The following is a 144179-nucleotide window of genomic DNA, read 5'->3' as shown; positions in this document are numbered from 1 at the left end:
TACACTTGTGCTGCGCAACATATTGGATTAATCCGATATTATTTTCTCGCATTCGGGAAACTACCCCAAAAGGGAGACGCTGAATTTTAAAATTAAACCATCGGGTTGCAATCGAGTGGCATTTGCCAGTTCCGTTTTATAAGTTTAATCGAAGACAAATTGTCACTTGACTGAATATTTTTGATTCTAACTTCCAGTCTTGTGTTTGTTGGATCATCATCGCGTGAAAATCAGGCAACGAGAACAAGCCAAGTCCCCGTAATCTTCCATTTCTACAAGCAACCATGATCAAGTACATGTTTGTACTAGGGTCAGCGCCCAATCGGTAAAGTTTTTGTGAGATGGGAATTCTAGAGATAAGTTGCCTAAATGCCTGCCTGCCAGGGACATGAATATATTTTTATACATTTTATGCCAATAATTTAAGAGCCCTTGGGAGAGAAAGACGCCCGCGCAGACGACGCCAGGGACGGTCTTATTTCTATTGAAATGTAATGAAATAATTGACTTTGTAATTCCACACACTTTAAAACACCCGACCCAGGTTTCGACGTTGAGCGTCATTATCAGGTGGTCCTCATAGAAGCACGCTGGCTATATATACCTTCTGATCATAGGAGGGGGGTTGGTCAGAGAGGAAGGTCTTATTTCCTTGTGCGTGAAAAAGTAACGTGAATTGTAATGTTGTTTTGTCTAGGGTACAATTGAAACCTTGAGTTGGTACATTCGGCTAACGTTATTTCTACGAAAGATCTCTCCTACCGCAGTACGATAGATGACATTCCTTTTTGACCCTTTCATCCCATTTACCCAGTACTCTTCTGATAAATTTTAATTTTTTGGTAGATTTTCCAAATATTCCCCGTATGTGTTTCACCCAGGAGAGACCGTGAGTGAGGGTAGTGCATATGTATTTAATTGAGTCTACATACACATTACATTTCGATATTTCGGTTTCGGTTTGTATTCAATTATTTCAATACAAGCCCGTTATTGTCTGAAAAATACATTAAAGTGTTTTAATTGAAAGCAGAGGCAAATTAAAAATTTCAAAAGTAGAAATCGAGACGACTAAGTTTGTTTTGTATCTTCGAAATAACGTAACCTGAAATAATTCAAGCATTGCGGCACCTTGTGCTAAACATTTAATATCGTGATTACGCTTTTCAAGGTTTGAAACGGAAGTTTACTCTATCGGAGTGAGAGGCTGAAGCATTAGACCCTCGTGACGTCATGCGGTCCATCCCACGCCATTTCCACTTCACCGTCGCAATGGCACACCCTGGAATATTCCCTTTCCATTTATTTCAAAATATATATTTTTTGCTTTGTATCGGAATGTATTTAGGTTTATTATCGAGATGCTACATTTATTTGATAAAAAACTTTCGGAAACCCCCATTTTTTGCCAGGGTTAAGAATTTGATGCACGCCGTGATGGCTACATTCCCTCTTTGGACAGAAGAATTACTAATTCTTTGAAACTGCACGAGTGGAGGACTAGTGTTTAGTGGATGCTCTTCTTCACGACCACCGTATTAGGTTTTATGTTTCGAATATTTCAGTAGCTCTGAGACTTTTGGATAAGAAAACTGATACTATCACTTATTGTTGCCCACGCAATTTATTTCATATCAATTTAACAGCATATAACTTTGTCTAATAGACGCTTATATCTTGTCCCAACTACCAAATATCCCTGGCGTACTAAAGTAATGCTTCACATCAGAGCTTTCACTCATATTATCAGTATACCCCTCTTTATTTTCCTTCCCTTCAACTCTCTGGTTAATATGAATGCTTCTTAATCTAGCACGAGTCATCTCTTAGTGTTAAAAATAGTGTACCAATACTTGTCTCGAAATTTCGTACGACATGGACACTTAAAATTGATGTAAGATATACTTCAAATATTAAATTGAACTTAGCCACCCTGTTAATTGAGAAAATATTTACATTCATTTACTTACAACTGACTACAATCTCATATTCATTTCACTTGTACCGTGTTGTACCCAGCAATATTGCATTACCTTAACTGATTAAATTTGATCACCCGCAAACGTAAACAAAATCATGTGTTCGCCATCTCCGTCATTCCTACGCTTTCGAAAGGATTCATTTCATAGACCTCGCATGTACGTTTCTGATTTGATAAGCACGTATAATAATGGAGACTAACAAAAACCTGGGTAAATAAACCACTCTGCTTATCCTTATCCTTATCCTGTGTCCGTGGATAGATTTAAAGATTTAGAAGTGTATCGCGATGTGATGGTCTAAATAGATCAATTAGATACACGCGTCAAGGAATCTTCAGTTCCACCTAATCCTTGCAATTTTTCAAGAAACAGTTTTCAACCATAATCATATTCTTTAACATAATATTCATTAATGCATTCCATGGAGATATGCGCGTGGATGTCAACACAATGATGTAACCAAATAGCGAGCAAGGAAAAAATGGACAACAATGCATTTAAAATACAATATTTTCAAGGTCCAGCTCATAATACTCATTGATGGAGTGCACTGGGTTGGCGCATGAAAATTTTTAAATTATATTTTTGAACCTTATGCACCTTAAGGAATAGATCTTAATTGGAATCTTATTGAATAATCGAGATGGCGCGGTGGCTATCGTACTGGCATCCCATTCAGAGGGCTCGGGTTCAAACCCCGGCGGTGTTGACTATTTTTCAGAGGTATCTCGATCCATAATTGAGGTGCTTTGTGGAGGGCACTTTGAGTGAGTGAGTAGAAGGTTTCTGATAAGGTGAGTAGAAGGTTTCGGCACGTCCCCTCTGTCCCCTTCTTTATCTTCTTCAGAAGTTGTCCACACATTCTCGACATCCACAAGGAACAGATATACAAAAGATTTTTATCGCATGTACCAATACCAGCAATTTACTTAATGAAACTAAATCAAAACTTTACAATTATACATTTGTCGGGGTAGACATACACATTGACTCACATGGAGGAATACTTTGGAGTTACAGTATCAACGTATTGTAAGGGAAGCACATTAGGGACAAGTATCTAGGATCCTCAGAAGGAAATTTGGCAAAAAGAATTAGATAAAGTTCAAAGAATATTCACCAAATTCGTTAAAAATTGCTATAATAAGAACACAAGTGTGATAGGCCTCTTAGTGGGTTTAGGCTTGGAGCCACTTGAGATACGAAGAGAACAAGTGAGACTTAGACTTTTAGAAAGGTTCAGAACAAACGAGTTTAACGATGAAACCAAAAGGAATTATAATGGCCCCACACTACTTAGGTAGATCAGACCGCAAAGATAAAATCAGGGAGATAGATTCCAGTATACATAGATACAAATAATCATTATTTCACCGAACAATTAGAAATTATAATAGTAAGAAACCGAAGTCACTTTAGAAATATTAAAAACATTGAATTTACGAGTCGGAACAAAATTAAGCATTACAAAAATATTAGCTTTATAGGTGGATGTGTATGTTAGTTGGTAGTTTGAGTGTTTGCATGTGTTTAGGATTTAAGGGTTTTTGCATGAATGCATGCCATGTTTTGTTTGTGGATTGTATTAATTTGTGGCTTTTAGATGCCGTTTTTTTCTCTCTTCAATTACGGGTGGTGCCCTAACACCCCCCGCCACACGCCCTTGCGGCGGCTTGCGGGGTATTAAGTTGATGTAGATATAGGGACACCAGCCGAGCATTGATCAATCACAGGAATGTGAGGTGATAGTAGAATTAAAATCGTTAAGGAGATATGTGAATTTTCGTTTGTTAGACACTATAAGCAAGTAGTACTCATATCAGGACAATTTCGGAGTTAAACAGGATACAGAGTAAAGTAGACCAGTGAATGATGTATAGTTATGACTGCAGTAACTCTAACGCCATAATTCAATGGGGGCACAACGGGAAGTTGGGGGAATACCAGGGTAATTTGAAAGATTATCGGAACCACCCCCTGATGTCAGCGCTAGCGCAACGAGTTTCACGCGTAGTAATAGGTTATCCTTTATGAGTAAAATCCTAAAGCTTCAGTGCTCGGGGAAGAGATTTGTGGTGTAGACGTCTGCCTGTTGTTGTTCCCGCATAGTGATTTGTGAGTATGGATAAAAATTGATATTCAAGAAGAAATTAAATAACCCATAAGTAAAGGTATGAAAGCAAAGGCAACCCATGCCAATTTTCAGGGTACTCTGGGAAACTTTGTTTCTTCATACTTTTGCCAAGTGGACAAACAAGTTTAAGTTTGATCGGGACAGCTTAGATGATGATCAGCGTGGTGGTCGGCCAAAATGTGCTACTACCCCAGAAATTATTGTAAAAGTGCCAAAAATGGTCGCCGACTGAAAGTGCGAGAAATCACTTAAGTTATAAAGATGTCTGGGCGGACATATCACATTTTATAAGTGGAATTGGATATGAGAACATTATCTGCTAGACTGTTGACGCAGCATCTAAAATACATCAGAATAGAAATTTCCGAGCATTGTTTTACGAGTTTTAAGAGCAACCAACAAGATGTTCACCGCCGGTTTGTGACCACAGAGGAAAGTCCACTACTTTACTCCAGAGACAAAACAACAGTCAAAGCAGTGCAACAATTTTGATTCACCACCACCAAAGAAAGTAAAGGCAATGCGGTCACCCGGAAAGGTAGTGGCTTCTGTTTCCTGGGATGCGAAAGGGACTCGGCGAATAAATTAACTTCAAACTGGTCAAACAATTCCTGGACAATACTACGCCAACCTCTTAGACCAACTACTGCATAAGTACATTAAAAAAAGGCCAGGTTAGGCAAGAAGAAAGTCATCTTTCACCAAGAAAATGCACGCCCACACACAAGTGTCGCTGCCATGGCAAAAATACGTTAACTGAGATAAGAATTGTTGCCGCTCCCGCCCTATTCCCGCCTTCAGCAATGACAAAAAATTTATAAAAACTTTGATTAAAACATTTAAACACTGAAACTCAGGGAAAGCATACTCAAAACTAAATATGTTAGTGTTCTTTCTCTGTATTTCTGTGTTTTATAATACCAAATTTTCAAAAAACACACATATTTTGTCCTACAGTTGAGAGGCAGTTTGACTGTTAAAACTAGTATTTCTGTGGTATCTAATTATTATGGTCTTACCCCACTTAAGGCGTGGTCTACTTATCTTATCTTTGAGCTTCTTCCCTTCCTTCCTCTCTAAAGTTTATCTAAGACATATACTCTCCTCTATCATGTCGCCTACCTTTCCCTACTTCCTCGGGTTTCATCCAAAAGAAGCTTCCTCCCTTTTCCACCCCCATTCGCAATTCTGCCTTTAGACATTGCCTTCCATTAAGTCCCAGGTCTATATACTGCGGTCCATTACACAAGCGACGAGATGCAGGTTATCAAATTGAAAAATCATCTCCACTCAAATGGCCACTGCCACCACCACAACCATACTACCTCCCGTCCTCCTTCCGACCCGGCAATCTCCGCCGGGGAAACCGGGGGGGGGGGGAAGGTTGGAGGGAGGGGCGGGGGCGACAGGGGGGAGGGGGGCGCGGGTGGCAGCGCCAGCTGGTAAGTGAATATACTATATAATCCTCCCTCTTCTCAATGAGGTTGAGTGGCGACCGGGGGGAGGAGGGCTCGCGGTTTGTTGGCTGAAGAAGGATAAATAAAAAGGTCCCCTATCGCTCTCCAAAAAGGGCAAACGAAGGGATTTATTGGAGGAAGTTTTGGAAAGTCGCGTTCGCAGACGTGACTGTTTTCAATTTTTTTTCGCCATGGATGAGTTCGTTCGTGTGCAGCGGAGAGGTAGCAGGTGGAGTTGGGAGACAGATGAGTTGACTTTGGGGGCGGAAGAGGAGAGGAGGGGGGTGAGGAAGGAGGGAGGGATGGCCCGGATGTTCCAACGCCACTCCTTCCACGGGACACTAACAAGCGGATATATATTGGGGAATGGGGCTGTGACAAAAGAGCAGGGAACGTAAAGTTGAAAGAGGGATTGGATTGGCGTGCCACGCCGCACCCTCCCTCCCCCCCGCCATTCATCCATCCCCGGCCACCCCCTCGATAGGAATGTGGTCTCTCGCATGCATCACGCCCCCCGTCGTGAGGGGTTGCTCCGCCCGGAGCGAACGCCCATTCCCGCAGAAGAAACCTCATCCGCCCGCCCTCCCTCGCTCTTCGCCTTCCCTTCACGAATCATTTTTATGAGCAGGAAAGCGATGGATTGATGCTCCCGTATCCTACTCTTGATAAGCCTGGATTCATGGAATACATCGATGACGCCGCTGCTTGGCGAACCTCGACTTTGACGGCACGGCCTCGAGAATTTCCGGAGAATTTATGCGGATCCTTTGCCTCACTGTGCAGAAGTCCCAGGTGAGGTCGAACGTAAGTACTATGTGTGTTAATTCGTTCACGGAAAAGGGCACTGAAAAAAGGATGAAAAATAGTTGTTTATTGTAAGATGAGTTCTGTGATAGAATGCTAATGCCATGCAATCACATTGTGAAGGTTCCGTGAATCCCTACACGGTTCTTATGGGCGCTTTTGCTATTATCATACTTTCCTGAAAAGGAATTATTAGGTGCGAATGTTTTAAAATATGCATTTTTGATTCTACTTCTTTAACTACTGATCAGTTTAATGACGTGTTGGAAGTGGAAGAGTAGAATCGTGAAAGGAAATTTTTTTTTTAAATTTTTATTTCAGAAGTATTAGAACACTCATTGTCAAGTGAAAAAGATATTTCGAAATTTCTTTAGCAGAGTGGTGAATTGATAAAAGATTCTGAACCGACTGTGAATGTGATAGGTATTTTAAAATCTTCTAATCATATCTAAGGTAGGTAAACAGGTACATATTTCTATAGTACGTGAAAACATTTCAGCTCTACGCTTTAGAAAAAATATGAAAATAGATGTTTAAAGGTAAAGGACATTTTTAATTAATCTCTCTTTCAAGAGTTTTTGTGATTCTTGATACAAAAATGTTCCGACTGGCACTACCTACAGTAAAAGTCTTAAAATATTATTTAAATAGTATAGTAAATATTTGCTAAACATTCCGTACAGACTTCGGTAGGATATGGAGAATCCATAAAGGCTTATGGGATATTTAAATGGTTTGCGTACATAAAACCGCCATCTTAGAAATGTAGGGAAATTGCAAAGGAATATAATATGAGTATCAACTAGAAGAAAACTAAAGCTCTTGTGAGTGTGAAAGAGAGAAGCTGACGGCAGATGCTACAATTCATGGAGTGAAAATAGGGCATGAGAATCTTCCACCTAAACTGGGATGGAGTAAAAATTGGAATGGAAGAAGCCAACCGACACCAAGCAAAGAATAGATCAAGTTAAGGTGAAATTCATAAAGAGGAGGAAACTACACTTCTCTAAAAACTAGAGGATCCAATTAAGGAAAAATTTTGCTGAAATGTCTTATGGAGAATGACACTACGCGCGGATCACAGACATGGAGCATTGTAAAAGTGGGCCGGAGAAGAACGGAATGCTTTGAAAAATGGTACTCGAGTAGAATGCACAGGCAAAGTGAGGATCATGGAAGTATTTAGAAGAGCAGAATTAGAAAAACTTATTGAAACTGATTCGAGGGCTTATTATGAAATCTAAGAATAGAGCGTAAACTCCATTTCCTTGATACCCCGATGACTTAGTTTAAATGTCGTGCTTCACATGATTCTTTGGAGATTCTCTTCGGGAGATCCTGTTAGGTGTTTCTCTAGATATTTTTATTCCCAAATTAATGCATGATGTTCTTAGAAACTTCTTAAGATATTCTCACGAAAGGAACGTTAATGATCCCGTTGGTTGAATTCTGGATCATGCTTATTCTCCCATTTTACGACTTTTTCCCTCTCTCGTATGCCCAAATGGTGTTCTTCCACACTGGAATGAATAAGTTTTCAAGAAAAAACTCAATTTTCGGTGTCAAGTGTTGCGGTACTTGTGCTGTCATATTTCCTTGTTCTGGGATTACATCAGATTTGATATTATGCAGTTGCTTCGTCAATCCTTTTCGATGTGTGATTGCGACGTCTCTCAACACTTTATTGATAACAGGAATGTTTTCAATTTGTTTTGAGTAATCATTTTTGCACTTTCGTTCCAAACGTCGGCTCAGGAGATCATTTTTGGTTATTCACTGCAAAACTATATTGTGATTGACATAATACGCTTCCCACCATAGTTTTCCCTAAAACTTAGAGAAAAGGTAAAATTCAAAATTTTAAATAACTCTCTATGTCATTCGGTCATTATCTATTCTTTTAAATGAAATATTTGCAATTTTAGGATCATTTTTAAAATTGGATTATAATTTGACAGCTATGAGGAGCACGGAAACTACACTTACTTACAGTTGCTCTTTAGATAAAAACTAAAACATCACTATGCACATAAACAGCACACTCTTAATATTTGAACATAACCGTTCAAAATCGCAATGGACACATGGTGTCTTACAATACTTAACGCCTCAAAGAAAATGTTTGCAAATAACCCTTGTTTTCAATTAGGTCTTCCTCCAGTATGCATACAAGTTATCACGTTATTTGATAGTTTTTTAATGAGTATTTACCTTTTCCCTTCCTCGTCAATACCGAGGAAGGGAAAAGGTAAATACCCGTTATAAAATTCGAATACCGTATTGGGTCTCGCATGAGCGGGTTTTCTGAATCCGTGTTGATTCTTACTTAAACAGTTAATTTTATCAATGTGCCTCATTATGGGACTGACGATTATGTGCTCCAAAATGTTGCAGCATAGAGATGATTTTAGATCACCCATGAAACAACATGCTCAACGCCCGAAAAATACACTCGAGAATCCAAGGAACGCAAAATTTTTCTGGAAGTTTTAAATATGCTATTTTCAAATGGAGAAAATTATATACTTGTGCCGCGTAAATAGTTAAATTTTGCATCTGGCCTGATTCCGAAAATATTTCGTCAGTGAGGATGTTTCGCACGCCAACCTGTACCAAGTAATTGCAATATTTTTTCGGCCTTGTGCATTACTATCAAAAATCTATTATGGATAATTCACCATTGTCGCGATTCCGCCCAAAAAATAATATCCCTTGTTTAGACCCCAGATTGCAGCTTAAGAGAGCTTATAGTACTACCCTTCTTAAGATATCCCAATTTTTGTAAGCCTTTCCCCACATCCCCCGGAGCAAGCAATTTCCCGTCGGAGCAGTGTTGTCCCAAGAGAGCCGCCCTATAGCTTACTCGTCTCGTCAACTGCATGCGGCCAAACTTAATTACACTCGACCGACAAGAAACTTTTAATTGCCGTCTCATCGATTAGTTACTGTCGATGTTGTGAATAAGTTGAAGTCCAGATAAGCTACTGCTGAACTATGCGATGAACGATTAATTAAACTGGATGAATCTTATTATAAATTGACTTTAAAATCCGGGTAAGTTGCGTCAAAATGTGGATGTGCTTAGGCGATAATACGTTAAATGAACAAACAAACGTGTGCACGATGGAACAGAATGGGTGCTTCATTGGATAAGACAAGATAGGGCCTCAAAAGAGAATCTAAAATTTTGAGGGATCTAGCAATTCAGTAAAATTACGAGCATATATCTTCATAGCACCTTTGAGATCCCGTAAATGTTCATGCCTAGTGGATGCATGGAGACCCTCCTTATTCCTCCTAGACATGGAAATATCTCATTTGTAAAATGAAAAAACACACCCCTTTACGAAAATGAGATAGGACATCTACTTCTTCACCTACTTGGTACCTCGCAAGCCGCCGCAAAGACGTGTGGCGTGGGATGTTAGGGCACCACCCGTGATTTTTAAAAGAAAACAGCCACAAATGTATACAATCCACAAATAAAATATGGTATACATTCATGCATAAGAGAATTCAGTCCCTGATAGCATTAACATTTTTGCACTTCTCCAAAGTTAAATGGACTGAATGACTGCATTCCGCGTTTATTAAAAGGGTTTGTTTCACTCACCACTCAAAATGTGCATTTTGTTACTTTGTTTACAAAACTGAAAAGGAGTGCAATCCAAGCATACACGTGGGAAAGTAAGTCGTAGCCATTCAAAGGTATTTCAAGAATAATTATCAAATAAATAAACTCACCACTACCATCGAAACCTCTGTGATTTTGCATTGAATATAAAGATAACCCTGCTGACAGGGGGCTTTCATGTAGCGGAATAATTCTAGAAGTCTCCGTGGATTCAGAATTACCAAAAATACCGCGGAAAAGGATGACAGGGCACTGAGTTTGTGGCGGACCTTGCCTTCTTGCGCGTGCCGGAGGTTCTTCAAATTAATCTTGCTTTTACAAAAGGAATGACCGAGCGGTCTTAACTCATCCTCAATAATCAATGATTGAGTGATTGCGCAACTTCTTTTTGCAATACCCTTCATAACAACCCTTGAATAAACACTGAAATCAACCAATTCCGAGACTAAACTTGTAATGAACTTAGTGTTATCGTAAAACATTTCAAATAAGTCTCCCTGAAGTACTCCTTGATTTTTGATTTCCACCCTTTCACCACCACCTTCACTCTCCATACCCGAAATTGTCTCAATTACCCGTCATTGTATGTACTTGTATTTTGCAGTCATAAATACTGCACATTACATCGCCCCTCCCAAATTCAGCTAATCTTGCTTTTCCCCGCCATACTGACTCACCAACATAGTCAATGCTTCCTCCACCAACTCGGACTCCACGACCATTCTACGCGTCGCCATCTGATAAACCTCGGCGTCCGTTGCATCAACGTTATGATAAGTCGTTCTGTCCTAAGATTGTTTGACTGCAGCCCTCCATCCTACGCTATCTGATGCTAATTGGCTTACTTCCTGGTAATTTTTCCAATGCTCTTTCTTTTTTATTTGTCCCATGTATATATCCCCCTTGGCCTTCCTCTTGGGACTCTTCCCTCTATTTTTCCTTCTATTATATTCTTCACGAATCCGTTGTGCCTCAGGGTGTGGCCAATGCATCTGGTTCTTCTTCTCTCTATATATGGCGTTTCATAAGGTCCGTTATTCGTCTATTCTTATGTATACTTCTCCATTTCTTATTTTATCCGTCCATTTGATCTTAAGCATCCTCCTCCAGCACCAGGTTTCGAAGACTTGAGTCTCTTTTGTTCTACTTTTCCGATGGTCCATGCTTCTAATCCACAGAGAGCCACGCTCCATATGAATGTTGTGCACGTATTGTTTCCTCGTTTGTAGTTCTATCTTATTTGAACAAAGCAGCTGTCTTGTTATTGTGAATGCTCTATTAGCGCCAGCTGTTCTTCGCTTGATGCCTATACTACTTCTTCCTTCCCATGTGTTGTACTTCTAAGATAGTTAGAGGAATCCAATTGCCCTAATTTTGGTCCTCTCAGTATGACTACACAGCCCCGCCTCTCTCTTCCACATACCAGGATATTAGCCTTCGTCTTGGAAAAGAAAATACTTTGTTCTTCCAAACATATTTTATTATTTACGATCTAGGTTTCGGCTTACAAAATCATAATAAGGTAAAGTACAGAGGACACACAGATTTATACAACAGACCGAGAAGAGGAGGCAGAGAAACATATGTGGAAGAACATATTTTCTTTTCCAATATGAATTGCTTACTTAAAGTGACGCCTCAAAACATTCTAGTCCTCGTCATGCTTATGTTCATGTTGTATCTTTGTAGAACTTGATCCAATGCATCTGGTGACCTTTGGAGGTCCGGCTGGTTTGCTGCTATCATTGCAATATTGTCGGCGAAGCGTAGCATGTTTATCTCTTCTCGATTGATCCCAATTCCGTTTAATAGAGTACATAATAAGACTTTCCATATAATGTTTTTAATAAGACTTTCCATAGAATAACGACGAAATAAACTCACATGGCTCTGAACAAACAGTGCTAGACATAGAATATCTAATAAGTAAAACACAGTAGTAACACTTAGTAGCAGTTTTTATGGGAGGCGACCGACAGCTAAGTTCATTTGCGCCATTATGGATGGACAGAAAAGGATGAAGGTTGGAGAGAAACCCGGCGTCGGCAATAGCCTACTCTTAACGGAAGGCGCAAGGAGGTCAACAGTTTAACATCCCATCCGACGGACGGCGTCCTTACTCAAAGTGCTCTCCGAAAAAGCAACTCATGTAGGGAGCGGGATTCCACTGAAAAATATCTGCAACCGCTGGGATTCAAAGCCAGGCCCTCTGGGTGGAAAGCCAGCATGTTAGCCATCGGGATCACCATCCCGATCACCACGCATCACTTATAAAGTTATGATATCATGTAACAAAATTAGTTGATCAAAATATGATGAATGAAAGTAACCACGTTATCAATGATCACCCTTCGTATCTTGATTTTTAGGGTGTCATTTGTGTGAAAAAAACGAAACCAAATTTAAGGATGGCTAAATTAATTAATTAATGCACACAAATATAAAACATAAATAATTAAAAAAGAATAATAATTGCCTTGTATGCATTGACTTAAATAATTATCTTTGTTGTACTACGCAGCAAAAAGCAAAAGAAGGAGTGAATCATGTCACAAAAATCGAAGTTATATTTTGAGGAGCATTAGAAAATGCGTATTTCTTTAAAAAGCAATGATAGCATAATAGTTATCCGGCTACGGGCAAATCAAAGTCGATTTTTTGATCTTTTCAATTTTAATGCACATTTTTTTATTATAAATTTAACTATTTGAATTAAAACCCATATTTATACAAGAGTAAACGCGTAAAATTTATCTAGATGTTTACCGCTGACAATAACTGGGTCCCCTCAGGAGGAAAAGAGAATTGTACTGACTGACTGAAACTTGCCACAACTTCATTCAAGGACCGTATATTAAGGCATAGTCAACCCAAAACTCATTCAGAGCCTAACGTAAACTTTTCCGTTGTGCCTCTTTCATGTGATTATAAATAAAAGAAAAATCCTCGCCGAACGAAAAAGCATTTCTTTTATTCTAAGGGGAGCAAGTTTTGGCATTGATTTATTGAAATATATATTTTTTCGTGTACATACCTTTGATTTTGATGATAAGCGTGGAAAGGGAATGGCGCCTTCCTTGTTCTGAAATTGAAAAGAGTTTCATGAGACTTAGGGAATGAGGATGAGAGACAGATACGAACAACACTTGCTTTAAGAGGAGAAACAAAACTGCTCTCACAGACGAAGAGAAGATATTACTCAATGGATGCGAGAAAAACCATCAAAAAGAATGGATTGGATGGCATTGTGGTAAATAAATTGTGCCTCAGCTTACGAAATTAATACACTAGAGTAAGAATGGAAATCATGGACCCTGTAAATTATGAATATGTTATGAACAAAGTTATAAAGGAGATTAATAAGTGGTAAAAATGGAACCATCCGGGAGAGCCAATAGGTAAAATAATATAAGGCCATTCAAGGCCTAGAATATATATATATATATATATATATATATATATATATAAACACCGATGTAGATTTTTAAACTATAGAAACACAAAGAAAGGACACTCACATATGTTGTTTTGACTTTTTGACGGCTCGGCCGTCGTCCTCAGATTCTGAAGACGATATATATATATAATATATATATATATATATATATATATATATATATGTATATATATAAACACCGATGTAGACTTTTAAACGATAGAAACACAAAGAAAGGACACTCACATATGCTGTATTGACGTTTCGATGGCTTGGCCGTCGTCCTCAGATTCTGAAGACGACGGCCAAGCCATCGAAACGTCAATACAGCATATGTGAGTGTCCTTTCTTTGTGTTTCTATCGTTTAAAAGTCTACATCGGTGTTTATATATATATATATATATATATATTTATATATATTTATGTATATATATATACATTTATGTACATATATGTACATATATATATTTTTATGTATATATATACATTTATGTATATATATATATAGAAACACAAAAAAGAGAACACTGTTACTGTGTATTGTACTATTCGGCACTTCCGTGTTACGTCTATGAAGGTATATATATATATATATATATATATATATATATATATATATATATATATATATATATTCTTTCATTTCATTTTATTTAAAAAATTCGTTTCATCGAAACAAACAAACTGGGAATATTTTTCCCTTCTTCTTGGTGTTTCTATCATTTAAAAATCTAGATCTGTGTTTTTATATATTTGTGCGTCGCCGAAGAGCATTCCATTTCGAAGATAATTATATATATACTACCTTGATCGTATAGTATATACTATATAGTACCTTGTAGTAGATAGTATTTACTACCTTGATCAAAAATTTCCCGGAATTTATTCAGAAAATGAAAAATACAAGTTTATTCATCTAAATCTATATTGTCCCCTTCAAAGTAATCCCCATCGACTGCAACACACTTATGCCAGCGCTTGATCCAATCCTCGAAACATTTTTTATATTCGGTTTTCGGTATGTCCATCAGTGCTTCCTGCGATTTTTCCATTACTTCCTCTCGGCTGCTAAAACGCGTTCCCCGTAATGGTTTTTTAACTCGATTGAACAGAAAGAAGTCACAGGGAGCCAAATCAGGTGAATTCGGTGGCTGTTGGATGGTATTTGTTGCATTTTTCGTCAAAAAATTACGAATAATGATAGCACTGTGCGACGGTGCGTTATCATGGTGCAAAATCCACGAGTTTTCTGCCCACATTTCTGGTCTCTTTCGGCGAATTGCTTCACGCAAACGTCTCATAACGCCCAAATAATACTCTTTGTTTACTGTCTGGCAAAAATTCATGATGCACTACACCGTTGTAATCCATGAAAACCGTCAGCATTGCCTTCTTTTTTGACTGAAAACGACGTGGTTTTTTTGGTCTCGGCTCATTTGGTGAACGCCATTCACTTGCCTGATGTCTGGATTGCGTGTCGTACTCATAAACCCACGTCTCGTCTCCAGTAATGATCCTTTTGATGAATGTGGGATCGGATTCAGCCTCGCAAATCATGTCTTTTGCGACGTCAACACGGTCTCTTTTTTGCATGAAATTGAGGTCTTTTGGCTCTGCTACACGACGGAAACCCAAATCATTAACCACAATGTCTTGGGCGGATCCATAGGCAATGTTCAAGTCCTCCGCTATTTCTCTGATGGTAAATTTGCGGTTATTGACCAACATTTCTTTTACTTTATCAATTTTTTCACCGACTTTCGATGTCGATGGTCTGCCACTGCGTTCATCATCTTCGATTGACTCACGACCACTTTTGAACCGCTCGTGCCACTGGTAAACTGGTTTTTTTTAGAGAATCGTTGCCGAAACACTTTTCCAACATTTCCAACGTCCGTGCGCCACTAAATCCGTTTTTTACGCAAAATTTAGTACAAGTTCGTTGTTGCAAATTTAAATCCATTTCTGCAATTGTAAAAAATCGCCAACACACACAGAGATGGATGTACTCTTGGCTACGTAACTTTTGCAAATGTCAAGTTATGACACTAAGATTTAAAGGGAATATCAACAACAGATGTACCAATTTAACAAAAAAAACAGAACTCAAATCGGAACGATGGGAGCGCCACACGGTGGTTATTCCGGGAACTTTTTGATCAAGGTATTATATATATATATATATATATATATATATATTTATATTTATATACGTGTATTTATGATGTAGAAGCACTTACGAGAGCAATATACCTTTTGGATGGCACAATAGAGCGCAAAATAAATTAGATAACACGTAAAAGTACACTCAAATTTTAGATTGTTTGAGCTTTTCGACCTTCCCTGAGGCTTTCTTCAGGCCAGACCCTTTTACATGTTATCTATTTTATTTTGCGCTCTATTGTGCCGTCCGAACGAAAATAATATGAGGCATTCTGGATGTCTATTTTTCCCTGCTCTACCAGGTGATCCAATGTACCAAGCGTACATTTCCGCGAAAATACTTGAAGAGAGTATTTGACGATGTTGAGCGTGAACTTGAATCTAAGCTGCCCTGACAATCTTTCTGGAGAGGATTTTATTAGGGAAGGGAAATGGAAGAGAATGGTGTAAGCAGTCTGCTTACTTCCACCGTGAAATACACATACATATGTGCACTCAAACATAGGCACCTGTTACGGGCAACTAAATCGAGCATCATAAAACAAGAAAAGGTTAATCTGAAAATATATATAATCAAAATTTAGTCCTATCTCAAGATGCGGACATCACAGCAGGAAAAGAGTCGATATACCCTACCAATCAGCCATTTCAAGCCACTTTCCCGCGTGAGGAGAATAGTTATTCTGAGGGATTATTGAATTTCACAAGATTTTCGTAAAACAGCTGTTGAATAGTTAGATTGTCCTCGCTGGATTTAGATTTTAAAGTATGACAATATAAAGGTTTTAAAACATTTTTAATGCCAGATAACATGGCATACCTATTCATTAGTGCAAGAAAGGAGGAGATTTCTGCAAATAATGGGAACGAACCAATGATTTCAGTAAATGCTTTTAAATTAATTTAACCGCATGTTATCTCAATTGCAAATGAGCAAATAATGGCAGAACATAAGACGAGTGACAAGAAATATCAAGCCATGTCAGTATGATTAGATAGATTGATGGAATCAATTTATTACGCAGGTTTGACCAAAATATATCGGTAAAAATTTGACAGCTCTATCTCCAACGAAAACCCTGAATACCAGCTCGAAAGTGAATAACAGGAGGGGTTGACCCGGGGGAGGGTTTTGCTCATTTGCAAAGTTTGCTTTATTACTATCATAATCACCAAGTAAATCCTGGGAAATTCCAGAGCTGCGGTTAAAATTTAGATCCTCACTATACAAACGCAACGTTCCCCTATTTTTACCCGCCATAATTTTATTTAATAAAACTCTGATTTTATTCGCATAGCTAACTATACTACCCTCTACCTAGGGGGGCCTCTCAGAGGCACAATACATTATTATATCGGTAATACATGTAAAGGGATTATGTATCTCCCATTGACGACCCCAAAGAGTACTTCATTGGAAATAAAAACATCTTAAATAAGATTAACAATCATATTGTCTCATTAGGCTCCATCGCAAAATATGTTTTCTATTAGTCTGGAAAACTAACCGAAAGAGGTTGGTTCTCGGAGAGTTATTTCTATCTATTTTCCATTTCCATTGAATGAGCCAGGTGAATAGGCACCATTTCATTGATGTACCGGGGAATCATTCTTCGGTGTTCTTCTCATCTCTTGGGGGTATCGAACACTGACCTCACACTGTGAAGATCATTCCCATTTAGAACAAATGATAAACTGTGGGGAACTCCACGGAGAGTTGGCAATTAGTGACCACCGATTAATAGCTTTTCACTTCGGAGGCCCCGAATATGGGGATAAAGCCATCAAAAAATCAATTCAATATTGAGGAAGTCAACTGAACCCTTTTTCAAAGAGAGATTTTTGAGAGGTCCAGGAAAAAAGTGTGAAAGTATACTTTAGGGACCGACAGAGACCTTAATCAAGTCATATTAGGAAGGGAAAAGTGCCCAAACTATCACTTGAAAGCAAAAACTCGCGAAAATTATTTCAATTATATTTCAGTGACTAAGATTATAAACAAATGAATGAAGGAAGTTTAAAACTGTGAGAATAACGCGCCAGAAAGGAAATAGAAGTGAGAAAAAAGAGGGAAGAATAGATTCTTTAAATATGTTGAGAAATTTGATGGTATTCCTTGAAAATTAGCAAGACTAAAAAATAAATAATTCCCAGTGCACTCCACAACAAAAAGCCAACATGAAAATACTCATCTTTTGGAGCAAAACTTGGGAGTACGTTCTCTTGCACATAGTGATTACTCTTAAAATTAACAAGAAGTCCAGGAATAGGTAAAACAAAAATCGCTAAAAGATTCCTATTCACACCACCTCTCCCCACCCCTCCAGCCCATCCCTAAACTCATCTTGCTCATACCTACAGGCGATTGTTCAGGACTGGACCAACCTGGACCATTAACGTTTCAACTGCGGATGATGCATATGCATTGAAACGCGTTGTAAGAAATAAAATTTCACGAAACATTAACATAATATGCGTAATAAAAGGAGAAGTTTCAGGCGTAATTTGGTGGGATATCATAATTAATTAAAAATTGGCAATATTTTCCACAAAATAAAATTTATTAATGCGACCGGTTTCAATGTAACTACATCATCGTCAGGTAACAGTCATCACTCGGAGTCCAGTATATATGCTGAAAAGCAAGTAAGGGGAGGGTATTGGAAAAAAGGGAGGAAGAGGGAGGGAAAGGGAAGGCAGCATGGGTGACTACGGATGTGAGTGGGGGAAGGGAGGGGGGTGGGGAAGACAAAGTAAACAGGTGCAAAGTCCTAAAAGACGATGATGTATTTATATTGAAACCAGTCGCATTAATTGATTTCATTTTGTGGAAAATTGCCAATTTTTAATTTTTTTAAATTAATTCTGTCTAATGTTTAATTTCCTCTAATAAGAGCCTGCCCATATATGCGGAGCCATATTTTTATCTCAAATGAAACCCTGAAAGTAATTATGGCCCTACCATCCATTAAATAACAAATCCTGAATGGAATGCGTCAGGTAGAACTTGGCGGGAATAGAGGGATAAAAATTAATGAGCTGAAGATCCTTCCACTAGGAGAAATGTAAGAAGAATGAGGACCCCATCCAGGAAATTACACTGGAAGAATATTGACCGGAATGGACCGAGACGAATAAAGGCAAAATGACGGGGGAATACTATCCAAGTCTAATAGGAAGGATGAAAATAACTTTCCAAGTGGATATAAATATTATCGGAATCCTCATAGGATATGGGGACTGTAAATGGTAATAGAAATGATAGGAAAAAATAAAATAGGCATCTACACCTAGAGTGTAAACCCAGACAACTTGATACATCGGATACTGGAGTGAAACGATCACGATAAAGGTAAATGAGACCCATGGGACTTAATTTGGGACGTAAGACAACTAACCGAGAGGAATTACGAATAAGGTAAATTTTCGAGAAATTAAAGTGTATGCATAAAATTTACGCTACTGCTTACTTTGAGGAATATTTTTGAAAGTTCCTAACGATTACATAGTATTTACATACGAGTGTCGTAAGAACGTCCTCTTTTTCGCCCTACGTTATATCTTGCTTTACATTTTCGCCACTTCTGTCCACTTTTGTGCTCTCCATATAAATCCCACTCTCTTCCAACCTTTGTCCCTCTTACTCAAGATTCTCCCTTCTTTATCATGGGCTTTGACGCACGAACTTTGAATATTTCATCCGTCCAGCTTCTCTGCCTTTTCCAGGCTAACCCAAGTGAATTCCTCTCCTCGATCATTCCACTTAAAACCTCGGCGTTTTTCTTCCACTCCGTTCAACATATTTTCTCCGTTCTCCACCACACCCAATCCTCAAAAGTCTCCAGGATATACTCATCCTCTTCCCTCAAACAGCAAGCCTCACATCTATGAAGTACTGCACTCCTTTATGTGCCTTATTAATCTTTTTTTACACAGCTAATTCTTTTCTTTAGTCAAATAACGCTTTTGCCAATGCATTTGTAATCTTAATCTCCCCGTTTCTGCGTCACTTTTTCTCAAAAGAATTTGCCAAAAACATGAAATTCTCCACCTCGTATTTTATTCCATCCCACTATAACGTAAAATTTAGCTATCCTACTCATCAACCATCCCATTAAGTTCTTTTTTCTAGCTGTCAACCCTCATCCCATACCTGCTGCCATTTTCCTATAAAGCACTCATTATTAAGTGCAATTCTTGAAGTAAATGAATCGCAATGCATCATCACCTACCAACGCAATCGGCTAACTTTTCCCGCCACTTTTTTTATTCCCACAATCAGGAATGTAGTCACTCAGGTAAATAGGTGAGAGGTTGAACGGAGGGTCCCGGGTTCGATTCAAGCTAAAGTGATTTTTCGGGTACCAGGTCTTCCTGGGAAACCATAACCGGCACAGGGAAAGGAACTGGCCCCCCTACCCTGATGTGTGAATTTTCACACGCCGTATAGGGCTTAGTACTGGGTGAACTCTACCATCACCTATTAAACCGACCTTCGGGTTGATTACTGTGTTTATGGTGTTTATATATATCCCTCCCCGGACTACAACCTTGACGTGGTGGAAGGGCTTGTGCGTTCCGATGACCCCTAGAGTTGTGCTGGCGGGAGTAATAATTATTGCTCCTGGTAGGGTCACCCATGCCAGATAGGTCGAAGGTTAGGAGCCAGACGAAAGGTAGTCCACGCAGCGTCTGTTCCTCAGTGAGGCGGCTGCAATGGCGTCTGACCCCAGTGGGGCGGCCAGTAAGTGATGGTGTCACGTTAAAAACACCATTGAGGAAGGCAACGGGAAACCACCTCAATTATCATTCCCAAGAAAAATATGATGGACTATACAGATATTTTGAGTCCTGGCAACTACGGAACTCGGCCCAATCGGCCGTAATAAAATGTTTGTTTGGTAGTTGTGTCCATCCAAAAACCTACCTTAACCGGTAGATTACCTTAAAAAAATGTATATATATATATACATATATATATATATATATATATATATATATATATATATATATATATATATATATATATATACACATGTATATATCATGTATATATCATCATCATCATCAGTATTTCAATTCTAGGATTGGTTTACTACAGTCCTCCATTCTACTCTATTTAATGTCAATACCCTCAATCGGATACTCTTTCTGTTTTATGTCCTTCTTAATTTTTCCTATGTCCAGGTCCCTTGGTCTTCCTCGTGGAATCTTCCCTTCTATTTTTCCGCCTATTAAATTCCTAATCAATCCATTGAGCCTCAATGTGTGTCCAATGCATCTATTTCTTCTTTGCTGTAGGGTTATCCATACGGTCCTATCCTCTTTGCTCTTCTATACACTTCCTCGTTCCTTACTTTGTCTGTCATTTTAATCTCCAGCATTCCCCTTTCACACCATGTTTCAAAGGCCATAGAGCGTCATGCTCCACATGGAAATCTTGACGAATTGGTTCCTTGTTTCCAGTCTTAGGTTCTTTAAACATAGAAATAGCCTCTTCTTCATGAATGCGTTCTTAGCTTGGGCTATTCTTCGCTTGATGTCGGTCGAACTTCTATTCCATTTTATTCTGCTACATTTCACTTCCTTTTACAAAGGCGAATGCATTACCCCCTTATCCATTCGAATGAATAATCACCGGTACTCCTGCAATTCTGCCTCACTATCTTCTCTTCCTATCCCTTCACACGCCAACTACCACAACCTTTCATTCGACCAGTGTTTTGCTCTTAGCATCCTAGAATCCCTACCTGAATCAGCCACCAATATAGAGGTGAGAACTCGTGAATCCGCCTACATATTAGCTTTCTGTTCTTTCAAATTTCCCAACCTTAACCGCCATCTTTAATTTCCCTCCATACCTCCCCTCCCCGCCCATACCCCTTTCCCCTCACCCTCATATTTTCAGTCTCACTTGAAAAAGGCCTCTGAGAGGGCCGAAAGCTCGAACAATTTATACATATATATATATATATATATATATATATGGGATGTTGAAGACTGTAATAGAGGGGAGAATGTTAGGCAAACGAGGAAAGGGAAGGACCAGGATAGGGATGTTGGACGGGATGAAGGGAGGAAGAAAGTACTTAGAGAAAACTTTGATATGGAGCGTCGCTATGCACGGCACGGAAACGTGGTCATTGAAGCAGGAGGATAGACGTAGACTGGAGGCTTTTGAAATGCAGGTGTGGAGAAGAATGGAGAAGGTGAAATGGACAGAGAAGAAAACCAACGAGGAAATACTTGGTACGGTGGGTGAAGAGAGGGGTTTGTTGGGAGCAATCCCATGGAGGCAGGAAAAGTGGATGAAGGGGGTTTTGACCGGCAGCGGGATGTTGTAGACTGTAATTGAGAGGAGAAAATTAGGCAAACGAGGAAAGGGAAGGAACAGGATAGGGATGTTGGAGGGTATGAAGGGAGGAAGAAAGTACTCAGAGCCGACCCCGGTGGCGGCGGGGTAACGTCCTCTTCTGCCATTCTAAGGGTCGCGGGTTCGATTCCCGCCTGGGTGAGTTTCGCTCCATCTAGGGCTTGGGTGTTTGTAAATGTGACCATTTTTATCGTTGTTAATAGTTCGATGTAAAGGCCAAAATGAGCTGTTTTCGGACTTATACTGAATAAATAAATAAATAAGAGCTGAAGAGGGACCTGATGTAGAGCAGGATGCGGTGTTTTGCTAGGGGTCACAAAATATTTGATTAGTAGCTGTGTCCATCTAAGAACATTCCTTAAACGGTATATTACCTAGTAATATAAAATATATATATATATATATGTTTATATATATATTTATATGTATACATGCATATACAGGAGTAAATATAATATATATTATGTGTGTATATATATATATATATATATATATATATATATATATATATATATATATATATATATGTGTGTGTGTGTGTGTGTGTGTGTGTATACATACGTAAATACTAATAGATGACGACGACTTAGAAATTAGACTAATAGATGGAAATAATACATTGAAGTACTCTATTAAGCTCCCAAACCAGAAGAAGGTGGCTAAAATAAAGGAGAGCAAGATAGGAAAGACGATCGGGGTCAGCAGATATTAAGAGGCGAATTCGGGAGAGCCGTGGTAGGCCTGAGGATTAACAAGGCACCAGGAGTTGACAAAGTAAACGGAGAAATAATCAAGGCACTCGGGGTCAAAACGAATGAAAACCTCTATGGAATAACCAGAGATACAAGGGTGGTTCAATAAGTACCCGTGTTTGACGACAAAGGGCGTTCCTGAGGGAGGTTTATGTAATCATCGTGTGCTGCCATCTATCAAGCGGCGGTGGAACAAATTTAAGACTCATTTAAACGGTAGTTTGGATTTGGCAGCCATTCGAGCAAGACGTGTTTTGTGATTTTCGCTAAGATGGAAAATGAGCAGTATCGTTCGGTAATTCGATTTTTGTTTTTGGATGGGAAGTAATGCGAGGAGATGAAAGCGAAGTTGGATGCTGTGTATGGGGACACTTCACGCCATCTATGACCACAGTTAGATATTGGTCCAATGAATTTAATCGTGGGCGAACATCTGTTTTTGATGGGGAGCGACCAGGACGCCCGGCAGACGTGGTTACCGAGGAAATCATTCAAAAAGTCCACGCCATGATTCTTGCTTATCGACGAGCGACAGTGCGAGAAGTAGCAGAGGCCGTGGGTGTGTCGACTGGACCGAAACAAATATTTTAAATGATAAAGTGGCGATGAAAAAATTGTCGGCCCGGTGATTGCCGCGATGGCTCACAGCAAGCTGATCTGGCAGTCAACTTCGAAGTAGTGTTTGCGGCAATTTAAGCGAGATCCGAAGGTGTTTTTGCGTCGAGTTATCACTGTTGATAACTCATCATGACACACCAGAAACTAAGAAACAATCCAAACAATGGATTTATCCCGGTAAATTTGCTTCAAAGAAGGCGAAGATGGTCCGATCGGCCGGAAAGGTCATGGCGTCGGTTTTTTGGGATGCAAATGGCGTCATCCTCGTGGAGTTTTTCGGAAAAGGAAGAATGATCACTGGGAAATACTACAGTGAGTTATTGGACCGCTTTGACAAAAAGTCTGAAGGAGAGACGGCCGCATTTGGCGAAAAAGAAGGTGCTATTTCAACACGATAACGCACCAGCACACTCATCCGGAGTTGTCGCCGCCAAACCGCATGAACTACGTCATGAATTGCTGCCGCACCCCCCGCATTCCCCCGATCTGGCTCCCTGCGACTTTTTCTTGTTCCCTAACATGAAGAAATGGCTCGCGGGATAAAAAATAGCTCAAACGAAGAAGTTATCGCCGAGACAGAGGCGTATTTTGGAGAGTTGGACAAATCCTATTTTTTGGAGGGGTTAAAAAATGGCCGGAACGTTGGGAGAGGTGTATCTTTCTAAAAGGGGACTATGCTGAAAAATAAAAAAAGTTTTTGAAAAAATGGTTTCTTCATTTCTAACACGGGTACGTATTGAACCGCCCTCGTAGCTACGACAGCGGAAAGATACCAGAAGACTTCGAGTTAAGTGTAATGATTGCAATACCGAAAAAAGGAAAACAGATACATGCGAAGAACACAGAACGTTGAGCCTCGTGACTCAAACATCAGAAATCCTTACTGGAATAATTAGCCGAAGAATAGAAGGTAGACTAGAAGGACATAACTCAGAAAACCAACTGGGATTTAGGAAAAACCGAGGATCAAGAGAGGCAACTCTCAGCTTGAGAGTTCTGGCCTAAAAAATGAGACACGTAAATAAACCATTATATAAGGCATTCGTGGACTTCGAGAGGGCCTTAGACAACGTCGGATGGGACAAGTTTTTCTATATACCTAGAAGCCCTTGGATTGGACTACAATTACGGAACTATCCATATGTTCCGAGACTTGGAATATTGGAATAGTGGACCAGTGAACAATAGAAGCCTTTGAAACATGGTGCTGGAGTAGAATGTTGAAGATTAAATGGAAAGATAATGTAACGAACGAGGAATTATATAGAAGAGAAGAAGAGGATAGGAAGGACCATTTGGAGAACTCTACGTCAAAGAAGAAATAAATGGTTTGGACACACATCAAGGCATAATGGATTGATTAAGAATTTAATAGAAGGAAAGATCCCATGAGGAAGACCAAGACACATTAAGTATGATATATTAAGATGTAAAACAGAGAGGATATCAAGGATTGAGAGTGTTGACATTAAATATAGTAGAATGAACGGCTGCAGTAAACAAATCCTAGGATTGAAATAAGGATGATGATATATAAACAAGAGGGTGATATACTACATTACACTAGTACATACTTTTATATAAACCAGAGGGTGGCGTTCGTAGAATCGGGCAAAGGTTTGCTTTTAGTAGGCCTACTCTCTCACTGGACTACTGTTTAATATTCAGCTATTCCCATAAGGTTCGTGCACCTCTATAGAAAAGACTTAATACCGAAAGCGATCAAAGTCAAGTTGGATAAAGTTCATGGAACACTGGCTCCTTTGTGTTCGACTGTTCGACACATTTGGGTAAATGTGTTCAAACGTTGATCCACAAATGATGAATCGTTCGAGAAGTCCAGTGAAAGTGACTTCCTCCGAAATGATCGACAAAATCTAAATACGGTTTTGCGTAATCAGCAAAATAAATTTCGCGGAATCGGAGACTACAAGCTTATCACATAGTAGAGTATTTTCAATTTTGCAGGAAAAAATGACTGAAAAAAATGTCGTGTGTGAAAAATTTCGTGAAAAATGTGAAAAAATTGTCAATATGGAGGCCACGTTTTCTGTCAGTGGAGAGTAAACGCAATCGTTTTTTCGATTCGGAGGTTTGGTGCTTCTCCGTTCCGCTTTTCTGCTTGAATGGAAAACTATGGATGAAACACCGACGCATTAATTCACTCCAGAGATAATGGACGGCCAAATATGTGTGTTTCTGAAGGCGATCCGGCTTCGAAGAATGCGAAGGCGGTGAAATAAGCCGATAAGGTGATGGCCACGGATTTTTGGGATCACGCGAAAATCACCTAAATTGACTTGAAAGAGCAAACGATAAATGGAGATGATTATGCGTCGTTAATGCACCGTAGGAGTGCAAAATCAAGTAAAAACCACCTCATTTTGTAAAGAAAAATATGCTCTTACATCAAGATAAGGGCCTGGTGCACCACTACGTGGTTTTTTTTCAATGGCAAAAACTATGGAACCCGAGTTACCCGAAACCCTGAGGACAGTGACCAAGTTAGCTGTCGAAACGTTGGCCGTTGGCTGATTACTTTACCCAGTTGAATACCCGAGAGAGTTTCAATGAAACCCATGTGATTACGTTACAAAAATTACACCTACTTGGGAATGAAAAGACCGCGAGTATTTATTGAAAGACCAAGATATTAATTGTACTTAGCACGTACGTTAGGACCATGCAGCCAGTTCCCCGTCATCCCCAAATCTGCTACTTGCTACATTTATCATTTTCAACACATGAGCTTGAATATAGTGCAATTTAGAATGTGGCCTAGGGCCGGAATAGCAATAATAAGCAGACCCCTTTGCCAGTTTTCTACGATGAAACTAATCACTAGAAGTTAAAATTTCCAGTTTTCCCCAAAAACAATTTGCATGTACTAAAGGGTATTAAACCGCCTCTCGACCAAAATACTCGCATACTAGTTGCCTAAATGTCGGATCAGTCTTTTCTTCAGATCGGCGTGAATTTCAGTGAAACGTGTAATCCTGTGTAAAAGTGTAATGAGAAACACTTTAGCGTAGGAAATGGGAATTACGATTCCTACATGGTTTTAATATTATAATTTTCTTCAAAACTATGTTACTTCTCAATACCACGTTCAAGTATTTATTCAAATACATCCCTTCATAAACTAGTGGGCATTTTCAATTTCTCTTTATACTCGGCATACTATTTTATTCATTTATTTATGAATACATACCCTGCAATCCACCCCCAGGGTGTGTGGCAAGGGGTGAATACCCACCAGAATAATTTTACCCGAATATGACCCTACCGCCGTCGAACAATTTATGATCCCTTATCCTTCGTGGAAAAAATGACATCTTAAATCTATCTGTTCTGCACTTAATCTCTCTAATTTTACTAGCATGATCTCTCCAACCGTAGTATGATGGGGGTAATAATGCATTTTCAACATCACTGCTAAAGAGACGTCCTTCCAATTAATACGAGAGCTTCAATCTGTTATTCAACCTACGCTCCGTAAGTGATTCCCAGCCTAGCCTCTCTAATATTTTGGATACTCTACTAAGTTTATCATAACGAAGTTTTAGAAATCTAGCTCCTCTACGCTGCACGCCATCCAATTCGGCAATTAATCCAACTTCGTGAGAATCCCATACAGCACCAGCAGCATATTCTAAATGAGACCTAACCAACGACAGATATCATTTCTCTTTGAACTTTTCATCACGTTTACCCACTACTCTTCTGATAAGTCCTAATTTTTGTTATCGTGGTCACACATTCCCCGTATGTTTTACCCGGGAGAGATCGTGATTGAGGGTAACGACGAAGTACTAAATCGAGTGTATAAACTCCATTTAGGTATTCCCAATGCAGTAGGTGTTCGGGTGGAAATTGCCCTTTTAAATACAGTCAATATGTACAGCCTGCGAAATTCATTTGCAATTATTTTGTTTTTGGTTATTTAAACTCATGTTTAATAGTTTCAGATGCCAAGTTAAAGGGGAGGAAGACCATTTTCGATGTGAATATTGTAAGAAACTTGACGCGGTGGAGTCAGCCGTAGCCGGGAAGAAAGAAAAAGGGAGGCACTTGAGAAAAAAGTTACCGGAGGCCGAGGGACGCCTGTCTTATCTTTGTCTGGGGACTTATAGGAGGGATTCCATGTGCCCTTTCCGTCCGCCCTCCCCCCCTCTCTCTAATAATGCTGGTGCTCTAACCTTGAATACAAATATAAGAGAGGTCACTGAGAGGCTTTAATTAGGTCAAATTCCTCCACTTCCACCTCTCTCAGGCTATCAAGTGAGGAAATTACGTAATCCCCTCTCTCTTCCTTGCCCCTTCACAGGGCTCTCGCAAAGATTGTGATTTAGAACCCATCCAACCGCCAGCCATCGACCACCTCCTCTCCTTTCCTTTGAAGGTCATGGTGGCCGCCCGGTATATTCGTGGCGGGCACCTAAGGCCGATCGTCATTCTAGATCGAACGAAAACAATTGTACGTAGATAACTCCTCCTCCTATCTTTCTGAAATGCATTTGCAAAGACATTAATGAAGGGAAGTAAAGTATTTCAATGGATATAATTTATTTCTGATCCAATCTATTTTGTTACCATCCCTGGTATTGACTGACTCTGTACCATATTGACGTTCTATTAATGATGAGCGGTATTTTAAATACCACATGCCTACCTGATTTAAAAAAACAAAGGTAGACCCTGCGAGACACAACTGGCGCTTTATGTTTATCATATTCTCAATTCGGGATAGAGCAATGATCCAGTGAACGCAGTTTTCAAGATTTTAAGAAAGCCTTCGACGAAGTACCTTATACGGAGCAAAAGGAATTTGTTATGCAAAGTGTTGAAAACTTCTATTTTCTGCGAGAGGAGACCGAAACCAAGCCAAATAATATTGAAAATTGCTTTAGAAAAAATACTACAGGTATTAATCCAGTGCATTTTTTTATTGAATGCTGATTAAACGATTATTTTTCATAATACGAGGTCTGTCCAATAAATACGCAAGCTGGAGCCATTAAAACTTTATTTTGCAAAATTGAGTCCACATCGATTTTATCCCCATCAAAGTGATCTCCATTCGTTGCTATGCACTTATTCAATCTTATTTTACTCTGTTAAAAGCACCCTTGAAAGTCCTCGTCAGTTTGGCTTTTCAGTTTTCTCGTCGTTTCTTGCTTTATTGTGTCCACGTCTTCCCAGTTATGTCCCATCACCATATTTTGCATTTTGGGAATAGGAAAGACTCGCAGGGGCGAGATCTGGCAAATTGGGAGGATGGTGATTGAATCTTTTGCGAGCAAATGGTGAACAATCAATGTTGAATGTGCAGGTGCATTGTCATGAAGAAGGATCCATCTATCATGTTCGGTTAAAATAGCATGCACTGTTGATTTTCCTAAATTCAGTTCATCAACTATCATTCCATCAGTTTTTCGACGATCCGTAAGGACAAGGGACCGCACACAATCAATGTCGTCATCAACACAGGTGGTTGAAGGTCGTCCCGGCATTGCATCATCCGTGGCGTCTTGTCGGCCATCTTGAAAACGCTCAATCCACTTAAAAACGGATGTTTTCTTCAGAGCATTATCACTGTAAACAGCTGTCAACATTTCAGTAATTTCTTGATAACCTTTACTACACTTCACCAAAAACTTGATGTTGATTCGTTGCTCCTTGATTTCGTCAATTTCCATTTTGGACACACAGTAAAAACAGTAAGGACAACAGAAACTAACGTAATTGACACCATACGCACAGCTCGACGATCCGCCAAGCACAGACGCCTCATTGGGTCTCAGGCAACTAGCACCGCCAGTGGGCGGGGCTATAGTCTGCATCATGGCCGCCAGATTGCACTATTTCGCGCATTATTTGCAAAGACCACGTACATTTATCATTTCAATGCTCTCTATTTATTTCCTGCAAGATTATCCTTTTTGGCACTTTCATCAGCGCACTGCACAAAAAAACTTGATTCATTGCTCCGTGATTTCGTCAATTTCCATTTTCGACAAAGAGTGAAAACAAGGACAACAGAAACTAACATAACTGGCACCATACGCACAGCTCGACGATCCGCCAAGCACAGAGGGCTCATTGGGTCTCAGGCAATTAGTACCGCTAGTGGGCGAGGCTATATGTAGTCCACTGTCAGTCCACAGTTCGTGCATTTATTGCACAGACCACGTAATGCTAGTTTTGGATGTTCAACTTCATTCCTTTGGAAAATATCAAGCTTTGGTTTGGGTAACAATTCTTTGCGAAGAGCGAAGGGCTGTTATTGTGGACAACTAACAAAATAGTGATCTACAAATCATACGGGAAGAGAAGTCGACGCAACATTAAAATTGAATTAGGCCAAATTAGTCTGCGGTTGAAGCAGAATCAATACCTTCTAAGAGATTGTGGGGAGCAAGCTCAGGCTGTAAAAGAAGGGAGACTATGAAGTGTGGAAGAGAAAGGGTAAAATAATAGGTACGTAGGCTGGTGTCAAGTTGAAGAGGTGAAGTTGAAAATTATGCAAGGAAATCAAGAGGTACTTGATAAGTGGAATGACAAGCGGTATGTGAAAGTTGCTATTGACTGTAGCGAGCTTGCCTTCTTAATGGGACGGCTAACGGTGATGACAGGAGCGCCATGTTAATCCGTTCACCTGAAGTGATCTCGACGCCCTGAGGCGGCGCGAATAATTACCGATCTAAAGGACTCGAGGTTTACGAGGTCACCGAGCGACCGCTAGCAGACAAACGTAATCCCCTCAGCGGCAAAATCAAGCTTGTAGTGAGAGATGTGAAGGGATGAAAATAAAACCATCAATTATCGAATACATCTCATCACAGCGGAGTAATAAATACGTATAGTTCTTTCCTTCTGAAGGAATATTTACGGCGACGGACTGACGCAAGACGCGGATCGAGTGTTCCTTAACGTGCCCAAAGATGATTCTTTCTATGTAGAAATCATTATCTAAGTAGGAAAGATTGGTATCTCATAAACCAAGCCTCTTACTGCGCCCATGTAAATGAATGTTATGGATACTGTCTGGTGGCTTAAGCAACCAATCAGCAACGGGGAAAGACGTCAGTCTACTCCTGAATGACATATTAATCTCGGTAATCTGAATAACATGGGCATTAAGACCCAGGACCCACAATCAAAGGCGCCTTTATGAAGAACATCAAGCAAAGGGCATGAGTCCTCGTATGCCGCCTTTTTCAACTTTTTTGACACACGGTCAGTGCCACTTGTAAAGAGGCTAGAGTACAAAATTTCTGCTGGGAAAGGAGACGAAGATTTAATTATGACGGCAGAAAATTTAACACTTTACTTACCTGTATATGTATTTATCTGTTAAGAAAAACACTTTATTTGCAGTCAACGAGCTGTCATTCACTCTGATAACGCAAACGTCGTGCCTGTCACAAAACGATGGGAAGAATACGCGTCACCCAAGGAAAAACTGACTTATGGATTTGGATGCGGATATGGATGAAAAGAACAATTGTGTTTGTATTACCCAGGAGTCAAAATACATTGAAATATACCAAACTAAAGTGGTTACTTTGAGTAATTACATACATATTATACATACAGGTATACAAATATAAATATACATATATATATATATATATATATATATATATATATATATATATATATATACATATAAATAACGGCACAATACAAAACAAAACAAAAAAGGTAACACACAACACATACGGGACACTCACACTGTAGATTGTTTCAACTTTCGGCCTTCTCAGAGGCCTTATTCAAGTCGTACTTGAAGAAGACATTGGAGAAGGTCGAAAGCTCAAACAATCGGCAGTGTGGGTGTCCCGTATGTGTTACCTATTTTATTTTCTGGTCTATTGTACCGTAATATTGCTCCCGTGAGCGCTTCTATATCATCGATACATATATATATATATATATATATATATATATATATATATATATATATATATATATATATATATATATATATATACTTCTATACCTTCCGATGAAGATGGAGCAGAATTCCGTCGAAATGATCAAGAAATAATGTGTGAGTGATCTTTTTATGTGTTTCTATGTTGTTTGTTGCTGTCCAATTTATTATTCAACACTTCCGTGTTATGTCAACGAAATCATAAATATATATATATATATATATATATATATATATATATATATATATATATATATATATATATATATATATGCATACATAAAACAGCAAAATAAGATATTCACTATGCTGTTCCATAGATATTTCAATTTAACCTTGCCACAGACACGAACCCTTTTCTGAACGAAAGGGAGAAGATTATCCTCCCTACCGTTCAAAGAGATGATTGAGAACGACAAACGTGATGTGCATGAACATATTTCCATCCAATCCTCGAGTCCTTCTTGTTTTTACACCTAAATGAACAATACATAAATCTGAACATTGATTGTTTGAGACAAATACAGGTGTAGTGTGAAGATGGTAAAAATTAATATTTAATACACAACGTAACATGGCCCAGGTTTGATTAGGATATTCTCTTAAGGCATTTTTTTATATCGAAAAAATCGATTATTAATAGAAATAAATTGGTTTTTACACAAATATGGCAGCACGAGTTCGATTGTATTGACCGATGAATTCAATGCAAATTGCCTTTTTTTTTTAAATCATCATCATCAACACGGAGAGCATAAAGGGTTGACATAAATAATTTAATAATGTGTGCATATAGAGTTTGGCGATGGCTTTTGAAGATCGTCCCAGAGATGTACGTTAAATGCTACACTGCTACAAGTTTTATTTTTCACAGAAACATTGGCAGATTCGCCATTTGCAGGGGTCCTATCCCCACCCACCAGAGGGAATTGAATTCGAACCTCCTTGTTTGACGAGGACCGGCCGCCCCTGGTTCGGCCCTGGTCCCGACCCATCACTCCCTCTCTATGCAGAGATCCGAATTAAAACGCGCAGCTTGAATGATAAACGGAGCAGGTTTGGTTGTATCGCGGTCGAATAGCAATGACAAGCGAAAACAAAGACTACGCGTGTTTCCTCAAATTCGCCTTCCCTCGTGATACGGGTGCGCCTCGCACTCGATGGCTGTTTCACTTCCTGTGCCAGATAAATAACAGCTTAGGGCAACGCATATTGGGAAGCAATATAGTAAAGACGTTAACGGAAATTAATTCCAATAAGGCGATGAAAAAGAATAAAATATTTTCAGAAATACACAATTATTAAGGAAAAAATTGAAGGAAGTGTTTTTATGTGTTCATGTAGTTTAAGCTACATGTTGTAATCTATGAAGGGACTAACGAAACTTGTAAGCCTGAACCCGGAGGAGGAGTTAAAAGTCCCATTTAAGTTATCCATATGACCAACTGCACCACGTGTTCACCAGGGCAGTATGATTTGGAATCCTTTTGGATGGCATTAATAAAAGTCAGGGTTTGAGGGTGGACTTTATTGACCTGCTGCTTGATTTTTCATCGTGCACGAAACCTCTCAATTGATCCTAGATGTATTATACGGTTCAAGAACCGCAGAAGGTAGCTCATAGGATATAGGAACATATGAGGAGAATTGAGCATGGTTGGTAGGCTATAGAGTAGGGCAACTAGTGGGCATACCCTTGACAAGAATTCAACTGGCCTTTCAAATAAAAATGGCAAACATAATTAAGAAAAGTGCGATGAAAGTTTAAACTTACTAATCGAGAAGAACAGGTCTGTGGTGATAAAAATCGGAAACAAACATTGAAAAGAATTGTGCGTGGGTAGAGCTAAAGCTAAAGTGTGAAAAAAAACTGTTTTTATTGTATGATCCAAATTATCGAAGCCGAAAAAAGTATAGGAACCGAGAGCTGATTATTGCAAGACATCGGAGACGAGAAGAGTTTTTCAAAGTCTTCAGAATTTATAGAAGAATTTAAGAAAATAGGAGAGGAGGAGAAGTATTCATAACTGTTAAGAATATTCAAAAAAGTAATAATTCTTCAATAGTGAGATGGAGAGCGTTTTGTGCTTCATGAAAGTCCCTAGATCATGAATTCTTTTTTTTTTCATAAAACGAAGGTAAGGTGGCAAGTTCACCACCTGACCATGAAAGACTGGGATTTTCTGTCAAAAAATGATTTTATATTTCTGCATGATCTCCCTAGACTTCAACACACTTGGTCCTGCGTTTCTACAAAATCAGTATTCTTTCCCAGAAATGAGAGTCTAGGAGGCTGTGAAAATGTCCATCTATAATCCTCATAACTTCTTCATTGAACGCGAAGCGCTTCCCAGAAAAAAATATTTCTTCAAGTTTGGGCACAGATGAAGTCTGGGAAGAGGGAGGTAAGTCAGGAAAATAGGGGGTATGGCCGGGCAAATGGTACCCCAAATCCCATAGTTTTCCCATTACCAACGCGCCTTTGTGAGCAGGTGACAGCTGGTTATCCTGGTGAAAGATGAATTTTTTCGTCTTCAAGCCAGGCTTCTTCTCACGAATTATGGCATCCAGCTGGTCAGAAAGGACGGCGTAATTTTCGCCTGTAATTGTTCTGTCTTTTTCAAGATGATCAATTAAGAGGATCCCTTTCGCATTCCAAAACACACTGCTCATAACCTTTCTGCCAGATGAGATCGACTTCGCTTTCCTTGGTGCTGAACCACCGGCTTCCACCCATTGCTCCTTCGAATGCTGTTTCGTTTCTACCGTGTAATGCCGGACCCATGTCTCATCCATAGTGACAAATCGCCTTAAGAAATCGATCGTTTCCCTCTTGAATCGGTCCAAACATTGCTGCGGAAATCTTTTGCGTATTCGATTTTTATCGGCGCGTGATTACACCTAGTATGAGTGTTTGTATTTCAGATAAATCAATTCCGGAGATATATCAACTTCGGAACTAAAAAGAGAGGTCCCTGTTTTAAATTCCCACCAAAGCAAGAGAAGAGTTACAATCAGATGGGATTTCAATCCTCCTCCCATAGAATGGGACACCAATAGTTTTTCAATAGGAAATAAGTAAATATACCATTAAAACTAAATGTTTGTAAAAAATCATTTTACACCCGAGCGCCTACTGCATTGGAAACACCGAAATGCAATGTGTAGACTCAATTAAATATCTATGGGTTACCCTCAATGAAAATCACTCCTGGGTGAAATTATAACGGGGAATATGTGGACAAGCTAACAAAAATTAGGATTCATTAGAAGAGTATTTGGTAAATGTGATGAAAAGTTAAAAGAGAAATGCTATCTATCTCTGGTTAGGCCACATTTAGAATATGCTGCTAGTCCTATATGGGATCCTAACGAAGTTGGATTGATTTGACGGATTGCATCGCGTGCAGGGTAGAGGAGCTAGACTTGTGATACGTTGTTATGATAAACTTAGTAGCGTATGCAAATTATCAGAGCAGCTAGGCTAAGAATCACTCAAGGAGCGAAGGCTATATTACAGGTTGAAACTCTTGTATAAATTGGAAGGGCGTCTCTTTATCAGTGATGTTGAAAATGTATTATTACCGCCATTGTATTAAGGTAGGAGGGATAACGCTAGTACCATTAGAGAGATTAAGTGTAAAACAGATAGGGTATTATTATAATATTATTCGACCAAGGTGGGGTCAATCAATCTGTTATAGAAATGTTTATCCGATCGAATAAATCCCCCAATTTCTTTTTTTTAATCTCTAGAAATTTAAATTTTAGCCTTATTTAAAAATTTTTTAATTTATTTTATTTACTTGTAATGAACCCGTGAATTTTCAATATAATTATGGGTGTTGGAGTGCCAACCAAAATTTATTCCTAATACTATGCTAGTATCTCACATACGAGTACAGTTGGATCGGCATCTCACCTCGTAAGTGATTCCTCTCCTATCACCCAAAATATTTCCTTTAAAGTGAAATTTAGGTAATTTCATCATGAAGTGCGCCGAAACTGTAAAAAAATAAAATAATCATAGTAATGAAATCACAATGATAATATAATTTAAAAAGTTTCCTTGTAAAAAAATTATTATTAATATCTCCAAAATTAAATTTTTCATCCGTTTGTCTACTGCCTGAGGCATTAAATACCTATGGGAGTGTCTAGTGCGTGGGAAATAGGTGTCATTACTCAGTGATTCTTGCGTTTTTCTTGCTTGATTGAGAACAAAGATGGGTAAATAAGAGCAGGACGCATTATTAGAAAGGATTAAATAATAACCAAAGATGCATGCGGTATTGAAAGCATATCCGAGCATGCGGTAGTCAATTCTTGACACAATTTTCAGACAAAAATTGCCGTAAAAAGTGCGGCGAGGCATCCGTGGAGAGGAGGAAATCAATAGGTAGCGGACATAAGAGCGCACTTTCTCAAATTTCCAACCGTCAACTCTCTTCGGCATCTCTCCTCAAGAGAGCGGATCTTCTCGGGCTCATCGTTGTGAACTTCGTCAAGGTCTTTAGTCGAAAATATATTATCCAGAGCGTAAGGTGAAAGGCTGTGGATTGATTGAACATTCTCCTTCTTACCTTCCAGTTCTACTCAACTTGTAAAGCTCTATCGTACAAGTTTTTCTGGTTCACTTTTATTTCCTCCATTTTTGCATTAAATGACTTTTGCAGTGGGTGAAATTAAAGTTTATTTGGAAATAGGTTGTCCTCTAACATGTAAACGGATTTGCACGCTTTTTCTTGATTCCTAAAGAAATATTTTTTGCCTTTTCTTAACCTTTTAACCATGCTTCATCTCCCTAATACGTTACTCATCCCACTAAGTAATTTCACACCCTGCCACACACCTTTTCGCTAGACCACGGTGTATTTACGTTGACGCAGAAGACGGAGAAGAGCAATAAAAGACAATCCGAATACATTTAATCTTGTGCACAACGAAGGTTTAACGGCACAAAAGGGAGTGTAAATGGACCGAAACGATGAAGAGGAAGGAACTATGTGAGTAAACGAAAGGGAAATGGCGAGGGATGCCTAATGCCACGCACTCCAATGGCTAAATAGCAAGTGCGTGGTTCCATCGAATCCAATTTGTTTTTTAATCCTACTCCTGCGTCCACTTCCCAACCCCCCTCCTACTTCACCCCCAAGGGAGGGAGGGAGAGGGTGGGGGGGGGGGTTAAATTTCACGGTTCCGACGATAATTGAAACGGCGCGGGGATTACGATTAAGCTGTAATCGAAGGGGGCGAGAAGGGGGTTGGGGTGGGACGAGTGGACGGGTTGTCGTAGGGGGGGGCGCGATGCAAAGCGCGCGTTCTGCAGGGGGAGGGGCGGATGAGGGGACGGTGTAGGGGGCGGCGGGGAAGGGGGGGAGGAGAGGAGAATTGGTGGAGAGAGAGAGATAGAGAGGAGCGATCGGTCCGAGCGGTGGAAAGGCGGCGATAATAAAAGATGCATCGAGGCGGGCGTGTTGAGGGAAGGGGGGGCGCGACCGCTGGGCCCCCCCTCTTCCCTCCCCCTGGCGGGTTTAGCGGTCTCTGCGTGCGGTTGCGGCGGGGCGGGGTGGCTGGGAATGGAGAGGGCGTGGAGGGGAGGGGAAGAGGGGTTCCGAGTTGCCCGAGCGACGCGGATGGCTTTGCTCTTTAATCAAATTAATCACCCAATTGAACGGATAAGGAAAATTATGGAACAGTTTTAATTCTTCCATGGCCCAACGGAATCTGAAAACTAATGAGAGAATTTTAATGGAACATCTTTTCTAAAATATTAGGCCGGTAAGAAAGCGTCTCAATTCTCTGACGTTAAGACCGGTGGAAAAAGTTTTGTTTCAAATGTTCAGTTATTGCGTCGATGGGAGCAAATGCGCCTCGTGAGACTGAAAGATATGATGAAATATTAGTCAAGAAGGGGAGAGGTTGGATCCTCCTTCCGGTTGGTTGTCTCCATTTGCTAGGGAGAAGACGCATGGCTCATATGTACTCCATCTAGATAGTCCCGCGGCGGGGACTCATAGGCAAAGGAGAGGGATGGCATGTTCAACGCCATTCCATTGAGATAATTCTGTGTCCAAAATATTTTGAAATTCCGAGGTTGTTTATTATAATTAATGAATGCTCACCAAACCTCAACGAGGTTAAATTTCAAAGGTTCATCCTCAGTACGATGGGAATGGTATCATAAAACCTACACCGAGGCGACTGCTGGTTTAATTAAGGTTCCGGGACGGGGTGAAAAAGTAATTTCAGTTCAGATATAATACTAAGTGTGTGCCATGGCAGATAATAATTTTATGCATGTGATTAAATATATGAGCGTTACCCTCACTCACGACGTCTCCTGGATGAAACACATAGGGGGAATATATGGACAAGATAACAAAAAAATAAAGACTTATTAGAAGAGTACTGGGTAAATGTGATGAAAATATTTAAGAGAAATGTTGTCTTTCGCTGGATAGGCCTCATTTAACATATGATGCGAGTACATGGGATTCTCATGAAGTTGGTTTGATTGCCAAAGTGAACAGAATGCAGGGTAGAGGAGCTAGATTTGCAAAACTTTGAAATGAAAAATTTAGTAATGTATTCAAAATAGAGAGGCTATGCTTGGAGAAGCAAGGCTGGGAATTAGTCATTGGAGGTAAATTACAGATTAGAGCTCTTGCATTAATTGGACGTTTCTTTATCAGTGATGATGGAAATACATTATTATTCATATCGTACGTTGGTAGGGGAGATCATATACATTTACATTATTAAATTAAGGGGTCGAGCGTAGAACAGATAGATTTAAGATGCCATTTTTTCCATGAACGATAAGAGATCATAATAACATTGATGGACCGCGGTAGGAGTAAAAATATTAGGGTCAAAATTAGTCTATTGCGTATCCACACCATCCCACTGGCACTATGGTTCAGGGTTCCAATAAAATAGTTATTGCTTAATTTCTAGAGATCCAAATCTGGGTTTTTATTTTACTTGGAATACTTAAGAAATGATACAGAGATCGGCAGTACTGTGGAGCGGAATGATACAATTGGAGTGTTAGTGACGTCACTCGTAGTTAAATACTCGAAGAGTGAACAAGGGATTTAGTTACTTCCGTAGCGTACGATATTGGGAATGAGTCCAGTGTCAAAAATGGCGTCTGCAGCAAGCGCCTTGGGCACGCTGACTGTTGGAGGAAAAATATTTTCCAAAAAGAGTGATAAGTGCTCGTGGAAAAATCTGAAATCGGAAATTCCTAATGATTTGATGAAGTTAAATGAAAAGAGAAATTTATTTTCTTTTTAATTAATACCTTGATTGATAGGGCAGAGTTGTTCAAGGATGTAAATTTTGTATATGTCGTGATAGCATGTTGGTCCAAGGCCAGAGAGGCCAATAACATCATGTGGTGAGCAAAGCGTGACGAAACCTTTTTCGGACTTAACAAATGAAAAACTTTAAACGACTGGTTAGGAAAAACCAGTAGTTCCATCGGAATCTCATTGACATCTGTGTTCAATATTTTAGAGAAAAAATTGCAAAATTAAACCAACAACTGCAGCACGCAGGGTACCACATTACTTGACAACCGAACAGAAAAAGATACGCCTAGACCCTACCTTAAGCAACGTTTTGGGTTGATGAACAAACATTCGTGCCTTGAAATGTAGACGATGAAGCTAATGAAACTTGGATTGGAGGCGTTGAACCAAAGTTGTTATCCCTCCGTGATCCAAAAAATTCCGACGACAGCAAACAATGACCATACAGATCTCCAAATACAGATCAGCAGGGAATCATTTCCGACAAGATGAACAGGTTTAAGATGATTTCAACGTGAATGGGTTTTTCAGGAGCGTATTATCTTGAATGCATGCAAAATGTGTGCAGTACAATGCAGAAACAATGATCAGGTTGATTACTCGAAAGTTACTTATTTTGCGCGAAAATTAACGCTCGTACTGAAAGTTGCAACTGAAATACTGCATCGGTGCGAGTGGGAACTTTTACCTCAATATACTCTTCAAATAAGAGTTTACTAGTTTTCAAATTGTTCCCAAACTCAAAGGAGCCCTTTCGTAGAGAGTATTCTTCCAAGCTGGAGGTGTTTCTTTTAGCAATTACCCGACACATCCTGAGCTGAAGAAAGACGGTGACATCAATGGTATAGCAAATCTTTCAAGACGCAGAGAATCGGTCACTGGGAACCAGGATCACTATTTAGAAGGACTTGAATGGCATATTGCCTTGAATAAAATGTGAATATATGAAAAAAATAATGCCCATTATTTATTAAATTCCCCTTGTCATCAAAATTGTTATTTAAGATTAATAATTATACGGCTATTAGTTGATGACTCATCTTCTGTGTGGTTAAAGAATGATAAACTTTAAGCCTTACGTATAATTGGCGTTACATTATTTTTGTCACAACTGACAATTTATCAAGAATAATACTTTTAAAACTTTGGCCATTACTTATGCACGTTTTATCAATTAAAAGAAACATACGTTAATTATTAACCTTACAAGTTATTAGTACCATGACCTAAAGGTAGTAGCTAATTTGACTGTTGGTGGTAGCATAAGACTCCATCTCGATCTAGCACTGCAAAAGGGCGTATGGCAGAGAGGTCCACTAAAAAGGTTTCTTTAAGATGAGAAAATAAAGAAAAAGGCGTTAAAACGGAAGGTTCAACATACTTCAAGAAGAGTGTCTTATATCTATGCTGGATTAAAGAATTATGCGAATGAACTAATGGAATCTCTTTCCCACAATCTGTGCCTTCACGCAATCAATTTCATTATCGATTAGTTCAATCAAAACATACGACTGACTCTCCACTGACTGCTGTTTTCAATGATAGGAAAACATGAAATGAAGCAGATGATGTGGAAATCTCCTTTCGGAAATTGCTTGTTTGTTTGTTAAAAGCGTTTCAATTTTATCGATCATTTGCATGCTGGTGTAACTGAGCACGGCCGTGTGAATTTCCCACACGCGTGACAGTTCTTGAAGACAATACGGACGAAGCAAAAGAGACCGATAGGGTGGGTGAACACGTTGAGACTTGATGGCTTCGTCAACGTTGGAATGCAGGAGAGAAAGAGAGATGTTACGGGGAGAAATGGGACATGGAACACGCACGGTTGAGTGAGCCAAATGGAGAGAGAGATGGTCCATCTGCATCTACATAATACCCCGCAAGCCGCCGTAAGAGCGTGCGGTGGGGGCGGATGAGTTCGGTCACCAGCCATGCATGCACAATCCCAATCATGGCATTTACGTCATTGGATAATGCTACTCTATTCCCATGGTTGAATATATCACTGCAGCATCATCAGATAGACGAAATTCACTGGAAATCTGAGATCCAATGTCGTTATTGTAAAAAGAAAACAATGACGGACCTAAAAACATCCTTGTGGAACACCCCATCAGACACTTACTGTGTTAGAGGATACTTCGCCTATTACGACCATTTCCTTGCGTTCTGTTAAAAATGAATGAATCCAGTATATTACGCAAACCGTAGCTTCCCAACATATGGATAAATTTCCTTTGAGGGACGTTGTCGAATGACGATCGGTTGCACTGGACGTGGTGGAAGAGCAGCTATTTCATGGCTTAACCCGGGAGAGTCGGCATTTGATAAAGGGGCTGCAGTCAGCCAATTAATCCTCGAATTGATTGGTTGCCGAAAGTGTTAAGAGACGGATGTCACAGTGGAGGGCATTACCGGATATTTGCCCGTTGAGGAGACTTAAAATAGCGTCAAATGGCAAAGTCGATGTAGGTGGGACTTGAGCGAAATTTACTAGCGTCAGCGGTTTTCAGCTCATTTACACCATTGTGTAATCTGCTGTGGCATTCTGAAAGCCGAATGGGGGGGAGGTGGAGGAGGAGGGTGATGAGGGCTCCCCTAAAAGGAAGCGTCGAGCCTGGCAGGCAATCAGATCGGCGAGTGACTCATTAATCTCGTGGCGGCAGAGGGTGCGGGGGAGAGCGGTAAAAGGCGACGCGAGGGGCGGAGATGAACGTGTTTGCCCCCCGTGTTCGCTTCATCGAGACGCTCTGCCCTTCGCACCTCTATCCTCACTAAAATAGTGACCCCGAGGAGGCGGGGCCATCCCCGGCCTAGGTGTTCGACCGTAAACCTCAATGGAATGACATTCATACCGCATGCATTTGGAAAGGAAATCATTCTTCGCCGAAGGCAAAACGTGGGTAAATTAGAGAAACACATCCTCTTGGGGAAATAGTTTGAAGTATTACCATCTAAAAATGAGAATATTCCTGTCATTGAATGCAATTTTTGTATTTTTTTATTTTCTTAATGTAAATTATTGTTTTAGGTGAAATATGGAAAAATATATATTGCTTGTTTAAAAAATATCGGAAAATGTTTCGTAGAAATAGATTTATTTCATATATAGCTACGATGCCTCAACACTCTTCAAAGTACATGCCAGGAGCGTCGACATACTTTTGCCCTTGTGGCTTTTCCACGACTCGAAGGCTCCCTGGTAGGCGGATTACGGAAGGTCCGTAAGGGTGCGCGTGCAAGCTTCTTTGACGGCACTTAGGGTCCCGTGGTGGAGACCTTTGAGGGAGGATTTCACTTTAGGGAATAAGGAATAGTCTCCTGGTGCGAATTGGGACTGTAAGGTGGTTGGAGAATCGCCGCGATGCCGTTTCAGAAGGTTTCACAAGCAGACAATCGACTATGCTCTTTTGGTCGTCCGTACACAGACCTTTGGGACGAGTTCAGTGCAGATCTATCATATCGCCAAATTATCAGTAATAGTAATGGCGTGCACTATAATCTCATCAATGCCAATGAGTTTCCCTAAAATGCACACACTTAGCCGACGGTCTGAGTCAAGCACTTCACGCACACCAAAGAAACCTTGTATACAGTAATGATTGAGTAATCTTAAAAATATATTCCTCAATTCATCACATTATTCATTACCTAAAATGTGTGACTTGTCGTTTTGGCCAGCAAGTCCTCTATTCGGACGTTCTCTTCCATGTAAAGAGAATTTGTATACTTTATGAATTGCATAAATGACAATTTAATCTACATATCTACATTTACATCTACATAATACCCCGCAAGCCGCCGCAAGGGCGTGTGGCGGGGGGTGTTAGGTCACCAACCGTAAAAAGGAAAAGTACCACATGCAAAAAAACAACACGGAAAATTACACCCACAGCAGCGCACACACTCATGCAAAAATCCCTTCATCCAATACTCATGCAAACACATATACCGCAAAACAACTAAAAACTGCACCCCATGATGCAGCACGAAAGCCATCCTACAACACGGAAGCCAGGACACAACAAGCAAGAAATTGAAACATCACTACCACATGAAAATGCACCACAAAACACTCTACCCCCCAAAGAGTCTGTAAAAGGCAGGGAATACGACCCAACGTTGCAGGTAGCAGGAATTTCCCCCCGCCGAGAGGGACGAGGGACTGAAAGGGAAACTTAAAAACAGATGAACAGAACACGAATAGGTCATTCGGAAAGAATGGGTTATCATAACAAAATACATAAGGTTAGTGGAAGAGCATGCATTTAAGTAGAACTAATTATTTTTTAGACGCTGAGGGTCGCAAGTGGAATTTTTGCTATCTATAACCCTGCAGCTGCTATCCCGTATTGTCCGTGGGAAGAAGGAGTCCTTGAGTCGGCTAGTTCTGGCATATATTTCCCGAATTTTATATGCATGATCCAAGCGACCAATATATGTAGGAGTACGAATAATTTGCGAGACCTCGGTGCTGAAACATGCTGATCTGAATTTATTTAATAATTTCAATCTTGCATTGAATCGTCTCTCTGCCAATGATTCCCACCCTAAATCCATGAGCATTTCGGTGACGCTTTGAGTTTTATCGTAGGATTTTTTTACAAAACGGGCTGCCCGGCGTTGAACCTTCTCAATTTCCCGAATGAGACCTTTTTCACTCGGATCCCACACGCTGCATGTGTATTCTAAATGAGGCCTTACAAGAGCGTGGTAAAAACGTTCCTTGACGTTCGAGTCACTTTTGCCGACAATGCGTCTAATGAATCCCAATTTTTTATATGCTTGACCGCATACTTTACGTAAGTGAGTCCCCCAAGTTAAGTCTTTTGTGAATGTGACACCTAGGTATTTTACCGTATCAACTACTGCTAGGTCACCTCCAGCTAATTTGTAAGCAAATCCCGTTGATCTTTTAAAGAAATTTACCACTGAACATTTATTATAATTTAGTGTCAATCCCCAGTTAGAACACCATTTAGTAATGCAATCTAAATCCTGCGCTAGAATAAAACGATCCTAATCCCCAGATATCTCCCGATAGATCACCGTGTCATCCGCGAACATCCTAATTTTACTTTTCACTTCGCGGTTCAAATCGTTAACAAAAATCAAGAAAAGCAACGGCCCGATTACACTTCCCTGAGGTACCCCCGACGTGACTCGAACGCTGTCGGAACTAGCGCCATCAAGGACTACCCTCTGTTCCCGCTCTGAAAGAAAATCTTTAACCCAACTTATGGCGCCCTTGTTTATACCCTCGACCTATAATTTATGAATGAGTTTAGCCTGTGGGACCTTATCAAATGCCTTTTGAAAATCTAAGAAGATGGCATCCACTTGCCTACCTCTCTCACCAGATAAAAGTAAATCATGTGTAAATAATCCTAATTGGGTTTCGCTGGAGCGGGTTTTCCTGAATCCGTGTTGATTGTCACTTAAAAAGTTAATATTGCCAAGGTGTCTCATTATTGAACTGACAATTATATGCTTTAAGGTTTTGCAACAGATAGAAGTCAGACATATAGGTCTGTAATTACTGGGATTCTGCCTGTCAACACTTTTAAAAATAGGCGTTATTTGCGCGGTTTTCCAAATCTTAGGTACTTTGCACTCTGTGAGGGATTTGTTAAATATAAATTCAAGGTACGGGGCAATGTTTGGAGCTAAATGTTTTATCACCCTAGCTGGTATATTTTCGGGACCCGGGGATTTGTTGGGTTTAATCTCATTAAGCAATTTTAGAATTCCTTGTTGGTCCAATGTTATTTTTTCCATGGGTGGAGTATGTATTGTTTCTTGGAGATATGCGGTGGAAACATCATTCGAGAAAACGCTTTGGAAGAATGAATTTAGGATGTTAGCTTTACCCTCGCTGTCTGTATGAATTATATTGCTACAATCCTTTGAGCAAGCCACGGTTTGTTTACTCCCATTTACTTCCCTATGACCAGAAAGCTTTGGGGTCAGTGTCCAAGTGCTCGCAAAGTACTTTGCGTTTAAAGTCCAGTAAGGCGCTACGTAATTGTGTTTTAGTTTCAATTTTAGAGGATCTATATGTGTCCCATAATTGTTTATTCTCAGGGGATGATATGTTCACGCCTGCCCTCTTTACCCTAGAGTGTAGCATTCTCTGCTTTCGAAGGGCTTTTCTAACGTCTTTATTGTACCACCTGGGGTCGCGATTTGCTTTAACGTATTTTATAGGTATGAAATCTACGATTTCTTTTTGCATGATATTGACAAATTCTGTCCAAGTTTCTTCCACGTTGACATGACTTAAGCGGGTTTTGAACTCAGGTAGTGAATAGTTTAATTGATTGGCAAAAGATTCAAAGTCTGCTTTATGGTAATTATAAATTTTTCTTTTTGGTTTAATAATCTTTTTTATTTCTATGTCCAAGTGGACATTAACTGCTTTATGGTCACTCAAGCCCTCATCAGTTGATACACTAATAATACGTTCAGGCGTGTTTGTAAGAAATAGATCCAATATGTTCTTTCCACGGGTGGGCATGCGAACTGCTTGATGGAGGGAGTTTCTTTGAACCAATTTTATCATGGAATTGCAAGACTCGCCATCGCGGGTCCCAGATTTAACGATATTGCTGTCCCAATCTATACCACGTATACGTATAAGTGCATCCTTCGTCAGCCTTTTTTTTATATATTTCCCTGAAAATTTTCTCTAAGCAGCCTGTCAAGTCATAAAAATTATATCCCAAATATGTAAATATTTTTTCTTCCGTTATGTTTGCATGGTTTATTTCTACACTTTAACTTTCGTTTCTCTATTCTTCAAATTAGTTTTTAACGCCCATAAGCATAATTACTTTTATACCACTATCAGAAATGAATGGTAATTTTACATATTCATCTGCATCTACATAATAGCCCGCAAGCCACCGCAAGGGCGGGTGACGGGGGTGTTAGGTTACCACCTGTAATCGAGAACAAAGCCACATGCAAATTCAACATATTTATGCGAACTCACACCGATAGGGTGTGCGTATACATTCACGAAAAATCATTTTCAAATTAAATGCAAGTAAAGATACAGAATCAACTAACATACACATGCACCATGGAATGCAGTAAAATCGTAACGCGCAAAATGATATTGAAAAGTAAGATGGCGTTATTCCACATGCACATGCAACTTGCAATGGTCTCCGCCAGCAAGGACATAGGTAGAGAATGCGACACAACGCTGCAGGCAGCGGAAGGTTTATCTCCCCTCACAGAGAGAGACGCAAGATGGTAGGGCAAACTTCAAAACAAGCAAAGTAGAGAAAGCAATACTGTCAAGAGCGCTGCATTCTTTAATGACAGTCCCATGTGGTCATTCGGGAATGTTGCTGACAACAAAACACACAAGATTGGTGTCAGTGCATGCAATTGAGTAGACATGTGAGTCCTTTTGTCCGACTTTCACCCACACACAACCAAGTACAGCATACAAAAGTTTTCTAAAATGCCTCCTTTGCCGTTAACACTACGTAAAAATCTGGACAGCTGACAAGTTTTATGTTTTGGCTAGAAATGTGTATAACTCCTCCGGTTTTTCTATTATGAGATTTAGTTTCATGTCGTTTATACAGCATTTTACCATCCCGTCTATGAATATATATATATATATATATATATATATATATATATATATATATACATACATATATATATACATATATATATATATATATATATATATATATATATATATACATATATATATTTTTTTCTCATGACCGTCTTAATATAAAATATTATCCATCTCTTTTATGCTAAAGCGAAAATTACTCATATTCAGCCAGAAATTATCATCACATCCATAAAAGTTACCATAATTCAGCATTTTCACGTAAAGGCCAAGCGGCAATGGCAGTCAGAATTTATAGAAAATTACCACACTCATTTAAAATTATGCAGTGATAATTATTTAGTATCAAACTGAAACTCAAATTTCTCCTAGCGCTATTCTTCATTGGACGGATTTTTGAATGGCAAGCAGTTGTTGTGCATTGTGCATTCAATACATACTTTGATACATAATCTCTTTTTTAAACATGTACATAATGTTGAAGTGTCTATGTATTTTGCACTCTTCTTTAGTGACTCCTACACCTCCACGATATGTTTTGCCAGTGGGCAATTAAAATTTTATTATTTGTGTAAACACAATTTAATTTTCACGTTATTTATCGTGCAAAAATCTGAGTCATTCTGGAAGATAAATTTATGAGGAATGTGTTCAAGTTGCACGCTGTACTGCTTTTATAGAGTGATTACGCACTTCGGCCAGATTGAATGCCAGGTGATACTCCAGCTATGGCTCTCCTTCAATTATGTTCGTATTCCCGGGACACGGAACCCACGTGTCTTCATTCCATTCAAACAATCACGTTAAGGTGTTTGACAGTGGTATCGAGAGTCTCCCAGGAATGCCAGCCACTTGAAAACATCGAAAATTTTAACATGGCTCGGAGGGTCGGAAGATATTACCGGAAACTGAAATCAAGGCATTCGAATTTCCCAAACTCCGGATACACTCAGCAGACTGGAATACCAACCCACCCACCTTTTTTTCCAAAAGTCTTGTAGCCTCGCATCGAGCTATTGATTTAAACTCCTTATGCCTATTCCCAATTCATTCCTCTTTTCGCCCATTCAAAACTCACTCTAACCCCCCCCCCCCTCCTCGCCACCTATTAAAAATCCCCTCCGCTTTTATTCACAATCCCCTTCATCCCCATTCAACATATTCCTTTTCCCCTTTTATTCACCCTCCCCCTTTGCAACCCAATTCGCATGCAATCCCCCAGTATGTCACGGCAGTCCGGGAAATCTTTAGCCTCCGCAACTTGTTGCAGCAGCAGCAAGCCCAGCCTGGATTCCGGCGTGGGTGCGTGCGTGTGTGTGTTCGCCTCTCTCGCCAGCCTCACTTTCTCAATCGATTCCCGGGACGAGTAGGCGCGCGTATATCTTTCTCTCCAACACCCCCGCGTGACTCACACACACACTCACCCCTCTGCTGCTCCATCCCACCCCCACCCACCCCACATCCCCGCCCTCAGCCACATCTGCCAAGGCCGAGGCGAGGCATTTTTAATCGATTGGAGGCTGACAGGCGCTTTTGGAGGCCTCATCCCACCCCCTCCTCGCCCTCTGGCATTCCTTCTGGCTTCTCCGCCGCACCGCACTCCATCGCTGCACACTAAGTCGCTGCTGTAATGCTCTCCGAAGGGCACTTTGGGGACATAGGTCATATTGTATCCTTCTCCTCGACCAAGTCTCGAATGCTTTTTTTTTGGTCCAATTTTAAGTAGCGACCGAAACGGCTGTTGAAGCGAAAAAAATTGATAAATAATGGACCAAAAATATCAATGAAAAATGAAACTAGGTCACATTGGTACGATTATAGTCCTCAGAGGTCAACCATGAGAGTTTAAAGCAATCCAAGATGAGATCAGAGGTTTGCTGAAGTCTCCATCAAGGACGTGGTCGAGTGCTGCCAAGGCAGAGGAGGAGTGTTTTTTTATTAGTATTGTTTTAATCCCCTGGAAGCCACCGTTAAGATGTGAGGCAGGGGGTAAGAACGCACCAGACTAATTTTGACGTTACTCTGATCATTTACGATTCATGGAAAAGATTAAGCCTTAAATCTACCTGCTCCACACTAAATCTTTTTAGTTTTATTGACATGATCTCTCTACCGTAGTACGATAGGGCTAATGGTACATTTTCAAAATTACTGATAAAGATACATCCTTACAATTAAAGCAAGAGATTTAATTTCTAATTTAACCTTAACTCCGTGAGTTATTCCCAGTCTAGCTGCTCTAATATTTTGAATATGCTACTAATTTTATCAAAACAACGCTTTGCGAATCTAGCTCGTAAATGCTGTACGTGATCCAATTCGGTAATTAATCCAACTTCGTGAGGATCCTATATACTTGAGGCATATTCTAAATGAGGCATAACCAACGACATATAGCATTTCTATTTGACCTTTTTATCACATTTAACTTCTTTTCTAATAAATACTAATTTTTTATTAGCTTCTTCATACATTACCCGCATGCGTTTCACCCAGGAGAGATCGTGAGTGAGGATAACTTCTAGGTATTTAATTGGGTCTACACACTCCATTCCGGTGTATCCAATGCAGTAGGTGTTCGGGACGACAAGTTGATGGCCACGGTTTTTGTGATCTGCCTTGTGGTCTACCAGCGATAATGATCCCCTATTATATATTACTCGTAGTTATCATGACCCTCTATCGTTCGTGGAAAAAAATGCCATCTCAAATCTATCTGTTGTACCCTTAATCCCTCTAATTTTACAAGCATGATCTCTCCTGCATCTACATCTATTTAATACCCCGCAAGCCACCGCAAAGGTTTTCGGCGGGGGGTGTTAGGACACCACCCGTAATTAAGAAAAAAAAACCGCATTCAAAAGTCACAATTTTATACCATCCGCAAGCAAAACATTGGATACACTCATGTGGGAACACATTCATCCCACATACATGCAAACACTTGAACCACCAACTAACATACAGGTACACACGCACCTACAAAGATACCTAATATCTTTGCAATGATTAATTTTGTTCCGACTTGTAAATTCAATGTTTTTAACATTTCTAAAGTGACTTCGGTTTTTTTACTATTATGATATCTGATTGTTCGGGGAAAGAATGAGTATTTGTATATATCTGTAATGGAACTTATCTCCAACCGTTGTACGGTGTGGGTAATGATACATTTTCAACATCAATTCTCTTTCTAATTTTTGCAAGAGCTTTAATCTGTAATTTAACCTTCGCTCCGTGAGTGATTCCCAGCCTAGTTGCTCTAATGTTTTGGATACGCTACTAAGTTCATCATAACAACGTTTTGCAAACCGGAGCCAGACACGCCGTCTTCGGTCAAATTGTTGAAAAGGAATGAAGGGAGAAGTCAGTGGCGCTGTTTTCTCGCGAGAGGGATGTAATGCTGGAGGGCAGCGAGGCGAGGGAAGGGGTGGAAAACAAATCTCCCGAATGGTGTTGGAGGGTGCGCCATGCAGGGAAGAGGGACCTTCATCCCCGCGGAGGGAGGAGTAAGGGGAAGGGAGCTTGGAAGGGGATACGGGAAGCGGAACTACGGCGCGATGATGGGAGCTTAAGGATCATCAAGGGGCCCTGCCCCCTTTCCGGCCATTGCTCACACCCTCACTGGAAGGGCCAAAGATACATCCTTTGCTCTGCCATCGAATGATCCAAGTGTGGCCGACATTCCCCTTTTTTTGAAATCCGCTCCCGATGGTTTCCCGAACTCACACCATACCTCAATTTCCACTTCAGGTGCGGGCGAGACATGTGTCCAAGTGCGAGCACTCAGAGAGGAGCACCTTGGTTACGCGAAAGCAACCCCATCCCCTCGCAGTGCACTATGCATGAGAGACAATCCGTGCAAGAAACTTCGACGTGGACGTTGGGTTGACTGCGAACGTTCTTTTAGCTAAATCATGAATGTCTTCCGTGCAAATCCTTTTTAAAACTATTTGCTCGTGAATTAGGGATTGGAACAAACTAGGAAATGTGCAAAATTGATAAAGAGGTAAAACGAAACCTTTTCTACGAAATATAAGCGCTAATAAACATTGCATTAATGTGAACATCGGATAACCCAACTGATAAGTATACGCCGTAATAAATATACAAGTATAACGAGTTTTATGTATATTTTATTACATTTGATTTTTGCCAAGGGATAAGCAAACCTTTGAATTTCCTTTGGCAAATGAAAACACTATATTAAGAACAACTATTTTCAAAATTTAAGTCTATATCCATGATTTTTTTACTTAAGTTGCCACAGAACTTTTGAGTGTGGAGAAAGCAAAAAAAAATTACTACTGAAATGCACTACGAGATTGTAAAACGAGATAAACTCTGTTTTCATTTGTAAAATTGAAGTAAACCCTTGCCGACGGTAGTAATGGCTGCAATATTCTTAAGTTACTAACTTTTTGCATAAACGTATTGCAACATGCAAATGAGAGTACCAGGCAGAATATACAGGGTCCGCCCAAAAATTAGATGGAATGATTTTTTGCCACCAATATAGATAGCTGGAGTGGGGTCCAATTTGATGGGAAAGGTAATGGGAGATGTTGGGAAAGAAACGCCTCCCACGTCAGTTATCTGTGCAGATGTACAGTGTGCGGAATGGTGCTAAACTGGACCCTTCCTCGACGGTCACGTCATGAATTCACGATGCCACATTGCATGGAGCGTTGATATGCCATTAAATTGTGCGTAGAGGTTAGAAAATTGGGTTTAGGGACCGTTACCATGGTTAAGGATGCTTATGGAGAAATGTCCCAAGTGATGGTTTTCTGCTTGGACAGGATGTTGTGAAAGGGTAACGAGGAGGTTGACGGTGAGGAATGCCCGGGACATCCATTAACTACACTGTGTGATGAAAATGTGCAAAAAGTGAGACGCATGCTCGATCATGATTGACCCCCAAGTGACAGTATGTTAGCAGAAGAGTGCAATATTCAGAAAACCACAGTGCATTGCATTCTTACTGAAGATCGAGCCATGAGAAAGGCGTGCCAAGATGGTTTCCAAGGTGCTGTCAGAAAACTGGTTGTGTGATAATCTTGCCTTTGCCTTGTCCTGGGCCACGGTGAAAGTGACCCGGATTCTTTGAATAGATGGTTAATGGTGACGTAAGATAGGCCTTTGAGTACGACCCAAGTACAACCCCCTTGAGTACCATTTTGGACCAATGGAAAATGTCAAAGAATCCAAGACGAGGTGCCTGAACGAGTATCCTGTCGATGCGTTACAGGAAGCATGCCACAACTGGCGGAGGCACTGTGAATTTTAGCAAGTAGTACTTTGATCTGCATTAAATGTTTTTCCCCCCAAATTTATACTACTAATTTTTGTGACAGACCCCGTATGCATAGATGTCCAGAATTAACCGCCCGCCATAATAATGGTGGTCACAATGCAGTTCACAGCTGAATCGGAAATTTGCTTAGCACTTGATCGTAAACTTCGCAGTCGCGAATCCCTCCTGAATCGAGTGGCCCACAGAACTTGAAATGTTAAGTTGGACGCAAAGGGTGCGATGAAGATCGGAGATCAGTTAGCTGAGACAACGGGTATTTTGCCATTATTTTCCTTACTTTGTGATTCTAAAGTCAAAATTCTTAAAATAACATTGACGTAAGAGTATTAATATTTGTGACTTATATTCCGTATCAATATTTTGAAGATTTACAATTTAGCACTCGATAATTTGTGAAATGTAGTGTAGTGTGATCCTGAATGAAGGTAATCTGAAAGATATGGATTGATCAGAGATTTTAGTTATTTAAATTTCGGCAATGGAGAAGATGGAAAGAATATGCAGGATACGAGGGCTAAAAAAATAACTAAATATTTTAACCCACTCCATGTGCTAATGACTTGTCTCGGTGGTAGGACTTATGAGTTCTGGTAACCCCTGAAGCTATGTTGTTGGGAGAAATTATGTTTTCCTGGTAGGTTTACCCATATGTCAAAGGATAGGACCCAGGCGAATGGTAGTCCGCGCAGCATCAGTTCCTTAATGAGGCGGCTGCAACGGAGTCTGACCCCAGTGGGGCGGTCATTTGAGTCCTATTAAGAGCACTATTGAGAAAGTACCAGGTAAACCGCCTCGATTATTAATCCTAATATTTTTATGATGGGCAGTTTAGAGAAAATGAGTCGTGGGAACTTCGGGACTCGGCCCAATCGGCCGCGTGCCGTGCCCGACAGCGGGAGATATACATTTAGATGAGGTTTACGGCAAGGTTTACATGGTCGTTATCTCACTAAATTCTTGCAAAGAAAAAGCGACTGTAGCAGGACAGAAGGGACAGAAGAGGATCTAATTAGTTAGAATAGGGATTTGGAATGTTAGAAAAATATTGGAGACAGGAAATCGGAGTATCCTAGAAAGACGATTGTCGTGTTAAAGGCAGCTTGGTGCCAATAATCTTGTAACATGACAACACTCGACCACACACCTCGCGCTCAACTGAAGAGATTCTGCGAAACCTGAATTTTAACCTAATCCACAACCTCCTTATTCCCCCGATCTTGCGCCTTGCGATTTTTATTTTTTTCCTCAACTCACGTGGCATCTCAAGAGCAATCATTAAGCCTCGGACGATTAGGGAAGGCAGCTGCCAATAGCAGCATGCTGTTTAACTCGCGTTGGCATAGCACTAGAACACGTCTCTATACTACCATTTCTCAAAATACACTGGATGAATGTAACAACCTCAAATTTGTGCACGCGTGTTGAGGGAAAATGCTACTTCCACATGACAATAGGAGTGCTTCTATAAGTCGTTTTGTTTATGGTCTACAAGCATACTATATGTGCATAAGTTTTCAGCCTACCCTCGTAGAATACAATCAGGAGCTACTAGTGTGGTTCATAGATTTCTAAAAACAGTTTGATAGAGTGAATGGGGAAAAACTAATGAGTATATTGCAGAATATAGGAATAGATTGGAGGGAAAGGAGGCTAATCCGCAGCCTGTACATGTCTCAGACTGCTCAGGTGCGAATGGGGAACGGAGAGTCCGGATGGGGAGTGTTTGGAAGAAGTGTAAGGCAGGGTTTTCTATTTTCACCGGTGTTGTTCAACGTTAATATGGAGGAAATGATCAAAGATACATGGGAAGAAATCGAGGTAGGAATGAAAGCAGGCGGGGAATTCGTATAATCAGTTAGGTTTGCTGATGACCAAGCTCTAATTTGTCTGTCAGCCAAAAGGACGCAAACATTACTGAGGTAATTGGAAGTTCAGTGTGATAGATACGGGATGAGAATAAATAAAACAAAGGTTATGCGATTTTTCAGAAAGGAAACGGCTTTGCTTATAGCGAAAGTAGGAGGGCAAAAACTAGAGTAGGTAGAACAGTTTACGTATCTCGGAAGTGTTTTGGATCAACACGGTCAAAGTGGTAGGGACGTAAAAAGAAGACTTGTGCTAGGCAAACAGGCATTCACAAGGAGGAGGGAGTTGATGACAGGGACGTTGAGTAAGGATATTAAGAAAAGACTCTGATGTGGAGCGTAGTTATGTACGGCGCGGAAACGTGGTCACTGAAGTAGGATGACAGAAGTACATCGGATCCTTTTGAAATGTGGGTGTGGAGGAGAATAGAGAAGAATGGACCGAAAGGAAAACAAATGAGGAGGAACTAGGTGTGGTTGGCAAGGAGAGTGGTTTCTTGCGAGAAATTTTAAGGAGGCAGGAAAAATGGATGAAGGGCGCATTGATCGGCAGTGGGATACTGGAGACTGTGATAGAGGGGAGAATGTTAGGCAAACGAGGAAAGGGCATGATCAAGATAGGGATGTGGGACGGAATGAAGGGAGGTAGCAAGTACACAGAGATGAAGGACTTGTTATAGAATATGTTGCTGGAGTTGATAGAGAATAAGTTGCTGGAGTGTGTTGTTAAGAGGCACAAAATATTATTGGAAGTTATATCCATCCAAAATCTACCTTAACCGGTAGATTAAGTAAAAACAAATGTCCAATAATTCTCACTTTCAATGATGTTCCTCCGTTGGTAATATATTTTCGAGAGGTCGATTAATTTATTTTTGGCTTTAGTATATCCTTTAAAGTAGAGACCGCGACCCAGAAGAAGCATGCGGCAAGTAAGAAACGTCGTTAACTTCCGATCGAAATGGTAACTTTTTGGAGAATACGTATTACCCAATAAGGCGGAAAGCACGTTAAAAAAGAACAATTAATCTCGTTCGATTCTGGATGCGCTCATCTAAAGGTCCATTGATTTAAAAATTGATTAAAACTCGAGTCCGTTTCAAATCCACATACTTAGACGCACTCATCACCAGATGAATTGTGTCAAGGCATCTGCACATTCATTCTACGACCAGTAAGTCCGTGGAAAGCTACCTTGTATCGCAAACAAATTAAATGTCCTTCCTCCGATCTTCCACTGATTGACTGTTAAGATCCATCCCCCATCTTCACTCCCTCTCAAACCAAAGGAATACCGACAGCATTGCAAAAGTTTAAATTTATCCGAACGCGAAAGGTATCCACGATCCTAATTATACATGAAGACAAAGACGATCTCCGTTGGGAAATACATTGACATATGTATTTTTTCCAGTAGTGAGCATTCAAAAATGTGTGTAAGTCTATACATTTAAGATAATGAGGGATTATTTGTTTATCCCTTTCAAGTACCTTAAAGTTTGCGATGATATTGAGAAAAATAGAGTGCACGAATGAAAGTCAAAATGAGCCTCATTAGCATTTATTATTTTTTTTACTCTAAATGGAAAGTAAATGGAAGTTGAAATTAAGACTTTAGTAAATTCTCCTCCTTTCTTACTCATCTCTCGATCAAGGTCTCCCTCTCTTAGTAAAGTAAGGAGATAGCACTTTTCCACAAAATAAAACTTTATTGCACGACTCGCGCTTCGACTCCAAGAGTCATCCTCAGATATAAGAAAGGACAGGTCTTGTATCTGAGAATGGCTCTGTGTGGGGAAACGCACGTTGTGCAATAAAGTTTTATTTTGTGGAAAAGTGCTATATCCTTACTTTATTACGGATTCTTCACCTACATCAACCCTGAAACTGTGAATCTTCCTCATCTCCTTAAGGCCCACCGATATTTCAACGAATTTGATTACATTTCTGGTATTAACTTCAAAATACCTAGAGACTAAATCCCATTTATTTCCGATGGAAAATGTGCAAAACTCACATTGATAAATTTTTTATAAGACTGATATATTTTTCATTCTATAGAATACTGTTTTTGTGAATGTGTAGTAAACCGCCATAGTTTTATTCTATCGAAGAAGAGATGAAAATATTTCGGCTAAAAATGCATCTATGATTTTTCCTCTCGGGCATAACCAGGAGTTGTATACTTCAAAAAATGTTTTCCATTTTGTCCCATCCTGCCATACCCGTTGCATTCGGGTATATCGTTTCAGTTTACATCCATTCCACCACTATTTTGTAATAATATCCTTCCTCTTTATTTAATTATTTAACATTTGATAAAAGTCTCTAAAAACATAAAATTAAGATTTAAAATTTAATGTCGCCAATTCCATAATGTTCTCTGGATTCCTTTTAATTCCTGGATATCACAGGTTTACCATTTTAAAGCACCAAGCTTTCCTGTTTGGAAAATTTGCGTGATTCCCTCGGGTCGCCATCGGATGTCGTAAAGCAGCCGGAACACCCTCGGATGCGCCATCCAATAAAATCGGTTGCGAGAGGAGCACTTGCGCCTAGTGGGCGCATTTGATCGAGAGGTGGGGGCGGACCCCTTGCCGTGCCCTTCTCAGACGACAACCCCACTTTCTTCTTCGGGGCTCTAACCCTCTCTCTCTCCGCCCGAGGAGTGAAAACAGGTTAAAAAGTCTCCTCGGCTATTTTAAGCCCGCCTCCCTCCCACCCCACACCCTACCAACACTTCTCATCACTCGGTGCTAAGCCCTTCTTCCGAGAGTAGAGCATGATATCGATCGGCCGGCGCCGCGCAGAGGGGACGAGAAATCCCACCAACCCCGCGCCACAAGAACCAACCAACCTGCCCCCTCTCTCTTTTGTGCGGGCGAGGGAAGAGGAACAGAAGGTTGCCGGCGGGGTTCGAGGTGGGCGGGTGGCGAATGCGGGCGCAATCCACCTTCCGCCGCGCGCTCCCGGGGTGGATCGCGCCCCTAACCCCCCCGACCCCCGGAGGAGAAGGGGTTTGGAGTCTTGTGTCTGCTCGCTGGAGAATGATGCACGCGGGCTCACACCGCTCCCCGCCCGGCCTCACCCCACCCCCAAGGGCCCAGCTCCCGGTGACGGCCTCGCTCCCCCTAAAAGGAACATTTCTGGCGAGTGTGGTTCTTGCAGTGACGTGTTATTTCACTGGATGCTTCTTCGCGCATTGAATAAAGTGAACAAGAAAGTAGTTTTGCATTCTGAGGATTTGAAAACCACCGTTTTTTTAAAAAACACTGCTTGGTAATATTGCTTGGAACTGATTTCTCTTGTATGAGACATAAGAATGATTACGCGAGATTTTGTGATCACGATTGACGATTGGCAACCTGCAATTTTGGCCCTCAATCAATAATGCTCATTTTTAAAATTTTAATCGATTGCTAATATGTGATTTGATTTGCAATTTTACTAGATTCTGAGTAAAAAAACATCTAGTTCCAAACCCTTTAAAGTTCTACTGTCTATGATCACGTCCTGCACATGATGTCACAAAATAATTCGCACAGTTTTCACCAGTTACATGTATCACAGAAGAGATCAACAAAGACCAAATAACCACATACTCAGTCCACGGATCGCAGTGGATATGTACGGATTTGAGATATTCCGCAATTTGGCCAGATTCGATGATTTTGGGAGACGAGTGCACCTTAGATTAGGCTAAATTCCTACTTAGAGATAATTATTTCTATGATGAATCGTTTGTGTCATTTAATGCGACCCTTAGCGTTAAAAATATGTTGACTAAGGTACAATATCTCACTGCTGCATGGAATCCTTGAAAATCACTGTACTGTAGGCGTATGGTGCTTCCTCGGTCAGCATATGCACCGGCAAAAGATGCATGGTACCAGGAATGCGCAAAACTCGACTGAAATGAGGGAATGAAAAATCACCGAGATACGTGTCGGGAGCGTGACGCCAAGCTAAAATAAGACATGACTAACGCTGTCCGAAAGCTGGTGGAAGGAAGGCTATGAATATTTAGGAATGATATAAACACTTAATGATTCCCTGCAGCGTATTCCTCCAGGAATTGACAAGAGCGACTTTAAGCGTAAGACATTATGAGATCGAGCTCTGCATTCACCTAGGATAAAAACGATGCGTCACCAAACTATTATTCCCATAAATCCCACTTCCCTACCGATTTCCAAGATAGTAAAAATACCAAAAAATAATGTAAAATAGCAGAATTACCAACAAAAGGTAAAATCAATGTATGCTGTATATCTAGATTGAGTATTGAGTTTTAAATATTTATAGAAAATTTTCTAAGCAACCATAAAGCACACATATATATTTTGCCTATGTATTTAAAGCCTAAAGTAACCAAGTTTAAATTTCATTCTATGTTCTGGGATTCTTCCGCATGAATTTTCTAAGTTCCAGATTGATATAACCTATCAATGAAAACCAAAAACTTTGACCCATAGTGGGAACCGTAGGGACAAGGAGCATTCCGACCTCGAGGAAAAAGAAATATAGATCCGCTGGAGAAAGGGTTGATTCGTTGTGAGCGTTTGGTGTTAAAATCACCATCTGCGTAGGTATACATGAAATACAACCCAGGAATTAAAAATAATACGTTTCATTTTTATTACACGATGAGTATAATGCAAATTTAAGTTTGCGTGAATTATAGGCAGTGTTTCTCGGGAGTGAATAAAGGCTCAGAACAAAATTTGATACGGAAGTGGTACAACTTCAGATGCAAGAAAATAAATCAGGAAATACTGAAAAGGAATTGGAATGTAGCAGCGAAAAACCAGGACGAAAAGGCAGGAGTACTTGCATTGTGTAGAGAAAATGATGGGCGAAGACAGCGAGACTTGTACGATTGAAGCAAAAGAGGAACATATAGAAAGAAGTGAATAAGAAAGCCGAACAAATATACTAATTGTAAATGGGAAATATACAAGGGAACCAACGTTTACAGAAAAGATGATTAGGATGATGGAAGAAAGAAGGAAGAGGAAGATTGAAAACAAAATAAAGTGTAGAAAAATGTCCTAAGTTATGAACAATAAAATGAGGCGAGAAACTCTGGGAAACTCGCGAAAGAAATGTGATGAAGTTCTTAATGCTGATAAAGTGGATGTTTACATTGGGTGAAAGTAGTGTGCTGCACTTAAAGATGAAGGAAATGTAAGGAAGAAAAGTAATCCAACCAATCAGAGATGAATCTGGAATATCATTCGCTGAGCGGTGAAGATTTAAGAACGATATCAGGTGCGCAGAGAGGATATATAAGAAGTATGTTTGCAAACCTGCGTTTGTTAAAATTATTATTTTTTGATTGTGAGGGCATTGTGCACTACGAATTTGATCCAAGAGGTCAGACGATCAGCAAAGAATATTACTTTGAAGTTCCGAAAAGGTTGCGTGATACCATGAGAAGAAAACGACCGAGTCTCTGGTCACATGGTGACTGGCTTTTTCACCACGATAAAGCGCCAGCGCATTCATCGAACCTTGTGCAGCAATGTTTGGTGAAACACAAGATTGAACAGCTTCGCCCGCCTCCGTAGTTTATGTACGCTTGCCCCGTGCTTGCCATCCGGAAAACGCTCTGGCGTCACCTAGACACCATCCAAAACAAGGCTGTTCGGTCGTTACTCCAAGTGAGTCGTTTCACTAGGATGGCCGACGTGCGAGCGGCGCATAAACTCCCGTCCGTCGCGGAGTTTATTCGCTGGCAAGTCGCGTCTTCCAAATGCCGCCTCGCACCGTCTGGAAATCCGCTGCTAGAAACCATCTGGGACTATGATCCCGGAGAGAAACACACTTATACACTGCCTAAAGATATTACTCGCCTATGAGTCTTTTCTATGTCCTTTAATTTTAAATTTTCTTCATAGTATTAAGCCGCTTCACGGCCGGACGGATCTCTTCCTCCGTCCTTTTTAAGTTATTTCAGTATCATTTTTTCCGGTTCACAGTCTTGCTGTCACCCGCTTCCTCAAGCCCAAGTGTAATTTCCCGCTGTGGGAAATGGGCGACCCTCGCCTCCGCTTCCTTTTTGTACTGCTCTATGCTCAGAGTGTGCCGGTGGGCAGTTAGTGCTGTTAGTGACGTACTTTTTTATGTAAAAAGCCGTTCCCTGTCGGCTTTCCTTTCTTGTTAGATTAAGAGTTCATATTTTATTCCTAGTTTTAAGTTTCACTTTCTCGCAAACCGCACTTCCACCTCGGCCATGTTTCTTTCTTCAATGCCATGCGTATATTATGTACAATGACCGTTAAAGGTGAGACTTTACTCACCGGGATGGTTCATACTTACCCGCTCGGGCAGTCAATGAACATTTGTGTAAGCCCTAACATAGCCTTCTGTGAGTTTTGGATGTTCCCAAAATTGAAAATGGCGCTCAAAGGAAAGCGGTTCGACTACATAGAGTAATGCGACGCGCGAGCTGAAGGCCATTCCAAAATCTGCGTTCGAAGGCTGCTTTAAGATGTGGAAGCACCGCTGGGAACGTGTGGTTCAATCAAATTGGGACTAATTTGAAGGATGACACGGCCCGGGTGGCCATGAAGATTAGCACCAATGCGGAGATATATGAACACAGGTCGGATAGTTTTCTGACCCACCTTGTATATGGCAAAGACATATATAAGCAAGTAAGTTTGAATATAAAGAATCTGAGGTAGATGAGGTTAAGTGCTGATACTTACAGGCATACTTGATGCTTACAGGATACTTACAGGATATAACGGGCTTTAGGGAAACGAAATCAAATAACTCCGTGAGGGTAATTACATTATTGTGAAATAACATAAGAGATTAAAAAACCGTTGAAGGATATGTTTTTATGGGCTCATTCGTGTATAATTTGACCGGAACATTTCCTAAAATCAGAGTCATTTCCTATACTAAAAACAAGAAAGTCAACGCGTGTGTAATATGTGAGGAAAATAGAGCAATGAAAGAACAGAAAGAATAGAAAAAAGTCATCTCAAACGCACATACAGTAGTGGTACTTAGGATTAATAATGAGAGATTGCAGAGGAGGATAAATGATTATTTAGGGGATAATCAATTTGGTTTCGGGAAGGAGAGGGTCACGCGTGGTGACTCAGGGGTAATTAGGTTACTAATAGAAGATAGCACAAAATACAATCCGGACATATTCATTTATTTCAGAGACTTCAAATAGGCATTCGATAGAGAAAATTGGACAGAATCAATGAATTTATTGCGGAAAATAGGATAACATTGGACTGAAAGAGGGCTTATCCGCAATCTAGATATGCGTCAGAGTACTCAGCGGCTAGCAGCGGTTGGAGGGTTCAAATGGGCGGTGTAAGGTTGAGGAGTAAAACAAGTGTGTCCATTATCACTAATGCTTTTAACTTATATGTTTAAGAAATGATAAAAAAGCATCTTAAGAAGAAACAGATATGGGAATGAAAATTAGAGTGTAATTCATAAAATGAGTTAAATTTGCGTAAATGAAAATTTTTCTTCGTTTTTTTTAGTTTATTCAACAGTGAAGGGGTTGTAAGCGTTGATGAGCGCATTGGAATGTCATTGCGAAATATATGGGATGAGAACAGGAGCCAAGAAAAATATATATGTAACCATAAACACAGTAATCAACCCGAAGATCGGTTTGGTAGGTGATGGTAGAACTCAACCATTACTAAGCCCGACGGCGTGTGAAATTCACCCATTAGGGTAGGGGGGCCAGTTCCTTTCCCTGTTCCGGTTATGGTTTCCCAAGAAGACCTTGCACCCGAAAAATCACAAAGCTTGGGTGGAGCTGCAGGTGCCCAGAGTGCCTAGCCCGGGAATCGAACCCGGGTCCCTCCGGTAGGCAGTCAAACGAACTACCCCCTGGACTACCGTGACCCACTTATAAAGTTTATAAATAATATAAATATCTTCGAAATAGAACGCTTCTAGGGGAGCCAAAAATATGTAAAAACACTGATATATATTTTTAAAAGATAGAAACACAAAGAAAGGAGGATCCACACATGTGGTTCGACGGCACAGGCGTCTGATTCCAATGATGACGGCCGTTCCGTCGAAATGCCAATGTGTTTATGTTTTTAAAATCTATATCAGTGTTTATACACATATATATATGCTTTCGTAGACGTAACACGGAAGTGCCGAATAGTACGAGGGTCATCCGGAAAGTAGTACCCGTTCGTGAATTAAAGACACAAAAGTAAATATTAACAAACATAAAAAATTTTATTTGAAAGAGGATACTTTAAACTACTTCTCAACATAATCTCCAAGCAAATTAAGGCATTTGTCATAACGTGTGACAAGTTTCTGTATTCCTGCTGCATAGTCCTTCGCCGCCAGCTCATTGAGATACGCGAGGGACCCATCTTGCACAAATTTTTGCATAATGCAGATGGTGTTTAACAATTTCATGAACAATTGTTCGAGAAACATTGGGAAAATGCTCACAGATGTCATCAATTGTGACGCGCCGATCGTTCCTCACGAATTCGTCAACTGAGCTCACCAGTTGGTCTGTAATGACAGACGGTCTCTCCGAACGCTCATCGTCGTGTGTGTTCCCCCTCCCCATGTTGAAGTTGCGACACCACCGCCGAACAGACGACTCGTCCATTACATTGTCTCCATACACCTCCTTTAATTGGCGATGAATATCACATGGGCGAACGTTTCTTGCATTGAGGAATTTAATCACTGCCCTCACTTCACAACTGGCGGCGTTCTCAATTTTTTTAAACATTGTAAACAATCACAGAAACAACACAGGCAATGCTAGCGTCACGCAACTTGGCTCAGAGAAGGCAGACAAGCCACTGAAGCTATCTGACCTCGTCCAGCGGCTACTCGCGTCGTCAGCACTTCATGCGGCACGAACGGGTACTACTTTCCGGATGACCCTCGTACAATACACAGTAACAAACAATATAGAATCACAAAAAAAGAACACTCACAGGTATTTTCTTGATATTTCGACGGAAACAATCCGTCTTCCTCTGTCTTCTTCCGTCATTACTTCTATATCTTCAGAGGAAGACGGATTGTTTCCGGCGAAATATCAAGAAAATACGTGTGAGTGTTCTTTTTTTGTGTTTCTATATTGTTTGTTACTGTGTATTGTACTATATATATATATATATATATATATATATATATATATATATATATATATATATATTTATTACTCCTAACAAAACACAAAATCCATCATCCTACTCTATATCAGGTCCCTCTTCATCTCTGAGTACTTTCTTCCTCCCTTCATCCCGTCCAACATCCCTATCCTGTTCCTTCCCTTTCCTCTTTTGCCCAACATTCTACCCTCTATCACAGTCTTCAACAACCCACTGCCGGTCAATACCCCCTTCATCCACTTTTCCTTCCTCCACAGGATTTCTCCCAGTAAACCCCTCTCTTCGCCCACCATACCAAGTACTTCCTCATTTGTTTTCTTCTCTGTCCATTTCACCTTCTCCATTCTTCTCCACACCCACATTTCAGAAGCCTCCAATCTACGTCTATCCTCCTGCTTCAATGACCACGTTTCCGCACCGTACATAGCTACGCTCCAAATCAAAGTTTTTACGAGTCTTTTCTTAACATCCTTACTCAAAGTCCCCGTCATCAACTCCCTCCTCCTTGTGAAAGCCTCTTTGCCTAGCGCAATTCTTCTCCTTACGTCCCTACTACTTTGACCGTGTTGGTCCAAAACACTGCCGAGACACGTAAACTGTTCTACCTGCTCTAGTTTTTGCCCTCCTATTTTAATGTTAAGCTTGGCCTTTTTCTTTCTAGAAAATCGCATAACCTTTGTTTTCTTAATATTGATTCTCATCCCATAGCTGCACTGAATTTCCAATTCACTCAGCAATGCTTGCAGCCCCTTGGCTGACTGACAAACCAAAGCTTGGTCATCTGCGAACCTAACTGATTTTATGAATTCCCCGCCCACTTTCATTCCTACCTCGAGTTCTTCTCATGCCTCTTTGATCATTTCCTCTGCATACAGGTTGAACAGCAACGGTGATAATGGGCAACCCTGCCTTACACCCCTTCCTAACACTGCCCATCCTGCTTACTAGGGTTATACTCAACGTCATTTTTTCCTCTTAATATTGGCACCCCTTCGTGGTCCACAACGCTTAGTTAAATTCTTGAAAGACAATGAGAAGAGAGCGTTGGAACCTTTATTTCTGTTTTTCAATGTTTTGTAGTGATTGAAAGTATGGTACGAACGAGGGATTTATTTTCTTATGCTACGGATGGCTCCGCTAAAACTTACCAACACGGGCATATCCCGTAACTTCTTGGAATGTAACAATTCAGCTGATATAATTTGCAGTATTTGGTTATAATTTTCCCGAAAATAAAAAAGAGACTTATCTGTAAGGTTTTTTATGTAATATGGATCATCTGAGTGCAAAATCTTAATGTTAATCTTGAGCCCTATCATAATTGTTCGCCTACCCCTCATATATGCATTTCTGTCGATTTGCCTTATAGTATTTGCTAACGCTTGTGCATTTAGGGAACAATAGGGGAAGGAGGTGTCTACCACGGTTCGAGAATCTTCATTCCACATATTGTCTGGGGAAGGAAATTCTTCATTTTCGGTGCTACGTAAAGAATATTTTCTAACTCTCAATTCGGTTTAAACGCGTTTTCTAGTCATTAATGCGCCCAAATAAAAATCGTGGACAAGTTGGGATCCCAATACAATGCACTCACGCCATTCGTCACTGGTGTTGGGTCATATACCACGCGCCCTAGCGGTGTCTTACAGGGTATTACAAATACTGAAAACACACTTGCCCGAGATGAGCGTGGGAAAGTTATTCCAGTCGGCGGAATGAAAAATGTTAGTGCTCTCCCTCCAATTTCCCAGCAGGGTATAGAGGGAGGAAAGCTTTCTCCGTGGAAATGAAATCGTCTACCTGGCATAGACTAAACCGAAAGGAACCATCTTTCTGGATGTTAATGCCACCGCCGATATTTTTTCTAAGCCTAGCAACATACAGGCCATACATAAATATGTGCAGAGGCCCAATGACAGTAGTTTGAAGAATTTTAACTGTTTTTGCAAATCTGTTCAATAAAGTACTTATAATTGCATTACCTTTGGAACGCATCATGTAGCTTACTACTCTCATTTAGTAGTTATGCTCTTCCACCAAAACGCCACGAACTGATACGACATCGCCGCCTGGCGGATTTATTCAAGAACCATTCCGCCGCAAGGGTCCGAGACGTCCTACTGAAACTATTCTAAAAGTCCCTAACACCCCTTCCCCTCTAAATAGCGGTCAGCATATCCACCCACCCTGCTCGAAAGTTGAGACCCTGGATGACCGTCTCTGCCCGCCACCCCGGCGGACTGGAGGGCGACTTGGCATCCCCTTTGCCACGAACCCTCCCGTTCGGCGATAAGGGACAACGTACCCCGAGCTGCGTGGAGCATCCAGCGTGATGCACGTCCCAAGGCGACCGCCGCCCATCGCTCCCTGGGGGCGGGGTGTGGCTGCCTCCGTCCCCTGTCTGCTGGGGTAATCTTTTTCTCTCGCTCGGTTCGTTAAAGGAAGGATCTCTCCATCCCTCCCTCCCTCGTCCACCGAGAGTTATTAGATCATTTGGCGCCGAAGGGGAGGGAGCCCTCGGTACAGGGAAGCGGGGGACGAACTCTGGGCTCCCTGGCTGTTAGAAGGCAGTCGTCATGGAAACCGGTGATTAGAGGAGCGAGAGAGAGATGGAGAGGGGATATTGGCACGTGAGCGGAATGGGTCGCCTCTCCTGCACATGGGTAGTCCCGAGATTGTGTGGTGAGGGGGGTGAGGGGGGGGGTGGATTCAAAGAGGTCACGGGGGATTGGAGGTTGAGGGGGCGGTGCTGCTCGTGATGACGAGGAGGAGGATATGCGGAGGGAGATTGTTACAGCAGACAGAGACGACGGAGCCCGGAAGGATACCCGAGGTGATGGGGGGTATAAGGGTGGGAGGTATGGGGGGTAGGCGCCACCCTAGGGGAATGAGAGCGCCTCGTGCACTTCTTCTTTGAAACGTGAATTCGAATGATCGATTTAATTTTCCAAATCACGTCTATCGTGAGCATATTGGATACGTTATTCCCCTTTGAAGTAGTAACTTCTAAAAATATCTGGACACTTTGTCGTTAATTATCGCAGTGCGGTCTCAAGCAAAGCAGCGGGTGATTTATGTGTGCGTGTATGAGTGTGAAGGAATAACCATGAGAAGATGGAAAGAAATGTATTTCAAGCATTTATCAAACGGAACTCTCAAGTTGGATTAAATTGTGGCGATGTCCCTCACGTACCCTGACTGTGAAGATTTCTGCGTTCGATTTATCCCAGGGGTATGATAAATTTTTAAGTTTGCACTCAAACACGAGTAGAATGAGTCTTTATAAGTAGGGTGAAACGCTCAAAGTATTCATTCATTATTATTTCATCGGCATGGATTCGTTCAATCTTTGCGTCTGCCATCACGTGTCACTGTCGCGTTAATTCACTTCTACCTCCCTTGAGAGTAAAAAAGTAAAGAAACAAGAATTTGCCGTTTAACAGATAAATATAAAAGTAGTAATGAATACTTAAAAATAAATACATTATTTAGTTTAGTGTGATATTTAATTGATTAAAAATTAAAACAATTAATTTAACCTAAATTATCCAATCAATTCGCCAAATATTTACGTAGTAAGCAAGGAAAGACAGCAAAAAATATAATTTTATGAATATTTAGCCCAATATAATTAAAAATTGCAAAGAGTTATAGCACGTATGCACAAATGCGTAAATTGTTGGAATAAAAAATTTAAATGGACATTTGACATTTTTGATTCTGCAGTTACTTGGTGCTCGATGAAACTTTGATCGAAAATCGAGAAACTGAAAGAAAAAATGAGTGGTAATGAAAGGAACTGGTTGAATGCTAGAAGGAACCAAAATCCCCGGAGAAAACCGCTATAAAAGCCAAAATACCTTAAGTATCGGAACTAAAACCTCGGTATAAAATGCCGCACGTGTAACCCCACCTTAGATCTTTTGATTTCTCTGTGACCTGTCGGCAGCTAAAGACAGAAATCGGAATAGTTTACGAGGGAGGACAAACATGTGTCACTTTAAGACAATTGACTATTAAATGCCTCAAAAATAATTTCTCAGTGAAAATTTCATCTCTGCATTCTATTGTTACGGGAAATTAGAGAGCTATATTTCCTGGTATGCTATTATGGATAGATATTTAATGCACTCAGTATAACGTAGGCAGCGGGAAATTATTTTGAACTTAATTGTTTGCTTAGCTTACTTGGTAACCCATCCAAATCCACCCACTACCCATCAATTCAAATACCAAAATCGATGGAGAGCATTCAGCTGCGCAATAGGGTCAAAATGTGTTAAATATTGGATAAGAAAGAGAATAAAAGAATATCTCAGCACAGACCAAAATGAGGGTTGATTTGAAAGATGAGGGTGGAGAATACCTTCAATGACAAAGTGCATGTGGTGGGTGAACTATTCATTGTTTCACCATTGGGTTTCATTAAATGCAGTTGTCCTGAACATGGCTTGAATATTCCACAAGGTTGTTCAGCGACATCCCCCGGGGATCAAACTCAGAACCCTCCGGTAAGCAACCGCTAACTCTACGTTTAATTAATGCTATAAAACGCTGGGGCGATATTTTCCGATTAGAATTAAACTTAAAAGAGTGCGTAGTTTGACATTTTTGGAAAAAGAGCAATCCTCTCTAGAACGCATACTGCATTTGGAACACCGAAATGGAAGGTGTAAACTCAATGAAATACCTAGGCTTCACCCTTACTCACGATTCCTCCTAGATGAAACACATACGGCGAGTGTGTGGACAAGATAACAAAAAAATGAAGATTTATCAGAAGAGTACTTGGTAAAAGTGATGAAAAGGTCAAAGATAAATGTTATCTTTCGCTGGTTAGGCCTCATTTAGAATATACTGCAAGTATATGGGATCCTCATGAAGTTGGATTAATTGCCGAATTAGATCGCGTGCAACGTAAAGAAGCAAGATTTGTAAAACAATGCTATGATAAACTTATTAGCGTATCCAAAATATTAGAGCAGTTAAGCTGGGAATCACTCAAAGGTTAAATTACAGATTGAAGCTCTTGCATAAATTGGAAGGGCATCTCTTTATCAGTGATGTTGAAAATAGATTATTACCCCATTGTACTACGCTAAGAGATTTATTGTTAATAAAATTAGAGAGATCAAGTGTATAACAGATAGATTTAAGATGTCGTTTTTTCCACCAACGATAAGGGATCGTAATAACTTTGTCCGACCGCGGTAGGGGCATTTTCGGGTAAAAATTAGTCTGTTTTGTATTCACCTACTGCCACAAACCCTAGCGATGGTTTGCAGAGAAGATTAATAAAATAAAAACAAACTCGCAGATCAGTTTGACCGAGAAAGATACCAAACATTTTCGAATACATGTAATTTTAATAAAAACGTTCTCATCTTTATTTTAATGCATATTTGTCGGAGGAGTGAAAATAGCCGATAGGTGGGCATTTGTTTCTGTAAGGGTTAAACTACATTGGCTTTTCAGGGGAACCTAGAATCATTGTGACGCACACTACTTTCATTTTCACACTCATATTATTTCATGCTAATTCAATTTCTTTTCTGAGATGGTAAGGATTAAACGATGGCCATTCAAAAAGTTTATGGAATTACGCAAATCGAGTTTCACTTGGAAATATTGACATTGACCGAATTTAACGATTCGGCCGCGTATTTAGAGACTCGTAAATGTTCTATTTGGACAATCATTGCTTTGATGCTGTGAATCAATACTTGTTGTTTCATTTCAATGTCCTAAAATAGATTGAAGAACTGTGGGGTACCCAATAATGAAGTATGGCAAAGGTGGGAGGAGAGAAGAAAGGGCGGGGGTTCAATTTGGAGAAGGAATAATGAAAGGGCTGTCGGGATTGATGTCCCTGAAAATAATCTTCACCCCTCCAAACACTCGGGGGCGCGGCTTAATGATGGCAAACATCCCTCCTCCTCGTCATTGAGTAATATGGATGCAATAACGGTTAAAATAAATATCACTTAAATTCTCATCCCTCTGTTTTGAATATTTATTAAAAAGAAATAAGTGACTTTGTGATTCCACACACACTTTTATGTAGAACACGAGCTAGGTTTCAATGTTAGACTTCCTCATCAGACCTGAACCCATATCGTGTTGTAAATAAATTTTGCTTGGAATTATAAAGTTACTTATTTCATTTCAATATGTTGTTTTAATTCCATAAAGTTACGTCAGAGACAACAAAGTTTTTAATACTTGTCAATACTAAAATATACATTTTATCTTCTATGGGTTACGTTGTGGTTAGCTTCAAGCTTAACATGATTGTTAGTATTTCTGCAGGACAATTGGTGGCACATTTTTTTGATCATATACATGCACAAGTATATACAAGCCCCTTAGATGTCCCTGGACCCGCTAACGTGGTTCCACTGGACCGGAGGACCAAAGGCGAATAGACCACAAGTGGCTATATTCCCGGGAAACGGAACTGTCTACTCGTCGTTACATCTCCCATTTGTCCTTCCGTGCATTGGAAAGATGTGATGCTTTTATACCACGTCTCTAGGAAACCGAAATTATTAAAAAACATGAGTATGATATCGTCTTGAGAACAAGTAATAAACAGCTTTGCACTTGGCTATCGGTTCTAATGGAATAATGACATAATTTTCCAATGGAACAATTTCACAGTGTAAAAATCATTTGCCTTAAACGGGATTCGAAGCCTGATTCGTCGATACCCGTCCAAGTGCTTTAGTCAGTCAAGCTACTAGCTACCAGTGGCTTAACTAGCAGCTGGTATCTGTGGTAAGCTTCCAATAGCTTAGTAACTGGCTTAAGCACTCGATCGGACGTAGAGGGCTCAGGGGTTAGAATCCCGGTCAAGGCGAATGATTTTAGCACACTGAAATATGTTGAATTATAATGCACATTTAGCGGATAACCCCGTTAAAAGTTACTTTTGCGGTATCCCCCGCAGTTTCTTGGAAATAATATTTCGACAGAAGGTGAACCTTTTCTCAAAATAAAACGCTCTCCCTCAAAGGATATCCCACGAAGTTAATACTGCGGATTAGCCTCCTGCTTGCACGGATAGATCTCTGGGATCGGTCCAGAAGTCGGATGCGAGACACCGCTGTGTCGCTGTAGATTTGCTCCGTTGAAATTCAATCTGGAATCCCGGCAGGACAAATCCTTCTCTCCTCGCAGTTGATTGTCTTCGATGGATGTTGGTCTAAAGTTTAAAATTGGATCCACGTTTAATTATAGAATACGTCCTTCGAATAACTCAAGCTGGGGTAGAGTACAGTTCTGAGAAGGTAGTATTACCGTCGCAGGTACGAATTCGATCCTTGGGATTTCGGCGAATCCAATCCCCCAGGGAAATCCATCAGTGATTTCGCACATTGGTTGGCCAACTTCATCGCTCACTTCAGCAATAAAATTCGTACTTCACCAAGAAGTTAGTGTGAATACCTCATTTATACCGTGAATACGGATGGGGATTATTAGAGGATTCTTAAACGGTTTTGGGCGCTCCGTCAAATACATATACTTCGGTAAAAATGATTGTGGCGCAATGAAGTCTCATCTGTGAGGAGAAAAATATCAAGAATCCAGAAATCAATGCTTTATTGAGGAAAACTCAGGGCAATTAAAAAATATCTAATAACAATAAGACGTTTAAAAAAAATTTAAATCCTGTGTTCAACGTGTATTTATATTTTCTTATGCAAGCCTGATTATTAAATGGGAAATTTTAAACTTTTTATGAAACAGAATTAGAGCGGGAATCAATACATATGGGAATTTATGAACTGATTTTTTCAAGATTAATTAAGAATTTACTGCCAATATAATATGAACCTAGAATCCCCATTATTAGTGCTATGACAACATGCACTATTTCGTAAAGTAATAAATTCATTTTCTACATACAGACACTATTGATTTAGATACTTAGTTATGGGAAGTTGATACTTCAATCATTTTTTCTAGAGTATATTTGAGGTGTCGCAATGCAGTTTATAGCCCAGATCTGGTCCCTTAAATATTAATATGGCTCGAGAAGATACATTTTCCGCTAATTTACCAGTATTCAATGAACGTTTAGGAACATTATTAACTTATACAACTCACCAATATACTTAAACTGATCACACTTATTTAAAATAAAAAAAAGTTCTTCTTCAGTAAATAGTCACTTTTTTAGATAATACTTTTTATATCGGTACATGAATATGCATTTAAAAATGAGGCCCGACTACACTTGGGTAATATGCGATCCGACCCACCGAGCCAAACGCTTGGGCAAAACTTGTCTCAACAGGCAAGAAGTAGGCTACGAATGACCTTTCACTGTCTTAAATATAGGCTTCGAACGCACTTGATCCCTGTCACAATCTTTTGTCCTTTCACTATCTTCTCCCTGCGTGCTTATACTCAATAATGCAGACTTATCCCTTCCTTCTCCCAGTTTCCACGAAGCACCCATTCAGCTATCGAATACAGGATTCAGTGAGGCTCAATGGCGACATTATACCACCATCTATAAATTTTATCTTTGAAATTTCGTATTATCTATCTTCTTCTATTAATTCGTTTAAGATTCGTATCCTTCGCTCAAATCAAACGAATTTCCTTCATCTTTATTTAATACATTCATGCCTAGACTTAAGTCAGTATATTTTCTGAAATGATTTGAATGTGAATCATTCAACTCAACGTTTCTATTCAAATTATTCACTTCTCTTTCTGATATGTTTCTTCTTTAAATGGTCATTTTAATTTCTTTGAAAATGCCTATTTTTCCAGCCTCGTTCTAGTACTGATTCCAGGTTTAAGGAGGCTATTTTACTGAAAAATCGTCCGAAATGCTTTAAGTGTTTTGACTTTTCATTAACCCTTCAACGCTTCTTTTCTTTCATTGACCCTTCCGTCCTTCTGAGATGGCAAAGAAATCGAAAGTCTCGTTGCCATCCTGCCTTACACGAAAACGGGCCCTATCCTAGTTTTGGAGTCCGAGGGATTCTGGAAAAAGGATACATTTACTCATTTTTTTAAATTACAGGCGTAGAATCAGAATGTTGGCGGAGGGGTAATTGGGTACAGTTAACGAAATTTTTCAAGGGATACGAGTTGATTGGTGACCGGCTGAACCTGTACATTTCTCAGATTGAAAAAGTTGCGGATAGCGAATGGGAAGTCGATGGGCAGTGGTTGGCAGAGGAGGTATGCAGGAATTCTCGTTATTATTATTTTCAGCATGTATATATATATATATATATATATATATATATATATACACATATATATACATATATATACATATATACATATATATACATATATATACATATATATACATATATATACATATATATATATATATAAATATAAATATATATATATATATATATAAATATATATATATATATATATATATATACTCATATATACAGAAACAGATATAAGGAAAAGGGATAGGAACACACATAAAGGACGAACACAATAGAGGTGGGGAAGGCGGAATCGAACGAATCACAAGAGTAAAAATATATCCTTGACCAGGGACTCGAACCTCGGATCTTTCCACTTGCCAGGCGGATGCTCTTAACCCTCTCTTAATGCTCTTAACTTATATATATATATATATATATATATATATATATATATATATATATATATATATATATATATGCTGAAACAATCTATTACTCATAAAAAATAGAAAATAGATATAAGGAAGAGGATTTCCTGGATAGCTCAAGTGGTTGAGAGCATCCGCCGGCTAGTGGAAAGATCCGGAGTTCAAGTCCTGGTCTAGGAAATATTTTTACACTCGTGATTTGCCTGATTCCGCCTTCCCCACCTTTATTGTGTTCGTCCTTTACATGTGTTCCTACCCCTTTTCCTTAAATCTATTTTCAAATGGAATGAGTATATATATATATATATATATATATATATATATATATATATATATATATATATATATACATGTGTATATATAAGTATACATGTGTGCGTGTATTTATATAGAAAAGTAAAAAACTTTGATTAAATCATTAATGCACAGGAAAACAGAGAAGGGGCACTCCGATATTTAGTTTTGACATTACAACGGCACATCTTCAGAATCATGAAGATTTAATATTAAATGATTATATAAAATAAAACCCTCCCCGGACTACAACCTTGACGTGGTGGAAGGGCTTGTGCGTTCCGATGACCCCTAGAGCTGTGCTGGCGGGAGTAATAATTATTCCTCCTGGTAGGGTCACCCATGCCAGATAGGTCGAAGGTTAGGAGCCAGACGAAAGGTAGTCCACGCAGCATCTGCTCCTCTGTAAGGCGGCTCCAATGGCGTCCGACCCCAGTGGGGGGGCCAGTAAGTGATGGTGTCACGTTAAAAACACTATTGAGGAAGGCAACGGGAAAACACCTCAATTATCATTCCCAAGATTAACATGATGGACTATACAGATATTTTGAGTCCTGGCAACTACGGGGCTCGGCCCAATCGGCCGTGTATCGTTCCCGGCAGCGGGGGAGGCAAGGCTTCCGCGGTCATCATCCCACGAAACCCTTGCAAGGGAAAACCAGAAGCATCAGGACAGAAGACGCAGGAGAAGAAGACCACAATCGTTAGAATAGGAACGTGGAATGTTAGGACAAAGATGAGGCCAGGGAAATAGGAGAATGTTAAGCGAGAGATGGGCAGGGGAAATATAGATATTTTAGGTCTAAGTGAGGTGAGATGGAAAGATATCGGAGATTACTGGAGAGATAATTATAGAATAATATACAGCGGAGGGGACAAGAGCTAAAGAGGGGATGCCATAGTATTAAATAAAGAGGTAGGAAGAAGCGTAGTCAACATAGAGCAGGTAACGGATAGAATACTACTAGTAGAGATAAAAGGAGAACCGACGAACTTGGTTATTATTCAGGTATACATGCCACCGAGCAACCATAAGGAAGAAGAGGTAGATAAAATATACGATCAGTTAGAGGACAATATCGCGTGTGTTCCTGCAGGGAAACATTTGATAGTGATGGGGGATTGGAATGCGACGGCAGGCGAAGGAAGAGATGGTGATGAGGTCGAGGACTACGGTTTAGGCACGAGGAATGACAGCGGGGAGAAAGCAGTAGTAGTTAAGTTCTGCAGGAGACAGGGCTTAGTCATCACCAACACTTGGTTTAAACACCACAAAAGACGCAGGTATAATGGAAAATGCCAGGTGACTCAGAAAGGTATTAGCTAGATTATATCCTGGTAAGACACATGTTTAGGAGCAGTGTGATAAATTCCCACAGCTTCCCGGGAGCGGATGCGGAGTCAGACCACAATTTAGTTGTTATGAAATGTAGGGTCCGTTTCAAAAAAATAAGGCAGGGGCGAGTTGAAAAAAGGAATGTAGAAGCATTAAATGGTTTGAAAAGGAAGGAATACAAACAGGTGGTAGAGGAAATCATGGAGGATGGTAAAGAGCTAAGTACTATTGAAGAAAAATGGGAAGGGTTGTCTAAAAAAAGGGTTGTCTAAAGCCGCAAAAGACACTATTGGAACCGTTAATGCTAAAAGGACTGGAAAACCATGGATCACGGATGAGATGATTACAAAGATGGATGAGCGAAGAAAATGGAAGAATGTCAATACAGAACTAGGCAAAATGAAGTACAAAGAATGGAACGATAAATTGAGGCGGGCAACAAATAAAGCAAGGGAAGCATGGTGGAAGACGCAGTGCGAGGATATGGAAAGTCTGCACAGGAAGGGTGAAATCGGTGCGCTATACAGTAAAGTTAAATCTTTATCGGGAAATAAGAAAGGGAGATAAACGATAGCAGTTAGAGATAAGGCAGGTAAGGTAATAGTTGACACAGCAAAGATCCAAGAGAGATGGAAGGAATATGTAGAAGAACTGTATAGTAAATAGTTTAGACCAACAAAGTCAGACATTGAAAAGGAACATGACGTAGAGGAAGATAGCTTAGGTCCAGGCATACTAGACGATGAGATAGAAAGGGCATTAAGGCAGATGAAACTAAATAAGACTGTGGGGGTGGATAACATTCTCGTGGAACTTTTAAAATGCTTAGGGAAATGTGAGAGGAAGAGGCTATATGGGTTGATCCGTAGTATTTATGAGGAAGGAATCTGGCCGGAAGATTTTGTGAGTTCAGTTTTAGTTCCTATTCCGAAAAAGGTAAAGGCTACATCATGTGAGGACTATAGGACAATAAGTTTGATATCCCTCGCAGCTAAAGTTATTCTCAGGATCATAAACAAAAGGATAGAGAGTAGGGCAAATGATTACTAAGGCGATGATCAGTTTGGGTTTAGGAAGGGGAGAGGTACGCGTGATGCCATTGCAGTAATGAGATTATTAATCGAGAGGAATATAGAACACAACCAGGAAGTATTTGCCTGTTTCGTAGATTTCGAAAAAGCGTTTGATAGAGTGAATTGGGAAAAACTAATGAGTATTCTGCAGAAAATAGGAATAGATTGGAGGGAAAGGAGGCTAATCCGCAACCTGTACATGTCTCAGACTGCTCAGGTGCGAGTGGGGAACGGGGAGTCCGGTTGGGCAGTGTAAGGAAGAGGTGTAAGGCAGGGTTGCCCATTACCACCGTTGCTGTTCAGCCTGTATGCAGAGGAAATGATTAAAGAGGCATGGGAAGAACTGGAGGTAGGAATGAAGGTGGACGGGGAATTCGTAAAATCAGTTAGGTTTGCAGATGACCAAGATTTGGTTTGTCAGTCAGCCAAGGGGCTGCAAGCATTGCTTAGTGAATTTGAAATTCAGTGTGACAGGTATGGGATGAGAATCAATATTAATAAAACAAAGGTTATGCGATTTTCTAGAAAGAAAAAGGCTAAGCTTAACATTAGAATAGGAGGGCAAAAACTAGAGCATGTAAAACAGTTTACGTATCTCGGTAGTGTTTTGGACCAACACGGTCAAAGTAGTAGGGACGTAAGGAGAAGAATTGCGCTAGGCAAAGTGGCTTTCACAAGGAGGAGGGAATGGATGATGGGGACGTTGAGTAAGGATGTTAAGAAAATACTCGTAAAAACTTTGATATGGATCGTAGCTATGCACGGAGCGGAAACGTGGTCATTGAAGCAGGAGGATAGACGTAGACTGGAGGCTTTTGAAATGTTGGTGTGGAGAAGAATGGAGAAGGTAAAATGGACAGAGAAGAAAACAAATGAGGAGGGACTTGGTACGGTGGGCGAAGAGAGGGGTTTGTTGGGAGAAATCCTATGGAGGCAGGAAAAGTGGATGAAGGGGGTATTGACCGTCAGCGGGATGTTGAAGACTGTAATTGGGGGGAGAATGTTAGGCAAACGAGGAAAGGGAAGGAGCAGAATAGGGATGTTGGACGGGATGAAGGGAGGAAGAAAGTACTCAGAGATGAAGAGGGACCTGATATAGAGTAGGATGATGGATTTTGTATTTTGTTAGGAGTAATAAAATGTTTGTTTGGTAGTTGTGTCAATCCAAAAACCTACCTTAACCGGTAGATTACCTAAAAAATATAATATAAAAAAATATTTTTGATATGATCATGTTAACTCCACACAAGTATTGGGTTGATCATGCATTCTGAAAAGTTTAATCACACAAAGAAAGTACTTTCACGCAATAATATTCAATAACAAAATACGTAAATTAAAATCACGCTGTAGAGCTGTTAAAAAGATGGGTGTATTAAAAAAATAACTTGCAGGAAGAAACATGCAATACATCGAAAAATACTATTTACACTAAGAATTCTAATTATCTTCTTCGCGATTGCTGTCATATCTATTTTGATCTCTAATAGTGCGCGAAAACACGACATTTTAAATCTATCCGTTGTACAATGAATCTCCCTGATTTTACGTACGTGATCTGATCTCGTAACATAATAAGTGGGGGCCTATAATAAAGGTGGGGGGTCTGTTTATCCTTAACATCCTCAGGTAAGTAACCTGCCACAAATTTACGCAGTAAATTTAACCTGTATTTGAATCTACGGTCAACTAGTGTCTCCCATCCTAATTCCGATAATAGTGTCGTGACAGTGGTACAATGTCCAGATTAACTTTTCAAAAACATATCAGCTCTACGTTGCACTCAATCTAGTTCCAAAATTAAGCCTACTTGCTGAGGATTCTATACACCTGCGTCATGCTCTAGACTAAATAATGTGAAATAACAAATCGCCTTGACCCTCTCATTACAATTCCCAAGTATCCTTTTATGAATTCTAACCTTTAATATAATATTCCGCAAATTTCACGAATATATTTTGACCGGGACATATCCGCAGCTATCGTTACACCCAAGTATTTTACCGGTTTTCCGTGTGAAATGTCGGCAGAGGGAAACAGTTGGTTGGCAGTCGAAAGGAATCCGAATCTCTTATTTTTGGTGAAAATCTAGAGTAGCGTCGCGCCCACCAGAACATTCATTACTCCAACAACTCCGCACGAGGAGAAGTTTGTAGTAAGAACCCTCATTTAAGGGAAACAATTTGATAGATTAACTGCAAATTCAGAGAGAATTCATGGCTGTTAGCTCGAAAGTTCGGTTGATTCTCGTAAATAGGAAAACTTGGAAGAGTTTTAAGGTAATTTCGTTACGTTCTGAACGTTTGCTGCCAATGGAAATTCAAACTCTTTTCCGACATCTTATACTAGTATGACCCCGAAGCCCCTCGAAGTTTATCAGCGTTTTAGCGCAACGCATTCCCTCCATCTAGGACAATATTTGGAAGTATCGAGTTGAACATCAGATTAGATCGTTAAACCTGTGGTGGTGGCCACGTATTCAAATATTCAGAATGAGCAAACCCATCCAATTCACCCATGCACAGCGGGGCGGATGGGGGACGCGTGTGTGTGTCTTGGGGAAGGAGGTTCGGGGGCGAAGCAGCGGCCGAGGACGTAGACAACAAGCCCAACTCCACGAAGACAAGCAGAACTTTTGGCGATGGGGAGACGGGGGGTCTAAGGTGGGAGAGGGTGGCGCAAACGGTCCGGAATATCGACGCCCCAACCGAGAGCCTCGTTATTTCTAAGCTTAATTTGCACAAGATTTTCGCGTGCAAGGCCTCTGCAAATTTGTTGACTATATTTGATCCAAATAGACACGTGCCGCACGAATGCGCTAGTTATTCCAGCAGCATAAACTAAAACCAACTCAGCGCTGAAAGAAGAGATTACGCTTGATATCTGAGACACATGGTTAGTTCAGCTAAAGATTATCATACGACAAACTCAAACAGCGATTGATACAAAATTAGGTTAAATATTTGAGGCTGACGATTAGCGTTTTTCGGTACTTCTAAAAGTAAATATAGGAAGCGGTTGATACTATGGCACATGAATATTACAGCTTAAGGCTAGCACACAAACAATTTAAAACAGATTGATACAAAATTAGATTAAATATTAATTTTTTGTGGTTTTCCATTCGTGCCTTTTGTTGCTTCTAAATGTAATTATATGATGGAGTTATTGAAATCCTTTATCAATTCTATGAGTATTTAAACTTCGACAGAGTACGCTATATATTTTATGAAGTAATTATCGATATAATCAGCAAGCTATAATTTATGGAGTACTAATTACGGGACCTAATGAAAGAGCAATTACTCCCGAGCTAGAGAGATCGAGAGCAGAATAAAGTGCGCCATTAATCGACGTAACTCGTCGTGAGATGACGCTACTCGTCCTCTCCCCTCAATGACACCGTCGTCCATCGCCCTTAATCGCCCTGGAATTTTAACCGGGAAAGGGTGTAGCGACCGAAATTTTGTCGATGTTTAGCTGAAATAAAAGAAGTCGCGTATGGAGAGGTGACGTTGTCAACGTCGTGCACCGGTGAGCAGCAATGGTTACTACTGCTGAAATCGAGTGCTTTCTCGCGCATATACTTGCTTATATAACGGACAAGTTTCATGACGGAGCTCATTAAAATTTGATTAAGATACGGACGCTAAAAGGCCCCATTTTCGTTGACAATTTTTTTTTGTCTCTTGGTGCTTGACTCTGGAAATTTCAGTCGGCAATGACAGCCTTCTTTCGGCGCTCTTCAAATGGTCAATTACCGAACAACGTCGACAGATACTGGTAATAGCCAGACGACATTCCCATGCACGAAGTTTCCCATCCACTCCAGACTGTGGGTTGTTTTTTCATCTTGGCCACTCTAAAAGCGAAATAGAACTTAAAAAGCAGCAGAGTGCAGAGCAAAATGATTAATTTGATGACCTGTTCCTAATTCTCAGGCACGTTTTCAACCTAGATAAAGTACTATCTACGAGCCGGGAAAAAGAATAAACCTAATGCAATAGGACATCCGAAATTAGGGAAAAAAGCTCTTTCCGAGGTCATTGATTGACTTCATTGACAGTACCCAAAGAATTGTCTTTGATCGTTAAAGAATGGACCAAGTCAATCAGCAATACGTAATGAATTCAATTCATATCATGCATATGTCACCATCGTTTTATGATTATTTGTACTACAAAATCAATTTTAATTGTGATCAATTTACCTGCGATGCTATTATTCATTCAACAAAATTTAATAATATCGTTTTGAATTAGCAATGAATGAGCAAGTATTAATTCATTCATGGTAGGGCTGCAGGGACTTTCCCAAAGATAATTAGAATGATTTTTTACCACCAATGCAGATGGCTGGAGAGTGTTGATTTTTTTTGGGAAAGATAATGGGAGATATTGCAAAAGCAATGCTATCCACGTCAGTTAACTGTGGGCATTTACAGTGTACGGGATGCTGCTAGACTGGACCATTCGTCGACGGTTACGCTAAGAATTCACGATGCCAATTTGCATGGAGCGTTGATATGCGATAAGATTTTGCTTTAAACTTAGAAATTGGGTTCGGAGACCATGACTATGGTTAAAGATGCTTATGGAAGTAGAAAAATGTCCCAATTGATGGCTTCCTGCTTGCACAGGATGTTCTGGGAGGGTAATGAGGAAGTTGAGGATGAGGAATGCCTTGGACGTCCATCAAAAACACAGTGTCATCAAAATGCACAAAAATGATACACATTCTAAATTCTGACTGACCCTCAAGTATCAGAATGTTAGCAGAAGAGTGCGATATTCAGAAAACCACAGTGCATTCCATTCTTACCGAAGAGATAGCCATGAGAAAGGCGTGCCAAGATGGTTTCCAAGGTGCGGTCGGAAGACATCTTGTGTGATAATCTTGCCTATGATTTCCTGGACCACGGTGAAAGTGACCCGAATATTTTAGAATAGATGGTTGCTGGTAAGGTGAGATGTGCCTTTGAGTACGACCCAAGTACAACCCCCTTGAGTACCATTTTGGACCAATGGGTAATGTCAAAGAAGCCAAGACGAGGTGCCTGAACGAGGGTCCTGTCGATGCGTTACAGGAAGTACAGGCACTGGCATAGGAGTATCGAAACATAAGGGTGCTCTTATGAAGAGATTTAACAATTTGTGCTTTGAATTGCAATGCATTTTTCCCCAGATTTATTCTACTTATTTTTGGGACGGAACTTGTATGTAAACGCCATGACTATAGCTCCAATGGCTGGGTCCTCCCATGGCTATAGCCCCATAGCTGGAGAAGTAACCGGTGGCATGCAAGCCCTCCCCCGCCTGTGTTTCGACCCTTCTTCCAACGGACGCTGACACTCGACGATGGGCCTTGTGGTAAAAAAATGTTACTTTTTGTTGATCTCTTAAATGAAGAATTTTTCGCGAAATTTCATGAGGTCCCTCAGCTTTTGGATTGGGCGGTTCAAAAATGACAAAACCGACAGTTCTTAACACTAATACGCTGATTAAATTGTTGCAAAGGTGTTCGCGGAATGGTTCCGTACCGATATATATTTTACAGATCTCGTTTTCATAAAATGTTTATTCACGACAGGTTAATGATGGCACACATTTGTTCGGGAAGTACAAGGAACATCTTGAGGTCAGTGCACGAAGGACACGCTGGAAGTTTCTATCATGCGTATCCATACGTGACCTTCCCCATAAATACGCTGCCCGGAAAAAAGGAGAGCAATGCACTTCTGCGTAATATGCCGACGGAACAAGGGGTGAATTTTAATTTTTTAAATGCCATACACGGATGATATGGAGCATTTTTAAGCTCAACGTATCTCTCCTGTAGCAGCGAACAAAATGTTGACCCTTGTGTCAGATAGCTCAATGGGTCGTCGCTGAGGTCAAAGGCCATAAATATGTGGATGAGTAATCAATGAAGAGATTCAAGGAAAGGGCGAGTGTTTGAGAGTACGGATGAAAGCAACAAAGCGAATTCTTATTACGGACTAGTTGGCGTCGTGACGAGTATTTCAAATTAATTTGCTCTGTAATATTAATGCCGTAACTCTAGTGAAAAGCCGATGCGAAAATTGCTCTTCAAACCACACAAAACCCTGCGACTGGCCGTGAATGTCAGCGATCCATTATGCGCGGCTGAAGTTTATTAAGGAAACATTTTACTAAATATATGGTATTTTCTAATTTAAATTTTTATCACAAGGCTAGTTTTTCTCGCAATATCACGCGTCGCAAATTAAATTTGCTCGCTCTACCTGGAACCTTGCGGCGTCCCTGGGTGGAACGGCTCCTGCCCTAGCGATGAGCTCCCCAAGGGAAGATCGAGTGGCGGGTCGGCCCCGAGGCGGTGCTTGAGCACCCCTTTCTGTTGCATTGTCCCTTAAGTGATGCGTGTCGATCATATACAAGATATGTCCAAAAAGTAGCAAAACTTATTTTTACTCGCATAGACGGACGGACGGGCGGGCGGCGGTTTCTCTGGCGGGGTCCGTGGGAGGGGAGTCTCTGGAAAGGCTAGAGGCCGGTGGCAGTTGGCTCCCAGTCTTTTCAGAGAGCAGATTGTTCGTTTGCGAAACCTCTTTAACGCGGCCTAGTTATACTCCGTCAGGCACCGATTATTGGAACAGCGCTAGGGCCATTTAATTTTACGTGAAACTGGGCAAAGCCGGGAAAGAACCTCATTACATGCTCAAGGCGGCTTATTGTGATAACGCCAGGGGCAGGTCGGGTGTTTTTGAGTGACGCAAGCTGTTTCGGGATTGAAAAGGGATGATACAGGGATAAAGAAGGGAAGATAGGTGATCAGTCACGTTTTAAGAGTGACTATTTTTTAAAGTGGTTGATGTCGTGCTTAGTGTTCGGAGGGTTGCAACTACTGCAATGGAGACGGAAGGAAACAGCATCGTATATTTGAAGGAATGCATCCGTATTGCACTCCACAATCCGCCACAAAAGTAATAGAACTTATTTTTCCCGGATAGACTTATGGATGAGTGTACATGACTCCAACGCAAGAACAATTGTCTCCGGAGAAATACAAAGTCCGCCCCAAAAGTAATAGAACTTATTTTTTCCGGATTGACTTATGGATGGACGGTAGTTTCTCTGGTCGGTTTCGGGTGAAGGACGTCTCAGGAGAGGCTGAAGACTGATTGGTAGTTGGTTCCTAGCGATTGCAGAGTGCGAATCGTTCGTTTGCGAAACCTCTTTAACGTGACCTCGTTACGCTCCATCATGGTCTGGTTATTGGAACAGCGCTACGTCATCAAATTTTGCGTGAAACTGGGTAGAACCGGAAGAGAGACTCATCACACTCTCAAGGTGGCTATGGGTAGATCGGGTGTTTTCGAGTAGCACAAGTTGTCTCGGGAGGGTAGAGAAGATGCTTGTGACGCCAAACGTTCAGGATACCCTTCGACCTCAAAAAGTGAAGAAAATCTTGCAAGAGCAAAGGGTTTGTTAGACAGTGATCGAAGATCGCAGTGTGTGCACGCTTTCTGATGAACTTGGCATTCTTTAAAGGATGTGCATCGACTTGTGACCGAAAACATGGGCATGAGACAGGTGTGTGCGATGTTGGTACCGTGACTGCACTCGGACGAACAAAAGGAAACTCGTACGCGGATCCACCAAGAATTCTTCACATTGAGTGTGAGGATCGGAATGTTTTAGACAATGCCCCGACAGACTTCTTCCACTTCCCTCGTCTCAAATCCGTACTGAAAAGATGTCACTACAGCTCGATGGAATCGTTACAACAGGCCGTGACGAGGAAGCTGAGCAATATTAGCAGGAGCTTACCTTCCAGAGGGCGCACGAAGTGTGGAAAACCCGCTGGCAGCGGTGTGTGGTTACCATGGGTTCTACTTCGACTTTTGGATGAACATATCAATTCTAGCGAACATTTTTTTGATAGTTTTAGTTCAACTAATTTTGGGGCAGACCTTATAGAGCACTTGCACGGGAATGCTGACGATTTACTCTCGTTGTCCATTCAATTCATCGGTATAAAATAATCAATGTAAATACGGTTTAGTAAGTAAGCATTGCGAATAAATATTCACTGCTTGTTGGTGCAGATGATCATTTCATGTGGTTATTATTATCTAGACGACGTTTAAATGAGAATGAACATTTTTATTAATTACCCAAATACATGGTTAAGATATATACAACATTATAGTTGAGTATATACAATAAAGGGAACATTTTCCTAAGTGATGCTCGTTTTCATAATTGTGATTTTTGGATCTTTGTTCAACTAGAGCTCGTTTCAAACCGGCTGCGACCAATGCTACAACTACAAGAGAAATCATATTCTCGGTTTGATAGGTAGGAGTGGAGACACTACGCCGTCCACCACACATTGGACGGTGAAGAGATCAAACCCTTTGAACTGCCAGCCCTCTTTAAAATAAATATTACTGTAATATGCCACCGTTGAAATGCGCTGACAGTGCGACAACATTTAACTCTCAGTTAATATAGAACATCATTGACGGCTCCTCCACCGCATGTCCTCTACATTTATATTTACATCAATAGCCCGAACTCCACCAAAAATGTGTGTAGCAGGGGGTACAAGCAGCAAAGCCTTCTGCGCCTGAAGCTGAACGATCACACCAGAAATAATCTCGCCAGATGACGCCAGAGAAGGTGTGACCTTTGAGCGGGGATGGTTTTCTCGGAATCATCGACATTTCGCATCCGTGGTTGGGCCCGTGGTTACCACGCAGGAATTCCTCAAGCCTGCTGTCCGATCCGAGATCAAGAGTCGGCTACTGCGAGATTAAGCTCGATACGGACGCGAGGGATAAGAGAAGGACGTTTCCCAATACCCCACGGCGATTGACATCAAAGGGACAAGCCGACGATTTGCGTCTCACATTCAGGTTCGTATGCGACACCGCATTCTCGGGCGAGCGGGATCAGGGGAGGTTTGGCCGAGCCCTAGTCGGCCAACGACTGGAGGAGGACTTCCTCCTCAAATTTATTCCTTCCGTTGAGAAAGGGGGTCGCGTCAGCATTATATTTAAAAAAATTGGTCTCTTTATATTGTATTTCGAAGTTTTATATATCGTAACCATGCTTGTGTCTGATCATATATTTATTTTATTAAATTATTTTTCATGAGTAAATATTAATGCATGTACAAATACATGAATTATATATATATATATATATGTATATATATATATGTATATATATATGTATATACATATATATATATATATATGTATATATATATGTATATACATATATATATATATATATATATATATATATATATATATATATATATATATATATATATATATATATATATATATATATATATATATACTACCTTGATCAAAAATTTCCCGGAATTTATTCAGAAAATTAAAAATACAAGTTTATTCATCTAAATCTATATTGTCCCCTTCAAAGTAATCCCCATCGACTGCAACACACTTATGCCAGCGCTTGATCCAATCCTCGAAACATTTTTTATATTCGGTTTTCGGTATGTCCATCAGTGCTTCCTGCGATTTTTCCATTACTTCCTCTCGGCTGCTAAAACGCGTTCCCCGTAATGGTTTTTTAACTCGATTGAACAGAAAGAAGTCACAGGGAGCCAAATCAGGTGAATTCGGTGGCTGTTGGATGGTATTTGTTGCATTTTTCGTCAAAAAATTACGAATAATGATAGCACTGTGCGACGGTGCGTTATCATGGTGCAAAATCCACGAGTTTTCTGCCCACATTTCTGGTCTCTTTCGGCGAATTGCTTCACGCAAACGTCTCATAACGCCCAAATAATACTCTTTGTTTACTGTCTGGCCTTCTGGCAAAAATTCATGATGCACTACACCGTTGTAATCCATGAAAACCGTCAGCATTGCCTTCTTTTTTGACTGAAAACGACGTGGTTTTTTTGGTCTCGGCTCATTTGGTGAACGCCATTCACTTGCCTGATGTCTGGATTGCGTGTCGTACTCATAAACCCACGTCTCGTCTCCAGTAATGATCCTTTTGATGAATGTGGGATCGGATTCAGCCTCGCAAATCATGTCTTTTGCGACGTCAACACGGTCTCTTTTTTGCATGAAATTGAGGTCTTTTGGCACCAACTTTGCTGCTACACGACGGAAACCCAAATCATTAACCACAATGTCTTGGGCGGATCCATAGGCAATGTTCAAGTCCTCTGCTATTTCTCTGATGGTTAATTTGCGGTTATTGACCAACATTTCTTTTACTTTATCAATTTTTTCACCAGTGAATGTACACTACATTGCACATCTAGCAATGTAGTGTACATTCTGAAGTGCCAACTTTGCCCTGCCTATTATATTTGGCAGTGCACCACACCCCTCAATATCAGAATTAACAACCACCGAGCCTCATGCAAGAATTCTTCCCTAATTGGTATGCTCCCTATCCCCAAACACGCCTCCAAAGACAACACTCCCTTTGATAAATGCTATGGTGTATCCATCATAGCATCCCTCCCACCCTCTGATCCTCCACTGAAACTCAAGACATTAGAGAAATCCTTCATCTGGATCTTGGAGTCCTGGAATTGGCCAGGATTCAATATTAGGCATTAATTACCCTGCTCCAAATATAAAGGGGTGCACCAAAAAGTAGTAGAACTGATTTTTTTCCAAGTATGTTATTGACGATATACTTACATCGACTTAATAATCTTCAAATTATGCTCCTTGAGCTGCTACACACTTAGTATTACGTTGCTCCCATTCCCCGTACGCCCGCTGGAAATTTTCTTTGGGGATGCCGTTGATGACCCTCGTCGAGCCTCTTTAACGGTCTTTATCGAGTCAAAACGTCGTCCATTGAGCTATCTTTTCATCAGGGGGAAGGAGAAGGAGTCCGGTGGTGCCAGATTGGGAGAATAGGGCGGGTGCGGCAACGTGGCAACGCCGTATTTGGCCAGGAGCTGTCTGACGACGAGCGCGCCATGGCAGAATTTTCGGCACCATCTTGGCGCACACCTTGCGCATGGCCAAATCCTGTGAAATAATGCGTTGGACGTTGGATGCAGACAGACCCAACTGGTCTGCAATTTCTTCACTGGTTAAGCGTCGGTCTGTGTTCAGCAGTGTCCTCACTCTGTCCACATTCGTGTCGGTTCTTGCCGTCGACGGCCTTCCGGAGCGATGGTCGTCTTCAACGAGCTCCCTACCCTCTTTAAACAACTTGTGCCACTCAAATACTGTGGAACGGCTTAATGCAGTGTCCCCATAAGTCTGCTTGATCATATAGAGGGTCTCAGTTGCCGTATTCCCGAGTTTCGCACGAAACTTCACGGAACAAAATTGCTCTAAATTCAGTTCATTTTGTTTTTCGACGCGGGAAAAAAAACTTGCTTCCCTAAAAACGGTGTCCTTACTCAACGACAGCCCGCAAGTGACTGAGGTTGGTGTCGGTCTGTTGCTAAGAGCCCTCTCCACCTTACTCTGCCAGGCAGACCCCCCTCCACCGCTCCGGTCGCGCCAGAGAAAATCAGTCCTACCACTTTTGGGTGCGTAATTGTATTTTCATCCCCCTTCCACCCCCATCTCCTTCTACATTTTCCACACCCTTCTAACGTTGCCCCTGCAAACCCGCCCCTTCGGAATTCTCTCCCCACCTTACCCTTCCAGCCCTAGTATTCCCTTCAGTTCTGTCCCTCTCTTCCTTTTGCCCTACTCTCTATCCTTTTGTTTTTTATCCTGAGAACAACTTTAGCAGCGTGGGATATCAAACTTATTGTCCTATTGTTCTCACATGATGTAGCCTTTACCTTCGTCGGAAGAGGAACTACACCTGATTTCACAAAGTCTTCCGGCCAGATTCCTTCCTCATAAATACTACGGATCAGCCCATATAGCCTCTTCCTCCTACGTTTCAATCGTTCCGTGGGAATGTTATTCACCCCAACGGTCTTATTAAGTTTCATCTCCCTTAATGCCCTTTCTATCTCATTGTCTTGTATGCCTGGACCTGAGCTATCTTCTTCTACGTCATTTTCTTTTTCAATATCTAACTTTGTTGGTCTAAGCTCTTTACTATACAGTTATTCTATATATTCCTTCCATCTCTCTTGGATATTTGCTGTGTCAACTATTACCTTACCCGCCTTACATGTATCTCTAGCTGTTAGCATAAATATCCCTTTCTTACTTCCCGATAAAGATTTAACTTTGCTGTACAGCGCACCGATTTCACCCTTCCTCTGCAGACTTTCCATATCCTCGCACTGCGTCTTCCCCCATGCTTCCTTTGCTTTATTTGTTGCCCGCCTCAATTTATTGTTCAATTCTTTGTACTTCATTTTGCCTAACTCTTTATTGATATTCTTCCATTTTCGCCGCTCGTCCATCTTTGTAAACATCTCATCCGTGATCCATGGTTTCCTAGTCCTTTTAGCGTGAACGGTTCCAATAGTTTCTTTTGCGGCTTTAGATAACCCTTTCTCGATACTCTCCCATCTTTCTTCGATAGTACTTACCTTTTTACCACACTCCATGATTTCCTCTACCGCCTGTTGGTACTACTTTCTTTTCAAACCATTTAATGCTTCTACAGTCCATTTTCTAACTCGCCGCCCCTGCTTTACCTTTTTGAAACGGACGCTACATTTCATAACAACTAAATTGTGGTCAGAGTCCGCATCCGCTCCCGGGAAGCTGTGCGAATTTATCACACTGTTCCTACACCTGTGTCTTACCAGGATATAATCTAGCTAATACCTTTCTGAGTCACCTGGCATTTTTCATGTAGACCTGCGTTTTTTGTGGTGTCTAAACCAAGTGTTGGTGATGACTTATCCTTGTCTCCTGCAGAACTCAACTGCTTTGTCTCCGCGGTCATTCCTCGTGCCTAAACCGTAGTCCCCGACCTCATCACCATCTCTTCCTTCGCCTGCCGTCGCATTCCAATCCCCCATCACTATCAAATGTTTCCCTGCAGGAACACACGCGATGATGTCCTCTAACTGATCGTATATCCTATCAACCTCTTCTTCCTTATGGTTGCTCGGTGGCATGTATACCTGAATAATATCCAAGTTCGTAGGTTCTGCTTTTATCTCTACTAGTATTATTTTATCCGTTACCTGCTCTATGTTGACTACGCTTCTTCCTACTTCTTCATTTAATACTATGGCAACCCCTCGTTGGCTCTCGTCCCCGCCGCTGTATATTATTCTATAATGTTCACTCCAGTAATTCCCGCTATCCTTCCATCACACCTCGCATAGACCTAAAAGACTATATCTATATTTCCCCTTTCCATCTCTCGCTTAACATTCTCCAATTTCCCGGTCCTCATTATTGTCCTAAGATTCCACATTCCTATGCTAACTAATTTTTTCTTCTTCTCCTGCGTCTTCTGCCCTGCTGCTGCTGGTTTTCCCTTGCAATGGTTTCGTGGGATGACGACCGCGGAAGCCTTGCCTCCCCCGCTGCCGGGAACGACACACGGCCGATTGAGCCGAGCCCCGTAGTTGCCAGGATTCAAAATCTCTTTAGTGACCATCATATTTATCTTGGGATTGATAATTTAGGTGGTTTCCCGTTGCCTTCCTCAATAGTGCTTTAACGTGACACCATCACTTACTGGCCGCCCCACTGGGGTCAGACGCCATTGGAGCTGCCTCACTGAGGATCAGACGCTGCGTCTGACGCTACCCTTCGTCTGGCTCCTAACCTTCGACCTATCTGGCATGGGTAGTATGGATCCTAGCAGGAGCCAGTATCATTGATCACGCCTGTACAGCTCTAGGGGTCATATATATATATATATATATATATATATATATATATATATATATATATATATATATATATATAGTGTTAAGGGTTGGGCTATTGACCGGGAAAGTATGTGTTTGATTTCAGGGGACGCCAGTGGGCTCACTCAGCTTCGTGAATGTGTGCGTTGTGTGTCTTACTCATTTGATTACGTGCACGTTCCCCAACGGTGCGAAGCGAAGCGTGTTCACAGCTCGATTTCTCCGTTTCCGGTAGATTGAAATCAACCGGGAATTTCATGGAGGCCTCCCGGAGTAAGTGTAACTCCTTGGGGCGGGGGAATGTAAAATTCATGAATCAATAGTTAAATTTTGATTCAAACCATTTATATACCCAAGGGATGAATTTGGTCCTAAAAACTGAATGCTATATCATATTTGGACATTTATAATTCGAAGGAAGATAATATTTCGCCCCGGTGGCGGCCTCGGCCTCGTAGTTGGCGGTAGAGGGCTCTAAACCTCTACCGCCAACTACGAGGCCTTGGGTTCCACTTTCGGCTAGGCTAGCTTTCTTTCAGCTCTGGCTTGATTATTTGTAGTTTTATTTTTTTCGGGTAGTACATTAGTATGTTAACGTTTAAATACGTATTTTAAAATTTTTGGAAAAAATATAATTAAATTGTAAACAGGTTTTTTTCACAAGGAGCTTACTGTTTCTTTGGTACAACGCATTCGGTTTTCACGATGGAATCTCTTATTTCATTGTCATCCAAGACGAGGTGTTGGTTGCAGAAATTTGAGCTGACTGCGATGAACTCTCCATCACAGTTTTATTGTTTTTATCACGCTTATATACTGCATACCCTTTCGAATAGGCTTAACAATGTCTGCAACATCTTTGGTACGAGTTATCTGGTTTCTGTGCATATCGCGATATCATTTTTTGTGGTCTGGAAAATGTATTCTTCGCCCGAAGTTTCGATTTTGAAGCTGCGTCTGTTTCGTGTGATAATATCAAGACCGTATTATTTTGCAGATGGGGAGCTATCAGCGACAACGTTTTTTTAGTCAGGCTATAAGTTAGTTGGTTGAGCCAGGCTATTTCCTTATATTGAGCTCGTTAATACCTTGTGTCAGAAGTGATTATCCATTTTAAATCCTTTCAAATTTTTTTCTTTCCTATTATTCTTAAATTCCCAAAAAATTGTCGTAGAGCGTAACCTTCCATCTATGCTAATATCTCAGAATTTTTTCGTGTATTATCCACCTGTCGTGATGAAAATCCCTCCAAAGTGGAGCACTCATGTTGTGCGTCCTTGTTAAGGGGGAATCCCGCCCTTAATAGGACACACCGGAAGTAGGATACAGGCAGGACGGGGTGGGAGGGCGTTGGAAACGAAGGAAGTTGGTACAGGGAACATAATCCTCCACTCTCAATAGTAACTTTATTACCCTCAAATTTTGTGCTCCTAAAACTTAGCTCCTGCAGCTTATAAAGTGTTCAACTGTAACCACAAAGCACCTGTAAATTGTGAGAAATCCCACACTGTGACTTGTAGTTTTATTATTTGGAACTTTAAATTCCGAACATTTCGAAGCCCAGCTCTATCCCTTAACATCTACCCCTCTCGCCCATACACCCACCGCACCTCTCCACACCTCCTCATCTTTCTTTCCTCAAGGGCAGAATAGAATGAAAGTAGAAATTTGTGCTCATCCTTTGCCTGAATGTGATGTCGTGCATTGAGAGTGTTAAAATGAATAACTAGATTTTAAAAAGCTACTATTTTGCTGACAACTACTTTTTACAACTACAATTTTACTAAACAACAGATCATTCGAGTTCAACGCTGGCGAAAGGAGAATATATAGTATTATTAGTCCCTCATAATATTGATAGAAGAAATGAGGTCTAGATTTTGAGGAAATTGCCTTATGAACAAATCGCAATATTTAATAAAGAGAATGCAAGGAAAGAGTTGGGGGTGGGGTGAACTGGCCCGTGGAATAATCCAACCCCCCTTGGAAGGCAGAAGTGGACACCTTGAGCGGCAGGAGGGCAGAGCAGGGTTGAGAGGGAGTGAGGGAAGAATCAATAGAAAGGACGACACGGAGGATGCGCGTCTCCTTCGAAATACAATTTGATGACATGGTTCAGCACTTTGGCATAACAAGGGTGAGGTTTAAATGCTTAAAAAAGTCCATCCCCGAAGCGAAGAGAGCAGTATTCGTAGGTGTAGTAGGGGGTTTCTATGGGGGAGGAGGCGAGTGGGTTGGAAGGGCGAGAGTGGGTGGGAGGGGCGAAAGTGGGTGGGAGAGGCGAAAGTAGGCGGAAAGAAAAAGAGTGGATGGGTGAAGTGAGAGTGGGTGTGTGGAGATAATATCGGAATGGCGAAGAGTTTTAATCAGGACTTATCCTCTTTAAAACTTTTTTACCGTCATAACTATAGCTTGAAATCAAAATTTGGACTGGTTTCAAATAAAAACAAACCTTATAATGTACAAACTAACTTAAGAGTTGCGGATTTGTCGAGAAGCTGCCCGTTGCCCAGTCTTACGGAGGAGGAACGCCAATGCGTAAACGGAACATTTTGTGTGTTGTCTCCTAAAATTACCGTTGTAAGTTAACGCTGTGGCATGGGATTGGATTTTCAAAGGAGAGCCCTTCCAAGACCTCGGTTTATTCACTCAATAGCCCCACTTCAGTGAGAGCACCGCCGAAAAGGAACAGTCAGATTTGGAAATGCGCGTGATGTTCCCTTTGCGGGAGAGGGCCATGAGAATGTGACCCCGCGTCTGGGGGCATCCAGAGTCTGACGAAGGCGATTGGAGTGGCGGCTGCGGGCACGAAGCGCTCCAGCTTGCAAGTTGTGGCTCATGTCGGTGTCAGTGATGCCGTGGATCGCGGTTTTGAAGATATTCTCCATTCTTTCAAGGAATTGAAGTGAACCGGGTAAGTGGGTTCGATGGGGTTGACAGGAGGCTCGCCATTTGGAAGCTTCGGATTGATTCTACACTTCTGAATTACATGCAAGTGGAAGGCATAAGACAGAGGTTGCGCTATATGGATATCAAAGCCTACATCGTTCATCTTCAGCTGACAACCCAATAGCGCAGGAATTGTGTGAACCGCTCTGGTGTAAACTTACAAGCCTGAGACCGCCAGGGGTGTGGAGAGTTGGATATTCAAGTGCTGTAGAGTTTTTTATGGTTGTATTTCAACCAGCGTGTACATTTATTAGTGTGTCTCCTGATACAAATTCCTCAATGCTAAATAAATCAGATTTAAATGAATGGAAATTCAGTTTTAGAGGTGCATTAAATATTGTCAATTAATGTGAATTATATTGTATCGGGCGGAAAAATATATCTGGAAATGACATATATTAACTAAAAAAGGTTCACCAAGTATTCAAGCAATCCTAAAGTCCAGGAAATAATGCCTGTAGTAGTAGTTAAATACCTAGTTTTAGAATATAAATGAGTGAAATATTATAACCTTACTCAAATCACAAATTCACTCAATTATTAATACCAAAGGTGTCAGCATGCTTCGTTCCACGACAACGAACTCCTTTTCAGAAACAAACACGGGGACATTTGTCGAAGAAGATGTTCAATCTTTTGGAACTCAACCAAGAGGATATTTTTGGTCCTACGATAACATTGAATGAATTTTTGGATTTGTTATGATATTTTTATATATTTTAATACCCTGCAAGCCACCGCCAGGGTGTGTGGCAGCGGGTGATTACACACCAGACTAATTTTGAATAAATTAGGATAACCACTATAATGATAATGTTATTCCGACCCGTTATCGTTCATGGAAAATATTTAATCTTAAATTTATCTGCTCTAGACTAAATCTCGTTAATATAACTGGCATGATTTCAACTACTAAAGTATGTCGAGGGTAATAATATATTTTCAAAATCATTGGTAAAGAGATGGCCTTACAATTTATGCAAGATATACAATCTGTAATTTAACCTTCGCTCCCGAAATGATTTCCAGCCTAGTCCCTCTAATATTTTGGATACGCTAATAAGTTTACCATAAGTATCAACGTTTTACAAATCTAGCTCCTCTACGGTGCACGCGATCCAATTCGGCAATTGATCCAACTTCGTGAGGATCCCATATATACTTGCAGCATACCTGTATTCTAAATGAGACCAAATGAGAGAAAGATAACATTTCTCTTTGAACTTCTCATTTACCAAGTACTCTACTAGTACTCTACTCTAATAGATCCTAATCTTTTGTTAGTTTGTCCGCGCATTCTCCCAGTTCATGCTTCACCCATTAGATGTTGTGATTGAGGGAAACGCATAAGTATTAAATCGACTTTACGTTTTCTATTTTGGCATTTCTGATGCCTTTGTTGTCCAAAAGGAACAACTCATATTCCAAAAAAAATCACTACGATCATTTTTAAATTTAATTCTGATTGCCAATTGACGCAAGAGCGTTGAATAGCATTAAAGTCAGCTGATAAAACTGCTTTCTTCAGGATTACGGATATCACGGTCAGCCACTGCATCGTTGGTAGATAAACGTACCTTACTAGTAAGTGCCTATATGCATTATTCACGCATTTATGGCCCATGAGCAAATAATCAAAGTCATTCTTTTCGCGAACGATAAGGGATCAGAAAAACGTTGTACGACCAAGGGAAGGATTAAAAAAATTCGGGTCAAAATTAGTCCGGTGTGTATCCACCCCCTGCCACACACCCTAACGGTGGCTTCTAGGCTACTGAAAATATTAATACTAGTGTTCGAGCTTATTTGATTTTTCCCGGTGCGAGCTCGAGTTTGTTTTGAGAACATATTCTGCGAGCGAATCACGAGTACTTGAATCTGTCTGTGACAGTGTCTACCATCCTACATTTATATCCCTGTAGCCGAAGCTACCAATATGATTTGGTACCATAATAAATGGGGAAAGTCCATCATATTGCTACCGATGATAAGTCCTAAGATTTTTCAGGATATCGATGTTAAAAAGCCGGTCTATGAATACACCCTGGGGTTATCCCTATCGCAACCTCCGTAAAGGGAGTTTATTTGAGCTGGCTCCCATTCACGAGGCATTGGAATTTATACTCGCTATGTAATACAGTTTTCAAAAAAGGTGCGAGTTCCTCCGCAATGTACTATAGTGTTGTAGCGGACATTTCTCCGGGCCTTGAATTTTGTTTGATTTCTATTTAAGAGCTGTTATTCCATTCCTCCTTGTGGAAATAGTGTTTCGCGGATAGTCTCCTTAGTCTTGTGGTAGAAACCGTTTTATGCTCCAGTGTTTTGGGTGCTAGGCGTTTGAAAAGAAATTATTTAATATTGCGGCCTTTTTCACGCTACATTCGAGCATAGCAATTTCTCCATTTAGCTACGTTAAAGATTCTACAGCTGGACGTTGTTTGCTTGTATTAGCTGACGTAAGACCAAAATTATTTTGATTATTCTCTATATATTCGCTATATCCCTCGCCACAAATTTCCCAGCATCCATCCCACGAACAGCGCTCCAGAAAAAGTAACGCTCCGTCTTTTATGCATGTATACCACCATCTAACACCTCCTCATTAACCTTCCTACCTTCACAGAAACCTAAGTATACATTCTAGTGGATAGTTATCTTTGACTCTCTTGAAGATGTTGCACAGCGACGAACTGGGGTTATGCATTAAAGTTTTTAATGTGGGATTTTAAGTCCTATTCCAAAGAAACTGCGGGAGATGCCGCAACAGTAGCTTTTAACGGAGTCATCCGCTAATATGCATTTTAATGCAATAATTTCAGTGTAAAAATCATTCGAACTCAAATCCCTTAATGTCCGGTCGAGTGCTTTAGCCAGTTAAGCTATCGAGGCGTCCTCTCACACGCTGAAAGTTTGGAGGCTTTTAAAGGAACAAGATGTTGTGACGAAATACCGTGAATGCAATGTCACAGGAATTCATAGTCGTGCGCGACGCGCCAAAATTTCAGAGTTAAAGAGGACGCCTCGATAGCTTAACTGGCTAAAGCACTCGACCGGACATTGAGGGATCCGGGTTCGAATCTTGGCCAAGGCGAATGATTTTGAGACTCTGAAATTATGGCATTTCAAGTCCTTTAAATCATGATATTTCCAATTTGATCAAAGATAATAGAACTGTCAACGAGTGAGATATTATGCTACAATTGTACTTTAAATACCTTTTCAGTTTATGGTTGGTAGCGTCTCAGGAGAGAATGAAGACGAAATTACATCAGTGGACATATTGACAAAATAATTAAATCGGTATTTTTAGTAATTGGCCTAAAAATTCGTTAAATTGGCAAGAATTGTAAAATTAGGGGATATAGCTGAATTCGGCCATGTGGAAATGTGGCTCGAAATGAAGGTAATGGTTGAATTTAAGATTTCAATGGCACGTGGATCTCTTATTTACCTTTAGTGGCAGAGGAACCCTAAAAGATACTAGTTGATTTTAACTTTACGAATGCGGCTAGAATTTAGATTAGCATTTTTAATACACCGAATAATCTTTACTGAGGAAATGTGATTCATTGGCATGAAAGTAATAATGAGTTAAAGTTATCCATACTAAAAGGAGGACGTGTACTTTTCCACGGATTTAATATATGGTACAACGCGTTTCACTGACTTGCGGCATCATCAGGTACCTAATGATGCCGCGAATCGGTGAAACGGGTTGTACCATATAATAAAATCTGTGGAAAAGTAAAAGTCTTCCTTTTAGTATGGATATTAAATACTTCCACGAAGTGAAGCCTATATGAGTTGAAGTTAAGTGGAGATTTATGCACTGATCGTAGATAGATGTATGAAACTGTATTCAATTGAACAGAGGTAAGGTCATTAAGTTATTCTAAAATGTAAAATGAAATTTGCGGATATTTTTCCATATTTGTTAGGCCTTAAAAATGAAGCAGCTCCTCGCGTGGAGGGGGTGAATGCTAGGAGAGAATAAATATATGGGGAGTGCGTGGGGACAAGGTCTTTAAGCGATTTGGTCAAAAATTGCATGGATAAAAGATTAAAAAGGGTATCAGTTTGGATTTGTGACGTGACCTTCATGGACAGGAATAAGGAATGATGCAGCGGTTAAAAATGCAAGGAAGGTGATCAATCACGTTTTAGGAGAGAATATTTAAAAAAAATGGGTGATGTTGTATTTCGTGTGCGGTTGCGGAGGGTTGCAACTACTGTAATGGAAACAGTAGGAAGCAGCATCTTACAGTTGATGGAATGCATCCGCATTGCACTCTCTCGTGTCCATGGCCCAAACGCAAGAACCGGAGAAATACAAGGTCCGCCCCAAAAGTAATAGAACTTATTTTTTTCCGGATTGACTTATGGATGGACGGTGGTTTCTCTGGTCGGTTTCGGGTGAAGAGCGTCTCAGGAAAGGCTGAAGACTGATTGGTAGTTGGTTCCTAGCGGTTGCAGAGTGCGGATCGTTCGTTTGCGAAACCTCTTTAACGTGACCTCGTTACGTTCCATCATGGTCCGGTTATTGGAACAGCGCTACGTCATCAAATTTTGCGTGAAATTGGGTAGAACCGGGGGAGAGACTCATCACACTCTCAAGGTGGCTATGGGTAGATCGGGTGTTTTCGAGTAGCACAAGTTGTTTCGGGGGGGTAGAGAAGATGTTGAAGACGCCAAACGTTCAGGATACCCTTCGACCTCAAAAAGTGAAGAAAATCTTGCAAGAGCAAAGGGTTTGTTAGACAGTGATCGAAGATCGCAGTGTGTGCACGCTTTCTGATGAACTTGGCATTCCTTAAAGGATGTGCATCGACTTGTGACCGAAAACATGGGCATGAGACAGGTGTTCGGACGATCTCAGACGAACAAAAGAAAAGTCGCAGGTGGATCTGCCGAGAGCTTCTCGATCATGTGAGTGGGCATCCAAATTTTTTACACAATGTCCCGACAGACGTCTTCCACTTCCCCCGTCTCAAATCCGTGCTGAAAGGACGTCACAACGGCTCGGTGGAAGCGTTACAACAGGCCGTGACGAGGGAGCTTAGCAAAATTCTTGGCGCCACCTTGTAGAAGACGTACGACACGTAGAAAACCCGCGGGCAGCGGTGTGTGGACGCACAAGGGTGCTACTTCGAAGGATCCTAAGTGAATGAATTAACTGTGGCCGTAAAGTTTTTTAAATCCACTCAGTCCTTTGCTTTTGGAGAGGCCTTGCAAGGAATTGTATACATTCAAAACCTACTCTGAGCCGATGGCCTCACATCTGCTCCATTTGTGCTACTGCTGTCGTATTTGCATCGCAATGATTTCAAATGATGATGACTGCAGAAGCCTTGCCTCTCGCACTGTCTCCCATCCCTTCACCTCATATAACGTCTGATTGTGTGGTCATAAATGGATACTCAAAAATCATTGTCTCTGTTGACCATAATTAAGGAATTAGATACTAGCTACATGCCATTGCATATCAGGTTGCATTTTGCACGTTCCCCGAACTTAAAATACCAAGATGTAAGTGACGCCGAGAAATAGGTTGGTCTAACAAAGCGTATAGGCAAATCACGAATTGGGGCCTTTTAGGATTGCAATATTCGGAGCGAGGAGTGATAAACATAGTAAATTCTCCTAATACGGGCATTAAAAAAATTGTAATACTACATTTTATGCGCAGCTTTCTAATAAAAGATGAATCAAATCAATTGTGTTTCTATCATTGCACGAGGACGCTCGAAGAGTACAAGGTGAATTGTATAGGTGTCTGCATTAAGTGTTCAAGGGTCTCTATATATTAATTTATTATTCCTCTTAGGTTCCAAGAAATTGCGCAACTGTAACTTTTAACGGATTCATTCGATAATATGCATTTTAATGCAACACTTTCAGAGCATAAAAATCATTCACTTTGACCGGGATTCGAACCCGGATCCCTCGATACCCGGTAGAGCGCTTTAGCTAGGTAAGCTATAGAGGCGTCCGCTCAAACAAAAATTTCAGAGTTTAAGAGGACGCCTCGATACCTTAACTGGCTAAAGCACTCGACCGGACATCGAGGGATCCGGGTTCGAATCCCGGTTAAGGCGAACGAGTTCCTCACTCTTAAATTGTTGCATTCCTCTTAGGCTTTGCTGTTCATTCAAGAAGCGTCATTACGATTTGCGTTTTCTCCATCAATCGATTATTACCTACCAGACCGTTAATACTGGCCAGTTTATGAACATGGCCATAATTCGTATGCCAACATTGACCTTTCTTTCCAATTTAGGCTTTTGATAGTTGCTCAGTTCTCTTTTTATGGAGCCATAGAATAGTACGAGGGTCATCCGGAAAGTAGTACCCGTTCGTGAAATAAAGACACAAAAGTAAATATTAACAAACATAAAAAATTTTATTTGAAAGAGGATACTTTAAACTACTTCTCAACATAATCTCCAAGCAAATTAAGGCATTTGTCATAACGTGTGACAAGTTTCTGTATTCCTGCTGCATAGTCCTTCGCCGCCAGCTCATTGAGATACGCGAGGGACCCATCTTGCACAAATTTTTGCATAATGCAGATGGTGTTTAACAATTTCATGAACAATTGTTCGAGAAACATTGGGAAAATGCTCACAGATGTCATCAATTGTGACGCGCCGATCGTTCCTCACGAATTCGTCAACTGAGCTCACCAGTTGGTCTGTAATGACAGACGGTCTCTCCGAACGCTCATCGTCGTATGTGTTCCCCCTCCCCATGTTGAAGTTGCGACACCACCGCCGAACAGACGACTCGTCCATTACATTGTCTCCATACACCTCCTTTAATTGGCGATGAATATCACATGGGCGAACGTTTCTTGCATTGAGGAATTTAATCACTGCCCTCACTTCACAACTGGCGGCGTTCTCAATTTTTTTAAACATTGTAAACAATCACAGAAACAACACAGGCAATGCTAGCGTCACGCAACTTGGCTCAGAGAAGGCAGACAAGCCACTGAAGCTATCTGACCTCGTCCAGCGGCTACTCGCGTCGTCAGCACTTCATGCGGCACGAACGGGTACTACTTTCCGGATGACCCTCGTACATAGAAGGCCAAAACTTGCAATAATGAATCAATTTTGTGGAAACCTAAAGAAAACCAAAGCTCCTCATTTTCAAATACATGTATAACTATTGATGAAACCATGTTTGACCATTTTCGATTCTCGATTTTAATATTAATTATATGATAAATAAAGAAATAAATAAATTTAGTCATTTATAAATTAGTACTGTAAAATAAATTTGTGCTGGTCTACATTTTTTTCAACTTACAGTTTTGTTCGTTCATAGGCTTGGTGCTGTGGTGTCTTTCTGTTCCTCTGAAATATAGTAAAAAATATTCGTTAATATAGAGTAGACTTCATACACTCTAATATTTCTTGTGAAGTATTTTTAACAACAAGATTGCAAAAATAGAATAGCAACAAAAAATTAGCACTAACATTATTTAATTAGGACTTACAATGTAATGCCTTTCAGGTTGCACCCATAAGGGTAGTATTTGAGAGTTCTTTCCGGACAGTTTCATATTTTCATAAAATAATTGAAGGGGCAGCAACTAATGGAAAATAATCAGTGACTGAAAAATACACTTTAATTTACGAGGCACGTTTATGAATTTTATTCATGAACATTTATCCGTTTTTTGGTGTTTACTGAGTTAAAATTTAAAGTATAATGATATCAACTTCCATTTTTTTTCCAAACAAGACTCAACAATCTAGTCCACATGTCCTTCAACATGAACACTTCGATTATCACCATTCACGCAATTTTAAAGAATTTTCAGTGTATTTTCTTCTCTTTTCTAAACCCTTAGACAAATTATTCCTCTTTCATCCCTAAATCTGTCCATCTGGTATCTGCACGTCCTGTCTTACGTTTCTTTGGTGGATCGCGGTCTATGCATGGAGTTTGTAGATCTAGAAATGATCCAGCATGATCAATTTGACTCTCTCATAAATGAACAATTAATATAAAGAAATGAAATTACTGACTGTACGTATCTTTGATATGATGTCTAATACTGTTTTCTATTGGTAGATAATATGATGTTCAATTCAATTCGACAACAACCACATTTTCGGTTGCCGCAATATTGGTCAGTATTCAAATTATGGAAGATTAAGACCGATATTAGGATCCTTCGAGGGACACCTATAAATTGTAAGTTGCATTCATCTGGAAGCTTAGCCGTTGACAAAAACTGAGTCACCATTCACCCACGAACCCAAACGCCTCCACTTCAATCTCACTATTCAAACTTTCATCACGCAGCTTCTCCAATGATAAGCCCACCATCAATTCCTCAACTCAATGAAAACGGCCAAAAATCTCTTCACTCAAGAAATAGCCACAGTTCAAAAGATACAGTTTGACCCAAATATCGCCCTTATTCCGAGGTTTCAATAATCACCAGTGACTGCGGGTGACTCGAACGGCGTCACGAAAGGCCAAAGGTAGCCAAAGGCAAACACCCTAGTGTTGTCACAGATATTCGTAGTCGTGCAACGCGCACGACTACGAATATTTGTGACATAGCAGGCACGGTATTTCGTCATGAAACCTTGGGTATTATAAGTCCCAAAATGACGCAGTGGAAGAGGATGCCTCGGTTGCTTAACTGGCTAAGGTAATCTACTGGACATCGAAGGATACGGCTTCGAATCTCGGTCAAGGCGAATGATTTGTACACTTTGAAATTGTTGCACTCAAAACTCCGTGAACGACAAACAGTACCTCCCCTCACCTTTTATCAAGCACACTAATAACCCGGAGTGCCTATATTTCATCACCTTCCACCCTTCACCATCTAAAGGTGCCACCTTATATTCTCACCTGAATACTGCCCGTCGAATTAACAATTATCATTCAACACTCATCTTTTATCATGAAGCTTTAAAGTCTCCCTCGCGAAACGTAGCTATCCACCATTTTAAATATCTCACCATTGGTGACCATGCAAAACATGCCCTCTCTATTGCTTCATTTCCATGTTTACTAGCTACAGCGGTCCCATCTCCACACTTACATTTCATTTTACAGTAACTGTATTTCAAATAACCTCATAATTGTAATCTAAAGGGATGGCGACTGAACAGCAATATGGAAAAATAAAGGTGTTAGACAAAACAATTTTAGTCAATATCCGACCATTCTTTGCCATTCTAGTTAGTGAAACAAAGCGACCATCGCGAGTAGCCATCGCGTATCAATAATGGCTGAAGACAAGAAATTCATGAGCTCCTACGTTGCTGACCTGTAAACAGCATGAGCCAACATGAAAAAAATGCAGGAAAAGTTATAAGAAAGGAGTTTTAATATCTCCCAGTTAGGTTTTGCGCAGAAGAGTGACACTCGTACGTCATAATGACGCAGGCACTCCGATATTTCGACATGTGACTTGTGCACACTGCACGAACTGCCAGTTTGCTTCAATAAATCAAATGAGGGGAATGAAAATTATTAATAACGATTCACGCAAATTTACGCACTCTAGTTGCGCGGAACCCAGTGATTTTTGTGAGGCACAGCAACGCAGATCTCAGGATTTACGAGAAATAACTAAGTGAGGGACCCTGCAATCCTGCTTGAATAAATAAAACCGGCAAGCGCAGCTATTCGAACCCGCAACTGCTGGATCGAATAGCCGCGGAAAGTATTTCCAATGAGCTATAACTCAGTGGAATGGCCTTTAACAAAAAAGGACATATTATCAAAGGGAATATAAAAAAGAATAAAATCATAATGCAAAAAAAAACAAAAAAATACCAGTGAATAGAGGGGCAGAACGAAGCATTTGAACCTTTGGATGAGTCTCGTCCTCTTATTTCGCCTTCGTTCACATTCACGTCAAATAAAGTCTCCTGGACGGAAAAGCGCACGAGACGGTAGTGCACCGCCTTCATTGTGCTCCGCGAATCCGTCCTTTCTGCGGAGCGCCACTCGGACGTCCAAGGCAATTACACCGAAAACGAATGTGCAGCGAATACCATGTTGAAGGTTGAGACATATATAATCCAGCGATGTTAAGTGGAAATTCTCGGATTTATTTCTCGTTAAAAATTCCGCCCACCATGGAATACAGAGAAATTATTTATGTACATAAAGAAAATTTATGAAAAATGGTATATGAACCAAAGACAAAAAAATTGGTTCCAGCTTTTTTTAGTTTTTTTTGTACTCTTTGGGCGACCGCCAGAGAGTGTGGTGGGGTGATTACACACAAGACTAGTCTTGAACAAAAACACCTTTCTCTCCTAGCGCTGTCCGAAAAACGTTATTATATTCTGATTCCTTGCCGTTTGGGAGAAAAATGACATCTTTAATCCATCTATTCTACTCCTAATCTCTCTAATTTCGTAGGTTTGATGCCGCCTACGAGTACGTACGATGGGGTAATAATACATTTTCAACATCATTACTAAAGAAACATCCTTTCAATTCATGCAAGAGATTTTATCTGTAATTTAACTTTCACTCAATGAAATTAAAATGTAAATAAATAAAAAAATCCAAATTATTATGGTGAAATTGGCAATGATACCAAATTTTCTATAAGGTCCTCAATATTGTCCATCTCCCTTTTAAATCAATTGTTTAAATGATAAAATAATCGAAAAAATATACCAGATAAAAGATCAGGCAAAAGTAAAATACTGGAAACTGGACTTACAGAATATCTAATGACTTGGATGGGTCTAACATTTTCTTACATTCACATTTTCACTATCGGACTAATAGCGATCACCTTGACCCACCAGCGCCCAAGACGGGATTGCGTCATTTTCTCAACGCTCCCTCACAGCTGTCATTTTTCGCGTAACTCCTTTCGTAAGCACATACCGGGTAAAAACCACTGATAATAAAGACTTTACGAATAGCCTTTCCACGGGTCGGGAAACTCAAATCAAAGAATGTACAGAGGCCAGTCTCCAGCCTTATAACCTGCAAAAAAAGGAACAAAGAAAGAAGTATAATCGAGGAAACCTTCAAACTCTTCTACTCAACGTCAAGTGGAAAAATGACTCTCGTAGGTTGACATCACACAAACACTCAGTGTTTACGAGCAAACATTTCTACGCCACTGACCCGCCAATCTTGCTTGAATGAATGAGAAAAGAAAAGTCAATTAACAGGAGACTAAAATAAGTCTATACACGCTCTCCGTCAGCCGCACAAGAAATCACAAGTTTTACCAGCCATACAAATAAAAGGGTTTGTGAGGACGTCTCCTTCGCCAGTGATTTGCCAATTACTCTGTCAGTTGCAATGACATTCACAAGCGATAACTCATAAGGGCATACCAAAGGAAAGGATACTACAGTAAAACCTATGCCAGGCCGGCTTCTTCAGAGTAAAATCAGCTCTCTTAACTCTCTTCTTTATCTTTTTAACACATTCCCCCCCCCCCTAAATTGCGTAATAGGAAATTCAAATTAATCGTTATTTCACGGCCGCAGTAACGCTCTATCATCATATGCTTAAGTAGACGCTATATTATTTTGTTCAAAAAAAGCTGTTAAACCATGTGCCACTATATAAGCTGATTTAAAAACTGAGAACATGTGGAATTGATGAAAAAGCAGCGAATTGGCCTTGGGATATGTTTGTAATAACAAATAAAAAGTAATAATCAATGAAAATTAGTTTCCAAGTTGTGAATGTAGCCTCTGGCGTGCCTCAGGGAAGCGTAATCGGTCCCCTCGTTTTTCTCATTTGAATCAATGGTATTCATCTTAACCGATACAATGACACCATTCGCCAATGATAAGATTATTTAACACTATAAAATGAACAGATCATACTGCTTGGCATTTTCTATCGATCTGAGCAATGTTAATGCCAGTTATCAGGATTGGAAAATTCCTTCAAATAACATTTTCCACTTTAGTCCCTACAGATTCGGAAGGATGAAAATATTTAACAGACTCTGGAAAAAACCTGTTAATCGCACTGTCAACGAAGTAATCATGGGGAATGAAAGTAAGGATCTATTCAAAACTAAGGATAATAGGTTTAATCAAACGAATGGTTAGAAATATTCGAAATAAAGAGTTAATGAGTGGTGTTATTTCACGTTGGTTTGATATCACCTTGTAAACGTTTAGTGGACATATTGAGGTAGGTGCAGATAAATATAATTCGCTCCCGTATAATTCTGATATCAGAGAAATCCTAGAGTTGCTCTCATTTAGAGCTGGCGAGCAATCGACATATTGGCTATCACCGGACCGATTGGTATGTGTGCTAAATAATTTCCCCCCTCGCACACAAATAGACCCTAACATACAGTGGGCAGGATTTTTAAAGATAATCCATTTAATAATAGCTCTAAATGCTGATGAACTAACATTATCTGCGAAACATCGTCGTGGAAGCTTGAAGGGAAAATGTAGATGTCTTCAAATTATGATATTACCTATGGATCAATCAAATTTTCTTAAAAATTACTTAATCTTTGTTTGTACTGTGGATTTTGTTGTTAGTGTTTTTAGCATGTAAATTGCCGGCCTCGGTGGCGGCGGGGTAACGTCCTCGTCTGCCAATGCATGGGTCGCGGGTTCGATTCCCGCCTAGGTGGGTTTTCTTCCACCTAGGGCTTGGGTGTTCGTAATCGTCTCCATTGTTATTCTTTGTTAATAGTCCGATGTAAAGGCCAGAGTGCTGTTTTCGGACTAATGGCTAAATAAATAAATAAATAAATAATGCAAATAGTGCGTGAATAGGAATCGGAGAAATAATAAATATTCACAGATACTACTTAGGCATGCAAGTTGTCGAAATTCCTTTCCGAACTCTAATTTAGATATGACCAAACGAACATGGCGAAACATTTTTCTCTTAGTTTTCAGCCTTTCTCCTCTTTCTTTTCTTCCTTTTTCCTCCCAACACTCTTAATTTCTTGATGTGTTCTCTGTCCCTTTCTTCCCTTTATTTGTATTTGATCTTTCTTCCCCAAAAATTCGGAAACCAATCACTTCACTCCAGAGTAAGGTGCGTATATTCCTTCATGCTCTATCAAGTAATTCCCATGTCTCTCCAATTCATTTTTGCACTCATTAAAACATTCACCTTTTCTATTTGTAATTGAACACTTTGTTTAAAATAAATATTTAATAATTAAGTGCCAAAGTAGCTCTCTCCCTCTCCCGAAATTGTTACCCTATATATCTATGTTGAATTTTAATTAGTCAATTTTGGGTTTAAATATACCGCATGGCAGGATTTAAAATCATATACTCTGAGCCTTTACATGACATTAAAGTTAGAGGGGTTTGTCTTTAGTAAAAGGGTTCCTCCTATCACCGCTCTTAAATTGGTTTATTGTGTGACACTTGAACGACTGCTTTTTTGAGCCCTGACGGAGAATTCAGGGCTATTGAGTGCGCGTAAATGTTGAAGGGAGTGTGAGAAGGAATTTTAGAATGCTAGTCTTTTATGCATTCACCTACAGATAAAATGGAACTCAGGCACGCCATAGAATCCATTGAAACGAGCAGATCGCTACTCGTGAACACATTTGATCGAGAAATCGTGTTCCGCAGTGCATGGTGGTGTGGCATGGAGGCTGCAGGCCTGGAGGAATCGCCCCGTGACTCGCGACTGCGGCGAACGAAACCGTGAGTTTTTTTACCACTGCCCCGATGTGGTGGGAGCGATGGTGTTGCTTAAAGGGTGGCTTCAAATGAGGTCACCCACAATCGTATCGATCTGGGCACCACCCCGCCGTCCCTCCACCCCCCCGTTGCACAAGGGAGATGATGTTCGACGGTGGGTAGGCCATGGGAATGAGAAGGTTGGATGAGAGCGGTCGAGCAGGGGGGTAGGGGGTGGAAGGGAAACCCGAATGGGCTAGGGGGCATCCGGTTTCGATGCTCGTGGGGAAAGAGATCCACGAAAAAATAATCTTTTCCCTGTTTTTGTGAAAGAGGAAAGTGGTATTAGGGAATGTGGGTGAGAGGTGGTGGATCCAGGAACACCTTCGAATATAAGACATGAAAAAAAGAGGGATTGTGAAGCCAGGGATCTCAGGAAATCCTTTAACGCTTTTAATAAAACTTCTTAACAGTGTTGGGAACGGAATGCTTCCATGTGGAACGTAAAGAAATATCAATAGTTAGCTAATGAAATAGTACAGATATTGTACAAATATTAAGATGTGTACTACTGAATACTAAGGATTTAGCAGACTTAAAAACAACTCCTAAATAACTTACTGCTGTTATAATAACTTCAGTTGCGTATTTAGGTTAATATAGAAACTATTTTGAGAATCACTCACGGGACAATTACTACATTAAATATTACAACGATTGCATGAATTTGAAGCCGAGTATATTTAGTAATGATATTGAAAACATATAATTACTCTACTCTTACGACGATAGAATAGATAATAAAATTAGATATTGGATACATTAAGAGTTAAAGGTGAAAATTTAAAGAATTGGTTCATCATAAATAGAAAGTTAACACTTGAGTATTCTATATAAATTCCATGTGGTGGTGTTCTCTGTCAATTCATCGAAATTAGAATGATTAAGTGCAGGACGAAACGAGTTCAGATATGAAATTTACCGCAAAAAAAGTGGATTATAATACATGCGAGCCGCAAGTAGGGGGATAATATCATTAAAACTAGCCTAGTTCATCGTCATTAAATCATATTCTGTTTTTAAATATATTTTACCGTTCTTCTTACCAGCAAGACATCTTGTATGCCTAGAGGATTCTTTGGTATTTAGATACCGCGTTGTATGTCACTGTTACAGAAGTTAATAATTATTTTAATATATTTATAAGAAACGGACATTTAAGGAAAACAACTTTGGCCAACAACAACAGGGTGCCTGGTGCGGAATCACCCACTGCCCCACACCCTAGATCGATATATATCTATGGCAATGGTCGAGAAAATAACAGGCCATGAATTTAGGGAAGGTAGAGCATGAGAAAGGCCATGCAAGCGTAAAATGAGCGTGAAAGTGTAACATGTTCCCACTGTCAAGATATTATGTTACTCACTCTGATATTTGAAATGAGGTTCCAGGATAATGAGGAGTGATTCCTGTATTTACTGAAATACTCTCTGTTAACATATTTGAAGATGGGGATGATATCAGTCAGCTCTCTGTCGCGAGGTGGATATAAATACACTTTTGGTAATGAATATTGATGTAGAATCAGACTGTCACTCACCATAGCGGTGACCTGAATTGTACTATGTATTAGCAGCGTCGAGCAAGGGTAGATTTTTTATTTGTTTTGGTATTACAGAGTAGTCCTAAATTCAAACGTATACGGGACTAAATATCCTACAATCACAGCCTTCAAATTGTAATAACTCATTCTTAAGTATTTCGCACTTCTAGTCTCCCTTAATTCACTCCAGAAAGTTGATTCTTTACCTCTATTTTCCTCGTTTTCCCAGCATGTTCCCCTCTTTCACCGCCTTCAGCATCCCAACAGCCGTCTCTCTTCCCAAACTATGCAAACGAATTTATCGTTTATTCTCCTTTCCCTTAATTTATTTGTTTTCCTTACCACGCACTCAGCTGAAAGGTTTCCCATCCACGCCTATATCCCTGTGTCAATGACAAAGTTTCCAAAGCACATAAAACCGCGCTCCACATGAAAGTTTTCATCAGGCTTTTTATACATCTTTACCCAAAGTAGCCTGCCATCAATTTTCACTCCTTTGTAAACGCTTCTTCACCAAACGTAACTCTCTTTTTAATGATCCCTACTACCCTGCTCACCTCCTTCGAGGGACTTCCTAAAAAGGCGAACTGTGGTACGAGTTCAAGTTTATCTCCGAATACTTTAATACTTACTTTGGCAATACTTTTTCCGAGAATATCAGTATCCCCTTTCTTATGAGTAATTCTCACCAATCTCCCATTCTTCAGGGCGCCCATTAGTGTTAGTAGCACTTTAGCTGACTGACTAATCAAGGCTTGATCATCCGCAAATCTAACTGGCTTGAATTATACTTAAATAACTTTCAATTCAGTCCTTTCTATGCTTTCTTAACCGTTTACTCCGCGTTTATATTGAAAATAACAGGCTATAATTGGCATTATCTATTGCCCCCCTTGCTGGAATTTCCACTCTCTATATGTGTCTCATATTCCTCCCATACTCTCTTATTTTATGAAAAAGGTTCATAACTTGTTCCTACTTTACCCTGCCATGCCCATTCTTACAATGTTTTGAATTAGACGAATCAATTTGGGTCTTAATCTATATTCCTTTTACCTATTTTAACTTATTATTGCCGTGGAACCACGCATGCACATACCCTATCTAAATTCAGAATTAATATCTCCTAATTCCCTATTCACCCTCTGCTCCATTCCGAAGTTGATAATCACACACACCCTAGCAGTGGATTGCAGGGTACTAAAATATGGAATGTCTTCGAGCTTGACAAGGTGAATGATTTTTACACTAAGAAGTTGTTGGATTGAAATGCATATTAGCTGATGAATTTACTGCTGCAGCATCTCCCGCAGTTTCTTGAAAGTAGCTAACTTTGATTGTTTCAAAGACGGTATCTTTCTTCTTAACTTATTCTTCGCTTACATGGTCAACTAATGGTACCTTGGTGTCATCAGACCTTTTATAGCTCTAATGAATTCACTTTTCAGTACTTTAGGGCCCAGATCGATTGTTTCCATCGCGCTTTATTTTTTAAATAAGTCACCTTCAAATTGAGGCCCTTCATGGTCTACTGCGATACATCCCATCCGCCACTTCCAAATGTTTTTATCTTCTACTGGTAGTTTTAAAAAAGCATCTTGGACACCGTAGAATTGTGTTTTCAATTCTTCAAATTGTCTTTTCACCACATTTCAGTATTTTTTATTTTTTTAGTTTATTTTTTAATGTCATTGATTTCTTTGCACTTGGCTCCTGTCCACTCTTCTTTGGTCTTCTTGCACTCTGATATCACTTGTTTTCGCAACTTTTCAAAAAGGAATTCCCCAATTTCATGTCTTGCCTATACATTTTTATTGCCACTATGAGGTCCATTATTTCAGGTAATATTCATAATCCTTAACTGTACGCCACCTAACTCACAAGTTGCTCATCTGTTACATCGGTTATTATGTTCTTTAATTATTTCCCTCGTTCTTCTATGCTAGTCTTAATTGTTCTATATATTTTTCTGTCAGAGGTCGCGGAGAACTTTTATATTGCTGACTCCTCCTTCCAGTATCTTCGCTGTTCCATCTAGGTTTATGTGCCACATACCCCATGTTCTTGCATCGCAGTCGGCTCTCCTGGACCAAAAAGTTTTATAATTTGAATTTACGAGGGGGTTGCTCTTTCATTGCTTCAATTGATTCTTCTGAATCGTTCTGACAAGGTTGCATCCAATTTAATATCCTGCTCTGCCCCACAGCATCTTATGCTGTGGGGCAGGAGAAAAGAAGAAGAAAAACATATGCATATGTTTTTCTTCTTCTTTTTTTTAGAAGGGGGTTTTTACCACTAGAGTGTATCATTCATTACAAACCCTAAACGTTTTTCACCCAAGGCGTTTCGTTTCCAAGATTCGAAAGTGTGTCACATTCCCTACCTGAGACTTAAGGGGCAGAGACCATGTCTATGTATAATAGCAGAAATTTCCCTTCTTAGTTTACAATTCCGCAAGACCTGTCCGGCTATGATGGAAGCATGTCGTATAAATGGTACCGGTTCATTTTTATTCCCTTTTTTCGCATAACGTACATGTATAACTAATTTATTAGGTGAATTGACCGTTGTTTTGAATTAACTCTTCATCCAACGTATACCATACGCTTGCACGTTATTTGATTGGTTTTGACTGAATATTTTTCCTTCTCCTCCTTTATCACTTTCCCTCCCGACCTGGTGCTTGCACCCCCTACCACACACCTTTTGGTGGATCGCGGGGTAATGACATCCATGTCGAACTGTGGTAAGTTGCTTCCCTATCAGCCCTCTTCGACCATGGCTTTCCTGTTTTTCATCAATATTAGGTTCTCTCTTCCCAGTTACTGCTCCGATATCTTATTTCAGATACAAATCCACGAACACCGTTTCCATAGGTTCTTCCTCTAACCTTTGCATCATCATTCTATTATTATGTTACATGTGCGTTTAGAACCTTCTTGTCCATTTCTTCTTGAGCATAATGCTCACTCCTGAAATCTTCCGATTATCTCATAAATCAATCTGCATTCGTTGCTCTAGAAGTTGTCCCTGCCCGCTTAGGCTTTTTTCTCCGGGGATGTCTATCCCAGTTCGTCCACCTCTTTTAGCCTTTTCCAGCTTTTTGTTCTCATCCGATGGCCTAACATTTCATGGCCATACTCTGCATTCGTTATGGTGTTTTCCTCCCAATTGACCCCGCCCGTACGCCCGTCTGGAGAGCAATTTTCCCTCCGGAATATTTTACCCGTAGGGGTGGAATCACGAAATTCTTGCATTAAATATTTTAATTGGTAGAGAGAAATGTTCCAATGGACGCGATTTTTATAGATTTTAAGAAAGCCTTCAACAAAGTACCGCATAGTAAACTACTCGCAAAGCTAGAAGCATATGACACAGATAAATACATACGGGGTTGAATTAAAGACTTTTTGAATCTTTTGGTACAAAGATTAGTGATAGGAGTTTGCTCAAATGCAAAAGAGGTGACTTCAGGTGTTCCCCAGGGAAACGTCATCGGACTTCTTTTACCTACTTTACGTTAACAACATTGATTCCCTATTCACTAGTAAGATATTTGAAAAAGTGAAAAAATTAATAGTTGCGCAATGTGTAGCCAATCATTAGCATCAGCAACGATTATTTTTTGATTTCAGCTTATTTCATTTCACTTTGAATTCAGAGAACACCGCTCTGTGTGACCCTAATTTTTTTCGAGGCTCAATCATCAATAATCTGAAAAACGTGAAAGGAAATCTTTTTAGATTTAGTCGAATAGCGATTCATTTTTTGGCAGAATCCAGTCATAGGTGTTGATCGCATGAGTGTAGACCATGAAGGGGACAGATAGTAGTGAGAAATATAAGGAATTATTGTCAAGTTTGAGAGGAGAAAGGCACGTGGGTGAAATGTGCACTGGGGGGCGGGGGAAGAAGAAACGACGCCCTTCGCGAGAGAGCACCGCTCTCTTCCGGCCGATTGCCCGGACAATGCACGCGCGGGACTCGGATGATTTCTATTGGCCCTCGACGGCGCTCGGCGGAAATCCATCAGTGGGTGCCGACGACCGTGAAAAACCAATCCAAGCGTCCACGCCTCTCCCTTCCCGGGGCGAGTGGTAATTGGCAATCAGGGGCGGCGCCAGGGATGACGGGGAGCCTTGGAGCGAGAAATCGCGAGGAGTAGCGGAGACGACGATATGGCGATGGAGGATCCACGTCTGTCTGTCTCTCTCTCTCTTCCTACGGAATCCTCCCCTCTCCGATAATACATCAGTTATCCGTTCCGGGGGGTTGCCTCGAACTAATTCCGTCGGGGAAGTAGATGATGGCGCCCACGGTCCATGAGACCCTCAGCCAGGACAGGTTTCCGTTGACGATAAACCCCATCGTTATCCGACGATTAATCGAAATCGTTAGATGCCATTCGACTAAATTAATGGCATTATATACATTAAAAGGTAGGGTTTGAACGATACCTGTTTACTTCAACGTAACAAGAGAGCAACCTCTTGCTAACACAGCATTATTTTGTTTCATTTCTTCGTCTCCTTGTCCTCCGTTCATGTTGTGTTCAAACTATACCCTTCTCTATCGTCCAACCTGCCAACACAAAAATCTCCCTTCTATCGCGACCATATCAAGGTCACCCAAGATATTATTATTTCCTCCATCTCTGACTTTATCGGATTTCATCAGGTCCCTTACTTCAGATATTTCTCCATTCGTCCACCCTATTTCAAACTTGAGCGTTTTCCTTTAAGTCCAATATATGTTCTTAATTCTCTGCCCCTCATTCACACCTCAAAAGACTTCAATATGTCCATCATCAATTTTCTTTTTAAAAATGCCGTTTTATCTAACCCAATTTCTTTTCCTAATGCCCCGGCTGCAATTCCAATATCATTCTTGTACCAAGTCCAATGGCGTGTGAATTTCATACATTAGGAGGCTAGGAGAGCCAATTCCTTTCCCTGTGCCGACTAGGGTTTCCCAGAAAGTTCTTTTCGAAAAATCACAGAGATATAGAGAGGCGGAGAGCGTCCAGGAATGGAACACGGGTTCTTTTGTCAGAAGTCCAACGCTAGCCTACTCCCCTAGACTGAAAAGTTCCCCTTTTCATCTCTCAATATGATTTAATTTTTGTATTTTTTATCTCTGTTCCATGTTTTAAAACAAATAAGACTTAATTTCATATTGCTTTTGATAAAATTAATCAGTATAAATAGCATGATTTCCGGGAAGGCAGGTATCTTTTGCCAGCGTTTTATCAATACTTGATAATAAAAATAAAAATTATCAATTCTAGAAAGGATTTGCAAATTTGAGGGTCTATGTGAATAATGAATGCGTTACAAAAATTTGAGCTTCTTGAATAGACTTCAGTTCAATAGATGAGATTTAGAGAAATGTAATGAGAGTCCAAAGAACGTATAAAGTGAAAAACTAGACAGGAGGATATTATCTTAGGGGAAGGTCTTGAAAGATCTCTCACCAGAACATAAATCTGTATAAAGGCGTGAGTAGTTGGCAACGCAATCAAATTATCTAAGATAAATGTATCTTCTTAAACACCTGTTTAGGCAAATTCCAAAGAAACTGCGGGAGACTGGAATCCCAGTCAAGGCGAATGATTTTTACACTCCGAAATTGTTGCATTGAAATGCACATCAGCGGATGACTCCGTTAAAAGTTACGTTTGCGGTATCTCCCGCAGTTTCTTTGGAATTTGTCGAAGTAAAAACACCATAAGTGTTTAAAAGTTGGCTTTAACCTCGTGGACTGTGGCGCGTCGCGCACGAATACGAATGCCGGTGACATTGTATGCACGGTATTTCGTCACAACATCTTGTTCCTTTAAAAGCCCCAAAATTTCAGATATTAATAGGACTCCTCGATGGCAGGACGTGCCTGTGTTCACCGAGTGTCTAAAATTCGCCGGCGACCGAGGCTTCGGCCGCCGGGGTCAGGAGAGCGGCACTGCCGGACTCTCTCGGAAATCGAGGTTCCGATCGTGTTTTATTTCGAGCGGCGGTTGACCGCTTAGTTCATCAAGAAGCGTGCAGTTTGACTCTCGGCTTCTTCCGCCGTGAAGTCCGTGCCTTTGTTTTGTTTACTGGATCAAGACTGACCTTGACTCCTTTTCAAATGCTACCGCCGGGTGCTTGTAGCGGGGAGGGAGTGCACACGAGTGTTTTTTTTCTTTCTTGGAGTGCTTTCAGTGCGCTCTCCTTTTTTTCGCGCTGGCGTGCTCCATTTGATTTGTTTCAAAATGGTCGTGCGTCGCGTAAACACGCTCGGCTTGCAAGTTAATGAAAAGGCGAAGCCCCCTACTCCGTTGGAGGTCCACCTCTTTACACTAGAGTCACTGGGCCTCACACCCGAAGAGATTGTGGCGATCCAATTTGGATATAACCGCCATTTTGTATTCCTGAAGTTGGCAACTAAAGCTACTATGAAGAGGATTCTAGATAATATCCAAGGAAAACTACCGTTTCCATCCCAAAATGATCCGAGGACGACGATTACCATTGACGAGACGTCCGGTAGCCCTTTTAATGCCAGGTTTCTTTGTCTCCCCGTGGAGACCCCATTGGAAAATATAACAGGTGAGCTTCAACGTTTTGGAAAAATCCATTGCTCGAGGGGGAACAGGTGGGAGGACGACAAAATGGCGCGCGTGCTGACAGGTACGAGAGTGGTGCAGATGACGGTTGAAAGAAATATCCCCTCGTACCTCCACATCGGCGGCAACCGGGCCATCATCATCTACGAGGGTCAGCGCCGCACCTGCGCCCGTTGCAACCAAGAAGGCCACGAGCGCATGACCTGCCCTCGGAACCAGGGAGGGAAGAGCTAGGCGGAGGCATTGTTTTTGGCCTCCAATCCGAGCACCACCGAGGAGATGGATGAGCCAGAGATGGCTGTGGAGGAGAGGGCGCGGTCCCTGATACTTATCGAGGGTGCACCCCCAGCTGCTCCCGCCAAACCCCCGCATCCCCCTCCACTTGGAGGGAAATTTTAGAGGAAGCGAAAGTCGTCAACGGAAGAAAGGGATCCGAAAAAGAAGAGGACGGACGACACTGCACCGCTGATTTCGAACATCGATCAAGCTGCGGTCCCTACCAGCTCGGATACACTGTCACGACCCCGTGAGAGTGTATCCGTATCTCCGTGACCCCGTCAAAAGAGGACGGATCATCCTGCGTCCTTCTTTTCTCTGGCCACGCCAACGACGCGTTCTCCCCGCAATCCTCGCTTCACGTGCTTCTAATTCCCGAGAATCACGGGTGACAGCGGGGGAGGATGCATCCGATTGCAACTGTCCCCCATCCTCAACGGCGGGCCCCTTGATTCCGTTATCACGGAAACTCAAAGAAAGTATCACCGGTCGCGGAAGTTGACACATATACGAGTAAAACTTTGTCGTCGTCAACAATCCCAGACATTCCATCGTCGTCTCCTTTGAGGACAGCCAAGGTGTCGACGATCTTCCCAGGGCTCCTCTAGAGGCGGACCAATTCGACCGATCTCCTCTGATTTCTCCCGATGGGGTCCCTTCGACAGATGACCACCAGTCCGCCACCCCGCCCCCTCCTGAGGCCACCTTCTGGGCTGGGACGGCCCACAGCTTTACTCGCTCGAAGAGGGCCCCCCGTGGAATGCCGCCGAGTAACCCGCTCTTCGTAAAGACCACGGCTGGGTCTTCCTCTTCGGACGAGGTCAGAGGGGAGGTATGCGGTGACAACTCGAGACCTCGATCGTCGACCCGTCGGACGAAGCGTCGCGGGAAGCGGCGAAGCACTCGTCGCCCGGATTCGAGCCGCGACCGAAGAAACGTAAGCCACGACAAGGACTCTGGTAAGTTATTTCCGGTGTCCATAGCTGTCCTCTCATTCCATTAATGAATATTATTTCGCTTAATATTGCTGGCGTTTATAGCGCTTTAAAAATTGCAGTCCTCCAACGTTTTATCCGCGATTTTAGGGCTGATGTAATCCTCCTTCAAGAGGTAAAGGAGGACATAGTCTGGGATGCAAACATCTTTCAGGCTATCGGCAATTTCGCCGAAAGTCATTCTGGCACCACCACCCTAGTCCGAAATGGCATTCCGTTCTCTCATGTTCGCCGCCACCCCCTGGCCGAATAACGTCCGTTATCGTGAATGGTCCATATCACAAACCTTTACGCTCCCTCCGGTGAGCTCGCGAGGGCAGAGCACGAAAAATATTTCAATTAACTTCTCCTCCCCTACCTGTATTCCTTCTCGGGGAAGGCCATATTGGGCGGAGATTTTAACTCTATCTACCGCCGAGAGGATAGTGCCTCGAACAGGGATAGGGTGACATACTATCCAAGCCGGGCACTCTCACTGATGTTCGACTCCATTAGAGCGATTGACGTAGTGCGTTCTTATTACGCCGGTCCCGCCCCCTTCACGCGATCAGGGCCTAAATCTCGGACGCGGATTGACTACCTCTTCGTCTCGGCATCCCTATGAGAATTATGTCCATACAGTGGACACCCTCCCGGTGTCCTTCTCTGATCACTGCGCAGTGATCATGAGAGTTACGTGCCCGGACACAACCCCGGGCGCGCACGTCCACCGCTGCGGCTCCGTGTGGCGCATGGACCTCCGCGTGCTGGAGGACGCGACTCGTCGTGATTCTATCCGCACCCGGGTGTGTGAACTGATCGCGGCACTCCGTCCCGGTGCAAACCTCGCTCTATGGTGGGACGAGATTTTCAAACCCCGCATTGTCACCCACATCAAAAGGCAAACTTTTGTGTGGCGTAGGGAAAAAAATTACACCATCTCCTTGTACCGCCGAGCGCAAGAAGAGCTGCTGAGTAAGGATGTGGCACCGGAGGGTTTCCACGCCCAGGTGTCGTCGCTAAAAAAATATCCTGGGCCACGAGCTCCAAAAATACGATCCCCAAAAGTGGCAAAAAGAACTGGACACGGATATAGGGGGCCCCCTAACGCTATCTCTGCTTCGGCGCCGGATGAATTCCAACTCTGGCTCCGATATACAGTAGACAGAATCCCTGTCAGAGAATCTGCCGCCGGTGACACCGACCTCCTTTTGGGAAACGGGCATACACTTTCAAAACACCTTTAACAGGTATCCTCCGTGGAAGGAGGGAGACACACCCCCTCTCCCCCTCTCCCTACGCTTTCCACAGATCAAAAAGACGATTTTTGTTGAGACATAAGTTCAGACGAACTGGACTGCGTCTGCTACATGTTCCCAAAGGGCAAAGCACCTGGCTTGGACGGCCTACCCTTTGAATTTTATTTAGCCTACTGGGATGTTCTAAAACCTATTTTAACCCACCTTTTTAACTGCATTTTAGCTAGCGGCTCTCTGACTGCAAGTCAGCGGACCGCCGTGATAACGCTTATACCAAAGAAGACGCGGCCAAAGCTGTTCAACGACTTCCAGCCAATCGCCCTTTTAAACGCAGATTATAAAATATTGGCGCACGTCCTACGATATAGAATGACAGCTGCTGCCGACATCGTCGTCTCTCCATCCCAGTACGCCATGTCGAAAACGTGAAACATCTTCGATGCAGCACTTTTAATTCGCGACATTATTTTTTCCGCGCCCTTGTATGGCGATCGTTTTTTATCACTGCTAGCTATCGATCTTGAGAAAGCATTTGACCTGGTCCGGATCGAATGGATTCTCACCGTGCTCAAGACGATGGCCTTCCCCGAGTACTTCATTCGTGCCGTCTCAACGATGTACAACGGAACATACTCTATAATTAGGATAAAAAATGGCACCTCGCCGCCCATCCCCGTCAGTAACTCCGTTCGGCAGTGCTGTCCACTGTCAATGCTGCTGTTCGCCCTTGCCTTAGACCCCATACTCAGACGAATACAGAGCAGTGGAATCGGGATACGTCGTCACGGCGCCGTCTGCCTGGGCGTCGCATACGCTGACGACATAACCCTCTTCGTAGACGACCCGTCCCACCTGGCCCTAGCCCACGACAAATTAACGTCATATGAGTAGGGTGGTATCTTCCTCAATAACCGGAAATCCGGGTTTTTGCTGCTGAGGGGCGACCGGCCCTCGACCTCCATCGGTTGGTCGGAAGCGCCCTCGCTCAAAATCTTGGGGTTCTGGTGGGAGAGGGAGTTGGCTCCCACGATTGAGCGAAACTGGGGAATTATTGACCATCATGTAAAATGGAGTGTTGGAAAGCTTTCACTTCCTTCCCTCCCGATCGTGACCCGCGTCCGCCTCCTCAACCAGATTGTCTTCCCAAGGATATGGTATGTGGCCCATCTATGGCCCTTACCCTCTAAATACAACGCATACTTTATTAGAGTGTCCAACCAAATGATCTGGAATGGCTACGTAAAGAAAGTGTCCCGAAACCAGCTCTATGGCCCGTTTGAGCAGGGTGGTCTCAATTTAAGCGATACAGCTCTAAAGGCGAAGGTGGTCTACGCGAAGCTTAGCCTGGGCATCCTCGGCGGTGACGACGCGTGGCGCAAGGCACTCCTCAAGGACGCGTGGCAGGAACTCGCGCGCGACGTATGCCACCGGAGGGCATTTGATGAAACGAAAAAGGTCGCTTCTCTCCTGCGAGATGGAGAAGCAATTCGGGTCAAGACCCTGTATGTCAGAGCGCTTACCGAGCAGCAACAAAATGCATCTAAAAGAAAGATTTCTTGGAAAAACTGGGCGACCAGCAGGGCGAACGATGAGGCACGTAGTGGAATGTTTAACCTAATCGCGAACACAGTCATGACGAGGGAAGTGAGGCATCACCTACATCTAGCCGATTCGTCCCTTTGTCCGTCATGCGATCGAATAGACAGCGTCGCGCATCTAATCCTTGGATGCAAAGATAAAATCAGAGAATGGGAAGCTCTAAAAAAGATCTATAAAACCTGGGACGTGTTCGGTGGTGGTGCCATTACCGACATAAATCTGATCACCTTGAACTTTCGGCTTGTTCCGAGCTTCAAATCCTTCATACTAACCACCCTCATCGTGGAATTCACACAATTGAGAACCGCGAATAAACATTCCGCTAAAGGCATGCAAGCATTGGTGGAACGGATGTGGCTGCCCCCGGTACCGGACACACTTTGTCCGTGGTTAAAAAGTTGTTTTTCTGAATAACTGTGCTTCAAAGCTATCAATAATTCCAACCAAATGTAATGTCCCGCTGCTAATCCAAATATTTCCTTCTATATTTTGTGAACCCTGCCTTCATTATTTCCTTTCACAGTATTGTTCATGGTCACAATTGTTTTATGCAATGTATATGAATGTATGCCTATTTAGTTGTATAACCATAATAAGAAAAAAATATGCAGTAACCATAATCTGTAAGCTGACAATGTGTACAATGTAAACACTAGCAGTGTACATACTAGACCGAATAAAACTAAAATGAACCATAGCTCAAGTAGCTAAAGCACTCGACCGGATATTGAGGGATCTCGGTTCGGATCCCAGGCAAGGCGAATGATTTTTACACTCTGAAATTGTTGCACTGACCTGTTTAGGCGTTAATTAAGATCTCCCAACTAATTATTTCTTTCTCTACCTTCATCAGCACGCTCATTTCATCTTGTATTGCTGTCGAAAAAACATTGCTCCTTTTAATCATTTGATTTTGTGAAGGAAAATAATTTTAGATTTGATTTTTTATATTTACGAACGAGTAATTTGTAAGTCAATAGGGAAACTTTGCTGTACCAGTTACAATGTATATCGTTTATTATATATTGTACGAGTATACCATTTCAATTGATGAAGGGTTTCATAAGCACTTGGATGAGGTTATTTGCGGAAGACATCGTGCACTACAGGGAGATAAGGTCTCCCTTGAATTACAGACTACTCTCCCGGGATTTAGACAATATTTCGGAAAGGCGAAATTTAATTGGGAGGGAATTAATCATGAAGGAAATACTCTGGTATGTGGTCCAGAATTTCACTTTTATATACCTCCAAAACTTTATTTTTGTGCATTTATCTATACTTAATTCTAAGCCCCACTCTTTGCATCAATTCGAAATATTGTCTAAGTGGCGGGAGAATAGCTCGTGATTGCTTTGGAACTTTTGTTTCTCTGTACATCACCGAAGCGTAAGCAAGTAACATGGTGGTAGTATTTAAACACGCGCAATAGAGTTACTCCTTAAAAAAATCGACCCCAACAAATCTCCGGGGCCTGATGGGGTACCGGCTCGCGGGTATAAAGAACTGTCGTCTGGAATTGCCCCTTATCTTAATATAATATTTAAGAAATCATTAGAAGAAGAAAGCGTACAAAGCGGCTGGAAGATAGCCACCAACCGGCCAACGGGTAACTTCTGTAACACCCATATTTAAAAATGGAGACCGGGAGGACCCCAGTAATAATAGGCCAATATCGCTCACCTACATCTCCTGTAAGATTCTTGAGAATATCATTGTTAGTTCCATAATGAGGTACCTCGATAGCCAAGATTTATTGATTAATGATCAACACGGGTTCCGTAAAGGTAGATCCTGCGAAACTCAACTCGCACTCTTTGTTCATGATATAATGCATTCCGGTGAAAGTAATATTCTAGTTGATGCGATATTCCTAGATTTTAAAAAAGCTTTTGATAAAGTCCCTTTTTGATAGCAAGTTTCTCGCGAAGTTGGAAACTTATGGAATACACGGGAGTATTATATGCTGGATTAGACAATATTTAAAGAATCGCACTCAAACAGTCGTCCTGGACGGTGTATCATCCGATAAGTTCAAGGTCACGTCGGGTGTACCACAGGGAAGTGTCATAGGCCGCCTCTGTTTCTTATTTACATAAATGACCTCGGTACCATGGTTAATAGCAGGCTCCGTCTTTTTGCTGACCATGCAGTGATTTATGGGGACATTCGAAGTCGCGAAGACAGAGTCCCGTTAGCTAACGACCTAAATGCAATCCAAACTTGGTGCGATACATGGCAATTCGAATTAAATTTGACAAAAATGCGTAGTAATACATTTTCGGGATAAGAGTAATTCCCTCCCATTTAGTTATAAAGTGGAACGAACAGAAATCGCGAGGGTAGATTCCTTTAAATACTTGGGTGTAACAATTACTCACGATATGTCCTGGGGAAAGAACATACGAGAAATATGCGGTCGTGCAAATAAAAAATTGGGATTTGTAAAAAGAGTGCTGGGTGAATGCGACGAAAAAGTGAAGGAACGATGTTTTTTTGCCCTAGTCAGACCCCACCTAGAGTATGCTGCCAGTATATGGGATCTTCAGGAAATAAATTTGGTTTCGGAATTAGATCGAGTTCAGCGGAGAGGGGCTCGATTGGTCAAAAATTGTAATGACGAATGCAGTAGCGTGACTACTTTGCTAGAAAATTTAGGCTGGGATTCCCTTAAATAGCGACGATTACAGTATAGATTAAACTTATTAAAAACATTTAAATATGGGTCCTTTTCCGATGACATCAAGAACATAATACGAACCCCAACGTATTACGGGCGGAGGGATCACGAATATAAGATTAGAGGGATAGACTGCAAGACTGACAGGTTTAAATGGTCATTTTTTTCAAGAACAATTAGAGACTTAAATGCTTGTAATGGAAATCCCCCAGGAGTCGGCTCTACACAATAAGTATTTGCCCACAAGGTAGCGACTGCGCATTGTTATACTAGTAAATTTATATATTTTTTTGCAGATTCCCCCAACCTTTCCCCATCCATTTGAAAAACCCTAACCCCCTCAACCCTTACCCTTTCCTCCTGGTTCTGCACCCCCTGCCACACACCTATTTGGTGGCTCGCGGGGTATTGATGTTGATGTAGATGAAACCTCAACTTATAATATTGAAGTATACTTGTATCAGAAATTAAGTGAGCCAATGGCACTTCCTTGAGGCACGCTAGAGATTTTAACTGCCTCGTTCGAAGGCATGGCATCCACTAATACCCATTGTTTACGATGGGAAAGGAATCCTGTAATCCAGTTTACAAACTGCTCATTTATACCTTGGTGCATCAGTTTAATTAACAGAGAGCTGAGTCAGCCTTTGTCAAAAAATTTATTTAAGTCCAAGAATTTTGCATAAACTTTATTATTCTGCACTTTTGTTTTTAGCACATCATGAATAAAAAGGCTAATCTGTTTTTTCCATGACCTATTTTTGTTATAAATCTGTTCTGTCTTCGGAAAAGTATGTCCCTAGTGACGAGGAAGGTTATTACATTCGTAACCAACATTTAATCTTACAATTTGAAGCATACCAATGTTAGAGTAATTGATTGGTAAATGCTCCGGTCATTGATCCGTCGGTCCCAGTGTCCCATGTTTTCATCGCCAACGCATGCAAAATATTAATTGCCGTTCCGGCCGACACACCCATGGCCTCTGCTACTTCGCGTACTTTCGTACGACGATCAGCGAGAATCATGGCCTGGACTTTTTGAATGATTTCCTCGGTAACCACGTCTGCCGGGCGTCCTGGTCGCTCCTCATCAAAAACAGATGTTCGCCCACGTTTAAATTCGTTGAAACAATATCTAACTTTGGTCATAGATGGCGAAGTGTCCCCATAAACAGCATCCAACTTTGCTTTTATCTCCTCGTATTTCTTCCCATCCAAAAACAAAAAGCGAATTACCGAACGGTACTGCTCTTTTTCCATGTTAGCGAAAATCACGAAGCGCGTCTTACTCGAATGGCTGTCAAATACAAACTAACCTTTAAATCTGTCTGAAATTCTTTTCACTGCCGTTTGATAGATGGCAGCACATGATGATAACATAAACCTCCCTCAGAAACGCCCTTTGTCGTCAAATACGGGTACTTATTGAACCGCCATCGCATGCACTCTTCCGACGATTGTGCCTGATGCTGGTTATGAAAACTTGACCAAGATTTCTTTCTCAATTGACGTTGAGCGGCAACCAAGGTATGAGCACAGAACTAGCCGATAAGCTGTAAAATCGAACAACGCTTAACATTTCGTCTTTTTGAAAACAGAATTTCGTGACTAAAAGTTTTTTTTCTGGACGGACAATTTCATTTTATAACATTGCATTATGATTGCAGGTAAAAGATTGCGGATTTGACTAGATTTGAAATGTTTAGCCTACTTTTATATTTTTTCAAATGTATTTAAGTAAACGCAACTTTATGTATATCATGTAGGTAAATATGTATGAGTAAACAACAAAATAAATAAGTCAATGCTCCTCGACTAAGACAGAATATATTAGGTTTCTCTATAGCCGAATGCATAAAATGAAGAACAAATGCAATGAGTATAAGATTAAAGAAGCATGTAATAAAATATAACTGATTCGAAAATTTCAACAGAGTCATTTGTCAGAAAGAGATTCTTCGTTAAATTATTTTCAGAACATTTTTCGAAAAATATTTCTTAGAATGATCTAGTGCTAGGACTTTTTTCCTTGATTTCTGTCTCCTGTTACACATTTTCCACACACACATCCGAATTGGTAATTCGTAATATTTTTTTTCGTTTTACTTTAATACAGGAGCACACATCAAAAATACATAAGATATCATCTAGACCTGTATTGATTCAGAGATTTCTCCGAGGGTGACCGGAGACAATGGGACCAAATTTATAAGTTTTAATTGGAATTCCGTATCTTAGACTGAAAATTTAAGGGTTAATAAAACTCACGGAAAAATCACTCAGAGAAGCATACAGATTTAGCATCTTAGGTTTGATGCTAGAATATCCCAAAATTACATTTTTTTGCAATTTGATTAATATTGAAGGCAAATTAAAAAAAACTTTAAAGTAATATAACCACAAAACGGGCAGAACTTCGAATATTGTACATGTATTCGTCCTCTGATTTTAACATAAGAGCAGACTAGTTAGTCGTCCAGCATTCGACGAAACCACTTTCAAAATTTATTTTAATGAATTAAAATGGTTTCCAATTTTTTGTAAGAGGTATGGTCGATTATTTTACCCTATTCCAATAAACTGCGGGAGATTACGTGAACGTTTTACTCTCATAGAAATATTAAAAAAATTGACTTAGTCACTTCAAATTTGAGCATCTGAATTTCCTGATATTCTACATATTTTTTCCTTATACGGAGACGTTTTCCTCATAAAGTGCTTACCCTGACACTTTCCTCATCTTAACGATAGGTAACAATGAATTTTAATTTCTGTATTGCAACTGGGCTCACGCTGAGTGATATTGCCTTAACTCCAACAGTCCTATAATGTCGGACCAGGAATCTGAATTTCCCTTTCCTTAATTTGAAAACACATAAATTGTGAATTCATCCGACATTTTTAGCTATACATGTTTGGCTGGATGTCCTCTGTCTTAAACGTTTGCAATGTAAATAACACCTTGATACAAGGAATTTGGAGAAATTTCTTAATTCCGCAAAATAATCACAGTGTTCTGAGTAGCGTGTAAAAAGTATTCCAGTTATAAAGGACAGCGGTTGTTAAAATCTTTTACCGTGGCACCCTACCATCTATTGACGGTCAATTGCACTTCACCCTCGAACCAACTTCAACCCAGTTCCCTTGGCCATGAAACCAAGCGTGGCCTTCCCCACTCTCTCTCGCAGACTCTCCTAGAAAAGTGTGTTGATTGGCCGCCAAGATAATTGATTTACGGGGTCCGCCAAGGGGGGACCTCAACGGGCGAATCAAGGGGGCCTTGTAGGCGTGCGCTTCGGACCCTGAGTGGCGTGGGGTCACTGGGGAAATGGAATAAGGTGACGGATGAAACGTGTTTGCTGGTGACCTTAATGATCCTGAGGTCAGAGGGTAAACTACGGGGTGCAAAGGGAGTTTTGATTTCCCTCCTTCACTGGGGAATCTGTACACGTTCTTTGCATAAATTTTGGTCACTTTTGACAACTAACGATGCTAGGGGACAATTTCCTAACCCAATTCTTGTACCATTCGCCGATTTTTTCCTGAATTATCACTCATTTAGATGCAATGTCTACTCGATCATCAATCATTGGCCACCCCATGGGCTGGAGAATCATTATTTTTAGAATAACTTGCCAATATTTGTGGTCCATAATATTAACGGGTTAACGAGTGGGGGGGCGGGGGGTAGGTCAAGGAGAACATGCATGTTGGACGCACTAAGACGCACTTAAGGAAATTACGAATTAACTCTGCTGAAAAAGAGGATGATTTAAAATGTAGCGCAAGATTTGAGTTTCCTGTTAAACGTAGATGAAATTTTGTACAGTAGCTACTCATTCAATGCAAAGAAATCCTACCTCGACTTTTAGATTACTGCTATCAATAACGATCTTTCAAATCTCCACCACTAGCCGATAGAGACCTAGGTCGGGTACTGAGGGGTCAGAGGGCCAGAGTGGAAGCTGGTCAACTCGATGGGGATGATGGGGAGGAACGTCAATTTCCAAGATGAAAATGCCAAAGGAGTCACCAGGGCCAATATTGCCCAAGTGCGGGGATGCTCTCCCTGCAGCGACCCTCACAGATATCAAACTTAAACTTTACCCGGCGAAAAGGGAGACCAACTTTCCCAATCGCTTGAACCATCTGTGGTAACACGCGGGGAGAGGAAGTTTGACTGAGAGACTCGACCTTACTTTTCCCTCAGCAGGAAACCCAGCGGAAGCGGCCCACAACGGCAAATGCATCCCCCCGAGGCCCGTGCGTCCACACGGAGTTCCTGGGGTCTGAGGCCTACTGTGCGGGGAACCCTCACCCCCGATTCCCACCGTCTTGATTCTGACCGACAATTTACACGTGCCGCGTCCTTCCCTCTCCCCCAGGCGACAAGCGGGGATCATCAGCTCATTTGTCTCCGGCGGAACCTCGACCCGCAACCGTAAAATAAATGCGGCGATCGGCCAAAGAGCCACGTGGGGATGCGATATACCCAGGTGGGCGGAAATGGGGGTTGGAGTCTTGTCCACTTCCGATGGGGCGCCTCTGAGGGAGGGGGCAAGTCAAGGACCGCTGCGTTTAGTGGGGAAGTCCGCTCCGTGTCTGCGCCCTTCCAGTCGTCGATCCATGCGGACTCACTCGGAAAGTAATTCCGCACGATATCTCCTGTCACGTAATTCAATCGAGTGTGGCCAACATGAGCCTGTTTTGCAAAGGGATACTATGATTCACATGAGAATCTTGATTTTTTCAAATTTTAATTTCATCTTAAAAGTTGTTTCTCCAGAGGAGACCGACTAGGAAAATTTTTCCCTTCCTTCGCGATCGAGTCAGACGTGGACGTTTAAAAACCAGGCACACCACTCAATTATAATTAATGACATGGAAGAATTAATGTTGGCAGGCGGTACGTTTGCCAAAGTTTAAATAAAATAATTTCGGGAAACTAATCGTTTTACCGTTATTTTTAGAATTTTTATTTTAAAATATGCCGATCAACAGTGCTAAAGCATCATCATCGTTAGAAATTGTAACTGTTGTGTAGAATAAATATCATGGAATTGGTATGAAATGGAATACCGTAGATATTCCGAAGATTATAGTTGATGATAAATCATGTAATTCATTGAAAAATGAAGATGAGTATGTCTTTAAGTTAATCTGTTTACTAGAGAGAGAGAGCTGAAGAAGGTAGTCATGTTCGGAATCATGCGCTTTTTACAATGTAGAAGCAATTTATCGAAGCCAAGAAATATATCCAATGATATTCTTATGCTTTCTAAAGTTTCCTCAAAATCGGTTTGAAGGCATTTGCGTTGCATGGATGATTTGGGTATTAATTACTTCCGGGTTTTCTGCGAGAAAAACCTACTCGTTGGAAACCCATAACCTTTTTTACCCTCGATATTATAAATTAGTTTTTTTCTATATTTTGCTCTCTCAAAAACGCATTGAATTTCTCATACTTTGAATAATGAACATAAAACACATATTTATGAAGCCCGTTTACTTGAATAACATGAATTTGGTCGAATAAGACTAAATGTCATTGCTATTGACCTGATAATCGTATCCGTTGGGTAGTATAGCCTACAAAACCTGATAAAACGAAATAGCACAGGGTTAAAAACAGGTCAGCTCTTTTTGTTTTTTCAAACGAAGTTTTAGGAATTAATTTCATATTTAATTGGCTGCAGTCAAAAGGCCCAATCGTCCGTCTGTCTGGTGATTCCAGCATTGAACGGCGGTATTTGGAATGCACGGGAATCGTCGGCCGAAGCAGAAATTGACATAGGAGTGTCAGCATGTCTTCCTGCGTCAGTATCAGTACGTCCTCATTGCGCAGAGTGAGTGACGACAGGCGGAAGGCGATTGCAGTTCTTCATTGAACAACAGGAAAACCTGCCCTTCGGTCAGTAGTACAAAGCTCTGACATTTGCACTTTCATTTCTCCTTATATGTTAAATCTTTTTTGTTTCAACTTAAATTTTTCCAGATTTGCCTTTGAATACGTATTAACAACGATTTTACTTTATTATTTCCTGACAGGGTTTCAATATTCAAAAAGGGTGCAAAATTTTCACCCTTCCTCAGCAAACTTTTCACAATCTCTCAATGAATCTTCCACCGCGCTTTTTTTGCATTACGTATTATTTATCCGCCTTAATTTATTGGAGGCATTAACTCTTAATGCCTCTTTATACCAGACTCTGATATAATAGCCTTCCATTTTCTCCCCTCATTTATCTTTTTAGTCATTTCGTTCGCAGTCAATAATTTAATTGTCATTTTCCTCTTTCCTTATTTTATACTTTCATTTCAAGCTACCAATATCCGTATTGTAATTCGTTCCCATTTCTCCTCTATTGCACCCTTCCATCCCTTCCATTAGTCATTTTTCTTAAAGCCTGCTGATTCTTACCATTCCTTTTAATACTTCCAAATTCAATTTCCTAAGCCATCTACCCCTTTTTATCTTTTTCAAATGTTGGCAAAACTTCTTGTCACTAAATTATTATCCGAGTCAGCGACTGCTCCCAGCAAACTGTTCTAATTTTTCACGCAGTTCCTAAATCTTTGCCTAACCTTTATGTAATCTAATTGATGTCCTCCTTAACCCCAGAGCATATACCATGACTACCTATGTCCTTTGCGATTTCTAAGTAATGTATTCGTGATGATTCACCTCTGTATCCTAAATAACTCAATTGTTTTCTCCCAATGGCCATTTCTTGTTCCTAAACCGCAGACCCCCGCTTCTCTACCAACTCTTTCTCCGCAGACTACTACGTTCCAGTCTGCCATCAATATCAACTGTTCCCTTCCATTACCACACACGATTATATCTTCTAGCTTATATTCCATCGACTTCTTCCTCCTTATAAATGCTTGGTGGCTTGTATTCCTGAAAAATGACCTAGTGCCTCCATTCCACTTTTACTATCTCTGGCAATATTCTCTCCTCACATGCTCTATGTTGACTGCACTTCCTCCAAACTTTTTAATCAATATTATAGCAACCACTCGAAAGCTCTCGTTCCCTGCGATGCACATGACTCTACAACTCACTCCATTTCTTCGTGCTATCCGTTCTCTTCTATGTTACTACTGTCACATTCAATTTGTTAGGATTTCGCGAGAAGACGACCGCGGAAGCCTGGTCGCCCCTGCCGCCAGGCACGGCCGGTTGGGCCGTTGTAGTTATTGGTACTCTTTTATCTATTGTGCTCATAATTTAATTATATATATATATATATATATATATATATATATATATATATATATTATTATTATTATTATTATTATTAGGTAATCTACCGGTTAAGGTAAGTTTTTGGATGGACATAATTACTAATTAAATAATTTGTGACCCCTAGCAAAACACAACATCCCACTCTACATCAGGTCCTTCTCCTGGCCTTTTTCTTTCTAGAAAATCGCATAACCTTTGTTTTATTAATATTGATTTTCATCCCAAACCTGTGGAACTAAATTTTTCCAATTCACTCAGCAATGCTTGCGACCCCTTGGCTGACTGACAAACTAAAGCTTGGTCATCAGCAAACCTAACTGATTTTACGAATTCCCCGCCAACTTTTATTCCTACCTCCAGTTCTTCCCATTCCTCTTTGATCATTTCTTCCACGTATACCTAGAGCAGCCACGGTGATAATGGGCAACCCTGTCTTACACCCCTTCCTAACACTGCCCATCCGGTCCCCGTTCCCCACGCACACCTGAGCAGTCTGAGACATGTACAGGTTGCGGATAAGCCACCTTTCCCTCCAATCTATTCCTATTTTATTCAGATACTAATTATTTTTTCCCAAATCACTCTATCAAACGCTTTTTCGAAATCTACGAAACAAGCACATACCTCCTGGTTGTGTTCTATATTCCTCTCGATTAATAATCTCATTACTGCAATGGCATCACGCGTACCTCTCCCCTTCCTAAACCCAAACTGATCATCCCCTAAGTAATCATTTGCCCTACTCTCTATCCTTTTGTTTATCATCCTGAGAACAACTTTAGCTGCGTGGGATATCGAACTTATCGTCCTGTAGTCCTCACATGATGTAGACTTTACCCTTTTTCGGAATAGTAACTAAAACTGATCTTACAAAGTCTTCCGGCCAGATTCCTTCCTAATAAATACTACGAATCAGCCCATATAGCCTCTCCCGCCCACATTTTCCTAAGCCTTTTAAAAGTTCCGTGGGAATGTTATCCACCCCCACAGCCTTATTTAGTTTCATCTCCCTTAATGCCCTTTCTATCTCATTGTCTAGTATGCCTGGACCTAAGCTATCTTCCTCTATGTCATATTCATTTTCAATGTCTAACTTGGTTGGTCTAAGTTCTTTACTATACAGTTCTTCCATATACTCCTTCCATCTCTTTTGGATCTTTCCTGTGTCAACTATTACCTTACCCGCCTTACATGTATCTCTAGCTGTTAGCATAAATATCCCTTTCTTACTTCCCGATAAAGATTTAACTTTGCTGTTCAGCGCACCGATTTCACCCTTCCTCTGCAGACTTTCCATATCCTCGCACTGCGTCTTCCACCATGCTTCTTTTGCTTTATTTGTTGCCCGCCTCAATTTAATGTTTAATTCTTTGTACTTCATTTTGCCTAACTCTTTATTGACATTCTTCCATTTTCTTCGCTCATCCATCTTTGTAAACATCTCATCCGTGATCCATGGTTTCCTAGTCCTTTTAGCGTTAACGGTTCCAATAGTGTCTTTTGCGGCTTTACATAACCCTTTCTTGATACTCTCCTATCTTTCTTCGATAGCACTTACCTCTTTACCATCCTCCATGATTTCCTCCACCGCCTGCTTATATTCCTTCCTTTTCAAACCATTTAATGCTTCTACATTCCATTGTCTAACTCGCCGCCCCTGCCTTTACTTTTTGAAACCTACGCCACATTTCATAACAACTAAATTGTGGTCAGAGTCCGAATCTTCTCCCAGGAAGCTGTGTGAATTTATCACACTGTTCCTAATCCTGTGTCTAACCAGGATATAATCTAGCTGATATCTTCCTGAGTCACCTGGCATTTTCCATGCATACCTGCGTCTTTTGTGGTGTCTAAACCAAGTGTTGGTGATGACTAACCCCTGTCTCCTGCAGAACTCAACTGCTTTCTCACCGCGGTCATTCCTCGTGCCTAAACCGTAGTCCCCGACCTCATCACCATCTCTTCCTTCGCCTGCCGTCGCATTCCAATCCCCCATTAATATCAAATGTTTCCCTGCAGGAACACATGAGATTATGCCCTCTAACTGATCGTATATCCTATCGACCTCATCTTCCTTATGGTTGCTCGGTGGCATGTATACTTGAATAATAACCAAATTCGACGGTTCTGCTTTTATCTTTATTAGTAATAATCTATCCGTCACCTGCTCTATGTTGACTACGCTTCTTCCTACCTCTTCATTTAATACTATGGCAACCCATCTTTGACTCTCGTCCCCGCCGCTGTATATTATTCTATAATTATCTCTCCAGTAATCTTCGCTATCCTTCCATCTCACCTCGCACAGACGTAAAATATCTTTATTTCCCCTTTCCATCTCTCGCTTAACATTCTCCAGTTTCCTGGTCCTCATTATCGTCCTAAGATTCCACGTTCCTATTCTAACTAATGTGGTTTCTTCTCCTACGTCTTCTGTCCTGCTGCTGCCGGTTTTCCCTTGCAAGTGTTTCGTGGGATGACGATCGCGGAAGCCTTGCCTCCCCCGCTGCCGGGAACGACACACGGCCGATTGGGCCGAGCTCCGTAGTTGCCAGGACTCAAAATCTCTTTAGTGACCATCATATTTAGCTTGCGAATGATAATTGAGGTGGTTTCCCGTTGCCTTCCTCAATAGTGTTTTTAACGTGACACCATCACTAACTGGCCGCCCCATTCGGGTCAGACGCCATTGCAACTGCCTCACTGAGGAACAGACGCTGCGTGGACTATCTTTCGTCTGACTCCTAACCTTCGACCTATCTGGCATGGGTGACCCTACCAGGAGGAATTATTATTACTCCCGCCGGCACAGCCCTAGGGGTCATCGGAACGCACAAGCCCTTTCACCACGTCAAAGTTGTAATCCGGGGAGGGATTTTTATGTATAAATATTTAATGTTGCCTGATTTTATATATATATATATATATGTATATATATATATATATATATATATATATATATATATATATATATATATATATATATATATATATTCTCGTTCCAATTTAACTAAGCATATAAACACAAAGAAAAAAATTCATGAATGCATCTGAAGTTTCAAGTAGGTCGTCATCTTTAGATTCTGAATGTTACCTCATGCCAGTCGGAACGTCAAATATTAGTTAGTGTCCTTTCTTTATGTGTCTATTTTTTTGTTAAATATGTAACCAAAGCTTGTTAACACATTCTTTAGGATATAAAGAGCAAATTAATTTGGATAAAATCCTAAGACATGTATGAATTGATATTTTTGAATTTTTTATTGCTGGTACCCTAACCCACCCTGCCACTCGCCTTTACGGCGACTTTCGAAGTATTACTCTGTGTAGAAATTTTCCTACCCTAGAAAACATGCACTGAAACAGAGCGGGAGTGAAAAGAATATGCCTTTGATGCTCAAATAGAATGGAATGAGGGTTCTGTCGCAATAATATTCCGGGAGAATCCAGTGAATCTGTTGAAATCGACATGCCATTGAAATGCCTGCCCTCGCACGCAGGGTTGCAGAACCAAGTTCGCCCGCAAGGGAGGAGGTGGCCGGAGGGTGTGGAGCGTCGGGTGTGAGGTGGGGGAGTGGAGGGGAACAATGGACAGAGACAAAAAGCTCGAGGCAAAAGAAGTGCCACGAACTGCCTCGAAGCACGCGAAGCAGCGCTCCGGCAAAAGCCATTACGTCCCCCCTCCCACGATCGCCCACCCCTCTGCCTCCGAGAGCCGTCACCGAATGTGTGGGGGCATGGCGAGGAGAGCATTATTCCCCACCGTGCCTCATGATGGCAGCAGCCTCCTTCGGCGCGGAAGGGAGGGATGGGGCAGGGGGGAGGGAGCACACGTCCTTGGGGAGTTGGAAAAAATCACGCGCGGACGATTTTATTATCTTTTTGTGTCCGCCATCTCACCCCCCCCCCCTTTTGCCCAATGCACTCGCGAATAGTCCGCTCATTCGTAGGGGGAAACCCTCCCCCCCCTATAACCCCTCCCGTAGAATCCTACCCCCTATAACCCTTCCTCCCACCCTCCTGGGAATGGAGGGTGGGCGCTTGAGGTGAGCGCACAGGGGACCTGTCCCCTCGCACCCCACACCACCCACGAACTCGCCCACAGCAACACCTCCACCCTTGCCACACACCCCCAAGGGAAGTCCCCTCCAGGTAAACATTCAGCTTCATACTAATCGCTGATGGGTATCCGTGAGCCGTGGCCTGTCTCTCGACGAGTAATTGCCGTTTCCGGTCGGAGACAATAAGCATAAAACCATAGTTACCTGACTAGAGCAGGAGTGGTCCGTTGATGAAACCACAGTACTGAACCCGAAGGTTGTTTTGATAGATGAAAGTAGGGCTCACCTGGTAGGAGCCTCTCGGTGTAGAACGTTCATACATCAGGGTATGTGGGCAAGGTTGGTATCATTTTTTATGGGGGGCGACCGACAGCTGAGATAATTTGCTCCATTAGGAATGGCAAGGGAAGGATATTCAGAGAATGGGAGATGTTGGGGAGGGAAAATACCGACGTCGGGAATTAATGAACTCTTAGCGATAGGAAATCATTTAGTTCAATGTCCTGTGCGAGGAGGACGGACTTCGTACTCCGCTTGAAATACTGCCCACAGTGCACCACGAGTTAGGATCGACCGGGATACCACTGAGAAATACTCTCACCTCCACAACTCGTGTCTTTGCGGTGGGAAGTCAGTGCATCAGCCATCGCACCATCCCGTACCCCGGGGGGCGGGGGGGGAGCTCTTTTCCCTGTGTTGCTTGTGGTCTCCCAGGAAATTGAACCCGGGCCCTCCGGTCATTAGTCTAATGTTCTGACCACTAGATTACCACTTACTAATATCCCTATATGCATCTTACGTGAGGGTATCGTTTTTAGTAATTAGGACTAAGAAATAACAAAGGTATTTGGATAAAAGTTATTCCACATATTAATTGAACCTTATGTACATTATGTCCAAAATTACAGTTCTTAGTGTTGATTTGTTTTGTTTCAGGAAGGCTTAGATTTAGGTAACTCGCACTTTGGTGAAGATCGAGAATCGCAGATTGATTAAGTTCCTTAATTTTAAAGGTTACGGTCCCTGAAAAATCTGTGAAGAAATGATGGAAATGATAGCTCGTCATGTGACACAGAATATTGTGAGGTGGAAAAGGAATTTTCAAACTGGCTACATGTCCCTAACGGACGATCCAAGAAGTGTAAGTCCATCACTGACGGACGATGCTGCCACGGAGAAGAAAAAGGAAGATTTTGCCCTATTGGACCAAAGAGAAATCATCCAGATCATTATGAGTGAGGAGGATCTTTGCAACGGCTGTGAATAGAAAATTAGTCACAATGAACTGCACATGTCAAAAGTGTCAGCACGCTGGGTTCCACGACTACTGAATCCTTTCAATCCTGAACCTGAATCCCTCTGAAGCAAATGCGGCGCGACCTGCAATCGCGACTGGTAATCAACGCGGTGTGGCTTTGAAATTTTTCCACATCCACCCCTTTCTCCCGATCTCGCCTCAAGTGACTTTTTCTTATTTCCAGAACCCACAAAGACATTGCGGGGCTGGAGATTTGGCAACCAAAATGACGTAATTCAAGAGTAGAAGCATGGTTTTTGACGTAATCTGCAATCTGTAAGGTCTAAAATGCCGGCCTTTGAAAGGTCAAGAAGGCTGGTAACTATGTATTAATCTGGATGATGACTATGTAGAAAGGTCTTTAAAATAACAAATCAGAACTAAGTTTCTATCTCGATATTTTTTGTAATAATTTAACAATTATGGTAATCCATCGTATTTTATTGTACATAAATTAATTGCCATTCTTTTGTAGATTGTGACGTTGTGCTTGGCGCAGCGTCACTTGCCCAGTTCGAATACGCGCGCCCCTCTCGCGAGCCGTAGAACGGCGGGGCGCTATTTGTGGGCGCCGACAATGTATGTAAGAAAAAAAGAAGAGCGGGGCGCGCCGCGCGCGGAGAGTGCCGGCCAACACGTGGGAAGGAGAGTTCGTTGTGAGATGTCCGAGAGAGAAGGTCGTGTGCTATCATCGTCGAGTCACCGACAGCCTGCGAACACCGGGGGTGCGCGTGCCAGCAACCGACCTCGCCGTGTGGGCCCCCCGCAGGCCCCGACCGGAACATCGGGACCCAGCAGTCGACAGCGAGGCGGCCATCTTCGGCTGCCGCCGAGCGGCCACCCAACATCGTGGCCCAGCAGGCGTCGGCACCGCGCGTCATGTTTGCTTGGGAGCGCCCACACCTTTTCTTGTGATAATAAATAGTTCTTGTGAAGTTTACTCGTCGTAGTCCATTTTTATGCGCCTCCTAGCGTCCCTCGTGATTTCAGCTGAAGAGCCGCTGCCCACCCCGGGGCACATCAAAGGTGAGCGAGCCCTCCCCTGGGACGAGGAGTGTGATGGGCCAGGTGACAGCCAGCGGCGTGACTCTGCGGCTAGCCATGCGGCTAGCCTGGCGCCCTCAAAACAAGTAGAGTCACGGCCTCCCTTGTCTCGCGGTATCGGGGAAAATTTATCTATGAATTAAATACCGCGTCACAAATGGCGCCCAACGTGGGGCAGCCTTTCTATTGTTGTTCGAGAAAATTGACAATTATATTTCGAGAGTGCGCATGAGGCGCGAGTGCAAAATGGCGTCGCGTCGGCCTTGACGAGGCAACAATGGTGTGAAGGAGAGCGAGCGGAGTGATACCGGCATGGTGTGCATAGCGTGTGTGTGAGTGGGAACAATGCGTGATTAACATCGCGCGAGCGCCAGTTATTACGTACAGCTCTTTCGCGAGCGGTATACAATTTTTCTATTTGATTTATAAATTAGTCCTTTTTTTTTCGCTATACATTTTCATGAAATAAAAAAATTTAAAATTCTTTGTGAGGGAAGCAGTAAATAAGAGATTATAATTTCTACTCAATCTTTTGTACTTGAATGTGGTTTGTGCGGTTGCATTGAGTGGTGGTTTGGCGTTGAGGGTGGGATGAAAGCTGTGAACATTCCCGAGGCGACTTGTTTCCAGTTAAGTTGCGGAGGGACGATCGGTTTCTAAGATTAACTACTATTATTGGCGTGAGGGAAGCTCCGTGCGTAGCCACGTATCCCCAGAGTGGCAGAGGATCCTTTGAAAAGAGGAAGCGGAGTATGTAATTTTTGAATTTTGAGGTTAGGTTATGCTTTTAATATAGAATTCTGATTTATTCTACCCTATTTGTTATAATAACTGTAGAATAGGGAGAAAGCTTTAGATTAGGATTAAATATTTGCAGTAAGCGTATTTTAGGTTAGGTGGGGCAAATCCTTTAATTATTCAATAGGTTAAGAATTTTTTTTTCTAATTTACAATGGAGGTTGACACTGGATTTTTGGCGAGATATCAGAGAGATATGAGGGCACTGCTGCGGCATTCAGCGGTAAAGGCAGAATTTGAAATAATTAAGCAAATGGGTGAAGAAGAGGTGGAAAATGAGTTGTCAAGTAAAGGACACTCCTTGGTAGGGCCACTCTTAGTGCGCAAAGAGCGATTATTGCGGGCTAAGCTTCTTTTGGCACAACCACGGTTAGGGACACCATGGTCAAAAGAATTGGACGAGGATGTGCAGCCCTGACGATGTAACCCTCTCAGGAGCTTTATACGCCTTAAACTGGGACGAAGACCTAGATGCAGGGCGGAAAATGAAACGAGCATGCAGTAAGGGGCATAAAAAGAAGCACATCGAGACGGAGAAAGTTGCCGCAAGCGACGGAGAAATTAATGAGGAACTGAACCCCATTCGGACCATTACAGCAAACGCAGCGGGGGGCCCTCAGCCCAAACTGCCGCTGATGGACTCATATGATTTTCCGCCGCTGGGGGAAAGGAAAGAAGCGTCAGATTTGACCAGAGAAAAGTAAAAACTGCGCATTCTGCCTTCGGAAGCGAAATCAAATCAGAAAGAGATACCAGTACAGAGCGACCGCAACTCTGAGGAAATAAAGGAGTTGCGGAGTCAATTGCAACAGCAGAACGAGATGATCAACAACCTAACGGATGGAATTAGCCGAATTTTACAAAAATTGGGCAGTGAGAAGAACGATAAGGAAGTGAACTTGAGAAAGGGTTCCAAGAAAAAGTATCGGAGGGAAATAACATCCACTTCGTCATCTTCTTCAGAGTCGGAGGTAACGAGCGGGTCGTTATCTACTGACAGCAGTGATGACTCGGACGATGCATCAGGGGACGATGGACATAGACAGAGCATCAGCTCTGAGTTAGGAAGGGCCAGTGCTCCGAGAAAATTGGCATCTAAATCCAAGAGACATCGTACGAGCTCGTCACGCTCAGCTGAGATCTCGCAAAGATGCATAAAGGCGTTCCAGAGTTGGAAGCTTGAATTTCGAGGAGACGGCAATTCAAAGGCAAGAGAGTACCTCCAGAAGTTGGGAAACATCAGAGCCAGCACTAATGCCTCGGATAGCGATATCTTGAAGGTTTTGCCGTTTACTCTTCGAGATACCGCTTACAACTGGTATGCGGCCACGGAGGAGTACATCAAAGACTGGAATGACTTTCAACGACGATTTAAACAGAGATTCGTCGAAGAGTGGGACGAAGAGCAAGTGATGAGGGAAATTACCAATAGAACCCAAGGGAGGAAGGAGAAGATAGCAGAATTTATAGGCAACTTACAACATCTTTCTAAATATTTGAAGAAACCGTTGTCAGAGAGGAAACTTCTCAAGGTCGCATTGAGCAATCTACTTCCAGAATATCGAAATGAGATAAAGGATCGACGCCTTAAGACGTTGGATGAACTGATGGATTGTGGTCAGAAGTATGAAAGAAGAATGGCAATCAATGCTCGTTATCATGATCCTATGCCAGCTAGCGAGTCGCTAATCACGACTGGCGCTTATGTGAGGAAAGGAGAAGAGCAAGGATCAAGAAAACCAGCGAAAGTAGGGGCCCTGGGGAGCAATGTGGAGGAAATGAATAAGAAGACCAGCATTGTTAACGAACTTCAACACAATGAGGTCAAGAAAAAGTCCATCACGGATGGGGGAGGGAGAATACCGCCCACTATGGGGAAAAATGGCGAGCCGTCCTCTCCGAGAGAGGTCACGCCCAGCTCCTCTGGGGCAGGTTACAATGGCCGATGGGACAACCGGGCCATAACGAGACCTACGTTGTCTAGGCCTTCACAGGCGAGAGACCAGGGACCGGGCTTTGACGGAGCTTGTTATTCCTGCGGAGAGTCGGGACATAGGGCAAATGTGTGCCCGAGAGTCCAGTGTTTCAGCTGTGGCGCAAGAGGGCATATCGGTGTCAATTGCCCCAGTCAACAGGGTAGGACACGAGAAAAGTGCCAACTTTGCGGCAAGGTCGGCTTATTGGCAATTAATTGCCCTAATTGCAAACACCTGTTTACTCGGCAGGAAAACGGACAAGCGGGGAGTCGCCTAGCCCAAGCGGCTTCCCCGCAAACCAATCCGTCGAACATAAATCGGCTGAATTAGATTTAGATAATTATAGGAATAAGTCAATTAAGTTAGGAAATGGTGATTCGATTTCGAAAAACCATTGAGGACAAACCTGATAGGCTGTGTCCGGTTCAGGGAGGGGGAGTCGGCGTGGAGTCCACGCCTAGAGTGAATTTAGCGAGTGTGACGGCAGGGCTAGTAATCAATAAGGAGAAGAGCGAGTTTTGTTGTACCAGGGCTGCATATCTTGGATATCTGTTAGACGCAGAGGGACTTAGACCAGATCCGGAAAAGATAGCTCCAGTCGTGAATTATCCAGCACCATCTAACCTCAAACAACTAAGACGATTTCTTGGTATGATTGGATGTTCTCCGTCCTCATTCACTTGAGAAAGAACACCTCCAATTGCTTCACTACTCGCATCAGTTTGTACGATGAAGGGTTTAGAGAAGTCCGGCCTTGCCAAGACCGGGGCTTCTGTAATGGCCCTTTTGTATGTCTCAAACGCTTTCTGCTGTTCCTCTGTCCATTCCCACTCTTGACCTTTGTGCAATAACTTGACCAATGGAAGCTTGATTTCCGAATCGTCCTTTATGAACCGAGCGTACCATCCAATCATACCAAGAAATCGTCTTAGTTGTTTGAGGTTAGATGGTGCTGGATAATTCACGACTGGAGCTATCTTTTCCGGATCTGGTCTAAGTCCCTCTGCGTCTAACAGATATCCAAGATATGCAGCCCTGGTACAACAAAACTCGCTCTTCTCCTTATTGATTACTAGCCCTGCCGTCACACTCGCTAAATTCACTCTAGGCGTGGACTCCACGCCGACTCCCCCTCCCTGAACCGGACACAGCCTATCAGGTTTGTCCTCAATGGTTACAGGGTATATCACACTCTCTGCTTGCTTTGGCGGCTGGAGACAGGCTGGCCTGTTCGATCCTACCAAAGACTTGACCCTTTCGCTTTTTTCCGACCTAACGGATTGGCAGAGCGGAGCTGACTCCGTCGACCAATGCGCCTTTTGCTGTCCATCCGTTGATTTCGCCGAGCCGAGCGGGTCAGCCCGTCTCCGCCCACCAAATCAACCGCATATGGGGCAGAAGGCGCATTGGTCGACGGAGTCAGCTCCGCTCTGCCAATCCGTTAGGTCGGAAAAAAGCGAAAGGGTCAAGTCTTTGGTAGGATCGAACAGGCCAGCCTGTCTCCAGCCGCCAAAGCAAGCAGAGAGTGTGATATACCCTGTAACCATTGAGGACAAACCTGATAGGCTGTGTCCGGTTCAGGGAGGGGGAGTCGGCGTGGAGTCCACGCCTAGAGTGAATTTAGCGAGTGTGACGGCAGGGCTAGTAATCAATAAGGAGAAGAGCGAGTTTTGTTGTACCAGGGCTGCATATCTTGGATATCTGTTAGACGCAGAGGGACTTAGACCAGATCCGGAAAAGATAGCTCCAGTCGTGAATTATCCAGCACCATCTAACCTCAAACAACTAAGACGATTTCTTGGTATGATTGGATGGTACGCTCGGTTCATAAAGGACGATTCGGAAATCAAGCTTCCATTGGTCAAGTTATTGCACAAAGGTCAAGAGTGGGAATGGACAGAGGAACAGCAGAAAGCGTTTGAGACATACAAAAGGGCCATTACAGAAGCCCCGGTCTTGGCAAGGCCGGACTTCTCTAAACCCTTCATCGTACAAACTGATGCGAGTAGTGAAGCAATTGGAGGTGTTCTTTCTCAAGTGAATGAGGACGGAGAACATCCAATCGTTTATGTCAGCCGAGTTCTCACATCAGCTGAGAAAAACTATACGACGACAGAGAGAGAGTTATTAGCTATTCTATGGACCATAAAAAAACTAAGGCCTTATTTAGAGGGCTACAAGTTCCTCGTGATCACAGACCACTCCGCACTCCAATACCTACGAAATCTCAAGGAACCTACGGGTAGGCTCGCGAGGTGGGCGCTGGAGTTGCAGCAGTGGGACTTCGAGGTGGTGCATCGTCGAGGTAAAATCCATGATTTGCCTGATGCACTATCTCGTATGTACGAGCAACTATCTGGCGAAGAGAAGATCGCTGAAATTACGGAAGTAAAGGATGAGGACCACCAACGCAGAGTCGAGGAAGTCACCAAATATCCGGAGAGGTATAAAAATTGGAAGGTCGAAGCGGGCCACTTGTATCGTTACAAGTACGATGAGCTGCTCGATCCAATCGCTGATTGTGAAGAGGGCTGGAAACTCGTGCTTCCAAAAGAATGTCGAGAGCGGGTCATAAGGGATGCCCATTGTGAACCTTCATCGGGCCACCTCGGAGTGGAAAAGACCTTCGATCGAGTCGTACGAGATTACTATTGGAGAGGGGCCTATCACGACATTCACAACTTTGTGAGGCAATGTCAGGACTGTCAACAGTTCAAAACGTCGCAGCAAGCGCCTCAGGGACTATTGGGTAAAAGAACGGTAGAGAGACCATGGAGCGTCGTAGCAGCAGATCTCATGGAGTTTCCGCTTAGCAAAGCCAAGAACAAGTACTTAATAATCTTTCAGGACTTATTTTCAAGATGGGTGGAGCTAAAGGCGGTCAGAGCTGCTACGGGGGCCAACGTGGTTAAAGCACTTGAGGAGCTTGTCCTATTTCGCTGGGGAACGCCGGAGTATCTCTTGACAGATAATGGAAAAGAGTTTGATAACAAATGCGTAAGAGAAGCATTGGCAGAGTATGGAATAACGCATACAACAACGCCTCCATACCATGCTCAGGCAAACCCAGTGGAAAGATCCAATCGAACGCTGAAGACGGCCATCGCGATGTTTGTAGAAAAAGACCATAGAGACTGGGATCAGCATTTACACGAACTAAGGCATGCAGTCAACACCGCGAAGCAGGCCTCGACAAAGATCTCGCCAGCCTACTTGAACTTCGGAAGGCATCCACTGCCAGTGAAGAGTTTGCGGCGCGAGCTTGAGAAGGGGGAAGGCATAGAGAGCAGATTGGATCCACAAGCGTGGAAAAAGAGGGCCGATAGGTTAGGCTTATTACGAGATCTAGTAGCCGAGAACATAGAGAAAGCTCAGGAAAAACAGGCGCGAGCGTATAATAAGGGTAGAAGAAACATCGAATTTAATGTAGGAGACCTAGTAATGCGTAGGACCCACCATCTGTCCAGTGGGATTGATAGGTTTGCAGCCAAGCTAGCCCCTAAATTTGAAGGACCGATCGCGATACTAAAAAACTGTCTCCAACAGTCTATATAGTAGAAACGCGTTCCAATAAGCAAAACGCGAAAGTAGATATTGGTGACTTGAAACGATATATAGCACCAAGATCCACTCGTCAAAGTGGTGAGTTCTCCGAGCGCCAAGCCCAAGGAGCACACTCTCAAAAAAATTCCTTATGAATTTTGGTATTATGTAATAGGTCAGCATTGTGTGTTTGCCTCATGTTATCTGGTCTGTGAGTCAAAGTGAGCGATGTATTTTTCAATAATGTGAAAATCTCTGTCGGACATTATTGTTGTTATGGCACATAGCCCTTGAATTGTGGTGAACGAAAGTTTGCAAACGAGGTGTGATGTGTTTGAGCCGAGGACGTACTGCCTTTTATAGAGTGAATTATCTGAGCGAGTGATGCTTTTGTTGAAATTTTGTGAGAAATTCCCTTGGAATGTATGAAAGATTCATGCCAAAAGTTTGTTCATACCAAATGTATTACTTGATGTTCATAGAGAATGTGGTTAAAATTAGAAAAAGTTGTGCTATCCATTTTCTATCCAATAGCTGAAGGCAGAATCTCAAAACTGAGTGAACTACTGGTAGAAATCTGTGAAATTGTTGTTATTATATTGTGTTCATAGGTTTCAGTTGCAGGCTCGTTTGTAAGCGGTCCACTCGGACGAGTGTCCGGCTTAGGGAGGGGGTATGTGACGTTGTGCTTGGCGCAGCGTCACTTGCCCAGTTCGAATACGCGCGCCCCTCTCGCGAGCCGTAGAACGGCGGGGCGCTATTTGTGGGCGCCGACAATGTATGTAAGAAAAAAAGAAGAGCGGGGCGCGCCGCGCGCGGAGAGTGCCGGCCAACACGTGGGAAGGAGAGTTCGTTGTGAGATGTCCGAGAGAGAAGGTCGTGTGCTATCATCGTCGAGTCACCGACAGCCTGCGAACACCGGGGGTGCGCGTGCCAGCAACCGACCTCGCCGTGTGGGCCCCCCGCAGGCCCCGACCGGAACATCGGGACCCAGCAGTCGACAGCGAGGCGGCCATCTTCGGCTGCCGCCGAGCGGCCACCCAACATCGTGGCCCAGCAGGCGTCGGCACCGCGCGTCATGTTTGCTTGGGAGCGCCCACACCTTTTCTTGTGATAATAAATAGTTCTTGTGAAGTTTACTCGTCGTAGTCCATTTTTATGCGCCTCCTAGCGTCCCTCGTGATTTCAGCTGAAGAGCCGCTGCCCACCCCGGGGCACATCAAAGGTGAGCGAGCCCTCCCCTGGGACGAGGAGTGTGATGGGCCAGGTGACAGCCAGCGGCGTGACTCTGCGGCTAGCCATGCGGCTAGCCTGGCGCCCTCAAAACAAGTAGAGTCACGGCCTCCCTTGTCTCGCGGTATCGGGGAAAATTTATCTATGAATTAAATACCGCGTCACAAGATATAATATTTGATTTGATAAATCTGTTCGTCATTTTCATGTAAGAGTTTTAATGATCCTCATAAAATGTATTTGTGATCATATCGTTTCCACCGAATTTAAAATTTTTTTATAAAAATACTTCATTATTGGGCACGATATTTAAGAGGAGCTGTGGCATGGTTTTACATTCAAAAAGCTTATGATCCAAGTCGAGAAGTCATAGCTTTATTGTCTACAAAGGTCTGTAACTAAATATTGTATAGATTATCGTCATCCATTCATCACAATTTTATAATAATTTTCAATGGAGGCCATTTTTGCCACATAGTGGACGAGTAGTAAAATTTGATGACAAACCATGCGATATAGGGAAAAAATGAGCTATCGGATATAAGCTGTATTATGCACGGAATCCTGTGCTCTATCGTAAAATATTGCAACTAGTTCAAAAAACATGCCATCGATTAGAATTTCAACGATTCATAAATGAATCCAGGTTTACCGGCTAAGCAAACTGATTATCGACCTGTTTGTTGTCGAATCAACTCAAAGTGCTTAAATCGATGATCACAAGAAAGCCCAGGGAAAATGTATCCACCGACGACAGAAAAAGAACGAGATAAAGAGAAAGAAAACTATTCTATAGGCTCTTACGGAAGTAAAACAAACAGCCCAGGTGGTTGACCGATCCCTGCCCGCTTCCCGTCAAATGCAGAGAGAGAAACTCGCGTCTCCACTCGCATTTCTCTCCAGACAAATGTGTGCTGTCTCAACCGGAGTGTCGTGCTTATTAAAATGCAGAGGCGAATGAAGAGGACGTCGTGGGACCCCGACCGAAATCTCTGGTCGAGAGTTTATCCTCTTCGTCCGCCACCCCTCGGGCGAACTGCTAGGGCGCCCTCCCTCCCTCCGTCACGGCAAATAAGGGGGAACACACACTTCCCATCCCTTACGACGACTCTTCCCCCCTCCACACAGCCGCCCCTCCCTCCCCATCATCACGAGAACTCGAAAGATTAAATGTCCAAATACATATGTTTCGAGAGAGATAATAGGGGGAGAACAAAGGAGATGGTGGAAGAGATGAAAATTTTACCACCAAAGGCCTAAAAACAGAAAAAAAGAGGAGGAAGTCCCCCGTGTCACAACCACCCCTGAAGAATAACCACCTCCTAGGCCCTGAAACACCGCCTCATTCATTTTCATTGTCCTCCCAGGTTTAATCATTCTCACTGTCTCTTGCATGTTGTGAAAAAAACTTTCCACCGGCCGGAAAAAATCCGTCGCCCCACTGCTAACATTCACGCGGCAGCACATGAAGGATAACTATCCGCGCTAAGAACATTCAATATTCTGCGTTTAATTTTATCACATCTAATTCTAATCTTGAATTGATATATCGTTTAAAAAAATTGTCTTCACTGGATTGCTTACCTGAATCGCATCTCTAAGAGGTTTTTTCCAACTAGAATAGATTGTGCGCATTGAGTCTTGAAACTAGCCACTTAACCGGGTCTTTTGTACAGTTGTATTCCAATCGCTACTTTGGATGCCATGTAGAGAATACAGTTTAATGCTTCAAGTTAAGTACGCTGCCTGGAGGTAGATGGGACATTAAATCATTGGTCCCTCGGCGCATTTCGAATGGAGAAGGAGAACGCCGACGTCTGGGTTTTCTCGGTCCATTTTTCCCTCATTCCCAAATAATTCTACAGCCACAAAATTAATCACTTATCCGTGCTGGCGTATGCTACATCAGCTGCCGTTGGATTGTGAATAACTACGACCTGCTAAGTCAGGTAGCGTGGAAAATATCAAGGAAATGGTTGGCTTCCATATTGCTTTTTTTCTACATCTAAATAGTACCCCGTAAGCCGCCGCAAGGGCGTGTTGCGAGGATTGTTAGGTTACCACCCGTAATTAAGAATAAAACCGCATATAAAACCCACAAATTCAGACCAATCTACGCTTGCAAAATCGTATAAATTTATGAAAAAACCTTTAGAAATCACACGCATGGTAATATGTACATACTATCAACTAACACATACATGCACCTATGAATATACCTTATACGTACGCAACGTTTAATCTTGTCCTGAATTGTAAATTAAAAGTCTTTAACATTTATATAGTGACTTTGGTTTCTTAGTATTATGATTTCTGATTTTCCGGGGAAGTAATAAGTACTTGTATCTATTTGTACTGAAATCTATCTCTCTTATCTTATCTTTATGGTCTGATCTACCTGAATAATGTGGGGCCATAATAATTCCTTTAGCGTCAATGTTTAACTCGTTTGTTCAGAACCTTCCTAAAAGTCTCAATCTCGCTTGTTCTCTTCATATTTCAAGTGCCTCCCAGCCCAATTCCCCCAAAATGCCTGTCACCCTCGTCTTCTTATTATAGCATTTGTCAACGAATCTTGCGGATTTCTCCAGACTTTATCTCTTTTTGCCAAATTTTTTCCCAAGGATCCCAAATACTTTCGGGATATTCCAAATGAGGTCTAACAATAGCAAAATAATAGCTCTCCTTTACTTTCTTCTCACGTTTCCCCACCAACATTTTAATGAAGCCG

Source organism: Hetaerina americana, unplaced genomic scaffold (genome assembly GCF_022747635.1).
Source record: "Hetaerina americana unplaced genomic scaffold, ioHetAmer1.1.p SCAF_2, whole genome shotgun sequence".
NCBI lineage: Eukaryota > Metazoa > Arthropoda > Insecta > Odonata > Calopterygidae > Hetaerina > Hetaerina americana.
Note: the sequence above shows the minus strand (reverse complement) of the source record.